Here is a 144,179-nt window from a genome sequence, read left to right as displayed (position 1 = left end):
CTTGTCATTATCACTGGCAAAAAGAAGTCTAGGATTTTCCCAAGTAAAATTCTAGTAGCTCCACTCTCCCTCATAAACTTCCATTATTAGCGATTGTGCGTCTGTCTCAGTCCCGTCCAACTCTTTGCGAACCCATGGACGGTAGCCCCCTAGGCTCCCCGTCCGTGTTTTGCAGGCAAGGCTACTGGAATAGGTACTGCGAAATGACTCTATATTTCAGATAATATTTAGAAATGATGATTGTACTTTAATCAACATCTGATTAAACCAACCTACCCAGATTAAATACAGCTGTCTTTACTGGAAGGAATTCCTCAACAAAGCAGAATGTGTAACTTACGGAAGGCTACTCCTAGAATTCTCTGGAAACCAGAGACCGGGTATTGAAATAGCTGACAGTGCAGCTGAGTTGGTTGCAGTAAGTGAAAGACCTGCTCATGTCTTAGGGGTTCTGGGGACTGTTTTTTGTATTTAGGTGCGAATGCTGATTTTGTCATAATTGATACATAGAAAGTTATGAATCGATGTAGGAAACAAAATCATAAGAAATCCCTGGGCAATATCTGAAAGAGCATTTAACTCTCTGTCACTCAAGAAAAAGGAACAGTTCAGTTTTCATAATGTACCTACATTATACAGTCAGCCAATAAAACCTAATCCCCACTTAAGCAATTAGAGGAGGGCTGTGGGGTTGCAGTTGGGATTTTTAGCTTGGTTAAAGCAAATAAAATACTGTAGGAAGAATGAAGTCATACTTGTTGAAACTTGGATTTACAGAAATATAAGGTAGCTTGAAGAAGATGAATTCAGGTGGAAAATGACCTTTCTATTATGTTCAGGAAGGCATTAGAATGTCAGGAGAAATGCTGGAATGGAGATTTATTACCATATAAACAGTTGACAAGTTCCATTTTGTTGAGTACCTTGGAAGGAGGAAGGAAACCAGCATTTCAGGAGGTGATTAAAAAAGCTCTGAAAAGAGTGTTCAGTAATCCAGGGAGACCTGAATGGTGGAGGAATGTGTTTCTCCTGGTCTGCTATGAGGTTCCTGGGTGTCTCAGAGACCCCCTGATTTGCTTATTCCTTGTCTGAATATTTGTACTAGATGAATTACTTGTGATATGATATGGGATAGAGACAATGTGTGTGTATCCTTCTTACTCCCTATAAGAAATTCTTCCCCCTCCCCTCTCTCTCTCTGTATTTGTGTGTATGTGTGTACATGTGTTTGTTCAAGCATATCTATCTACATATATATTCAGATATGAGAAGGGAATTTTCAAAACTATATCATTTTTTTTTGTAGTAAAGTTGCATTTATATTGCTCTACATTTTGAACGCCATATTAATTTGAGACATATACATACTTTGTGTGGCCTAGATGGCTTATGTTACGTTTCCACTGCAATGATGAGGAAATAAAGATCAGAGAAGGGAAATCATATAAATATAATAATCATATAAATATCATATAAATATTGTTCTGTTTAATCATATATATCATATAAATATTGTTTTGTTTTGAAAGCCACCTTTCAGTTGAAAGATACACATGCCTCGTGTGGCCTAGAGGGCTAGTGTTAAGAGCCCCATTTTAAAGATGAGGAAATAAAGATAAAGAAGGGAAGTGATTTTCCCAAGGTCCTTTTCAAATTTGCCATGAAACCTTTCGCAGTACTTGTGATTCATGAGCACAAACTTTAAAACCACACAGGAACTCAACACATCCTCTTTTCTTGAGCATTTTCTGTCTCTTCTTTTTAGTTTGAACATTTAGTTAAAATCTGATAAAAACTTCAACAATCCGTGCACACTCACCTCCTATTCTTTTTCCTTGTTTTGTTTTCCTCCTTAGCAATTTTGACTCTCGAACACACCTTGCATTTTACATATTCATCTTGCTTTTTGCATGTGCTTTTGTGCTCCAAAGAATATGCTCAGTGAAGACGGGAATGATTTTGAGGGTTAAAGTTGGGACTGTGGTTTTTCTGCTGTATCCTCAGTGCCAAGAAAAGTGCCAAGCAAATAGGAGGCCCTTAATAAATGTCTGTGAAATGAATGCCCACGTGCATGAATGAATGAGGGTTGAAAATAGTCCATGTAAATCTACCTAACATCTATCAAGCCACTGATATTTTTGTAAGGCAAGGGTGCTCAGTAGTTACTTGTTAGAAAAATAATGAAAAGACCTCACTGCAGGTCCCTGGACACTTGATGTGAAGATAGTATTCCTTATTTGTCTTAGTTTTTTCTGTTAGCAAAATATGGTTGAAACCTCACTTCTGATGGCCGAATGATGCCTCTGCTGTGGCTGGGAAATTTTTTGTATGTCTTATGCCCTTGTTGCCTTCTACTCTGCCTTTACCTTTCTCTCATGTGTGCACAACCCTCAGGAAATGCCCTCTGCCTACAATCCAGCCAGGAATGTATTTTTCCTGGACTAGTGCCCTTTACTTAGGATCTTTCCAGACCTTTTCCTCCCTCATTAAATTTTACCTACCTTTTCCCCCATTCCCTCTGGTGTCTACTTTCCATACTGTTTTATGCTTCCTAGGTAATACATTTTTATTTTGTTAGAAACAAGTAGTCTTAGAATTACAAGACCACACAGTACAGCTTCTCTTTCAGTGATCCAAGTCTTTCTACGGTTTGCCAAGTGAGAAGCGGTGTAAGTGAGAACTGAGTCTCCAGATATAAGATGGATAAGCTTTCTGCCTTTCATGAATTATATGACTTTGGGCAAATTATTTGACCTCTCTAAGCTTCAGTTCAGTTCAGTTCAGTTGCTCAGTCGCATGCAACTCTTTGTGACTTCAAGGACCTCAGCACGCCAGGCCTCCCTGTCCATCACCAACTCCCTGAGTTTACCCAAACTCATGACCATTGAGACGGTGATGCCATCCAACCATCTCATCCTCTGTTGTCGCCTTCCTCTCCCCCCTTCAGTCTTTCCCAGCATCAGAGTCTTTTCAAATTAGTCTTTTTTTTTTTTTTTTTTTGCATGAGGTGGCCACAGTATTGGAGTTTCAGCTCCAACATCAGTTCTTCCAATGAACACTCAGGACTGATCACCTTTAGGATGGACTGGTTGGATCTCCTTGCAGTTCAAGGGACTCTCAAGAGTTTTCTCCAACACCACAGTTTAAAAGCATCAATTCTTCCATGCTCAGCTTTCTTTATAGTCCAACTTTCACATTCCTTACATGACTAGTGGAAAAACCATAGCCTTGAATAGATGGACATTTGTTAGCAAAGTAATATCTCTGATTTTTAATATGCTGTCTAAATTGGTCATAACTTTTCTTCCAAAGAGTATGTGTATTTCAATTTCATGGCTATAGTCACCATCTGTACTGATTTTGGAGCCCCCCAAAATAAAGTCTGTCACTGTTTCCATTGCTTCCTCATCTATTTGCCATGAAGTGATGGGACTGGATGCCATGATCTTAGTTTTCTGAATGTTGAGTTTTAAGCCAACTTTTTCGCTCTCCTCTTTCACTTATATCAAGAGGCTCTTTAGTTCTTCTTCACTTTCTGCCATAAGGGTGGGGTCATCTGCATATCTGAGGGTATTGCTATTTCTCCCAGCAGTCTTGATTCCAACTTGTGCTTCCTCCAGCCCAGCATTTCTCATGATGTACTCTGCATATAAGTTAAATAAGCCCATGACAATACACAGCCTTGATGTACTCCTTTTCCTATTTGAAGCCAGTCTGTTCCTCCATGATCAGTTCTAACTGTTGCTTCCTGATCTGCATACAGATTTTTCAAGAGGCAGGTCAGGTGGTCTGGTAGTCCCATCTCTTTCAGAATGTTCCACAATTTATTGTGATCCACACAGTCAAAGGCTTTGGTGTAGTCAATAAAGCAAAAGTAGATCTTTTTCTGCAACTCTCTTGCTTTTTGGATGATCCAGTGGATGTTTACAATTTGATATCTGGTTCCTCTGCCTTTTCTAAAACCAGCTTGAACATCTAGAAGTTCACGGTTCATGTATTGCTGAAGCCCAGCTTGGAGAATTTTGAGCATTACTTTGTTAGTGTGTGAGATGAGTACAATTGTGTGGTAGTTTGAACATTCTTTGACATTGCCTTTCTTTGAGATTGGAATGAAAACTGACCTTTTCCAGTTCTGCGGCCACTGCTGTGTTTTCCAAATTTGCTGATATATTGAGTGCACCACTTTCACAGCATCATCTTTTAGGATTTGAAATAGCTCAACTGGAATTCCATCATCTCCACTAGCTTTGTTCGTAGTGATGCTTCCTAAGGCCCACTTGACTTCACATTCCAGGATGTCTGGCTCTAGGTGAGTGATCACAGCATCATGGTTATCTTGGTCATGAAGATCTTTTTTGTATAGTTTTTCTATGAATTCTTGCCACCTCTTCTTAATATCTTCTGCTTCTGTCAGGTCCATACCATTTCTGTCCTTTATTGAGCCCATCTTTGCATGAAAATTTCCCTTGGTATCTCTAATTTTCTTGATAAGATCTCTAGTCTTTCTCATTCTATTTTTTCCCTCTGTTTCTTTGCATTGATCACTGAGGAAGGCTTTCTTGTCTCTTCTTGTTATTCTTTGGAACTCTGCATTCAAATGGGTATATCTTTCCTTTTCACTTCACCTCTCTTCTTTTCATAGCTATTTGTAAGGCCTCCTCAGACAGCCATTTTGCTTTTTTGCATTTCTTTTTCTTGGGGGTGGTCTTGATCCCTGTCTCCTATATAATGTCTTGAACTTCCATCCATAGTTCTTCAGGCACTCTGTCTATTAGATCTAGCCCCTTAAATCTATTTCTCACATCCACTGTATAATCGTAAAGGATTTGATTTAAGTCATACCTGAATGGTCTAGTGGTTTCCCCTACTTTCTTCAATTTAAGTCTGAATTTGGCAATAAGGAGTTCATGATCTGAGCAACAAGCTGCCAGTCTTGATTTTGCTGACCTTATAGAGCTTCTCCATCTTTGGCTGCAAAGAATATAATCAATCTGGTTTCAGTGTTGGCCATCTGGTGATGTCCATGTGTAGAGTCTTCTCTTGTGTTGTTGGAATAGAGTGTTTGCTATGACCAGTGTGTTCTCTTGACAAAACTCTATTAGTTTTTGCCCTGCTTCATTCTGTACTCCAAGGCCAAATTTGCCTATTACTCTGGATGTTTCTTGACTTCTTACTTTTGCATTCCAGTCCCTTATAATGAAAAGGACATCTTTTTTGGGTGTTAGTTCCAAAGGGTCTTGTAGGTCTTCATAGAACTGTTCAACTTCAGCTTCTTCACCATTACTGGTCGGGGCATAGACTTGGGTTACCGTGATATTGAATGGTTTGCCTTGGAGACGAACAGAGATCATTCTGTCGTTTTTGAGATTGCATCCATGTACTGCATTTTGGACTCTTTTGTTGACCATGATGGCTACACCATTTCTTCTGAGGGATTCTTGCTCACAGTAGTAGATATAATGGTCATCTGAGTTAAATTCACTCATTCTAGTCCATTTTAGTTCTCTGATTCCTAAAATGTAAATGTTCACTCTTGCCATCTCCTGTTTGACAACTTCCAATTTGCCTTGATTCATGCACCTAACATGGTCCGTGGACTCTAAGATTCAGGCCTTTCATTTAAGACTGATAACAAAATAGATCTCATCACCCAGGGCCATTCTATTAAGTAGAATATGTGGGATAAAATGCATCAAATCATTCGTTGCCAGTAGTAACCACTAATAAATAGCTATTCCATATATCATTTCAATGCCATCAGTATTGGGACAGAAATCTCTACTTCCCTGAGTCAATCAGTTCTTTTTTGAAGATTCATTGTCCATCTCCTGTAACAATCCTTTACAGTTAGCCCAAACCTGCTCCCTATTTGCTTCTACCCATTGGTCCCCAGTGTTTACTTGGAGAAACAGAGTCAGTATGTGCTGTTATGATCTGAATGTTTGCATTCCACACCCCTTAAATTTATATGATGAAGCCCTAACCCTCAATGTGATGGTGTTTGGAGGTAGAGCTGTAGGGAAGTAATTAAATGTAGATGAAGTCAGGAGAGTGTTTCCCTTATGTTGAATTGGTACCCTAAAAAGAAGAGCAAGAGACAAGAGAACTCTTTCTCCAGGAGCATGCACTGAGAAAAGGACATGTAAACAAAGAACAAAATGGCAGTCATTGCAAACCAGGAAAAGAACCAGATCTACTGGCACCTTGGGCTTGGGCTTCCCAGTCTCTTGAACTGTGAAAAATAAATGTTGTTTAAGTAACCAGTCTATGGTATTTTCTTAGAGTAGTCTGAGATAAGACATGTGCCTTCACTTTTATGATTTTTTAAAGTTTCTAAAACAACTTTTATAATCTATCTACATCTTCTCCATTTTAAGCTAAGGTTTTCCAGTTCCTTCAACTGCCCTTCATCTGTAATGGTTTCTCTTTTCCATTACCAACTGATTGCTCACAATGACATCTACTTTACCTATGTGCCTCTTTACGAGGTGCACCTGAAAGATATACAATAGCCTAGTCATTGTATAACTAACACAAATTACAGGGGAGGTATTATCTCATATGGTTTGGACATTATATTCTTGATGGGGACAGGTCTCATTAGGTTCCTTGGCAAAGATATCACACAGTTGGAAGCATGTCTCTCTTGTCAAGCACAGCTTAGAAACAAAGTAAGAACTCCAGATCCTTTTCACATGAAGCACTGATAAACCAGGTCTAGCCCGGTCTTCACATGAGTAACTAGGAGTGTGCCTAACAGCAGGGTTTAATAGTCATTCCTTTTCAGTTCAGTTCAGTCACTCAGTCGTGTCTGATTCTTTGCGAACCCATGAATCGCAGCATGCCAGGCCTCCCTGTCCATCACCATCTCCTGGAGTTCACTCAGACTCAACATCCATCGAGTCCATGATGCCATCCAGCCATCTCATCCTCGGTCATCCCCTTCTCCTCCTGCCCCCAATCCCTCCCAGCATGAGAGTCTTTTCCAATGAGTCAACTCTTTGCATGAGGTGGCCAAAGTACTGGAGTTTCAGCTTTAGCATCATTCCTTCCAAAGAAATCCCAGGGTTGATTTCCTTCAGAATGGACTGTTTGGATCTCCTTGCAGTCCAAGGGACTCTCAAGAGTCTTCTCCAACACCACAGTTCAAAAGATCTTCAATCAGTTCATCAATTCTTCGGCACTCAGCTTTCTTCACAGTCCAACTCTCACATCCATACGTGACCACAGGAAAAACCATAGCCTTGACTAGATGGACCTTTGTTGACAAAGTAATGTCTCTGCTTTTGAATATACTATCTAGGTTGGTCATAACTTTTCTTCCAAGGAGTAAGCGTCTTTTAATTTCATGGCTGCAGTCACCATCTGCAGTGATTTTGGAGCCCCCCAAAATAAAGTCTGACACTGTTTCCACTGTTTCCCCATCTATTTCCCATGAAGTGATGGGACCAGATACCATGATCTTTGTTTTCTGAATGTTGAGCTTTAAGCCAACTTTTTCGCTCTCCTCTTTCACTTTCATCAGGAGGCTTTTTAAGTCACACTAAAGGAACTTCTGGAAATAATGTCTTCAATCTATTGTTCCCAACTTTATTTTTTTTCCTTCTCAGTACAGATTAATGATGGTATTCGCATGAAATACAAACACAGGCACACCCATGATTATTTGAAATTCCCATCTCCTGTTTTTAACTCCACCCTTCACTCTTCTGTGCAAAAGAGCATATCAGAAGTTGAGTGAGTAAACTAAAGAACTAAATGTGAAAAGCAATAGCCCAGTGCTTTTATGGGATTACATAGGTTAATATCTTCCTGATATTAGGGGAAAAAAAAGAATTTCTTACACAATGTCAGAAAGAAAGAAAGCAAAAATAATAAAGGAAAGAAGTTGAGACATTTGATTTTATTAAACCAAAAAATTCATTGATTCCCATAAACAGAATGAAAGGTATTTGCAACACATACTTGATAAAAGTGCTAGTTAAAGTGTTAGTTGCTCAGTCATGTCTGACTCTGTGATCCTGTGGACTGTAGCCTGCCAGGCTCCTTTGTCCATGGGATTCTCCAGGCAAGAAGTAGGTAGCCATTCCCTTCTCCAGGGGATCTTCCAGACCCAGGGATAGAACCTGGGGCTCCTGCATTGCAGGCAGCTTCTTTACCGTCTAAGCCACCAGGGAAGCCAAAGGGCTAGTATGTTCCCTTAAATTAAAATGAATATTTACAAATTATTAAGAAAAAGATAACCAATGGAAAATTGGGTAAAAGACTTAAATATGTACTTTTCAAAAGATATCTGATTGAATTAAAAAATCATGAAAAAATTAGCAATATTATTCAGGAAAATATAACTTAAAATTCAGTGAGCTCAAATTTGATACTTACTAGATTTGCAAAAGTTAAACTAATTGACAATACCAAATGTGAGGGAGGAGTTACAGTAAAGAGAACTATTATACTCTACTGGTGGGAATGCTAACTGATATAGCCAGTTTGGAAAATATTTTGGCATAATTTAGTCCAATTAAATATATGGCTGTGCTATCTATATATTACATAAGTTAGAGGTCAAGACACTGACACAATCCCAATGTCATTTTCCTCTCATATTAACAGTCCCAAGTGACTTAAAAAAAAAAAAGTTTTATTTATTTATTTTTGTCTGCTCTGGGTCTTTGGTTCTGTGCATGGGCTGTCTCTAGTTGTGGAGGGCGGGGTTTGTGGGCCCCTCACGGTGATGGCCCCTGCTTCTGGGGAGTAGCAGCTACAACAACAAACAGGGTAGACTGTAAAAAACAATTTCATCACATCCGATGACATAGAAATTCTACTCCTAGCTCTGGCTCAGCTGGTAAATAATCCGCCTGCGATGTGGGAGATTTGGGTTGGGAAGAACTCCTGGAGAAGAGAACAGCTACCCACTCCAGTATTTTGGCCAGGAGAACTCCATGGACTGTATAGTAGCAAAGTGGTAGACGTGACTGAGCCACTTTCACTTTCACTTTCAGGTCTGTGTCTAGAGACTTGTTTCTAAATATGTACCAGGAGACACTGTACATGAATATTCATAGCAGCACTGTTTTGGTGACAAAAAAATCTGGATTTTATTTGGATTATCTATCAACCATGCACAGAGTAAGTGAATTGAGGTGTACAGTGGAATACAAACTGAGGCTACACATCAACACAGATGAATGTAATAGCAATGCTGGAAACAGAAGCAAGTCACAGAATATACCGATTGATTTATTGGCTTTGAAGGTAAAGAATCTGCCTGCAACGCAGGAGACCCAGCTTCAATTACTAGGATGGGAAGCTCCTCTGGAGAAGGGAATGCAACCCACTCCAGTATTCTTGCCTGGAGAATCCCATGGACAGAGAAGCCTGTAACTGGCAGGCTACAGTCCTTGAGGTTGCAATGAGTTGGACACAAGTGAGGGACTTTCACATACATGCCTATATACATACATGGAATATATATATAGGATGATCCATTTGCATGAAATTTAAAACAGGGGAAAATAGAAAAATGTAATGTTTAGTGATACCTAACGTGGTAAACGGAGAAGGCAATGGCACCCCACTCCAGTACTCTTGTCTGGAAAACTGCATGGATGGAGGAGCCTGGTGGGCTGCAGTCCATGGGGTCACTAAGAGTCGGACACAACTGAGTGACTTCACTTTCACTTTTCACTTTCATGCATTGGAGAAGGAAATGGCAACCCACTCCAGTGTTTTTGCCCGGAGAATCCCAGGGATGGGGATTCTGGTGCACTGCTGTCTATGGGGTCACACAGGGTCGGACATGACTGAAGTGACTTAGCAGCAGCAGCAGCAGCAACAGGTGGTAAATTAATGAAAAATGTGAAATCTTAAAAGTCAGGATAAAGAGCTGTTTTTTGTGCAAAAGGAAGTTTATGACTTTGGGAAAAAGCACTCAGTAGTATTGGCATTGCTCTATTTCTTAAATATTGGTGATAATAACAAAAATTTCCCTTTTTTTCTGTGTGTATATGCTGAGCAACAAAACTTTTCCTAAAAAAAGCAAATTTAAAAAGTAAATAGTTTTTAAGATTCTGTATTTTACATGTATAATTAGCTAATTATTTGTGACATCCGTCCAGACAACATAATCATCATTTTACCCAGAGGATGGATTTGTAAAGGGAATTTCAGCAATTCTGGGGCCAGGTTTTGGGGAAGCCTTTGAGGATGGGGATGTTGGGGAATGAATGCTTCGTCTACCTTATGATGGAGACTCCATGTTTTTGTCTTCTGTCCTCTGCGAGGCCAACTTGTTCAGGGCCCACCTGTATGTAAATCAGAAAAGAATATTGACTCCATACTAACCACAGTTCTGATTTTAACAAGTAGCAAGCCTATGTCAGTTTTCTCATTAACTCCTTCAATGCAACATAATGATGCAAAGATGGTTCTAGAATCAGAGTGTTTATGTTAAAATTCTGATTTTTCCCTGTAACCATTGACAATCTTTTTAACATCACCAAGTCTCTCTGTTTTTTCATCTATAACATGGAAACTTTAATAGTACCTACTAGGGTTAATTGTGGGGTTAAATAGTATAATGAATAATAATTTTACACATATCTGTTTTATAGTAGGTGCTTAAAAATGTTAAGTTAAAAAACACAATAAGAACATTTTTTCAGCTAGTAATTGGTTAATACCAAGAGATACAGAAATGTAACACACTGCCTGGCCAAATACAGAGTCTTTTACAATTTGTTACATATGTGCAGAAACTAGTTTTAACGTGGTAGTCCTGGTATGTAATCGGTACTCAATAAATCTTAGCTTCCTTTTATTTTTGGATATTTATAAGCTTTGTCCTGTTTCTTTCAATGTGTTATTATCCATGAATCTACTAATTAAAATCACAAGTTATAATTAGGAGGTGAATATACTGTAACCTCTCTGAAGTGTTGAAAATTTTTGTTTAAAAATATTTGCTTGTGTCTAGGGATCAGAATCTCAAGGGGTCAATGATGAAAAATATAATGTAAAGTTAAATGGGATAACTATATGTAAGCTTCTAGAACTGTAATTGTATATAATAAGAACTTAGGACACTTAAATTTTCTTTTCCTCACTTGGAGTTACTTTTGATGCTATATGAAACACTAAAATAAATCCTTAATATATCTTTGCTTTTGGAATTTGAGTTTGATTTTTGGAAATAGCTCAAAGCCACTCAGAGCCAACTGTCATGAATAATGTAAGTGAACAAGTTGTATAATACCATTTTTGGTCAAAAAAATGAGTTGTGATGAAATTAATGAGATTTTTTTTTACTTGTGCCAGCTTGTAAATGGTCTCTGAAGACAATTCTGAAAAGGAGTTCCACATGTGGCTTAGGCAATGACAATATTTTTGGAATATATTTTAAGACTCCTATTCCTCTCATCAAGTCATGTTGACTTCACCCTGATATACTACAGTCATTATCAGTTTTAAAAACATTAAAATAATTATGTACTTACTACTAACAGTGTTAGTATTAGTGCTATGTGTTAGTGTAAGTAGCTCAGTCGTGTTCGACTCTTTGTGATCCCGTGGACTGTAGCCCACCAGGCTCCTCTGTCCATGGAATTCACTAAGCAAGAATACTGGAGTGGGTTGCCATTCCCTTCTTCAGAGGATCTTACAGCCCCTGACCTAAATTCCCTTGCATACAGGTCCCAAACTTACCAGCTGTCACTGCCCCTACATTAGGTTAACTCATAGGAATCTCAGTCCTGCTTAAGCACTACAACTGGTGTGAATACTGGTTGGTTGATGCCTGTACCATTTAGTCTGCTAATTATTCTGAATGTTTCTACTGTCTGTCATGCTGTCTGGCCAGCAATTTCATGGTGCTGGCAATGTTCATTTTGATGTTAGGCTTGGGTAGTTTGCATAACATCAACAACAATATATTTCTGAGATGACTAGAACAGAAAATTAATAGTTCTTCTTTAGAATAACTGATCACCCTCAAAATTCTTTCCCTAATAAAGTACTACATGCATCAGATTAAGACTTCAGGTGTGTTTAATCTTCAACAAATAAGTGTTTTATTGCTGTCCGCAGTACAGACAGAAAAAGATCTTAAATAGTCTAGTTAATTTCAACACCTTATAAATGATAAGGCATGATTAACTCTGCCAATGATGCTTCCATGGAACTCCTGTATATGATAAAAAAAAAATAGAATGAATTCCTAGATGTTTATAAAGCAAATAGTAGAGATCAGTCTGGAGACAGAATAAGAAAAAAATCTTTGAAAATCCATATATGTATTGTGGTCCATCTATTTTCACAATTTTCAGTTGTTCTCCATTGAACTTACTTCATTGATATTTTTATTGGTTACAGAATTGTGATTCTTTCATTCTTGTCATAAATCACCCCACCTTATTGGCAATTTTCTATTATGGTTTTATTTAGCATTAATTGCAATTGCCAGCTATTGACATCATATGATCATACATTCAGGCCGTGGCTGAAGTTTACATACACTAATCCCAAAGAAACTGTATTATGAGGTGAGCACTGTGTTATAAATGTTATAAATAAAATGTGTTATAAAAACTGTGTGTCTTTTTTATTATGTACTCTTATACACACATTTTAAAAGTAATTCTGCTTTCCTTTTCTTGGTATTTTAGAAGAAAGAGAAAAAAAGAAAAACAAGGGAAAAAAGAGCTAAAGAACCTTAAGATTGACAGAGTCTCCGGCATCTAACGCAGTCCTTGGCACATAAAAAGTGTTCAATCAATAGTGAGTGAATGGAGAACTATTTAAGCATAGAAATAAAGTGTCTTAAGTACTTTCCTCAGTTACAATTTTGGAACTCCTGGCCACAGGCTCTGTGGTAGCCAAGAGCGGAGGCTGGAGCAGTTAAGGCCCTTGACCTTCCCCCACTTAATTTTTAACTTGAGAGGACTGTGCAGTAGATACTATGTGGGAGGTTTCTGGGCTCTGTTGTCAAGAGCTTTCTCATTTTGAAAAAATGAGCCACTTTCCAAGTTATGGAAGTGAAAGTGTGATAAAGATGTCCAAGTAGAGACTAAGAGACTTTCCTATAGTGTTGTGTTTGAAATAGCTAGGGTAGGCTTAAGAAGCAAGAAGAAAATGGAAACTGGAAGAAGATATCTGCTTATTGCCAAAGGGGCTAATACCTTGAGCTCTTTGTTACAAAGTGATAAAGTCTAAGGAGTAAATGGTTCTCAATACAGGAGCACATTGATATAATATGAAGCATATAATTTCATTCATCCCGTCTCTGAATGACTCAAATTTAGTGTTTATTTTAATAGTTGGCTATGTTTGCAGCCCTGAAATTAAAAGACGCTTACTCCTTGGAAGGAAAGTTATGACCAACCTAGAGAGCATATTCAAAAGCAGAGACATTACTTTGCGAACAAAGGTCTGTCTAGTCAAGGCTATGGTTTTTCCTGTGGTCACGTATGGATGTGAGAGTTGGACTGTGAAGAAAGCTGAGTGCCGAAGAATTGACGCTTTTGAGCTATGGTGTTGGAGAAGACTCTTGAGAGTCCCTTGGACTGCAAGGAGATCCAACCAGTCCATTCTGAAGGAGATCAGCCCTGGGATTTCTTTGGAAGGAATGATGCTAAAGCTGAAACTCCAGTACTTTGGCCACCTCATGCAAAGAGTTGACTCATTGGAAAAGACTCTCATGCTGGGAGGGATTGCAGACGGGTGGAGAAGGGGACAACAGAAGATGAGATGGCTGGATGGCATCACCGACTTGATGGAAGTGAGTTTGAGTGAACTCTGGGAGTTGGTGATGGACAGGGAGGCCTGGCATGCTGCAATTCACGGGGTCGCAAAGAGTGGGACACGACTGAGCTACTGAACTGAACTGAACTGATGGTTTTACTACTTAGAAAAAATCAAACTATAATGATGTATTAGGTATTTATTGTTGTATAACAGATTACCTAATACTTAGTGAAAGCAAACATTTGTTACTATTTTAGTAGGTCAATAATTTGAGAGTAGATCATCTCAGCAATCTTGCTCAGGGTCTTTCATGAGACTAAGTGAAAATATTGGCTGGGGCTACAATCATATGAAAGCTTGACTGGGCCTGGAGGATCCATTTCCAGGATGGCTCATGCACATAGTTTGCCAGCTGGCGCCTGTTGTTGGCACAAGGCCTTAGTTCCTCCCCACAGCAGCTCGCCTCAGTGCTGCTTGAGTGTTCACATGCCATGGCTGCTGGCCTCTTCACAATGAAAGATACAAGAGATGGTACTAGCACAGCACTGTCTTTATAACTTAGCCACGGAAGTTATATGGTTACTTCTTCAATATCTTGTCAAGCACAAAGTCATTGCAGGAGGGAACTACATAAGGATGTGAATACCAGAAAGAGATCATAATTTGGGGATCATCTTGGAGGCAATCAGAAATGCAAAAAACTTAAATGTAAACACTGCATTGGAGGGCTAGGAAATGGTTGTATCCTATCCCCAATTCTCTATCTCTCTAAAAGTTTTCATTAATTTTTTGTGCACTAAGACTATTGCTTTAAATTATACCTTAAAACTATAAGTAAGATATACTATTGGTCCCATTTCAGATAAGAAAATGGAGGTCTAAAGTGATTAAGTAGCTTATATAATGCTATACATCTAGTAATTGAGTCAGCATTTCAATTTACTGCCACTTAAACAAATAGATGATAATACTGCAGCTATTTAATAAAAATAAGTAAAGTTGAGATAGTTAGGGGGTTTATGATCATGTACGAGATAATACTCAGGGCAGCTTTTGCTGAATTTCTATCAAAGTTAGATAACTTCTCTTAACCATTAAACTAGGGTGTCTTTGCATGCTGCAAATGTGATTTCACCTGATTCTTGTACTCAAGATATTTAAGTGTAGGAACAATGGATTTATAAATTAAAATTCTAGATAATTCACTTATAATATGAAATATGATTGCTGGAACAATTAGGTGTTTACCTCAATCTGATTAGCACATTCTTCCCCTGTAGGGAGTTAGTTAATTGTATCATTTGTGATAATCTAGATTGTGCTGCTATAACAACCTCACAGTTTCAGTGGTCTGAAACACAGATTTATTCTTTGCTCCCCTTTATCAGTACTTTATTGGCAGGGTGATCTCATTGTAGTACATCAGGAAACTAAGCTGATACAGGCTCTGTGTCACATCCCAGGAGAGATGCAAGATATGTGGGATCTGAGACTTGTACTGTCTTGGGTACTCTTTTTAAGAAATGTAATGCAAAATCATAGTTTGAATATTCATTGGAAGGACTGATACTGAAGCTGAAACTTCAGTAGTTTGGTCATCTGATGTGAACTGCTGACTCATTGGAAAAGTCCCTGATGCCAGGAAAGACTGAGGGAAGAAGAAGAGGGCATCAGTGGATGAGATTGCTGGATGGCATCACCGATGTAATGGGCATAAACTTGGGCAAGTTTTGGGAGATGGTAAGGGACAGAGAGGCCTGGTGTGCTGCAGTTCACGGGGTTGCAAAGAGTTGGCATGACTGGGCGACTGAACAACAACAACAATCCAAAACTAGAAATAGAGAATTAAATATAGAGCTTTGAAGTGGGCCGATGCAAATGAGGGACCCTAAAACTTAAGTGTTTTTAAACTTCACAATCAGCTTCATGCTTCAGTGATTTCCAGTGCAGGAAAAAAGCATTGTGGTGAATCATACACTGTTTAAGCTTCAGTCTGGAGGTGACATTGCCCAAGTTCAAAGTTTGTTGGGAAGCATAATTCTACCATGTGTCTCCAGGGAGGAGAGTGGGAATATTTTGTAAACAGCAGTAATAGTTACTACAATCATCAAGGAGCAGAGGTTTGAATGCATGGTCATATTGCTTTTCAACTTTAGGCATCTACTTGTCCACTTGTGCAAAATGTCGTTACCTACTTCTCAAATAGAATGCAACCACAAGTTAGCTTTCTTGGGTCTCCCTCCCAAGGATAACACAAAGATGAGTACAGGCAATGTTTGTTTCCTACATTTCTATCTTTTTTCCTTTTTCTTTTAAAAGTCATCAGTTCCTTTTCATATTGATACATTTTCTTAAATATCATACCATCTTTTGTCAAATTGAAAGTGAAAGTGAAGTCGCTCAGTTGTGTCCGACTCTTTGCGACACCGTGGACTGTAGACTACCAGGCTTCTCCGTCCATGGGATTCTCCAGGCAAGAATACTAGAGTGGGTTACCATTACCTTCTCCAGGGGAATCTTCCCGACCAGGGATAGAACCAGGTCTCCCGCATTGGAGGCAGACGCTTTAACTTCTGAGCCACCAGGGATATATACGGATGCTGTACTATCGATATAATACCACAGTATACTATATATATTTGTGTGTTAGTTGCTCAGTCATGTCTGACTTTTTTGTGACTCTATGGACTGTAGCCCACCAGGCTACTCTGTACATGGAATTCTCCAGGCAAAAATACTGGAGTGGGTTGCCGTTCCCTCTCCGTGGGATCTTCCCAACCTAGGGATCAAATCTGGGTCTCCTGCATTGCAGGCAGATTCTTTACTGTCTGAGCCATCAGGGAAAACCCATAAATAAATAAATAAATAAATAATATACTCTCTGTATATACAGTTGACCTTTGAATAATGTGGTGATTAGGTGCTCCCATCCTCTGCACAGGGTGTTATATCCTCTGGATTTAACTAATAGTTAGCCCTCTGTATCTGCATTTCCACACCCATGTGGAACCAACCAAACATGTAATATTGTAGCATTTATTGTTGAAAACAATCTGTATATAAATGGACCCAGGCTGTTCAAATTCATGTTGTTCAAGGGTCAAATGTATATTATACATATATAATATGTATATAGATATACAGTTTAGACAGTATATATAGATGTGTGTATATATACACACACAGTATAGCTATATATAGTATATATACTATATAATATCATGTATATATTACAAATAGTATATATATGCTGCTGCTGCTAAGTTGCTTCAGTCGTGTCCGACTCTGTGCGACCCCATATACGGCAGCCCACCAGGCTCCCCCTTCCCTGGGATTCTCCAGGCAAGAATACTGGAGTGGGTGGCCATGTCCTTCTCCAATGCAAGAAAGTGAAAAGTGAAAGTGAAGTCGCTCAGTCGTGTCTGACTCTTCATGACCCCATGGACTGCAGCCCACCAGGCCCCTCCGTCCATGGGATTTTCCAGGCAAGAGTACTGGAGTGGGGTGCCATTGCCTTCTCTGATAGTATATATATATACTATATATATATATATATATATACATGTTGACTATATTTTACCAAGGCTTTTTGGTCTCTTTAATGTGGTTTTATATATAATCTTTGCTACTATACCATATGTAGCTTTTCTAGTTTGGTGCAGAATCACCTTACTTTCAATTTCTTGGAAATATACTGCCTAAAATATCTTCTAGCTTTCTTATAATGATGCCCATGCCCCAAATTAGCAAGTATAATTGCTCTGAGTAATAGCTGCAACTGTGAGGATCTGAAATAATCAGCAGAATCAGATTTAGTACAAAGAGAAGAGGAATATGTTCATCAAAAGTTGGGATTTTTTTGTCTTGTATTGGGTATTCTGGAAAAGTACAGTACAGAGATAGAATCCACAATTAACTACCATTTTTGAAATATGTATGAATTGGAGCCCTGTTTTATAGTTGCATATTGACAATTCTTATAATATTGTTTGAAAGGCAAATCATTGTGCTTATTTGCTGTTAATCTGGAAATATGCCAAAAATTCGTGTACATTAACACGTACATGTTAATCTATTGAAACAATTATAATAAGTCATTTGCTTTCTTTGATTTCTTGTATTCAGTTCTTAATCATCTACTTTAATGCAAGGCTGTGGCTCAAATAATTTAAAAAATAATGGCAATAGAAACCTAAAACGTGTTGTGTGTGTGTGTGCAGCTCAGTCGTGTCTGACTCTTTGCGACCCCATGGACTATAGTCCACAAGGCTCCTCTGTGTATAGGATTTTCTAGGCAAGAATGCTGGAGTGGGTTGCCATTTCCCTCTCCAGAGGTATTCCCAACCCAGGGATCGAATGCGTTGAGTTTCCATTAATGTAATAATAAATGATTTAAATTCATGCTACTTAGGTATGATATTTTACTGCATTTTATATTTTTTTAAATGTATTCTCTGTTGTTTGAATTGAGCTGCACTGAACTTTCAATCTCTGCTACAATGAAAAGGAGCTTTGGCATAAATAACATTTGAAAAAAATAATGACAATGTTTGAAATGTGCTTTGTGTGAGGCATGGTGCTACCTAATGTATGTAATATAATTTCATTTGCTCATAATGACTCTGTGAGGTAGATCCAACTTCCCGCATTTTACAGGCTGAGACTCTGAGAAATGAATGAATTTGGCATCACACAGTCAATGAGTGATAGAATAGGCAAGCCTAATTCAAAACTGCAGTAGATGGTTTCACCAATTATATTATCTTTGCAGTCTTCAAATCCTGAATAAATGGGTTCTAAGTAAGAGAAATGTATTTAAGAGCCTTTTATAATAAGTAAATTATTCATCTCTGCTAAGTCACTTCAGTCATGTCCGACTCTGTGCGACCCCATAGATGGCAGCCCACCAGGCTCTCTTGTCCCTGGGATTCTCCAGGCAAGAACACTGGAGTGGGTTGCCATTTCCTTCTCCAAAGCATGAAAGTGAAAAGCGAAAGTGAAGTCGTTCAGTCGTGTCCGACTCTTCATGACCCCATGGACTGCAGCCCACCAGGCTCTTCTGTCCATGGGATTTTCCAGGCAAGAGTCCTAGAGTGGGGTGCCATTGCCTTCTCTGAATTCATCTCTAGATAATCTACAAATGGGGGTTGATTTTTTTTTTAAGACAGCACAAAAGAAAAGAAAGAAAATTGAACAAACAAGTAAACAAACAAACATATAAGTAAAGATCCATCAAATATAGTAATTGGTAGATGCTGGAGAGGTTATCAAGAAGACATGACCACTGATTGACCAGAGGGCTGGACTTTCATAAAGGAAGATGCCTCACTTTCTCCTGTCCTCAGAATGTATGTTCTGCCTATTGTTCCCACAGTGGGAGCTGTTCCAAGGACAAAACCTTGAGAGAATAAGATGTTGAGACCATATGGACTGAATACGGGACTGAACTCAAGGTCTCTCTATGAATTTTAAGATTCTGATAGGAAGGTGAGGAAATCTACAAGCCTCATATGTAAGTTCCCTTGCTTATTGAAAGTGCCACCTACTAGTCTGAAGTGCTCTGTTTTCTTTCTTCTGTCTCTCCAGGGCCTCAAAATGCAGGGATCAGATTGTGAAACAATGATTGGCAAGCCAGCCAGGAAATCAAATAAATGGGTCTTGGGAAAAAGGCATCCAAGGGCAAATCCTGGGTTGGCCACTGACTTCCGTGCAGGGAGGGATGACTCATATGTTCAGTGCTTGTGGACCACTGTGTGAGCGTGGTAAAGCCTGGAAAACAAAGGCTCGTTTAATGCACTTGTGTGAGGAACTGCACATAGTACACCATGGGAAAGAAAAGAAATAAATTGCTGGTTTGCTGAATTAGCTTCTGATACCCAGCTAGAGGCTGAAGCTTAAGTTAGCAGTTGGAAGAAGACCTGAGGTTAGAGAAGGACATGGGGTGTCCACTGCTCTGCTAGCTTTGGGCTGGCAGACAAGGTGGGAGAGCAGGATAAGAAGCTACAGAATTTGGTGAGCATTTTGCAAAGCTAGGACGGTGGAATGGTCACAGATTGTCATAGTCTTGTGACAAAGCCTGATCGGGATGCTAAGAAGCGGAACCCCTGGGAAAGTGGAGAGGAGGAGGTTATGATGATTGACTATGAAATGGAAAAAAAAGCCCCCTTCCATCTGACTCCGATTACACAGAAAAATAAAGTACAGTAACCACAACCCCAGCCAGCAAGACAGGCCCTCATTCAGAAAATTTTCATGATGAGAGGATTTGCTCCAGCTGAGCTTATTGAACTAGCTGTCAAGTTCCAGGGAAAGGCCAAGGGAAGTCTCCAGGTCTGGTTAGTGCTGCTCTGAGATACAGGATCGGATGGCATTTCCCGGACTGGGTAGGAGGCAGAGAAAATGAACAATGTCACCACACACCCTGCCCTCTGGTGGTGCTTGTGTGGTGATCAGGGGGTTCAAGTTACCTACTGCTTTGCAGACTGGGTTATCCTGGCTGCAGTGAGGCTTGACCCAGTGAAGGGATCTCCCTGGACACGTAGGACCTTGGCAATCTATAGAGGAAGTACAACAAATTCTTAGGGAGCTGGGAATGAGACAGGCCTTCTATGCCTCTGCCTTTGAAGGCTCTGATCTAGTCATACTCATTGTGGGAGTGAAAACCAAGATACTCTAGTCTGCCCTTAGAACCTGCTGCTGCTGCTAAGTTGCTTCAGTCGTGTCCGACTCTGTGCGACCCCATAGACGGCAGCCCACCAGGCTACCCCGTCCCTGGGATTCTCCAGGCAAGAACACTGGAGTGGGTTGCCATTTCCTTCTCCAATGCATGAAAGTGAAAAGTGAAAGTGAAGTCGCTCAGTCGTGTCCGACTCTTCATGACCCCATGGACTGCAGCCCACCAGGTTCCTCCACCCATGGGATTTTCCAGGCAAGAGTACTGGAGTGGGATGCCATTGCCTTCTCCCAGAACCTGCTGTGAAACACCAGTTGATATCCATGCTGAGCCCAGTTGCGGGATAAGGCATTTATGGGGTTGTGCAACCCACAGCTGATTTGGGGGAAACTGAGAATTCTAGGGACTAAATAAGGGTTGTGGGAATGGCCCAAGATAGAGCAGGAACTCAAAAAGCCCAAGGACTATCCCAATAGGGTCTGAAGGGTTCAGTAAAAATAACCTAGAAGTAAATATGGCTTAATTTCATAGCTGCTGGGACCCAAGCTGAACAATTAAACTGATAGTCCAACACTATGTTTGTTGACCTCAACCAATCCTTTGAGAGGACTGAAATTGCTTCATACTGTGATCCTAAATTTTATATTCAGTATATTCCCTAATACTCAGTGATCAATGCAAAAAAATAGAGGAAAACAATAGAATGAGAAAGACTAGAGATCTTACCAAGAATATTAGATATACCAAGGGAACATTTCATGCAGAGATGGGCACAATAAAGGACAGAAATGGTATGGATCTAACAGAAGCAGAAGATACTAAGAGGTGGTAAGAATACACAGAAGAACTGTACAGAAAAGATCTTCATGACCCAGATAAAAACTATGGTGTGATCACTTACCTAGAGCTAGACATCCTGGAATGCAAAGTCAAGTGGGCCTCAGGAAGCATCACTACTAAAAGCTAGTGGAGGTGATGGAATTTCAGTTGAGCTATTTCAAATCTTCAAATATGATGCTGTGAAAGTGTTTCAGTCAATATGCCAGCAAATTTGGAAAACTCAGCAGTGACCAAGGACTGGAAACGCTCAGTTTTCATTCCAGTCCCAAAGAAAGGTAATGCTAAAGAATGTTCAAACTACCTCACAATTGCACTCATCTCACAGGCTAGCAAAGTAATGTTCAAAATTCTCCATGCCAGGCTTCAATAGTATGTGAACCGTGAATGTCCAGATGTTCAAGCTGGTTTTAGAAAAGGCAGAGGAACCAGAGTTTAAATTTCCAACATTAGTTGGCTCATAAAAAAAAGTAAGGGAGTTCCAGAAAAAAATCTACTTCTGCTTTATTGACTATGCCAAAGCCTTTGACTGTGTGGATCACAACAAACTGTGGAAAATTCTTAAAGAGATCAGAATACCAGATCACCTGACCTGCCTCCTGAGAAATCTGTATGCAGGTCAACAAGCAACAATTACAACTGGACATGGAACAACAGACTGGTTCCAAATTGGGATAGGAGTATGTCAAGGCTATCTACTGTAACCCTGCTTATTTAACTTATATGCAGAGTACATCACGCAAAATGCTGGGCTGGAAGAAGCACAAGCTGGAATCAAGATTGCCAGGAGAAATATCAATAACCTCAGATATGCAGATGACACCACCCTTAGGGCAGAAAGTGAAGAAGAACTAAAGAGCCTCTTGATGAATATGAAAAAGGAGAGTGAAAAGTTGGCTTAAAAATCAGCATTCAGAAAACTAAGATCATGGCATCCAGTCCCATCACTTCGTGGCAAATAGATGAGGAAGCAATGGAAACAGTGAGATTTTTTTTTTCTTGGGCTTCAAAATCACTGCAGATGGTGACTGCAGCCATGAAATTAAAAGACGCTTGCTCCTTGGGAGAAAAGTTATGACTAAACTAGACAGTATATTCAAAAGCAGAGACATTACTTTGCCAACAAAGGTCTGTCTAGTCAAAGCTATGGTTTTTCCAGTAGTCATGTATGGAATGTGAGAGTTGGACTACAAAGAAAGCTGAGCACCGAAGAATTGATGTCTTTGAGCTGTGGTGTTGGAGAAGACTCTTGAGAGTCCCTTGGACTGCAAGGAGATCCAACCAGTCAATCCTAAAGGAAGTCAGTCCTGAGTATTCACTGGAAGGACTGATGCTGAAGCTAAAACTCCAACACTTTGGCCACCTGATGTGAAAAACTGACTCATTGGAAAAGACACTGATGCTGGTTGAAAAGATTGAAGGCAGGAGGAGAAGGGTATGACAGAGGATGATATGGTTGGATGGTATCATTGACTGGGACATGGGTTTGAGTAAGCTCCGGGAGTTGGTGATGCACAGGGATGCTGCAGTCCATGGGGTTGCAAAAGAATTGGACACAACTGAGTGACTGAACTGATGACTGATGATAATATTCCCTAAAGCATACCTTTAGAAATATTTTTATGACAAAAAACCCCCAAAACTGAAAAAACAAAACAAAACAAATAGCCATCATTCTTAGAAAAGTGAGAGTCATCACTCTCTTTTTACTTTGAGCATGTTGCTTTAACTACAGAAAGCCTTAAAACCTGAACAGTGGCTCAGAGCTGTTCCACCTGCCCCTACCATGGCTAGGACAGGGGCCCCACATGATCTTGCAAAGGCCTCAGGGATGCAGTCCTACTTAGTGTGGGTGTTTTCACAGTCCAGATTTTGGATGCAGCTCAGGCGAAAGCCTTGGCCCTGGTCCCAGGAACATACCTTGCTGTACTGGGCTTCAGTTCAGTTCAGTATTTGGAAGTATTTGGAGCTTGTATAGAGCTCACTATTCACTGCTCCCTTAGATATAAGCAAAAGGTTATATCTCTGTACTCTAACATGTGGTCACCCCCAGAAGTGTTCTGGCCCCCTCATGCTATAGATGGTTGTTTGTTTTGCTTTTAGTTGCTAAGTCATGTCTGACTCTTTGTGACCCCATGCACTGTAGCCCACCAGGTTCCTCTGTCCATGGGGTTTTCCAGGCAAGAATATTGGAATGGTTTGCCATTTCCTTCTCTAGGGGATCTTTCTGACCCAGGGAATGAACTTGTGTCTCCTGCTTGGCAGGCAAATTCTTTACCTGGGAAGTTACGGATGGTTATGGAGGGCAAACAGTTATGGTCAGGAAGGTCCTGTTGATACTTGAGCATTCTCCCCCATGAGAATATAAGGTTTTTAATCTCTTCAATACCAGAGAACATATGGGGCACTATACCCTACAGGGCCAAACTCAGTAGGCCTCTATCAAGAATTCTGTCTCTGGGTTAGATTAATCAAACCAGTGCTGAGCAGAAACAGCAAATGAGAATCAGTAAGCCACCACATTGAAGAATGGTAACTTTAGAATATGAATTACCTGAGTGACCATCAGGAAATAGGAGAAACTATGGAAGAACTGAACTGAGTGTGCATTGTACATCCTGAACATAGTGTTTTCAACAGCCCAGTATGGCCAGTTAAAAATTCAGATGATTCATGGGGGATGACCAAGAACTACAGAGAACTGAACAAGGTAGTGCACGCATCCATGTGGCTGTGCCCAACACTGCCACCATCTTAGATGCCTTGGCCCTGGTCCCAGGAGTGTACCTTGCTGTACTGGGCTTCAGTTCAGTTCAGTTCAGTTGCTCAGTCGTGTCTGACTCTTTGCAAACCCATGCAGGACGCTAAGCTTCCCTGTGCATCACCAACTCCCAGAGCTTACTCAAACCCATGTCCCTCGAGTCAGTGATGCCATTCAACCATCTCATTCTCTGTTGTCCCCTTTTCCTTCTGCCTTCAATCTTTCCTAGCATCAGGGTCTTTTCCAATGAGTCAGTTCTTTGCATCAGGTGGCCAAAGTAGTGGAGTTTCAGCTTCAGCATCAGTCCTTCCAGTGAATACTCAGGACTGACTTCCTTTAGGATTGACTGCTTGGATCATCTTGCAGTCCAAGGGGCTCTCATGAGTCTTTTCCAACACCACATTTCCAAAGCACCAATTCTTAGGCATTCAGCATTCGTTATAGTCCAACTCTCACATTCCATACGTGACTACTGGAAAAACCATAGCTTTGAATAGACAGACCTTTGTTGGCAAAGTAATGTCTCTGCTTTTTAATATGCCTTCTAGGTTGGTCATGGTTTTTCTTCCAAGGAGCAAGCATCTTTTAATTTCATGGTTGCAGTCACCATCTGCAGTGATTTTGGAGCCCCCCAAAATAAAGTCTCTCATTGTTTCCATCGTTTCCCCATCTATTTGCCATGAAGTGATGGGACCGGATGCCATGATCTTAGTTTTCTGAATGTTGAGTTTTAAGCTAACTTTTTCACTCTCCTTTTTCACATTCATCAAGAGGCTCTTTAGTTCTTCTTCACTTTCTGCCATAAGGGTGGTGTCATCTGCATATCTGAGGTGATTGATATTTCTCCCAGAAATCTTGATTGCAGCTTGTGCTTCCTCTAGCCCAGCATTTTACATGATGTACTCTGCATATAATTTAAATAAGCAGGATTACAATAGATAGCCTTGATGTACTCCTATCCCAATTTGGAACCAGTCTGTTGTTCCATGTCCAGTTTAATTGTTGCTTGTTGACCTGCATACAGATTTCTCAGAAGGCAGGTCAGGTGATCTGGTATTCTGATCTCTTTAAGAATTTTCCACAGTTTGTTGTGATCTACACAGTCAAATGCTTTGGCATAGTCAGTAAAGCAGAAGTAGATGTTTTTGTGTTCTTGGCTTACCAAATGCTTTTTTCAGTGTATCTCTTGTGACTGAGTCACAAGATCAATCTGCCTTCACATTGGAGGGAAAACAATGGACTTTTCAGTGTTTCCCTGAAGCTACTCTCCCAGCCCCATCAGTCCTCATGGATGGTAGCTTGAGAACTGTCCCTGTTCTCTTTCCCCAGCTAATAAAACGGGCTCATTTTATTGATGATATAATGTTAACAAATGAACACCTGCCTATATTGCAGGACACTCTGAAGACTTTGCTTGAATATCTTTGAGGGAGAAGATGGATGATAAACCACAGAAAATTCAAGGCTCAGGCACTACCATAAAATTTTGTGGTGTTGTTTTGTTGGGTAAGATACTCATGGTCTAAGAAACTGTGATTGATAAGATACAAGTCTATACAACTCCTAAAAACATGAAAGACATGCCAGCTTTCATGGGGATTTGGGGGTTTTGGAGAACTTTTCTTCTTTATCCGGGACAGTGTCTTCATCCCTTATACCACTTGATTAAAAAAGGGTATGTGTGGGACTGGGATCAGAGCATCAAGCCACTGTCCAGAAGGCAGAAATAACTACTGCAGCAGATGAAAGCTCTGGGCATCTCCAGTGCAGGGATAGCATCTGGGTAATCTGAGACTCTAGAAGGGACAGAATGTGGCAGAGAAACAAGAGAGAATACCCCTAGGATTTTGGTCCCTGCTCTGGAAGGGGGCAGATTCCCCATATATCCACAGAGCAACAGCTTCTAGCAGTGTATAATGGCACTCCTCCAGGAAGAGCTTCTCATGAAGGAACAGGGTATCATGGTAAGAACTTCCCTTTCTATGAAGAGCTGGGTTGAAAATACATTCTATCTACCCAACTCTGCAATGGCTCACTCTTCCAAGATGACTGAGTGGCTTACTTGCCGCAGAGGCCAGCCTGCCCACCAATCACTGTCTCCAGAAACGTGGGTTCCGCTAGGTCCTGTGGAGTATGTAGATCCTCCTGCCCTTGTTCCTGCAGAGGCCTCTGTAGCCTGTAAAGAGGGAAAAGGGGAAACACCCACTGATGCCCGCTATAAATGCAGGTCTATTTGGGGCAACTGGTAAATATGGACTGTAGTCACCATTCAGCCCAACACTGATACCATCTGATGGAAATAATAACAAAGCACAGCTGCCAGTGGGTTCAACTTAGAGGGTTTTGCCTAAAGATTACTCTTGACTCCTGACTGTTAATTCTTTGCATAAACAGTTGGGCTGTTCTAAAGGCATTGACCCTGTGGCCTGGAAAATGGGAAGCCAAGGGTAACTGGTCATGAATAACCCATCTTGGGGTCAGGATATGCGGGAAGACATTTAGGTTTTGTCTATAGAAGCCTGGGGCAGTCCCTACTGTCTTCAGTGTTCATGCTCCTAAGATGTCAACAACCCCTGGCAATCAGGAAACCAGGGTCCTAGCTCTGGTACAAGCCCTAGCAATTGTATAGCCAATGATGACAGATTGTTTTAGAAATACAATAACTTGGTTGGCAATGTAACAGCATGTCCTGTGTGTTCTAAGTAATGCCCAAGGCAAATTCCCAAGGATGCCGAAGGACCTTCACTAGAGTTCCCAACTGGTGAGGAAATGGCCAATTGATTATATTGACCCCCTCCCTCTGAGTGAGGGTTCTAAATTTGCCTTGTGTGGACACTGCACTTGGCTTAACTCACAGGGCTTATTACCAGGCAAGCCTGGCTGCCATCATTAAAGATTAGAGAAGCCAAGTTACTATGTACACATACCCTTGTTAAATGGACAGTGATTAGCGGTCACATTTCAAAGGTCTTGGTGAGCAAGACTGGACAAAAGAACACATTAAGTGGAGGTTTCCTCTCTTCTATAACCTGTAAGCAGCAGAGTTAACAGAAAGGAAAAATGAAATATTAAAACAGCAGATGAAATTACTGATAGGTAAAACCACTGAGGCCTGGTGAACTAATGTGCTCTCCGGGGCTGTAATACATTTCAGTGATTGAGCAGTAGGGTCCATGGCTCCATACAGCAGACTGCTATCACCTCTATTGCTGCTGCGGTATCCGCCTCCAGCACAGCCAGAGAGCCATCAAATGAGCCATCTCCATGCTAGTGGGACCCCTGACTGACACCTCAAGGCACATTGTGGAAGAGAAGGGCCGGTCACAATGATGGAGGGGTGGAGGAGGTCATCAAGAGGACGTGACCTCCAATTGACACCGGAGCTGGACAATCAGAGGCTCCGCACCCCCTCCCCTGCCCTCGGAATGACCACCTTCCCCATGTCTGGAGCCATTTTCAAGGCCGCAGCCGTCTTAGAGCAAGGTGTAGTTAGACCATCAGGACGAATACTGTGACTGAACTCAGGCAAGGTGTCTGTGTAAACGTTTGAAATTCTGGCAGGGAAGTGGGTGCGGGGATCTTTCGCAGCGGCTATGGCCAAGCCTCGCAAATAAGTTCTCATGATTGTTTATTAGACCCGCCACCTACAGTCTGGAGTGACTGCCTCTTTCTTCAGTTTCTCCTTGCCACCGCCCTCCCCATATGCAGGGGCCAATTTGGGAACAGACAGGGAAATATTCAGAACTTAACTTTCATGGGAATTAAAATCCTGTTTGGATTCTTTCCTCCCTTTAACAGGCTATGATTACAGAAGCCTGATATTATAACATGGGAGTAAACATGGCAACTGTGTTTTTGAGTTATTGCTTGTAATTACTGTAGAGATAGGGATATTAGAAAAAAACAGCTGAAAGATTTATTGCTGTTTCATCATGCATAGAGAAGCTAAGTACAGATTACTTAAAGTTTGCCTAAAAGATCTATGAATTAATGTTATTGTATATTGTTTATTTTCTGGTGTTCCTTATATTAATATGATGAAAAAATATTCAATAGGGGTAAGGAAGGAAGAGGAGAAAGATAAATTCAAAACCACAAGATATGTCTTACAAAATTAATCTCTCTCCCACCAGCTCCACTATCTTATTTAATTAAGTGGCTCTGTTACTTAGTTTTCTATAACGTAAGATACCTAAAAGTAGAATATATATAGACTGTAGATTATACAAATATTTATTTTACAGGAATGTGCTTAATACTATCACCAGTTCATATATTCCCGGTGTGTTTGAAATTAAACCATGAACATGTGTAAAAAATAGTATCAGCCTGTTATTGTTTCAGGACCTACAATCATGTGACAGATTATTTGGACTCCTAATTTGCAGTTTACATTTTTTAACCACTTACATTTCATGTATCATCTTCCTTTGTTTCAGTCCATAGTCATATCTTAACTCTAAATTTTAAAGCTTGCTTATTTGTAACATTCGTTTGTGTTTAATCCAAATTTTTTTTTAAATTCCCTAAATGGGTTTCCAAATTTTAAATCATAAGTTAATTGATGTAGGGAAATATATACTGTTTTAAAAAACTTCACTGAGACTAGTAATTAATATCTGCTGAATGAAGTAATAAAACACCAGTTATTCAGTCAACAAAAAGCCTCTTTAGAATTTGTGTTGATGTTACACACTTTAGTAGAAAAGGTTCATCCATTAATAAATTTAGTAAAATTTATTAAAATTATATTTAACCAGAAAAATTATAGATTGAAAAATTGAAAATACTTCTTTGGCACTTTTACCTATTACAAAGCAAAAAACAATACATGGTAAAAATGATTTCAGAAAAATGATTATTAAAAGAAATGAAAACAGCATAGAGTTGTAGCACTTGTAATTTCTGTTCAGTGTTCCATAAAGCACAAGTATAGATTCTTTTAATAAAAAAGTAAAAGTGGAGAAACACAAATGTCAAAAAAATTATTTATGTCAAGGTTGAGATTTGATAGCTAGATGACTTCTTGCATATTATTAAATTAAGTCACTAGTTCATTTTCAAAAATCCATTTTCTAGGCAGTTCACCATATGTTTACTAGTCAGTTTTAAATGGAAATGCATATTAAAATAGTTTGGATTATTAACCTGCAGCACAATTTGTCCAGAGATGGAAAAGATTCGATAGAGTGGCAATCTCAGTGTATTTCTTTGAAAATAGGATTTTTAAAGTGTATAATGCACTCAAGGAAGTTGGAAGGGAGGTCTTACTATTTGCCAGACACTTTTCTAAGTGCTGTTTCATGTATTCTCTCATCTATTCAATATAATACTATGTTGTTGGTTAGTCGCTAAGTCATGTCTGACATGTGACCTTGTGTACTGTAGCCGGCCAGACTCCTCTGTCCATGGGATTTCCTAGGCAAGAGTACCAGAGTGGGTTGCTATTTCCTCCTCCATAGGATCTTCCTGATCCAGAGGTGGAACCTGCGTATCCTGTGTCTCCTTACAGGAGGATTCTTTACATCTGAGCCACCTGGGAAGCCCATATGATACCATGGGGTAGACATTATTGTGATCCTCATTTTAGAGCTAACAAGAATGAGGTTTCTAGAAAGATACTTTAATCGAGTAGTGTGTGAGGTTGTAATAAGCTCTTCTAGGTGCTATTTCCTGCCAACTCTTCCATGCTTGTTTTTACTAACACTATTTTCTCTGCTTGCATTATACTTAACATGCTGGTTCTTTGTAAACTCTTTTACATTCTTCAAAATCACTGATCTCACCTCATGCCTAGTTCTCCTTTATGAGGGCTCACAGTCAAGAGTACTTACTGCCATGCACTGAATTAATCTATTGAATTTAACTGGAGCAGCTTTCACTTGGCTGTTTTATTGCTGAGGGCAGGAACCTTGGCTTACTCATCTTTAGTCTTAGCAGCAGTTCCCTGCATAACGTAACTTGTTATGTGCTGTACCTTATTCAGTTCAGTTCAGTTCAGTCGCTCAGTCATCTGAGTCTTTGCAACTCCATGAATCGCAGCATGCCAGGCCTCTCTGTCCATCACCAACTCCCAGAGCTCACTCAGACTCACGTCCATCGAGTCAGTGATGCCATCCAGCCATCTCATCCTCGGTCATCCCCTTCTCCTCCTGCCCCCAATCCCTGCCAGCATCAGGATCTCCCAATGAGTCAACTCTTCACATGAGGTGGCCAAAATACTGGAGTTTCAGCTTTAGCATCATTCCTTCCAAAGAACACCCAGGACTGATCTCCTTTAGAATGGACTGGTTGGATCTTCTTGCAGTCCAAAGGACTCTCAAGAGGCTTCTCCAACACCACAGTTCAAAAGCATCAATTCTTCAGTGTTCAGCTTTCTTCACAGTCCAACTCTCACATCCATACATGACCACTGGAAAAACCATAGCCTTGACTAGACAGACCTTTGTTGACAAGGTAATGTCTCAGCTTTTGAATATGCTATCTAGGTTGGTCATAACTTTCCTTCCAAGGAGTAAGTGTCTTTTAATTTCATGGCTGCAATCACCATCTGCAGTGATTTTGGAACCCCCCAAAATAAAGTCTGCCACTGTTTCCACTGTTTCCCCATCTATTTGCCATGAAGTGATGGGACGAGATGCCATGATCTTCGTTTTCTGAATGTTGAGCTTTAATCCAACTTTTTCACTCTCCTCTTTCACTTTCATCAAGAGGCTTTTCAGTTCCTTTTCACTTTCTGCCATAAGGATGGTGTCATCTGCATATCTGAGGTTATTGATATTTCTCCCAGCAATCTTGATTCCAGCTTGTGCTTCTTCCAGCCCAGGTTTTCTCATGATGTACTCTACATGTAAGTTAAATAAGCAGGGTGACAATATACAGCCTTGACGTACACCTTTTCCTATTTGGAACCAGTCTGTTGTTCCACGTCCAGTTCTAACTGTTGCTTCCTGACCTGCATACAGATTTTCAAGAGGCAGGTCAGGTGGTCTGGTATTCCCATCTCTTTCAGAATTTTCCACACATAGAAAGATGAAATTTCAGGGCAGAAGGAATGTCTGAAAGGGGATGTGGGACAGGGAAGCATAGAAAGAAGATATAAGGCTATTGATCTGAGATGTTCACAGATTCACAGGACAATGCAGCTGGTTGCTCACCCACGTGGAATGTCTTCCAGGGCATGTGGAAACAATACACCTTGGAAAAGTCACATAGGAGGAAGAAGGATTGAGAGTTTTTCTACTTCTCTATTCTGTCTCTTGCCTTGCACTGGTTAGAGTTAGACCTCTTGAATGTTACCACTCTTTGCACTTCTAAATTGTTCCCTGGTACGCATAGGGCAGCATTTCACCTGATTTTCAGAGTTGTGGGAGAAACTATCAGTTAACATTTTGAGTTTTTTTTTGTTCACTGTGGATTTTGCATTAACTTGATTTTTTTCAAAATATACTGAATTTTTTTGCAGCCAATTAAAATTTGCCTTACCCTAGCCCCAAACATTCTATAGAAGTGCATATTCCCACAGGTCTAGGTTGTTCAAGAGGCACTGGTTTAAATTGGACAATTTTCAATCACCAGATGCAGAAACACAAAGATCCCCAGGCTCCTGACAAAGCCCATTTCGCCCTGTCCATTTTTATCAGTTAATCAATCAATTCATTAATTGAACAAATGTATATTAAGATTCTGTGTGCCAGTAAAGATGTTAGTAGACAGCTGTGAAAATGACACTATAACTACTATATTTAAAAATGTAATTTCTTTTAAAAAATTTTTTATTTTTACTTTATTTTACTTTACAATGCTGTATTGGTTTTGCCATACATTGACATGAATCCACCATGGGTGTACATGAGTTCCCAATCATGAACCCCCCTCCCACCTCCCACCCCATATCATCTCTCTGGATCATCCCCGTGCACCAGGCCCAAGCATCCAGTATCCTGTATCGAACATAGAATGGCAATTCATTTCTTACATGATAGTGTGCATGTTTCAATGCCACTCTCCCAAATCATCCCACCCTCTCCATCTCCCTAAGAGTCCAAAAGTCCGTTCTATACATCTGTGCCTCTTTTGCTGTCTCACATACAGGGTCATCATTACCATCTTTCTAAATTCCATATATATGTGTTAGTATACTGTATTGGTGTTTTTCTTTCTGGCTTACTTCACTCTGTATAATCAGCTCCAGTTTCATCCATCTCATTAGAACTGATTCAAATGTATTCTTTTTAATGGCTGAGTAATACTCCATTGTGTATATGCAGATGACACCACTCTCATGGCAGAAAGTGAAGAGGAGCTAAAAAGCCTCTTGATGAAAGTGAAAGAGGAGAGCGAAAAAGTTGGCTTAAAGCTCAACATTCAGAAAACAAAGATCATGGCATCTGGTCTCATCACTTCATGGGAAATAGATGGGGAAACAGTAGAAACAGTGTCAGACTTTATTTTTTTGGGCTCCAGAATCACTGCAGATGGTGACTGCAGCCATGAAATTAAAAGACGCTTACTCCTTGGAAGAAAAGTTATGACCAACCTAGATAGCATATTCAAAAGCAGAGACATTACTTTGCCAACTAAGGTCTGTCTGGTCAAGGCTATGGTTTTTCCTGTGGTCATGTATGGATGTGAGAGTTGGACTGTGAAGAAGGCTGAGCACCAAAGAATTGATGCTTTTGAACTGTGGTGTTGGAGAAGACTCTTGAGAGTCCCTTGGACTGCAAGGAGATCCAACCAGTCCATTCTGAAGGAGATCAGCCCTGGGATTTCTTTGGAAGGAATGATGCTAAAGCTGAAACTCCAGTATTTTGGCCACCTCATGCGAAGAGTTGACTCATTGGAAAAAACTCTGATGCTGGCAGGGATTGGGGGCAGGAGGAGAAGGGGATGACCAAGGATGAGATGGCTGGATGGCATCATGGACTCAGTGGACGTGAGTCTGGGTGAACTCCGGGAGATGGTGATGGACAGGGAGGCCTGGCATGCTGCAATTCATGGGGTCGCAAAGAGTTGGACACAACTGAGCGACTGAACTGAACTGAATTGAACCACAGCTTTCTTATCCATTCGTCTGATGATGGACATCTAGGTTGTTTCCATGTCCTGGCTATTATAAACAGTGCTGCAATGAACATTGGGGTACACATGTCTCTTTCAATTCTGGTTTCCTCGGTGTGTATGCCCAGAAGTGGGATTGCTGGGTCCTATGGCAGTTCTATTCGCAATTTTTTAAGGAATCTCCACACTGTTCTCCGTAGTGGCTGTACTAGTTTGCATTCCCACCAACAGTGTAAGAGGATTCCCTTTTCTCCACACCCTCTCCAGCATTTATTGCTTGTAGACTTTGGAATTGCAGTCATTCAGACTGGTGTGAAATGGTACCTCCTTATGGTTTTGGTTTGCATTTCTCTGATAATGAGTGATGTTGAGCATCTTTTCATGTGAGTTTGTTAGCCATCTGTATGTCTTCTTTGGAGAGATGTCTATTTAGTTCTTTGGCCCATTTTTTGATTGGGTCACTTATTTTTCTGGAATTGAGCTGCGGGAGTTGCTTGTATATTTTTGAGATTAGTTGTTTGTCAGTTGCTTCATTTGCTATTATTTTCTCCCATTTAGAAAGCTGTCTTTTCACCTTGCTTATAGTTTCCTTTGTTGTGCAGAAGCTTTTAATTTTAATTAGATCCCATATGTTTATCTTTGCTTTTATTTCCAGTATTCTGGGAGGTGGATCATAGAAGATCCTGCTGTGATTTATGTCGGAGAGTGTTTTGCCTATGTTCTCCTCTAGGAGTTTTATAGTTTCTGGTCTTACATTTAGATCTTTAATCCATTTTGAGTTTATTTTTGTATGTGGTGTTAGAAAGTGATCTAGTTTCATTCTTTTACAAGTGGTTGACCAGTTTTCCCAGCACCACCTGTTAAAGAGATTGTCTTTAATCCATTGTATATTCTTGCCTCCTTTGTCAAAGATAAGGTGTCCATATGTGTGTGGATTTATCTCTGGGCTTTCTATTTTGTTCCATTGATCTATATTTCTGTCTTTGTGCCAGTACCATACTGTTTTGATGACTGTGGCTTTGTAGTAGAGCCTGAAGTCAGGCAAGTTGATTCCTCCAGTTCCATCCTTCTTTCTCAAGATTGCTTCGGCTATTTGAGGTTTTTTGTATTTCCATACAAATCTTGAAATTATTTGTTCAAGTTCTGTGAAAAGTACTGCTGGTAGCTTGATAGGGATTACATTGAATCTGTAGATTGCTTTGGGTAGTATACTCATTTTCACTATATTGATTCTTCCAATCCATGAACATGGTATATTTCTCCATCTATTAGTGTCCTCTTTGATTTCTTTCATCAGTGTTTTATAGTTTTCTATATAGAGGTCTTTAGTTTCTTTAGGTAGATATATTCCTAAGTATTTTATTCAATTCATTAATTGAACAAATATATATTAAGATTCTGTGTGCCAGTAAAGATGTTAGCAGACAGCTGTGAAAATAACACTGTAAGTACTATATTTAAAAATGTAATTTCTATTCTTATAACCTTTAATTATTTTTCTGGAAATTTGCATTGGTACATCACTAGTTTGTTTGCCTTATATAATTAAAATATATGACATACTCAACACTTTTCAAGAGGAACCAAATCATCATATTCAGCTGTTTGCTTTCACATCAAAATTACCAGTTTATAGAAAAAATGTTGAAAGCAAAATCTACACACATGCCTTACTCAAGAGAGCATATTCAAATAACTTTCAATTACAAACTTTTTTTGGTTGACAGGAACCTTATATTCACATATATATACTATTGCAGGATCTTATGTGCTAATGTTCTAAATTTTCTTTGTACTTGATATATGACTTCTATTAAAATTTACATTTTGTTGAGTTTGGCTGTTTGTTTTATTTTTCACTTTTTTCTTACTGCATATGTTACATGACAGAAAATAGGAAATATATATATATGTGTGTATATATATATATATATATATATATATATATACACTGTTTATTATATTTCAAGGTGAGAGAATGATCTAACAGTATAGAGTTCAGAGAACAGTAATGGTAATGAATTTCCTTGTAGCTGAGCTTCCCACGTTGAAACACTATGTTCAAAATCACTAATATTCTACTTATGCACTAATATACATACTAATATAACTCATTAGTATATCGAGTATACTTCTGTCATTCTCTCTAAGGAAAAGAAATAATTTGAAGCATAAACTGATTTACTACTACATCACATAATTACTTAAGCAAAACTCCAATTGTCTTGGAGTTGATATTGAGGACATGCTTTACTAGATAAAGAGTAGATGTAGACTTGAATGAGTGACTAAGAACATATGGTAAGAAGCAGCTCAGAAAGATGAGCTAGGTTATCTTTGGGAATTTTAAATAAATTGAGGAAAAAAAATCACTGAATTTTTACAACAAAGAAGTTATCAGGAGGGTACTGTGATGAGATAAATAGGAATACCTGCAACAGCAAGTTGCTTCCTCTTCTGTTAATTGCAGCCTAAGGCTCCTATATGTTTGAAGATCAATAAACCAACCTGCAAGACTGGGGTAGTTGATGATGTAGTGTGTGTGTGCATGCTCACCTGTGTCTGACTCTTTGTGACCCCGTGGTCTCTAACCCGCCAGATTCCTCTGTCCATGGAATTTCCCAGGCAAGAATACTGGAGTGGGTTGCCGTTTCCTACACCAGGGGATCTTCTTGACTCAAGGATCAAACCTGTGTCTCCTGCGTTGGCAGGTGGATTCTTTACCAGTGTGCCACCTGGGAAACCAGTTGATAATGTAGTAGGACACAAAAGGCAATTGTTTTCTATCTAATTTTTTAGAAGTTGTTATTCTTTTTAAAAAATTATTTATTGTAAATTTTTCTACCTATTTTATTTTCAGGGCAATAAAGCAAAAGTTGAGGTGTTAGAATAAAATGTAGTAAAAGGACTCATTCTAGACGGCCTACCACTTTGTCTTAATGAAGGAGAAATATATTAAGGTGTTAAAATAGGAGATTGAATATAAATTGTACAATATGATGAACACAGTTAAAAAATAGATTATGACCATGCCAGAAAAGATAGCAGTAATAGTGCTTGTTCTGTTACAGACACCGTAACCTAAGGAAATCCTCAATAAAAATGTACAAGGAAAAAAAAGGTACAAGAAATATTGTTGACAACCTATATCTCGAGTATGTTGCATGTTTTCTAATTTTTTTTGATGAGTCACTTTGTGTTATTCTAACAAGTCAGTGCATGACAGTTACCTGTATATTTTCTCATGCTATTAAGATTCTTTGAACATTGTTGATAATCAACCTTGATTAATCAGAATAAATTAGTGAAATTAAATTTGCTCACATATATCACCTCCTGTTTTCATATTCATGTTTACAGGAATCAGGCACAAAATAAATCTTTATGTAATCTTCCATTCAGTTGCTCTTTTAAAAATAGGTCTTTAGTCAGACTGGTGGATAGGTAAAGCCTCATTCAGTTCAATTCAGTTCAGTCGCTCAGTTGTGTCTGACTCTTTGCTACCCCATGGACTGCAGCACACCAGGCCTCCCTGTCCATCACCAACAACTGGAGTTTAATCAAACTCATGTCCATTGAGTCAGTGATGCCATCCAATCATCTCATCCTCTGTCATCCCCTTCTCTTCCCGCTTTCAATCTTTCCCAGCATCAGGGTCTTTTCCAATGAGTCAGTTCTTCTCATTGGGTGGCCAAAGTACTGGAGTTTCAGCTTCATTATCAGTCATTCCAATGAATATTCAGGACTTATTTCCTTTAGGATGGACTAGTTGGATCTCCTTGCAGTCCAAGGGACTCTCAAGAGTCTTCTCCAACACCACAATTCAAAAGCATCAATTCTTTGGCAGTCAGCTTTCTTTATAGCCTCATTAATTTTTTTTTAATTAAAAAAATTTTTAAAGCCTCATTAATGTTTCTATAGAAGTGCATCCCACTTTTATGGACTATTTTAGATATTTATTAAAGACAGTGCTATGTAGTAAAAATCCCAGATATCTTGAGGACTTCTCATTTTTCAATACGTTTTATTTTATGTCTAGTGCTTATAAAATAAGGGGCAAGTAAGATACTCATACTGTTGTAATAAATATGTCTATATTTATTATCAGGATAGTTCTATTAATTGAAAATATTGTTAAGGGGAATCTCAGAATATGCATCACTGTGACTAAAAATTCCTTGATTGCTATACTTTTAAAGTGATTTAAATTGTTTAAGAGATAACATTACTTATGATTATCTCTTTAGTCTCCATTTAAAAAAGCAATTTAGGTACAACATTTTTTTAAATTACTACATGTTATTTCAAATTTCTTTCTACGATTATTATAGCAAAACACTTGGAATTTAGCATTATTATACCACTGATGGATTGTGTCCCTGGTTTATACACCTTAGGATATCTCACCCACAAGATTAGTGATAGCTTGTGAATGAAATGCCATCCATGCTTCTTAGCATCTGTGTAGTAGTGCTAAGGACTCTGAAAAATTCCTTTAGATAATATTTTACAATTATTTTCATTTAAATCCAAGATAACTTACCATGGCTTCAGAGGACTCCTTTTTAAAATATGAAGTTTGTAACTATTAACACCAAACCAGAAGCAATTTATAAAAAGCTAATGGTCACTCCAGGAAAGTAATCTTATAAGCAGCTTTGTGGTTATTTAGGAGTAATAGTGTGATAAACACTATCTTGGACACCTGAAATCTTACTGTAGTTTCCAAACTCAAAAAAATTTGGCATAATAGGAGAACTAGCACTTGGGTTAAGAGATGATCCCTGCACTTTGTTTGGATAGGACCTGAAGTGAAGCTTAGTTCATGTGGTTCAGTGAAGCACTAGGTAATCGAGTTTGGCATGACTTGGTGGAGTTTAGGATTATTGCCTTTGAAGAGCAGAATATTAACCTAATTATTACAGCCTGCACCCCTCCCCCCAAAAAAAAGCATGTTATGTCACTAGTTTCTTGTACAGGTGTTTTCCTAGTCTCAGAGCAGAGGATAACTTTTGAAACAGAGACTTGTAAAGACTGTTGTAACACCCATCCTTATTTTGTTGAAGATTGGTATTTTGAGGGATTGGAGAAGGCTATATATGCTGAATTCTTCTCTCCTTCTAGTGAGAAGATTTGCAGGGTTCCCACAGCTCATTCAGATAAAAAGGAAAAAGCCCATGCTTTCTGTCATACACAACATCCTTATCTGTCTCTTTGAATGATAAGTCTAGTCCAGTGGGTTTGTGTTCTCACTGCTGAATGAGCAGCTACATAAGTGATGAAGTTCAGTTCAGTTCAGTCACTCAGTCATGTCCAACTCTGTGCGACCCCATGGACTGCAGCATGCCAGGCCTCCCTGTCCATCACCAAATCCTGGACCTTGCTCAAACTCATGTCCATCAAGTTGGTATGCCATCCAACAATCTCATCCTCTGTCATACCCTTCTCCTGCCTTCAATCATTCCCAGCATCAGGGTCTTTTCAAATGAGTCAGTTCTTTGCATCAGGGGGCCAGAGTATTGGAGTTTCAGCTTCAGCTTCAGCATCAGTGCTTCCAGCAACTATTCAGGATTGATTTCCTACAGAATTGACTGGTTTGATCTCCTTGCAGTCCAAGGGACTCTCAAGAGTCTTCTCCAAAATCACAGTTCAAGAGCATCAGTTCTTTGGTGCTCAGCTTTGTTTATAGTCCAACTCTCACATCCATACATGACTACTGGAAAAACCATAGCTTTGACTAGACAGACCTTTGTCGGCAAAGTAATGTCTCTGCTTTTTAGTATGCCTTCTAGACTGGTTTTAGTTTTTCTTCCAGGGAGAAAGTGTCTTAATTTCATGGCTGCAGTCACCATCTGCAGTGATTTTGGAGCCCCCTGAAGTAAAATCTCTTTCTGTTTTTTTTTGTTTCCCCATCTATTTGCCATGAAGTGATGGAACCAGATGTCATAATCTTTGTTTTCTGTATGTTGAGTTTTCAGCCAATTTTTTCACTCTCCTCTTTCACTTTCATCAAGAGGCTCTTTAGTTATTCTTAGTTTTCTGCCATAAGGGTAGTGTCTTCTGCATATTTGAGGTTATTGGTATTTCTCCCTGCAATCTTGATTCCAGCTTGTGCTTCTTCTAGCCCGGCATTTTGCATGATGTACTCTGCATATAAGTTAAATATGCAGGGTTACAATAGACAGCCTTGATGTACTCCTTTTCCTATTTGGAACCAGTCTGTTGTTCCTGTCCACTTGTAACTGTTGCTTCTTGACCTGTACACAGATTTCTCAGGAGGCAGATTAGGCGGTCTGGTATTCCGATCTCTTTAAGAATTTTCCACAGTTTGTTGTGATCTACACAGTCAAAGGCTTTGGTGTAGTTAATAAAACAGAAGTAGATGTTTTTCTGGAACTTTCAGGAGTAAATGTTTCAGAAGTAGATATTTCCAGTAAATTTTTTTCTGAAACTACTTTTTAGAAGTTGATATTTTCAATGTGGAAGAGGAACTCTAATTAGCCAGCCTGGGTCCAGGAAGACACCACTTAATTATTCCCTGCACCATAGAGGTAGAGAAAAAGTAGCTCCCCAAAGGAAGGGAGAAAAGGAAAAGGATAAAGTGAAGAGATATATCTTCCAAGGATGACTCAAATCTCCTCTGAAAGCAACTTAAATTTAATTATCAAGTTGTGAGTACTGAATTATTTTTCTTTTCCATGCAGGGAGCCTGTTGTTTTCAAATATTATTTTTTACCAAATATTTCTCTGGTTGGACTGTTGTATAGTTTTTTACCCAGATAAAAGAAATATTGTCACATGCCTTACCTTCTTCACCCTGAGAGGATTAGAGGCTGCATCATTTGGTGGAATAAAAACAACTCAGAGCAAGAGGTTTGAAAGGCAGCCCTGGCTGATTAAGTAACCTGTGGAGGTTAAACCTGAGTAAATCCCCTGCAGTTAAGCTTTTCTCCAGTATCTGCAGCACAGTCAAAGTTGTTTTTGATGCCAGGAACCTGTGGACAGATTGTATGGATTGAGGCAGAAAGTAGTGTTGGAGTCTTGGGAAGACCAGAGGTGTATAAATTATCCACGCACAAGGAATAGTCTGAGTCCTGTACTTAAATTTCAGTTCAGAGCTTTCATGAGAGATTTGCAAAACAGCCCCTCTATATAGGTAACTTCTTTTAGAAATGCACTTACTATCTGTTCTCATCTTAGCTGCTTAAAATGGACTTCGGTTTTCCAGTATCAGCTGAAGCTGTTGTGGTTTCCTTCTTGCCAAATCTAAAAATGTTTCCTCTGTTTTCTTTGTCTTGACTAGTTTGAGATGTCTTTAGACCTTTGTTTTTTATGGAAACTCTTCCTCCTTTACATTTAGTATCATTTTTTCTTGCTTTATCAATGTTGTCTTGCTTTATTTCTACAACTTGGTTTGAACCAATTCTTACAGTCCTTTTGTGACTCATTATTCCTTATTCTCTTGCTAGGGGTATTAACAAAGACTGTTTAGACTCTGTTTTTTTTTTTTTTTTTTTTTCTTTTCTTTATTTCTGAGATAGCTGCTTCTTTCCACTCTCTTTCCTCCCTCTTTCTCAGTATCTGTCTTTCTCAGCTCCCTCCTTTCTTCCTTTTTTTCCCTTTCCCCCACTACCTCCTTCTCTCCCAACCTCCCTGTGATTCTGGTGTTTTTTCTTTTGTTTTGTTTCTTAAGGGAGAGCCATCTTTCTTTAATGTCCCTTTATAGGCCATGGCACACACATGTTTCCCTGGAGAAGGGCATGGTAACCCACTTCAGTATTCTTGCCTGGAGAATTCTATGGACCAGAGAAGCCTGGTGGGCTACAATTCATAGGGTCGCAAAGAGTCAGACACAACTGAAGCGACTTAGCATGAACGCACATACATTATAGGACCCCCTTGAGTGGTTAATTTGTGTAAAACCTAAATATATTTAAAAACTGACTGTCTGAAAATACTGAATTAATCATGCTATTTTCAATTCTTATATATTCCAGTAATTTCTCTTTGCATCCACCTTTTCCAAGTAGGTCATTAAAGACAGTTCACAATCCAATCTCAGATTGTAATTTCTTCTATAGATTGGCCCTATCTTTGTGTCAAATTCTATTCTGGCTTTAAAGTCCAGTAATAATAGCTTTTAATGATATTTTTCTCACTAATTCTGGCTCATTGGTTTCTTGTGTCTCTCAAATCCTAGAGTTTATGCCACACATTTAATATCCCTCCTTCTCTATCTTTATGTCTGTCACTATTTTCCCATCTATCATCTATTGTATAATATTAATTTCATGTTTAGTGTAGTATACTTATCTATCCCATTATGCATCATCTCATTTAATCATCAAATATCCCTATTTTTATTCCTATTATAAATAATAGAAAACCAAGGCTTAAAGTTTTAAACTGTTTCCCTGAATTGTGTTGAGACATATGTAAGATTAAAAAATCTTTGACTGTAAAAGTATAATTTTCCACTGTACTATACAGAAATATTTTGCCTTATATTACTTTATTAGTCCTTAATAAAATCCTTAGCCAAGTGGATATACTAAGAACATGAATATAATGAATGAATGGATGACAGTTTTAAGATGTTAAGTCTAAGATTCCTAAGTGGATGATAGGCAACTTAAAGCCCAGGTTCATGACTTAATATCAATGTGAATGTCCCTAGCATCATTGTAATTATAGACACTATAAATGCTAGTGCTTATTAAAACTTGACTATCAGACAGCTATTCTGTATATACATTTTCTTATTGAATTATCAGAAAAACCTAATTAGATAGGAGTTTTCCCTGTATATCCATCAGAAGAAACAGAATTTCAGATAAGTTAAATAAGTTACCAAGGACACACAACAAGTGCCAGAAACCAAGAACTATATGCAGGTACATTCATTTCATATTGTTTACTTTGCTTTGCAGCTTCTCAGTCAATACTTGGTATTAAAATACAGGTATCCTCTTGAGCTCTCCCTAGAGCTTGAAAGAGCAGAGGGTCAAACCAAGTCTGAGCATACCCTTTCCCATGTACGTGGAGTCTGCTGGCTCCAGTGCAGTGCCATCCTGCACGTGGAGGTGTATCTCAGGTGGTACCCGAAGGTCTCTTTCCAAGTGTGTTTGTCTAAGTGGCCATTTAGATCTTTCTAGGTTTTCTTCGGGCTTCCCTCGTGGCTCAGCTGGTGGCTGCAAGAATCTGCCTGCAATGTGGGAGACCTGGGTTTGATCCCTGGTTTGGGAAGATCCCCTGGAGAAGGGAACAGCTACCCACTCCAGTATTTTGGTCTGGAGAATTCCACGGACTGTACAGTCCATGGGGTCACAAGGAGTCAGACAGGATTGAGCAACTTTCACTCACTTTACTTCTGGGAAGAATCTGAAAACATTTCAGTTTTGCAGTACTCTGAGTCTAGGGTGAGTTGATAATCACAGAAAACATGTGCATCCAGAGTGAGATTGGGAACATTTTGGATAAGTGGATGAAATGAGTACCTATTTATATAGTTATATATCTAGATCATATTTGTTATAATCAAATTGAAAACATAATCTACACTTGTGAGATTTTTACTTTGTTTTTAGTTATTACTATTTATTATTCTGTTGAAAAGAATATAGCCTTCCATTGGTTTTTGTTTTAAAAAGTACAGAATAGATTAGGATGTTGAGAATGAAATAGAAAATATAAATTACATGGAATATACAAATAATTCTATATAGAGAATCATAAGAATGATACAAAGCTTCTGAGATGGAACTTGCCACTCTGTTACTGATTCAGAGACATTGTAGATAATGAATGAGGCCAAGTTATTGACCAAAAATAGGGATTTTCTAAACATGAAAAAAAGTCATTTAAGAGAGTGCTGAGTGGGAGATAAATAATGTTATTCTTAGCAAAGTTATTTATTGAAATTTTTGACAAATTGAATGTCAACAAGTAAACATTTTCCCTACCTTAAGCACAGTAAGTGTGTATTTTTATTTTTTGTCACATAATTACTGATATTTCATATTAAAAACATCACGAATATAATATCATCACTTTCACATTTCTATTTCCAGTTCAATGAGTAATGAAGGTAAATAATACTGTGCTCAGTTAAATGTTAAAATTCAAAAGAAATATGAAACATGCAGACTACTAGCACATCTAATATTTATGAGCAAAAGTGTTTGGCTGGTCTATACGACATTAGCATTTTTCAGTGATCACAGAATTTCAAGCCAAAAGAAACAAACAAAAACTATTTAATGCAAATCAAAGGATTTCAGTCAAATTTAATAAACAATATTGGCAGAAAGGGTGGTGAGGGAGTTGTGAAAGATAGCAGAGGGCAGGGAAGGTTAAGAAATGTAACTGTTTTGAAATAGTATGGCTTCCTATCCATTTATTTCAACTCTAACTCTACAGTTAACGTTCTGTGTTTCATTACTTGAGTCTACACTGTAAGCAGTATGCCAGAGTTTGTTTTTGGATAACTGATGCCAGTAAAAGCTGTACTAAAAAGACACACAGTGAAATCTATATGAGAACAGATTTGTAAATGGGTGAAATATTTTGGTATATGTTATGTTCCTTGTCAACACAGATGTTCAGGGGTCTTCTGTGGCATAAAGATGACATAATGTTTTAAGACTTATTGCATGTCAGGAAGATGAAAAATTCAAGTGTCCATTTCTGCAAATCACTATGGTGAAATGGAATATAAGGGGAGGGGAGTGGGTTGTCTACCCAGTTAGCACACCAGGGTAAAGAGATACTGATTGAGTCCAACACAGTTATTTCTCCTTAGCAAGAGCTCAAGATGTTCTTTACCCCAGGATTGTATAAGGCCAACAAAAAGTTTTTATCAGTTATATAAAACTGAAGTGTTACTATAAACAAAAATATATGAAATAGATTATAAATGCATTATAAAAATAAGGTATATCTAGAGATGTATTTTTTTAATACAAATATTTACTGATGAAATGACATCTTAATATGTTCCATAACCTTTCCAAAAATTACTTTTTATGGATGGAGTAACTGAAGTTCAAGGGCAAAAGAACTTTGCCAAGATCACACCATCGGCTGGCTTGAATCAAATTTTGATCCTAGGCCTCATAGATCAGGATAATAAGGAAACCTTATGTACAGTTTATTATACTGATTTGTGTACGCAATCATTCCTGCTTACTTGGTGAATCTAGTAGTGTTTCTGTCTAGCTCTGACACCTCTTATATAATTTTTGGTCCTTTTATTTCTTTAATCCATGTTGTTCCTACTATATCTTATGTTATGTATTCCGGTTTCATCCAAATCAATGTGTTCACTGTAGTGAACTTATTTTCTCTTTTTACTGATATTTGAATTTGTTTCCTAGAGTATTAGACTTTTGACTTAAGCAATAGAGGTCAAGGTGCTATTGCTATTTTTCTTTCTTTTTGCTTGTGTTTTTACTTAAATCACAGAAAACAAAGAGAAGCAATATATATATTTCATGTCCCTGAAAGCTTTCTTCTAGACTGAGCTATGGCTCTGATGTAAGGGTTTGCCACTGATTTGGTTCCTTTTTCTCTTACTTCTCCTCATCTTAACACGTCCTCTCTTGTTTTATCTTATTATTATGCAGGAAACCACAGTTCTCCTGTATTTTTTTGGGCTCCAAAATCACTGCAGATGGTGACTGCAGCCATGAAATTAAAAGACGCTTGCTCCTTGGGAGAAAAGTAATGACCAACCTAGACAGTATATTAAAAAGCAGAGACATTACTTTGCCAACAAAGGTCCATCTAGCCACAGCTATGGTTTTTCCAGTAGCCATGTATGGATGTGAGAGTTGGACTATAAAGAAAGCTGAGTGCTGAAGAATTGATGCTTTTGAACTGTGGTGTTGGAGAAGACTATTGAGAGTCCCTTGGACTGCAAGGACATCCAACCAGTCCATCCTGAAGGAAATCAGTCCTGAATATTTATTTGAAGGACTGATGCTGAAGCTGAAACTCCAATACTTTGGCCACCTGATGTGAAAAACTGACTCATTTGAAAAGACCCTGATGCTGGGAAAGATTGAAGGCAGGAGAAGGGGACAACACAGGATGAGATGGCTGTATGGCGTCACCAACTCAATGGACATGAGTTTGAGTAAACTCCGGGAGTTGGCAATGGACAGGGAGGCCTGGTGTGCTGCAGTCCATGGAGTTGCAAAGAGTCAGACACGAATGAGCAACTGAATTGAACTGAACAGCTCTCCTTGCCTAGGTGTCCTCATGTTTCTCATCTTGAAAGGGCCGCTGTGTACGGCTCATCAAGGGGTTTTCTTCAACAAAAGTGTTTGCCATCATTTTTCACTTAAGTAGGATTTTTTTCTCCTATGCTGGAAAAGCAGTATGCCAGCCAAGTTACCAACTTCTTTTGTTTTCAAGCTGAAGCAACTGCAGAGCCTTGCCCTGGAAAGAATGAGTCTCCAATGGCTTCAGCAGGTGTTCAGGTTGTGTTTGTGAAAAAGATTGATTAGAAATGAAAGAGCTAGAAATTATTCAACCTAAAATAATTTTGAGAAATACAAGAAGTGATTCAACCTTATTTCTCTAGTCCTATAACAAGGCTGAGAAAAGAGTTTATGACTCATTAATTCACACAGATATATAAAAGGAGGAAGGTAGTTTATTTTTACTTTTAAGCTTTGTTTATTTGTTTATTTTGACTGCGCTGGATCTTTGTTGCTGTGTGTGTGCTTTCTCTAGTTGTGGCAAGTGGGGGCTGCTGGGAGGCTACTCTGTAGTTGCAGAGCAAGGGCTTCTCATTGCAGTGGCTTCTCGTTGCGGAGCGTGGGCACAAGAGTGCACAGGCTTCTGTAGCTGTGGTACATGGGCTTAGTTGCCCCAAGGCATGTGGGATCTTCTTGGACCAGAAACGGAACTTGTGTCCTCTGCTTTGGCAGGTGGATTCTTAACCACTGGGCCACCAGCAAAGTCTGGAAGGTAGTTTAAAAGATTAGTGACACTGAAAGAGTGGAGAGAAATTGTTCACTATGCTGACTCAATTCTTGTGTTCTTTCCTTGCTATTCCACAGTTTATATTCATTTTGAAGATTTTGTTAATTCTAGTAAAAAATAAAATGGAGTACATGTTATAGCTTTTGGCTTGTTAACAAGAAAGGGAGCAAGGATTGGACTGGCAATAATGTCACCTTCCTTGAACACATGGCTGCATGGTAGGAGGTGGAAATTCAATGAAACTGGATCACTGAAGTGAGGAAGGTGGTGTTGGTGACTAAGGAGCTGAGAGTTAGGTGATGAATTACCAGCATGTAAGAAAAATTTTCTCTCTCCACACATGGTCTACAGGGTAAATCAAAGGGCTATATCTAATGAAAAGCCTAGCATTAATTAATAATAATCATCTTTTTTTGTTTGTTTGTTTGGCTCAATTCAAGAAATGGGTATTTTAGTCAAGTGAAAATGACTACTGTCCCCATAATCTTAACCCATCCTCCGTGTTGTGGTCCCTGATGCTGACCCAAAGACAGAAGAGAAATGGTTGCTTTAGTTTTGCAAATAACATTCTGAGTCCAATGAATTATGACAAATCCTTTTAATTGTATTTTTGAAAGAACTGTGGATAAATTAATTTTGACTGCTCTGAGCTTAAACTGTGCCTCCCAACCCCCATTTCTTCATCAAGACTTCCAGGAAGTTGAAAAATCTAAATAAAAAAAAAAAATAAAAGTAATTGGCAAAGTTAGAGAGACAACACCTCAAATGGAATTCAGATGGAGTCACACACAAATGTATTAGATTCAAATCCTTTTGTAAGTAACTTACTCTTTAAAAAATTGAATTAAATCAATGGGAGTTCTGGGTGCAGCCATCAGTTCCAATCTAATATTGAAGGTAGAGTGGAGAATGCTATTTCTTATGGAATTACTTTTGGAAGATAAATGATTGACTTGAAATCATCTAATGAGGATGAGGCATATAATTTTTCTAGATTTTACAGTTTTATGAGTACTCATCTGCATTTTCTAACTTTGAGGATTTTCTTAAAGCTTGATCCAGTAACCTCATTGATTTAAAATTTTAAAGCTAAAAATTAAACATTTTTTAAAGAATTTCTCAGTCTCAACACAGACTGGATCATATCAATGTAATTGTAAGTAAAATTTAGGCATATTTATCTCAGGATGGACTCAAATTCTAATAACCTTTACATTAATGAAAAGTCCTTTATCTGCCCCAAATTAGAAAGCCATTTAATCCTGAACACTCTTCACAGAATACAATGCTAATCTTTCTCAAGAAATTTTAAGATTGTATCTTTATTATCTTTTGCAATGACTATGTACATATAATCCATTGACTACTGATATGCTATGAATAAAGAAATTTTTATAATATAAAAAATGTACAGAAGTATGTTAACAGGAATGCAAGAGCCGCTTAGGAGAACTATCTATTGATTAATACATGAATCTTGACATGAGTTAATTATAACGTTTCAGTTAACTCTATACTTAGTTTGTGTCTTAAATTAAAATAAATTTGAAATTTTGGTTTGTTTGCCAAAGGGAAAAGAGCTTTCCTGTCATATTGAAAGGTTTGATTTAACAGATTCAAGAGTAAATATATTGTTAAAAGCTCTTGTGTACCTTCAAATCTTACTCTATTGGCTCATGGCTGTGGTCTTGTTTTAATGTTTTTAAAAATATCATTAAATGAATTTTATTGGCAGCTGCGGTAGGTGTGAATAATGGCTTCCCCACAGTGGCCACATCCTAATCTCTGAAACCAATGAATACATTTTGCAAAATGGCAAAGGAGAATTGAGGCAGCATACAGAATTAAGATGGCTCATTAGTTAGTGTGGAGATGGGGGGAGCTGCCTGGTTACCCAGGTGGGCCCAATGTAATCACAGCATCTGTATGAGTAAATGATGTTGTTCAGTTGCTCAGTTGTGTCTGACTCTTTGTGACCCCATGGACTGCAACATGCCTGGCTTCCCTGTCCTTCACCGTCTCTTGGAGCTTGCTCAAACTCATGTTCATTGAGTTGGTGATGCCACCCAGCCATCTCATCCTCTGCAGTCCCTTTCTCCTCCTGCCCTCAATCTTCCCCAGCATCATGAGTAAATAAGGGAACAAAAAGTCAGTAGGGCAGCTTCTTGAAGCTAGAAAAGCAAGAAAATATTGGGTTGGCCAGAAAGTTCATTCATGTTTTCCATAGCATCTTACAAAAAAATATGCACAAGTTTTTCTTGCAACCCAGTAAAATATCCTCCAGAGTCTCTAGGAGGGAATGCAGCCCTGTTGAAACCCTGATTGTAGCTCAGTCATACTCATTTTGCAATTTGACTTCCAAAACTGTAGGTAAGGAATTTGTTTTGCTTTAATTCACTAATTTTGTGCTAATTTGTTAGAGCAGCAATAGGAAACTAGTATAGCAGGCATTACTCTAGGTAGCCTTAAAATTTTCTCCTGGTACCTGTAAGTATGTTCAAGTAAAAGATATTTGAGGCTTATAATTCTTACCTGTCCTAATAAGATTTTATCCTAGAAATAATATGACTTCTCTTCCATATTTCCCAGAGATGGATGTGGTGGGCACTTGGTGTTGATGGTGATAGTTGTGATCTCAACTGATTATTTCTTTCAGACTTTGTTTAAGCAGGCTTGCCATAGCTACAAATCCGTTTCATCAAATACACTGGGCCTGGGGACATTGGAAAAATGAGCCTTGGCCCCAGTGTCTCCTACATAGAGTTTGGAATCCCTTTATCCATTTTGGTAGCATTGCCTTCTGTCTTGCTGACTTTTCCTGACATTCTCCTTTTCTGCTGAGCCCTCTGATGGAAACCTCAGCAGTTCTTTGTAATTTACTCTAGGACATTATCTGTCATACCATTTTCAGTTCTATAATATGCCCCTTTGGGGTCAGTTTCACCCAAATTTAGGCTCAAGATCCAAGACAATTGCTTGTCTATAAGGGAAATTTAGATAAATTCAATATTTGTCTCTCTGAGAGAAAATAAAAGCATGGTTGTATGACAACACCTGTTTGAGACTTACCTAGGTACAGTTTAGGATGTCTCTCTTGCTGAGAATACATCAGGCTTCTAAATTTTTAATATAGATTTGCTGGCTGCCGGAACATTTGGTATCTAAGGTACTGGGTTTCTTTCTAACAAACAAAACATAGCATCACTTCTTCAGGCAATGTCAGGAAGTCTGATCAAAGATTGTCTGTGATCCAACAATTACCATCATCTCTGTTGAGATACAATAATGGAGACTAAGACTATATTAACTATATATTTCTCTAGGTTTTCTAAACTGAGTCTCTGTGGCAAGTTAGATCAGCCAGAATAACAAACCTGAGTGTGATTAACTTGATTCCTTTCAGAACTACTTTCATGGGTATATGGTTTAATGCTGTGCTCTAAGCCTTTATAGAAGGTTGATATAAGAAATCGCTGTTTGGACACTTCTTTATATGCTTGGAAGATATTAGTTCATGACATTGTCCATTATGTAACATAGAATCTCTCATAAAAGACTCCACATGATAAGGACCTCCTTAAGTTTAGTGTTGGGGGAAAAATGTCCACCAGATAAACTTTTACATTTCTTTTAATCAGTAAGTAAATTAAATTATATAAGACAAATTTCATTTACAATGATGGTATGTAAACAAACAAATAAACTTCTTGAAATAATTCAAAATAAAGCTCTTTCTACCATAGCTTAACAAGAAGTGTCCGAGAATAATTTCTCAAAGTTAAAAACATTGATTCTGAACACAACGCCTTTTCTTACCACATCCTTTAGGGAAATGTTGTTGTTGTTCAGTCTCCCAGTTGTGTCCAACTCTTTGTGACCCCATGGACTGCAGCACGCCAGGCCTCCCTGTCCCTCACCATTTCCTGGAGTTTGCCCAAGTTCATGTCCATTGCATTGATGATGCCATCCAGCCATCTCGTACTCTGACACCCTCTTCTCCTTCTGCCCTCAATCTTTCCCAGCATGAGGGACTTTTCCAATAAGTCAGCTGTTTGCATCAGATGATCAAAATTCTGGAGTTTCAGCTTCAGCATCAGTCCTTCCAGTGAGTATTCAGGGTTGACTTCTCTTAAGATTGACTGGTTTGATCTCAGGGAAATGGGACTGTGTCATATACAAATGGCAAGTGAGGCCTCTCAGAATGATGTTCATTAATCCCCCTGCACATGAACTTGAGAGGATGAAGTGGAGCTTCTCTGTTGAGTAGGTAACACTCTGATTTAACTAAATCCCAAATTATCCCACTTATTATCTGAGACCTTGGGCTATTGACTTAACCTCTCATTTTCAATTTCCCACCTATGAAGTGAAAATACTGTAATACTTGCCTCCTGGGATTGTGGTGAAGATTAAATGAATTAATTCATCTGAAGTACCTAGCACAGTGCCTGGCATATAAAGTACAAGACTCAGTAGTTATGAGTACTGTATATATGGATGTGGTAGGTGGTGATGATAACATTAGTGAAGGTAGGCCTTGCTGAGGACAATTTTTTTATTCACAGTGTCTTTTTTTTTTTTTTTAACCTTGCATCATGGTGTTTCATATTAACTTTCTGCTGAGGAAACACCTGCTCTTAGGCTGAATACACCCAGGTAGGAAGAATGAAAGCTTCTTCAGGAATAATTCTGGACTATCCTTTCAGAGAGAAGTGTAAAAACGTGTTAGAGGTTTTCCTCTTCTGTGTGCTGTGCTTAGTCGTCAGTCATGTCCGACTATTTGGGACCCCATGAACTATAGCCTGCCAGGCTCCTCTGTCCATGGGATTCTCCAGGCAAGAATACTGGAGTGGGCTGCCATGCCCTCCTCCAGGGTATCTTCCCAACCCCGGACTGAACCCTGGCCTCCCACATTGCAGGCAGATTCTTTACCATCAGAGCCATCAGGAAAGGAATAAGATTTAGATTGAATGGTCTTAAGAAAAAAATCCTCTTGCCAGTTCTACAAAGACAAATATGTTTAACCTTGAGAAAACTAAGGGCCAAGCTCTATTCTATGTTGGGTGAAAGAAATATAAAAGGGGCTCTTGAAGTCCATGCTTGGTCTCACTCACATCATAAGGATGAGTGACCACATAGAAATTTGTGAAGAATCTCCAGCCAGAATGAAAAAGCATATATTGCATAGAGCAGTAGTTTGCAAACTTTTTGGCCTTAGGACTCTTAAAAATTACTGAAGGTGATAAAGAGTTTTGTTTATGGATTATGGTTATTCATATTTACTGTACTAGAAATTAATATTGAAAATATTTAAATATTAACATTTAAAAACAGTAATACTTAGCCCATTATGTGTTAATTTGAAACTTTCTTATGCAAATAACTATTTTCTAAAGCAAAAAATATACAGTGGAATTATTTTACATTTTTTTCAAGTTTACTTAGTATTTAATAGAAGATAGCTGAATTCACATATCTTTATCTGTAGTCAATCATTTTTGATGCTGTAGTAAACAAAGTAAATCCAATGTTCAAAGACAGGTAGTTGGAAAAGCAGAGAGTATTTTTTAAAAAATTATTTATTTTTATTTGAATGATAATTGTTTTATAATATTGTGTTGGTTTCTGCCAGGGCTTCCCTGGTGGCTCAGAAGTTAAAGCGTCTGCCTGGAATGCAGGCAACCCGGGTTCGATCCCTGCGTCAGGAAGATCCCCTGGAGAAGGAAATGGCAATCCACTCTAGTACTCTTGCCTGGAGAATCCCATGGACGGAGGAGCCTGGTGGGCTACAGTCCATGGGGTCGCAAAGAGTCAGACACGACTGAGCATCTTCACTCACTTTCTGCCATATATCAACATGAATCAACCATAACCTCCCTTCCACCTCCCACCCATCCGGCTCCTCTAGGTTATCACAGAGCACCAGTTTGAGCTCCCTGAGTCATACAGCAAATTCTCACTGGCTATCTGTCTTACATACCATAGTGTATATGTTTCCATGCTGCTATCTCCTTTCATCCCTCCTTTTCCATGCCCCCTTGGAGCAACAGTCTGTTCTTTGTGTCAAGCAGGGAGTATTTTAATGGATTTTTGAAGCAATTTTGGGTATTTTTCACTCATTCACACTTAAAAGTGGTCATTTCTTACAGGTTAGTTGCAATGTGGAAACTAAGACTATATTAATGAACTTTTCAACTCTGTGACGTTAATATCATTAGATAATCTTTCTATTGTCTTGGTCTTATTATGCATTTGTCATTTGGAAAATGTTGGTCCATTGAATTATGCAGATTTCCATATGTTGAAACATTTTATTATACATTATTACATAGTAACATTTGTTAATCTCTTGAGAAAAGCCTTTCTATATTGAGAAGATGTCAATCTAATAAAGACAGATACATAATTTCCCAAATTCTGTTTTTTTCTTGAAAGCTCAAGAAGTACTGTCAGTTGTTTCCTTGAAATATCAGGCTCCCTCTGTTCATTTTTGAGAGACTATCTGCCAAGTGCCTGAGTCTGAATAACCACACTGTATCTGTCCACAGTTGTTTCAGTATTCCATGATAAAAGCAGCTAGTTCAGCTTGCAACTCCAAAAATGGCACAAGAGATTTTTCTTGATCCAAACATCACATAACAGTGTACATTGAGTGATTTATATTAAAAAGTCATGCACTCAAAAGTTGGGATGAAATAAAATTAATAATCTTTAATGCTTCATTAAAGACATTCTTAAATGAAACTGGAATTTTTACTGCAAGTGTGTAGCCAGTGGAGAATGTAATGACTACTAATATTATTTGATGTTATTGCTTCATTTTCTGCTTAGGCATCAGCAATTTCACCCACTTTTGCTTTCGCAGCATCAGGGCAAATATTAAGACAGTAAAATAGGCAAATAATATCATTATTAACTGTGATGTTTATTTTTGGAAAACTAAGTCAGCTGGTAAGGTATTATGTAGACTTGGGACTCAGAGATTTGGGATGGAGATTTACAAGAACATGGACAAAGACTCCAAATTTCTACTTATTGGTATATCAGAGATCAATTTTTCTGGTTCTTAATTTTAAACACCAAGACCAGGAGAAACAAGAAGACTCTGATGTCTTTATTTTAGTTTATTTTAGCATTAATTTAATTACTTATGATGAGTATAACTCAGAGTACACAATTAAAGAAGTACGTGTGTTTACCAACTATATAACTTTATAGTCACCTTGGTTCAGTTTAGTAGCTCAGTCGTATCCAACTCTTTGTAACCCCGTGGACTGCAGCAAACCAGGCTTCCCTGTCCATCACCAACTCCCAGAGCTTACTCAAACTCATGTCCATAGAGTCAGTGATGCCATCCAACCATCTGATCCTCTGTTGTCCCATTCCCCTCCCACATTCGATCTTTCCCAGCATCAAAGTCTTTTCCAATGAGTCAGCTTCTCACATTAGGTGGCCAAAGTGTTGGAGTTTCAGCTTCGGCATCAGTCCTTCCAATGAATATTCAGATCTGATTTCCTTTTGGATGGACTGGTTTGATCCCCTGCTGTCCAAGGGACTCTCAAGAGTTTTCTCCGACATCACAGTTCAAAGCATCAATTCTTCAATGCTCAACTTTCTTTATAGTGCAAATCTCACATCCATACATGACTACTGGAAAAACCATAGCTTTGGCTAGACAGACCTTTGTTGGCAAAGTAGTGTCTCTGCTTTTTAATATGCTGTCTAGGTTGGTCATAGTTTTTCTTCCAAGGAGCAAGTGTCTTTTAATTTCATGGCTTCAGTCACCATCTGCACTGATTTTGGAGCCCCCAAAATAAAGTCTGTCACTGTTTTCATTGTTTCCCCATCGATTTGCCATGAAGTGATGGATTGGATATCATAATATTAGTTTTCTGAATGTTGAGTTTTAAGCCAACACTTTCACTCTCCTCTTTCACTTTCATCAGTTCAGTTCAGTTCAGTTCAGTCACTCAGTCATGTCTGACTCTTTGCAACCCCATGAATCACAGCACGCCAGGCCTCCCTGTCCATCACCAACTCCTAGAGTTCACTCAGACTCACGTCCATCGAGTCAGTGATGTCATCCAGCCATCTCATGCTCTGTCGTCCCCTTCTCCTCCTGCCCACAATCCCTCCCAGCATCAGAGTCTTTTCCAATGAGTCAACTCTTCGCATGAGGTGGCCAAAGTACTGGAGCTTCAGCTTTAGCATCATTCCTTCCAAAAAAATCCCAGGGCTGATCTCCTTCAGAATGGGCTGGTTGGATCTCCTTGCAGTCCAAGGGACTCTCAAGAGTCTTTTCCAACACCACAGTTCAAAAGCATCAATTCTTCAGCACTCAGCCTTCTTCACAGTCCAACTCTCACATCCATACATGACCACAGGAGAAACCATAGCCTTGACTAGACGGACCTTAGTCAGCAAAGTAATGTCTCTGCTTTTGAATATGCTATCTAGGTTGGTTATAACTTTTCTTCCAAGGAGTAAGCGTCTTTTAATTTCATGGCTGGAATCACCATCCGCAGTGATTTCGGAACCCCCAAAAATAAAGTCTGACACTGTTTCCCATCTGTTTCCCATGAAGTGATGAGACCAGATGCCATGATCTTTGTTTTCTGAATGTTGAGCTTTAAACCAACTTTTTCACTCTCCACTTTCACTTTCATCAAGAGCCTTTTTAGTTCCTCTTCACTTTCTGCCATAAGGGTGGCATCATTTGCATATCTGAGGTTTTTCCATATTTCTCCTGGCAATCTTGATTCCAGCTTGTGATTTATTCAGTCTGGCTTTTGTCATCATGTATTCTGCATATAAGTTAAATAAGCAGGGTGACAATATACAGCCTTGACATACCCTTTCCCAAATTGGAACCAGTCTGTTGTTCCATGTCCTGTTGTAACTATTGCTTCTTGACCTGCATACAGATTTCTCAGGAGGCAGGTCAGATGGTTTGGGATTCCCATCTCTTTCAGAATTTTCCACAGTTTATTGTGATCCACACAATCAAAGACTTTGGTGTAGTCAATAAAAGAGCAGTAGATATTTTTCTGGAACTCTCTTGCTTTTTGGATGATCCAACAGATGTTGGCAATTTGATCTCAGGTTCCTCTGCGTTTTCTAAATCCAGCTTGAACATCTGGAAGTTCATGGTTCATGTACTGTTGAAGCCTGGCTTGGAGAATTTGGAGCATTACTTTGCTAGTGTATGAGATGAGTACAATTGTGCAGTAGTATGAACACTCTTTGGCATTGCCCTTCTTTGGGATTTGAATGAAAACTGACCTTTTCCAGTCCTGTGGCCACTGCTGAGTTTTCCAGATTTGCTGGCATATTAAGTGCAGCACTTTCACAGCATCATCTTTTAGGATTTGAAATAGCTCAACTGGAATTGCATCACCTCCAGGAGCTTTGTTCGTGTGCAGCTTTCTAAGGCTCCCTTGACTTTGTATTCCAGGATGTCTGGCTCTAGGTGAGTGATCACACCATCATGGTTATCTGGGTCATGAAGATCTTTTTTGTATAGTTCTGTGTATTCTTGGTACCTCTTCTTAATATCTTCTGCTTCTGTTAAGTCCATACGATTTCTGTCCTTTATTGTGCCCATCTCTGCATGAAATGTTCCCCTGGTCTCTTGAATTTTCTTGAAGAGATCTCTAGTCTTTCCCATTCTTTGTCTTCCTCTATTTCTTTGCATTGATCACTGATATGGAGTGTAATGAGATAAATTGCATTTCCTCAAAATTCGTATGCTTAAGCCTTAACCCCTAGTACCTAGAAAGTGATTAGTTTTGGAAATAGGGTCCTTAAAAAGTAGTGGGGTCCTTAAAAAGTAATGAGGTCATTATATTGGGCCCTAATCCAATATGACAGGATTAGGTGTCCTTATAAGAAGAGAACACATACTCATATGGTTTTTCCAGTAGTCATGTATGAATGTGAGAGCTGGATCATAAAGAAAGCTGAGTGCCAAATAATTGAAGTGTTTGAACTGCGGTGTTGGAGCAGACTCTTGAGAGTCCCTTGGACAGCAAGGAAATAAACTAGTCAATCCTAAAGGAAATCAACCCTGAATAGTCATTGGAAGGACTGATTCTGAAGCTGAAGCTCCAATACTTTGGCCACCTGATGTGAAGAGTAAACTCATGGGAAAAGACCCTGATGCTGGGGAAGATTGAAGGCAAGAGGAGAAGGGGGCAAAGGAGGGTGAGATGGCTGGATAGCATCATCGACTCAATTGGCATGAGTTTGAGCAAACTCTGGGAGGTAGTGAAGTACAGGGATCATGGTGTGCTGCAGTCCATGGGGTCTGAAAGAGTTGGACATGACTTAGGAACTGAGCAACAACATATTCATACAGAGGGAAGACCAAGATACAAGGAGAAGACAGTCATCTCCAAGTCAAGGAGAATGGTCTAGAAGAAGCCAACCTTGCCAACACTTTGAGTTAAAACTGTTAGCTTCCAGAACTGAGAGAAAATAATTTTTTCTTTAAGCCACCCAATCTGTTCTACTTTGTTATGGCAGTCCTAGGAAACTAATACATGGACTATTAAAATTATTTCTATCATCATTAAAGAAGCGTAGGAGATCAAGACTAAATTATATTCATCAGTTTGAAAAGAAAAAAGCTTTGGATATTGACTGTAGCTATTTAGTATTCATACCTAAAACTTCCACTGCCAGTTCTGCTTAGGCTCTGGGATTCAATCTTGGTCCTTATGCTCCTTATCCCAACTTTCAATTGCCAAGCACACACTCCTCAAGTAAATAAGTTATACTTTCAAATGTTATTTTTCTTAAAACAAAAACCTCAACAACATTAATAGAATCTACTGTCCAAAAAGATTACAGATTTTACAGTGTTCAGCTATCAGTTTAGTATGTTCGCAAGTCTTTGCTATTCAGAACACATCTGCAGACCAGCAGCATCAATATCAAGTGAGACTTTGAAATACAATCTTGGTCCTCACCCTAATCCTACTGAATTAGCATCCACATTTTAGAAATATTCCGTATGATTTTTACACATGGTAAATTTTGAGACTCACTGCACTAAAGCAATATGTCTAGAAAGATATCATTTCCTTTTATTGCATTCAAATATTCTATAGAAAGACAAGATTAGGAATTTCCTGAAAGAATGTGCAATGTGTGGGAGTTTTCCAGGTCACATACAGTACAAACTTGTTTTTGAAATCATTTTTACAATATTTCAATCACCAGGGTGACATTGTATTTTGCTTGACATATGATTGCTCTTTCTAAGAAACTCCAGGACATGAGGTTGTCCTGCAGGAAGCAATGACATTTCTCTTTCTGTGTCAATACTTCATGGGAAAAGCATTTATTACTGTAGTTGTCAAAAAAGAGAGAGAATCTCTTATGTGTATTTTCAACAGTTAAGTTTTTCTCATTTCTGCTGTCTTTTAAAAAGTATTAAGTGAGACACCCCCAAATCCAGTGCATATATAATGTGTTCAAAGTGCATATTTTCTTCTTAGATCATTACTAAGTTGTGTCTGTACCATATTTGTTCAGAAATTATTCAATAATTTGATGAGTCTAGGCTAGAGTCCAGCAGTTTACTACAAAGTGGTAAAGAGTTGGTGTCTTAGATATTTCTCCTAAATGTTTTGTAGATCAGAATTTGAATGTATTTTCCCAGAAAGTATACTCTGAAACTAAGAGCATCTGCTAAAACTTTCCTCTGTCAGTAGTAGTGTTTGATCTGGATATATATTTACTCAATGAGAGCACTTTTTATGATGGTAACACTATCACCAACCTGTCAATGTGAAAATAAAGCATTTTTCATCATCATACAGTGCTGTGATTGAAAACCCATTCTGAAGCTGCCAGTTGTATCATTTTATTTATAGATCCTAAAATAATGGCTACTGGCAAATGCTGTAACTGATGTTTAGGTCTGCCATATGTTGTTTATTACTTTAACAACAGTATTAGTTTATAGCAACAATTTCCACATGTGAAAGTTACATCATTTATTTGCACCTTTAAGTTGTTTGTACAAGTGTAAGGATGAATTTAAACTTAGACATACAGTGATGTTGAATGATGGAGGTGTCTGCTGCTAATCCTACACAGCATGACCTCCCAAAATCAAAATTTCATGTGCTGACATTTGACAAGCCAGATGGTCTGGCTTGCTGTTAGAAACCATATCATCTTTTGTGTCCTCCCAGATGTTTCTAGCAGATATTTGCAAAAACTTTCCCAAATACAAATGGGATAATAATAGAGGCACTGGAGATCTTTCCAAAAACTTTAGTAGAAGCTTTCTTTATATTTTCAATTCAGTTATTTTTAACATGATATAATCATTAGGCATTTGAAAGCTTACATCTGGTATCAGTTAATGATCACTGGCATCTTTCATATTTAACAGTAATTCCTTTTGGTTGAATGAGCTGACCTTGGAATATATAATGTAGCTGTACAGGCTTCCAGTGATTTTTCAACAGTTGAATTTTCAATAGCTATACTTCTAAAAGATAAATGTAAACACATGGCAGTAGGTTACAATTAATTATCCATTTTCTTTTCATAGAATAAAATGAACTTAGAAAAATGCCATTAATTATGTAAAGTTACCAACTCCTCAAGATTTTCTAAAGAAAATTTTTGAATTGTTAGTATATTTGTAACGTTCTTAGGAATTTGCATCAATGTGCTATTTAAAATTATATATAAATACTAAAACTAAAAGAAATATAATACCCATTTTCTCCTCTTTTTAAAAAGATAAGGATTATTGAGTTATTAGTGCTGTATTTATATACAATAAAATTCACCCTTTTAATTTTTTTTTGTTTGGCATTCTTACATTTATTTACTCTCTACTGAACAATCTTTCCCATGAAATCATAACATCTTTACCATTAATTATAGAAGTTCAATTTCCATGACAACAAAAGCCTCCACAGACTATTTGCATTGGAATTATATGAGAGAGAAAGTTTTTTTGTTTTTAAAATTTTTATTATTTATTTATTTAATTTCTGGCTGGGCTGGGTCTTTGTCGCTGTGTGCAGGCTTTCTCTAGCTGCGGACTACTCTTTGTTGCAGTGCAGGGGCTTCTCACTGCTGTGGCTTCTCTTGTTGTGGAGCACGGCTTCAGGTGCGAAGGCTCAGTAGCTGTGGTGCACGGACTTAGTTGCCCCTTGGTATGTGGGATCTTCCTGGACCACAGATCAAACCCATGTCCCTGGCACTGGCAGGTGGATTCTTAACCACTGGACTCCTCAGGAGGTAATATTTAATCTGAGACCTGCAGTGTTTGTAAGAGGTAAAGCAGACCAAGAATAGGGGAAGGGCATTCTAAGGAAAATTTCTGAGTTTTATGAGATTTTATTTTCCCCCCAAATGTGGTGACCTAATAGAAAGGGACAATAAAAGCATGTATACTACCAATATTTATTATTATATATTAAATATGATAAAATGATTTATGTTCTGAATCAGTGGTTTTATGACTTTTTTGTGGCTAATTAAGCATATGTAAGTAGATGTCATCTAACCTTTTTTTTTAAATGTAAATTTATTTATTTTAATTGGAGGCTAATTACTTTACAATACTGTATTGGTTTTGCCATACATCAACATGAATCTGCCATGGGTGTACACGTGTTCCCCATCCTGAACCCCCCTCTCACCTCCCTCCCCGTACCATCCCTCTGGGTCATCCCAGTGCAGCAGCCCCAAGCATCCTGTATTCTGCATTGAACCTGGACTGGTGATTCGTTTCATATATGATATTATACATGTTTCAATGCTATTCTCACAAATCATCCCACCCTATCCCTCTCCCACAGAGTCCAAAAGACTGTTCTATACATTTGTGTCTCTTTTGCTGTCTCGCATACAGGGTTATCGTTACCATCTTTCTAAATTCCATATATATGTGTTAGTGTACTGTATTGGTGTTTTTCTTTCTGGCTTACTTCACTCTGTATTATAGGCTCCAGTTTCATCCACCTCATTAGAACTGACTCAAATGTATGCTTTTTAGTGGCTGAGTAGTACTCTATTGTGTGTATGTACCACAGCTTTCTTATCCATTCATCTGCTGATGGACATCTAGGTTGCTTCCATGTCCTGGCTATTATAAACAGTGCTGCAATGAACATTGGGGTACACGTGTCTCTTTCAATTCTGGTTTCCTCAGTGTGTATGCCCAGCAGTGGGATTGCTGGGTTAAGGCAGTTCAATTTGCAATTTTTTAATCTCCACACTGTTCTCTGTAGTGGCTGTACTAGTTTGCATTCCCACCAACAGTGTAAGAGGATTCCCTTTTTTCTACACCCTCTCCAGCATTTATTGCTTGTAGACTTTTGGATCGCAGCCATTCTGACTGGTGTGAAATGGTATCTCACTGTGATTTTGATTTGCATTTCCCTGATAATGAGTGATGTTGAGCATCTTTTCATGTGTTTGCTAGCCATCTGTATGTCTTCTTTGGAGAAATGTCTATTTAGTTCTTTGGCCCATTTTTTGATTGGGTTGTTTATTTTTCTGGAATTGAGCTGCAGGAGTTGCTTGTATATTTTGGAGATTACTTGTTTGATTTCCAATATTCTGGGAGGTGGGTCAAATCCTGCTGTGATTTATGTTGGAAAGTGTTTTGCCTGTATTCTCCTCTAGGAGTTTTATAGTTTCTGGTCTTACATTTAGAACTTTAATCCATTTTGAGTTTATTTTTTTGTATGGTGTTAGAAAGTGTTCTAGTTTCATTCTTTTACAAGTGGTTGGCTAGTTTTCCCAGCACCACTTGTTAAAGAGATTGTCTTTTCTCCATTGTATAGTCTTGCCTCCTTTGTCAAAGATTAGGTGTCCATAGGTGTGTGGATTTATCTCTGGGCTTTCTATTTGGTTCCATTGATCTATATTTCTGTCTTTGTGCCAGTACCATACTGTCTTGATGAGGGTGACTTTGTAGTAGAGCCTAAAGTCAGGCAGGTTGATTCCTCCAGTTCCATTCTTTCTCAAGATTGCTTTGGCTATTTGAGGTTTTTTGTATTTCCATGCAAATTGTGAAATTATTTGTTCTAGCTCTGTGAAAAATACCATTGGTAGCTTGATAGGGATTACATTGAATCTATAGATTGCTTTGGGTAGTATACTTATTTTCACTATATTGATTCTTCCAATCCATGAACATGGTATATTTCTCCATCTATTAGTGTCCTCTTTGATTTCTTTCACCAGTGTTTTATAGTTTTCTATATTTAAGTCTTTTGTTTCTTTAGGTAGATATATTCCTAAGTATTTTATTCTTTTCATTGCAATGGTGAAATTCACCCTTTTAAGCATATACAACTATATGCAGTTGGCTTGGCGATATCGTGAACTAAATGAAAAGAAAATGTCAAATAGCTTAAAATATAAAAAACAAAAGTTTATATAATTTTATACAACTATGTTATATAATTATGGCAGTCACACAGTTATATACATTTGATGAATGGTAGCCAATGTATGGTTGTGTAACTTCCACCACAGTTGTCATGGGCCAAGTGTGCTTCATCCAATTCATTTGTTAAAGGCCGCCTATTCCCCAGCACCTCAGAATGTGACTATATTTGGAGATTGGACCTTTAAAGAGGTAATTAGGGTTAAACACTAGTCCAGTATGACGAGTATCCTTATAAGAAGACAAAATTTAGACATGCATAAGGACACCGAAGTTGTCCCTGCACACAGAAAAGACCATGTGAAGAGGAAGCAAGAGGGTGGCCATTTCTAAGCATAGGAGAGAGACCTAGAAAGTCAGCACTGCCAGTATCTGGAGTTAAGGCTTCCCACATCCAGATCTGAGAGAAAATGAATTTCTGCTGTTTAAGCTACCCAGCCTGTGGTATGCTACTGTGGCAGCCACAGTCCACTAATGTTGTTTATTTGCTAATTTGTGTCTCTTTTGCAACCCTGTCATCCATAGCCCACCAGGCTCCTCTGTCCATGGGATTTCCCAGGCAAGAATACTGGAGTGGGTTGCTGTTTCCTTCTTTAAGAGATCTTAATGACCCAGGGATCACACTTGCATCTTCTAATACAACAGTCAGAATATAGAAGCTTTCCATTTCGCTCTCAAAAATCTCTCCTGTCTCTTAGCATTCACTCCCTTCGCTGTACTCTCATCTGCTAGTAATCACTAATTTGATAACTCTTGCTACTTTTTTGGCTTTTTTCAGACTAGAATGCCATTTAAATGTAGTCATACAGTATGTAGGGTTTTTGGAGTTTGGCTTATTTAACTAGATAAAGTTTTAGATATTCATTCATGTTATTGTGTGTATCACTAGTTTAACTTTTTATTGTTGAGTAGTATTCCATTGTTCAGTCTTAAAGGTTTTTTTAATCCAAGGTTACAGGCTAATGAACTTGGGTTTCTGATTTTCGTATCCTCTGCTTTTGCAATAAAGTGATTTGGTAGAAAACAATTGAGTTAATTCTTTGCTGTATGTGTTCACTCGAGCAGTGATGTCAGACTCTTTGTGACCCCATGGACTGTAGCCTGCCTGGCTACTCTGTCCATGGAACTTTCTAGGCAATGATACTGGAGCAGACTGCCATTTTCTACCCCAGGGAATCTTCCCGACCTAGGGATTGAATCTGTGTTGGCAGGTGGATTCTTTACCGCTGCCCCATCAACCTTAAAACCTAACTCTAATTACCTGAAAAGGCATCCAATTTATCTAATAGTTATTTGGTTGTTTTTAGTTGTTTGATAATATTGATATAAATAAAATTACCTTGACTATGTTTGTGAATATCGTTTTTGAATTATTAGTTTATTTGATAAATAGAGATTTGGAGAAGGAAAATTCATAGTTCAAAAGTTCTATCCATTGCTTGATCATTGTTTTTAAAAAAATATATAACAGCAGTGTTTTAGGATTAATTTGATTTTAAATCCACTAGCATTGATTACTCACGTTTTAAAAATCTTTGCCAATTTGATAGAATAAATGATTATATTACTGCCTTGATTTTAATGTTTTTTATTGTAAATGCAGATGAATTTTTCACACATTATTTACTTATTGGATTTCCCTTTTCAATGAATTGCCCACTTGTATTCATTTTCTATTAGTCAGTTTATCTCCTTAGGGAAAATAAATCAGGACACAAATTGTAACTCTGAGTAAAACAGTTTATGGATTGTAGTTTTGATATTTTCAAATTGCCATCTTGAGGTTATGCCAGTTTACCTTTCCATGTTTCCTTATATTCACTGAGTAATAAAACATTTTCATCATTGCTTACCTGACAAGACAAAATGAATATCCTGTTTCTTTTTAAATTTATTTTATTATGAATGAGATTTTAACATCTTTACAGATATTTAAGAGCCATTTTATTTCTTTTTCTTTAAGAAAATTTCTAATATATTTCAAAGACTGTCATTTTTTCCTTTGAATTTTATTTATGCTATGTTTTGCCAAGCAGATGTTTTGAGTCTTTTTGTTTCAGTTTATTATATCATTTTTTTTCTTAAATAGTTTCTCTTTTTGTTGTCGTACTTTATAATGTATTTTCCAATCAAGCAGTAAAAAAGGATTCTTCTAGTTTTTTTCTTTTTTATATCCTTAACATTTTTTTTTTTTAAGATTTAAGCTTTGGTCATATGAATATATTTTATATGTAAAACATGGTAGATAATTACTAAAAATTTTTCAAATGTCTACCCAGTTGTCTAAAAACTGCTTAATGACCAAGTTATCTTTTATTCACATATGGACCTAACAGAATAAGAAGAAAATATTTAGATGAGTTGGTAGGGATACACAGAAGAATTACAGAGAAAAGATCTTAATTATCCAGATAACCATGATGGTGTGATCACTCACCTAGAGCCAGACATCCTAGAATGTGAAGTCAAGTAGGCCTTAGGAAACATCACTGTGAACAAAGCTAGTGGAGATGATGGAATTCCACTTGAGCTATTTCATATCCTAAAAGATGATGCTGTGAAAGTGCTGCACTCAATATGCCAGCAAATTTGGAAAACTCAGCAGTGGCCACAGGACTGGAAAAAGTCAGTTTTCATTCCAGTCCCTAAGAAAGGCAATGCCAAAGAGTGTTCAACCTACTGCACAATTGCACTCATCTTACACACTAGCAAAGTAATGCTCCAAATTCTCCAAGCCAGGCTTCAACAGTATGTTAACCTAGAACTTCCAGATGTTCAAGCTGGATTTAGAAAAGGCAGAGGAACCAGAGATCAAATTGCCAACATCCACTGGATCATCCAAAAAGCAAGAGAATTCCAGAAAAACTTCTGCTTCATTGACTATGCCAAAACCTTTGACTGTGTAGATCACAATAAACTGTGGGAAATTCTTAAAGAGATGGGAATACCAGGCCACCTTGCCTGCTGCCTGAGAAACCTGTACATGGGTCAAGAGGCAATAGTTAGAACTGGACATGGAATGAACACAGTGGTTCCAAATTGGGAAAGGAGTACCTCAAAGCTGTGTATTTTCATCCTGCTTATTTAACTTTTATGCAGAGTACATCATGCGAATGCTGGGCTGGATGAAGCACAAGCTGGAATCAAGATTGCAGGGAGAAATATCAATAACCTCAGATAAAGAGATGACACCACCCTTATGGCAGTAAATGAAGAGGAATTAAAGAGCCTCTTGATGAAAGTGAAAGAGGAGAGTGAAAAAGTTGGCTTAAAACTCAACTTTCAGAAAACTAAGATCATGGCATCTGGTCCCATCACTTCATGGCAAATTGATGGGGAAACAATGGAAACAGTGACAGACTTTTTGAGGGGCAGGCTCCAAAATCACTGCAGATGGTGACTGCTCTTTGAAATTAAAAGATGCTTGCTCCTTGGAAGGAAAACTATGAGAAGCCTAGACAGCATATTAAAAAGAAGAGACATTACTTTGCCAACAAATGTCCATCTAGTCAAAGCTGTGGTTTTTCCAGTAGTCATGTATGGATGTGAGAGTTGGACCATAAAGAAGGCTGAGGGCTGAAGGATTGATACTTTTGAACTGTGGTTTTGGAGAATACTCTTGAGTCCCCTGGACTGTGAGGAGATCAAACCAGTCAGTCCTAAAGGAAATCAATATTGATTATTCACTGGAGAGACTGATTCTGAGGCTGAAACTCTTAATACTTCAGCCACCTGATGTGAAAAGCTGATTCATTGGAAAAATCCTTGATGCTGAGACAGAGTGAAGAAGAAAAGAGGATGACAGAGGATGAGACGGTTGGATGGCGTTACTGACTCTATGGACATTAGTTTGAGCAGCTCCGGGAGATGGGGGACAGGAAAGCCTGGCGTTCTGCAGTTCGTGGGATTGCACATTCAGACATGACTGAGGACTAAATGACAACAAAGATAGTAGCTGCATTTAACACATACTAAATTGGGTCTTGTTTTGAACTATATTGCTTTCCATTGTTCTGTCTATTCAAGTATCAACACTGTGTTACTTTTTAAGTAGAACTTTATAATATTTTATAAAGGCTTCCCTGGTGGCTCAGAGGTTAAAGCATCTGCCTCCAAAGCAGGAGACCTGGGTTCAATCCCTGGGTCAGGAAGATCCCCTGGAGAAGGAAATGGCAACCCACTCCAGTATTCTTGCCTGGAGAATCCCATGGACGGAGGAGCCTGGTGGGCTGCAGTCCACAGGTCTCAAAGAGTTGGACATGACTAAGCGACTTCACTTTTCACTTTTATAATATTTTAAATGTGTTATGGAATTTACTGATTTATGATGTATATTTTCTCATATGTTCATCTCTCATAATATAATATCACATATATATATATATTTATGTATATGTATATGCTATGCTGAGCTTAGTCACTCAGTCAGTGTCTGACTCTTTGCAACCCCATGGACTGTAGCCCGCCAGGCATTAATATTGGTTACAATTTTTCTTATTTATTTCCACCTGTTTATTTTACTACATAAATTCAAATATTAGCTTTTCAATTAAAAATTCATTAAAATGGTGGTAGTAATTTTGATAATATGAGTAATTTGAGAAAAATTGGTACCTTTTAAACTTTGTAATGGCTTCCCTGGTCACTCAGCGGTAAAGAGTCCACCTGTCAATGAAGGAGATGAGGTTTGATCCCAGAAGGGGAAAATCCCCTGGAGAAGGAAATGGTAACCCACTCCACTATGCTTGCCTTGGAAATCCCATGGACAGAGGAGTTGTAACCCAGAGCTACGGTCCTGGGTTCACAAATAGTTGGACATGACTTAGCAACTGAACAACAACAAAACTTAGTAAAATCTTATATAATAGAAACATGTCCAGCCCTGAAGCTAAATTTTTCAGACTGATCTGAATAAATGAATTAGGCCTCATAAGCTCTCGGTACTGGAGGAAGCCAGAGAAACAGAGGCTGTAAATGCTTCTGTGTCATCTATTCTTGATGTTCTTTCTGCGTCACTGACTTGGATTTCCAGAGACACCCAAACTAATTTTTCCATATCCTTCAGTTCAGTTCAGTTCAGTTCAGTTCAGTTCAGTTCAGTCGCTCAGTCGTGTCCGACTCTTTGCGACCCCATGAATCGCAGCACGCCAGGCCTCCCTGTCCATCACCAACTCCCCGAGTTCGCTCAGACTCATGTCCATCGAGTCAGTGATGCCATCCAGCCATCTCATTCTCTGTTGTCCCCTTATCCTCCTGCCCGCAATCCCTCCCAGCATCAGAGCCTTTTCCAATGAGTCAACTCTTCGCATGAGGTGGCCAAAGTACTGGAGTTTCAGCTTTAGCATCATTCCTTCTGAAGGAGGGCTGATCTCCTTCAGAATGGACTGGATGGATCTCCTTGCAGTCCAGTTCAGTAGCTCAGTCATGTCCAACTCTTGGTGACCCCATGAATCGCAGCATGCCAGGCCACCCTGTCCATCACCAACTCCCGGAGTTCACTCAGACTCATGTCCATTGAGTCCGTGATGCCATCCAGCTGTCTCATCCTGGGTCATCCCCTTCTCCTCCTGCCCCCAATCCCTCCCAGCATCAGAGTCTTTTCCAATGAGTCAACTCTTTTCATAAGGTGGCCAAAGTACTGGAGCTTCAGCTTTAGCATCATTCCTTCCAAAGAAATCCCAGGGTTAATCTCCTGCAGAATGGACTGGTTGGATCTCCTTGCAGTCCAAGGGACTCTCAAGAGTCTTCTCCAACACCACAGTTCAAATGCATTAATTCTTCGGTGCTCAGCCTTCTTCACAGTCCAACATTCACATCCATACATGACCACAGGAAAAAACATAGCCTTGACTAGACAGACCTTAGTCGGCAAAGTAATGTCTCTGCTTTTGAATACTCTATCTAGGTTGGTCATAACTTTTCTTCCAAGGAGTAAGCGTCTTTTAATTTCATGGCTGCAGTCACCATCTGTAGTGATTTTGGAACCCCCCAAAATAAAGTCTGACACTATTTCTACCGTTTCCCCATCTATTTCCCATGAAGTGATGGGACCAGATGCCATGATCTTTGTTTTCTGAATGTTGAGCTTTAAGCCAACTTTTTCACTCTCCACTTTCACTTTCATCAAGAGGCTTTTTAGCTCCTTTTCACTTTCTGCCATAAGGGTGGTGTCATCTGCATATCTGAGGTTATTGATATTTCTCCTGGCAATCTTGATTCCAGCTTGTGTTTCTTCCAGTCCAGCATTTCTCATGATGTACTCTGCATATAAGTTAAATAAGCAGGGTGATAATATACAGCCTTAACATACTCCTTTTCCTATTTGGAACCAGTCTGTTGTTCCATGTCCAGGAGGGCCTAGAGGAGCTATCTCACATTGAAGGTCAGGAACAGTGGCTGTAAGGAGATAGTCCTCATCCAAGGTAAGGAGCAGCGGCTGTGCTTTGCTGGAGCAGCCGTGAAGAGATACCCCAGGCCAAGGTAAGAGAAACACAAGTAAGATGGTAAGTGTTGCAAGAGGGCATCAGAGGGCATTCACACTGAAACCATAATCACAGAAAACTAGTCAATCTTATCACACTAGGACCACAGCCTTGTCTAACTCAATGAAACCAAGCCATGCCTATGGGGCAATCCAAGATGGGCGGGTCATGGTGGAGGGGCCTGACAGAATGTCATCCACTGGAGAAGGGAATGGCAAGCCACTTCAGTATTCTTGCCTTGAGAACCCCATGAACAGTATGAAAAGGCAAAATGATAGGATACCAAAAGAGGAACTCCCCAGGTCAGTAGGTGCCCAATATGCTACTGGAGATCAGTGGAGAAGTAACTCCAGAAAGAATGAAGGGATGGAGCCAAAGCAAAAGCAACACCCAGTTGTGGATGTGACTGGTGATAGAAGCAAGATCCAATGCTGTAAAGAGCAATATTGCATAGGAACCTGGAATGTCAAGTCCATGAATCAAGGCAAATTGGAAGTGGTCAAACAAGAGATGGCAAGGGTGAATGTCGACATTTTAGGAATCAGCGAACTAAAATGGACTGGAATGGGTGACTTTAACTCAGATGACCATTACATCTACTACTGTGGGCAGGAATCCCTCAGAAGAAATGGAGTAGCCATCATGGTCAACAGAAAAGTCCGAAATGCAGTACTTGAATGCAATCTCAAAAATGACAGAATGATCTCTGGTCATCTCCAAGGCAAACCATTCAATATCACAGTTATCCAAGTCTATGCCCCAACCAGTAATGCTGAAGAAACTGAAGTTGAACGGTTTTATGAAGACCTACAAGATCTTTTAGAACTAACACCCCCCCCAAAAATGTCCTTTTCATTAGAGGGGACTGGAATGCAAAAGTAGGAAGTCAAGAAACACCTGGAGTAACAGGCAAATTTGGCCTTGGAATGTAGAATGAAGCAGGGAAACACTAATAGAGTTTTGCCAAGAAAATGCACTGGTCATAGCAAACACCCTCTTCCAAAAACACAAGCGAAGACTATACACATGGACATCTCCAGATGGTCAACACAAAAATCATATAGATTATATTCTTTGTAGCCAAAGATGGAGAAGCTCTATACAGTCAATAGAAACAAGACCGGGAGCTGACTGTGGCTCAGATCATGAACTCCTTATTGCCAAATTCAGAATTAAATTGAAGAAAATAGGGAAAACCACTAGACCATTCAGGTATGACCTAAATCAAATCCCTTATGATTATACAGTGGAAGTGAGAAATAGATTTAAGGGTCTAGATCTGATAGATAGAGTGCCGCTGGACCATGGAAAAAGCAAGAGACTCCACTGCTGAGTTTTCCAAACTTGCTGGCATATTGAGTGCAGCACTTGCACAGCATCATCTTTTAGGATTTGAAATAGCTCAACTGGAATTCCATCACCTCCACTAGCTTTGTTCATAGTGATGCTTTCTAAGGCCCACTTGACTTCATATTCCAAGATATATGGCTCTAGATTAGTGATCACATCATCATGATTATCTGGGTCGTGAAGATCTTTTTTGTATAGCTCTTCCATGTATTCTTGCCACCTCTTCTTAATATCTTCTGCTTCTGTTAGGTCCAGAACATTTCTGTCCTTTATCGAGCCCATCTTTGCATGAAATGTTCCCTAGATATCTCTAATTTTCTTGAAGAGATCTCTAGTCTTTCCCATTCTGTTGTTTTCCTCTATTTCTTTGCATTGATCGCTGAAGAAGGCTTTCTTTTCTCTTCTTGCTATTCTTTGGAACTCTGCATTCAGATGCTCATATCTTTCCTTTTCTCCTTTGCTTTTCACCTCTCTTCTTTTCACAGCTATTTGTAAGGCCTCCCCAGACAGCCATTTTGCTTTGTTGCCTTTCTTTTCCATGGGGATGGTCTGGATCCCTGTCTCCTGTACAATGTCACGAACCTCATTCCATAGTCCTAGTTGAAACCAGTCTGTTGTTCCATGTCCAATTCTAATTGTTGCTTCCTGATCTCCATACAGGTTTCTCAAGAGGCAGGTCAGGTTTTCTGGTAGTCCATCTCTTTCAGAATTTTCCACAGTTTATAGTGATCCACACAGGCTTTGTCATAGTCAATTAAGCAGAAATAGATTTTTTTCTGGAACTCTCTTGCTTTTTCCATGGTCCAGCAGATGTTGGCAATTTGATCTCTGGTTCCTCTGCCTCTTCTAAAACCAGCTTGAACATCAGGGAGTTCATGGTTCATGTATTGCTGAAATCTGGCTTGGAGAACTTTGAGCATTACTTTACTAGCATGTGAGATGAGTGCAATTGTGCGGTAGTTTGAGCATTCTTTGGCATTGCCTTTCTTTGGTATTGGAATGCAAACTGACCTTTTCCAGTCCTGTGGCCACTGCTGAGTTTTCCAAATTTGCTGGCATATTGAGTGCAGCACTTTCACAGCATCATATCCTTCAGAAACATATTCGAAGATCAGTATCAGTATTTTTCCTTTATGTGATCTATAGAAATAAGCAGTAGGGTCCTTTTGGTTTCTATTTTCTCCTTTTTGTTGGAAGAATTATGACTTGGTCTTTGGTGTATTATTGATAAATTATTTCTGGTCCAGTGGAAAAAGAGCTCTATCAAAATTCTCTTTTAATTAGTTTTTATAGATCTCAACAGGCATTACTAAGGAGAAGCATATATCATTATCTTTCTTTTTCTAGTAAAAACAGTTCAGACTTTCCTGGCAAACTTGTATTTAGCTCACATTTTGTGTGTCTTAGCTGTATAGGCTGGATTCAGCTCGGTGGCTCTTCTATTGCTCCTGGCTGGATTCTTTCATGTATCTGAAGTCAGCCCCCAGTCAACTAGCTCTGCTTTTGTATGTTGAGTCTTAGTTGATTGAGACAACAGTGGGCCACTGTTCTACAATGTCCTGCAGGTTTTAATTTCAGCTTTTCACGATGCCAGTGGAAGAAGTCCCTAGAAAATCAGAAGTTGCAAGGCTTCTTGAGACCTTGGTTTGTAATTTTCTTAGTGCCAGTTCTAGCACATTGTGTGGATTCAAGCCAATCATGTGTCCAGCTCAGATCAAGAAGTGAGGAAATGGACTCAGCCTCTCGATGGGAGGAGCTAAAAGTATTATGACTAATTTTGAAAACTTCCACAAAGACCCATGACTCTTCCTAGTAATGACAGATTTTGCTACATGGGTGTGCAACTTTACCTCATGGTTTTGTTTGAGGAATGCATTCCTTGGATCTGTAGGTGCCTAAGATTCTGCATTTACAACAAACTCTGAGGTGATGGTGGGGCAGCCGATCTGCAGAGCACACTTGCAGTAGAGAGCCGCTAGAGCAGTACCACTCAAGGTACACTTGGTGGATGGACCACATCAATATCATTTGTAGGAAATGTGAATTCTCGACTCTCCCTCCCACCTAATGAATCAGAATTTCTGAGTAGGGTTCTGAAGTCTGCATCTTGGCAAGCTTTCAGGGGATTCTGACGTATACTAAAGTTTGATAAGCACTGCCCTAGAAGGCGTTGGGTAGAAAAATTGCATGCAAGTGAGGAGGAAGGGAATCACAAGAAATCAAAATTACTGGACTTAGATAGTACTTGCAAGATTTTCCCACTAAATTTGAGTCCAGGTCTTTAAAAAAGACATATAAACTACAAAGAATATTACAAAACATCAAGAAAAGGATGTAAATGCAATGCTTGGTCTGGAAGGAAAAAGATGAGTAATGATGGTTGGCAGTACCTGTAGAAAATTTCCTATGTTTTCTTTATATTTTGGCAGCAGTCTAGAGTTGCTCATTCTTGTGTTATGCTTTTATTAATGTTCTTATAGTGAGCATTGAAGGAAAGTCTCCCTTGTGTATAACTGTGGGCCTAATCAATCAAAATTCAGGCATGTTTTACTACTATCAGTTATGATTTGCTTTTTACATTTTCTTGCCATAGAATTCTGATAAACTCATTCAAAATGGTCCAGAGTAGGTAATTTATACAGCAGTGCCATCATTGCTTATATTTTTTCCCCGATATGATAGACTCTAGCACAAAACTTGGCACATAGAAGGAGTTTATAATACACTTGAGGAATTATATAGAATTTGTAGAATTTTATGAGATACACAACCGAAATTTAATCCAAAGGCCAAGGCATTTGTTGAGGAGTTTGATTGTTTAGTTGAAAAATGTTACCTTTTTGTGGTGCAGGTATGAAGCACCATGGGAAAAAGTGAGGAAATGTTTCAATTCTCAGGTTTTTCCTTACACTTTGATATTTGCCTATGGACACTATTTCAGTTGATTAAAATAAGGCTTCACTCCAAAGTGTTTAAAATTTGTTATGTCACTGGGTCACATCAAAAATATAGGCTTTACTTGTAGTTATCTGCCTTCAGAGTTCACAAAAGACTCGTCTTTCATTCATCTCTTGTAATTTTCACCTATTCAGTGACACAATCCAAAGATTTCATGTTCTAATCTTGTTAAACTCTTGAAGGTTCTACCTGCACTTTTATAAACAGCAAAGACCATTGGTATAGTGTTTTTATTGACCATGTGACATAAGGTAGATCACTTACCCTCTCTAAGCTTCTTTGTGTTACCTCTTACTTGATGAAAATTCCTAGATTTTCCTGGCTGATCCAAATACCAAAGAAAGTAATTGGTTCTTCTACTAAGTAATTGGTTTGTTTTGATCTTGTGGACATGGTGAGTACTGTAACCAATTTAGTGAGCTGATTATATAGACAGATAAAAGCTAGCTATAATACTAAGCTAACCTTTTTTTTTTTTAAATCATCATTCAGGGCAGAATTTTTGTGTAAATATGAGGCCATTTGCAATAAAACAAGTAAACAAGATGTTATCCCCAATTTTATGGTTTGATAAAAATTTAGGAAGTCAAGCATGCAGGAATTCATCTCTGTCTCTATACTGGGTACTATTAGGTTGTTTCAAAGTATCCATGGATTAGTTATTTTTAGTTTGACAATATATAGACATGTCCTCAATTAGTTTCCATTTTCTATTATATCCTTGGAAACAAAAGTCTAAGAGTGTATAATGTCACAATGATTTTAGGAAGTACTCAGCCATTGTTGATATTTATTCACAATCACACTGTGATTTAGTCTCAACTCTATCATATGCTTCTTATATTCTATTTTAAATTGGCTGTGGGACTAAATAAAGTATGCTGTGAAGTCAAGATAACTTCTTAACTTACTTAATATGTTAACTTGTTAGCTTATTTTTCAAACAGTTTCATCATTTTACTGCTTTTTTTACTTGTTTCTTATAAGTTTTTATGGGTTCTTTGGAAAGAGTTAAGGAGGAACGCTGATACAGTTTCTCCCCACAAGAAATATATATCCTTGACTCCCTCTAGAATGTATCTCTAATTTCAGTGACTTCAGTCATGCCAATTTTCAGGCTCTACAAACAAACACTTTAGTAGAAAAATTCTTCAAATTTTCATATGTACATGAGTTCATGGCTAAATACAAGAAAATATATACAAATATAGTAGGGAAAAGATTCCATTACATAAAAATTACTAAAATGAATCAACCAGGACATATTAGATCTAGAAACTTTATTTTCATAAAGCAGGTATGTGCAGAAATTGGAATCTTCTTCCCTTTTTTTTTTTTTTTCGTTCACTAGCAGTAATATATTCTCAACATTAAAAAAAACAAACAACTAAGATCTTGGCATTCAGTCCCATCACTTCATGACAAATAGAAGGGGAAAAAGTGGAAGTAAGACAGATTTTATTTTCTTGGGCTCCAAAATCACTGCAGATGATGACTGCAGCCATGAAATTAAAAGACAGTTGTTTATTGGAAGGAAAGCTATGACAAACTTGACAGTGTATTAAAGAGCAGAAACATCACATTGTCAACAAAGGTCTGTATATGGTTTTTCCAGCAGTCATGTGTGGATGTGAGATTTGGCCCATAAAGAAGGCTTAGAGCTGAAGAATTGATGCTTTTGAACTGTGGTGCTGGAGAAAACTCTTGAGAGTCCCTTGGACAGCAAGGAGATCAAACCAGTCTGTCCTAAAGGAAATCAATCCTGAATAGTCATTGGAAGTACTGATGCTGAACCTGAAGCTCCAGTACTTTGGCAACTTGATGTGAAGAGCTGACTTATTGGAAAAGACCCTGATGAAAGATTAAAAGTAAAAGGACAAAGGGGTGACAGAGAATGAGATGGTTAGGCAGCATCACTGACTCAATGGACATGAATCTGAGCAAACTGCAGGAGATAGCGAAGGACAGGGGAGCTGGGTGTGCTGTAGTGCATGGGATCACAAAGAGTTGGACATGGCTGAGCAACTGAACAAAAACAACAACAGGAATATATTCTAGAAAATTCCCTTAAGCATTTTATGAGATTTTCCCTTTTTACTAAAAAAATCAGAAAAGAAAAAAATTTGAGAAAATCCACATATAATAGCAAGTATGACTAAATATTATTTCCCTGAAACTCGTATATTGTTTCTACAATTACAGCATAGTTTCTTAAGAACAACTCTCAATTTATCATCAAATTAAATGGGTGGTGGTAGGTTAGTTACTAAGTCATGTGTGACTCTTTTGACCTCATGGACAGTAGCTTGCTAGGCTCATCTGGCCATGGGCTTCTCCAGGCAAGAATACTGGAGTGGATTGCTATTTCCTTCCCCAGGGGATCTTGCTGACCCAGGAATCAAACCTGGGTCTCCTGCATTGCAGGCAGATTCTTTACTGACTGAGGTATGATGGAAGCCCAATAAAAGGGATAGGACCACCAAGTTGATTCTGTAGTCTATACCTTCATCCTTTTCTGTCAGACTTTCCCTCATTAAAGGCTGTCACTGATGGCCCCTTTGTATACTTTCTAAGAAAATAAAGTTGTAGAAGACAGACAGGAAGAGGCTTGGAACAGGACTTTCTGCTATGGATTATCCTCCATATTATACATATTTGAGTCTGGTATAAATGAGAAGTGAAAATTAGTAGATGTAAATCTTACATCTTCACACTGGAAGCCTATTACTTATGATGCTTAATAATTCAACATGACAGAAACTTGAGGAAGTTCACATTATATGTATTTCATTATATGTGAATATACTTCATTCCATGTGTGGTCTGCCCTTGACTTCTCTTAAAAAAAAAAAAAACTCATATAGAGGAATTCTCATTTCACCATATCTTAATAGATATAAGATGTTAATAAACTTTAGTTTCTTATTAGTTTATGGATTTCTTAGTTTCTTCTTATAGCAAGACACTTAGACAGTGTTTGATTTTTTTTAAAAAGAGACTAAAATATACATTCTGTTTTCATTTGATGATATGAAAGAAGAGTGTGTATCCTACATGTTCATTCTTTAATTTGTCTCAGAAATTCTTCAACAGAACATGAGATCTCAAATCATATCTTCTATAGAATTGAATACACAGAAACATATGATTTGAGGCAGTTAGTGAAACTCTTCAGATTTTCCCTACTGTTTTAACTTTGGGTGGGAAGTATGGCAAAGCTTAGCACTCACTAAGATCAAGGCAATTTTATATTTAGAAAAAAATGCATTATTTAAAGATTTAGCATATATTCAGCGAGACTCTTTGATTTAGTTCCATCTGCGTCCTCTGTGCTGACAGCACTCAGTTGGCAGTTGCAGAGTAGGCAGGAGCATGGGAGGCCCCACATGGTGTATTGCGTCACAGTGTATATGTTCTATGTGGCTGTTTCTTAGAACATTAAGCTACAGTCCTGGAATCAGTTTTCTCTAAAAGCTATTTTAAAATTAGGTTTAAACTGTTGTCAATTTTTCAACTTCCTCTAGTCATGTTGTTGATTTAAATTGCTACTTATTTTAGAAATGTGTTGTTTTATTTTAGATTGTTGTTGTTGTTTAGTTGCTAAGCTGTGACCCCATGGACTCTAGCCTGCCTGGTTACTCTTGTTCATGGGATTTTCCAGGCAAGAATACTGAAGTGGGTTGCCATTTCCTTCTCCAAGGGATCTTTTCGACCCAGGGATCGAAACCCATGACTCCTGCATTGACAGGTGGTTCTTTACCACGGAGCCACCAGGGAAACCCCTATTTTAGATTAAAATTTACCAATTATGAGCATGTGGTTGTTTCTGAATTACAGATTCCAACTTATTATCCTTTATTAATTTAAAATTTCTTATAATTTATCATTATTAATTTCAAAGCATAATGACTGAAGTCTGCTTTCAATTGAACTCCTTTCATTTTTTTATTGCAACTTTTTTGACTTGGCTTTCTGGTCTTTGAGATCATGGCTAATTTGAGAGGGGTATCACAATAAACTGTGGAAAATTCTGAAAGAGATGGGAATACCAGACCACCTGACCTGCCTCTTGAGAGATCTATACGCAGGTCAGGAAGCAACAGTTAGAACTGGACATGGAACAACAGACTGGTTCCAAATAGGAAAAGAAGTAGGTCAAGGCTGTATATTGTTACACTGCTTATTTAACTTATATGCAGAGTACATCATGAGAAACGCTGGGCTGGAAGAAACATAAGCTGGAATCAAGATTGCCAGGAGAAATATCAATAACCTCAGATATGCAGATGACACCACCCTTATGGCAGAAAGTGAAGAGGAACTAAAAAGCCTCTTGATGAAAGTGAAAGAGGAGAGTGAAAAAGTTGGCTTAAAACTCAACATTCAAAAAACGAAGATCATGGCATCTGGTCCCATCACTTCATGGGAAATAGATGGGGAAACAGTAGAAACAGTGTCAGACTTTATTTTTGGGGCTCCGAAATCACTGCAGATGGTGACTGCAGCCATGAAATTAAAAGATGCTTACTCCTTGGAAGAAAAGTTATGACCAACCTAGATAGTATATTCAAAAACAGAGACATTACTTTGCTGATTAAGATTCATCTAATCAAGGCTATGGTTTTTCCTGTGGTCATGTATGGATGTGAGAGTTGGACTGTGAAGAAGGCAGAACACCGAAGAATTGATGCTTTTGAACTGTGGTGTTGGAGAAGACTCTTGAGAGTCCCTTGGACTGCAAGGAGATCCAACCAGTCCATTCTGAAGGAGATCAACCCTGGGATTTCTTTGGAAGGAATGATGCTAAAGCTGAAGATCCAGTACTTTGGCCACCTCATGCGAAGAGTTGACTCATTGGAAAAGACTCTGATGCTGGGAGGGATTGGGGGAGGAGGAGAAGGGGACGACAGAGGATGAGATGGCTGGATGGCATCAATGACTCTATGGACATGAGCCTGAGTGAACTCCAGGAGTTGGTGATGGACAAGAAGGCCTGGCATGCTGCGATTCATGGGGTCGCAAAGAGTCGTACATGACTGAGCTACTGAACTGAACTGAACTGAACTGAACTGAAGAACTCTGTAATCTGTGAAGTAGTTACAATACTCCATGTATCTAATTTTCAATGCATGCAGAATTAGCCAGACTTCAGAATATTGAAACAGAGATCATCCATATTCATATAACTATAGCACCTTTAGGTGTGGGTATTGAAGATAATAGGTTGGTGGTTTAAATATGAGTATAAGCTTTCTTTGAATATAGCAGATCATTTCCTAGAATGGTGTTCCTGTTTGAGTCTCAAAAGGGAGACTGAAGAGAGATTAGGGAAGCAGGATTTATATTTGTAGGCAAAATTAAGGGAAACTAACGAGGATGGTGAAGCATACTGGGACTTGCAACAGCAGGAAGGTATTACCATCCTTGGATCTGAAGGACAAGTGATTATCAGAGCGGGGAGAGGGGGGTTCTGATGAGAGCTGTGGCCTATAGAAGAGGAAATTGTCTCAGCTGCTGTCTCTCTTCCTGCCTTCTTATCTTCTAATGCCTTCTACCAACTAAACCCAACCAGAAGTCATAAGCAAGGGAGAGTCCGAGGGCAAAGAGAAAGGCGTTGAAGGATGCTGATTCTGGCAGGGCAAAATTTCCATCACAGACTACCTCTTTTGTCCCTCAGCCTCCATTCTTGATGCTTTGTCTGAATGGAATCTGATGCTCCCATTCAAGGGTGGGAACTGATGTTCTTCAGGGGACTGATGTTCTTTCTCTCACGGTTTCCCCCCAGAAACAGAAAACATTAACCATAACTAGTGTACATCCTGCAAAGTAGCGCAACCCCCTTACTATCTATTTGTACTCTGACGGAGGGTTTTTGTTTTTGTTTTTTTAAACCATTCTGGGTGATTCTTACTGGTTCTGTCTTTATTAAGTTGTTTACTATTAACTAGTGCTGTTGGGTAAGGGACTACTAAGAGATGCCAGTGAACCTGTAAGCTCTGGCCATAGTCTTCCTTGCCTTCATTGTGAGGCAGCAAACCAATTTCCACTTACTAATTGAGATGACTCAGTCAGTCAGAAGGATGATATCTTTCTCTCCCTGTTCTTTTCTCTCAGTTTCAGCTCCACTTCAGATAATCATAACTGTGTTCTTTAGTGGGACAACACCTCTCCTAAGCCTAATAACCACAAAATTCACCAATCTTCATGTACCAGAACAAAAACTGCTTAAGTGAATTATTTGACATAATGATAAGAAGAGGCCATCTCTTCAGTTATAAATTATAACTATTATCTTTCAGTTATAGATTATATTAATTTTGACTATAGTTATGTCAGTGCCTTATGCTGACTATTGATTGAACACTTACACTGCATCCTCAGTTCAGTTCAGTCACTCAGTTGTGTCTGACTCGTTTTGACTCCATGCACTGCAGCATGCCAGGCTTCCCTGTCCATCACCAACTCCCAGAACTTACTCAAACTCATGCCCATTAAGTAGGTCATGCCATCCAACCATTTCATTCTCTGTCGTCCCCTTCTCCTTTCACCTTCAATCTTTCCCAGCATCAGAGTCTTTTCCAATAAGTCAGTTCTTCGCATCGGGTGGCCAAAATATTGGAGTGAGTATCAGCTTCAGCATCAGTTCTTCCAATGAATATTCAAGACTGTTTTCCCATAGGATTGACTAGTTTGATCTCCTTGCAGTCCAAGGGACTCTCAAGAGTCTTCTCCAACAACCACAGTTCAAAAGCATCAATTCTTTGGCGGTCAGCCTTCTTCATGGTCCAACTTTCACATCCATATGTGACTACTGGAAAAACCATAACTTTGACTAGATGGACCTTTGTTGGCAAAGTAATGTCTTTGCTTTTTAATGTACTGTCTAGATTGGTCATAGCTTTTCTTCCAAGGAGTAAGTGTCTTTTAATTTCATGACTGCAGTCACTAACTGCAGTGATTTTGGAGCCCCCCAAAATAAAGGCTGTCACTGTTTCCAATGTTTCCCTGTCTATTTGCAATGAAGTGATGGGACCAGATGCCATGATCTCAGTTTTTTAAATGTTGAGTTTTAAGCCAGCTTTTTCACTCTCCTCTTTCACTTTCATCAAGAGGTCCTTTAGTTCCTCTTTGCTTTCTGCCATAAAGGTGGTGTCATCTACATATCCAAGGTTATTGACATTTCTCCCAGCAATCTTGATTCCAGCTTGTACTTCATCCAGCCCAGCATATCCCATGATGTACTCTGCATATAAGTTAAAGAAGCAGGGTGACAATATACAGCCTTGCTGTACTTCTTTCTCAGTTTTGAACAAGTCCATTGCTCCATGTCCAGTTCTAGCTGTTGCTTCTTGACCTGCATACAGGTTTCAGAGGAAGCAGGTAAGGTGATCTAGTAATCTGGTCTTTTATAATTTTCCACATTTTGTTGTGATCCACACAGTCAAGGCTTTAGAACAGTCAATGAAGCAGAAGTAGATGTTTTTTCTGGAATTCTCTTGCTTTTTCGATGATCCAATGAATGTTGGCAATTTGATCTCTGGTTCCTCTGACCTTTGTAAACCAAGCTTGAAGTTCACAGTTCACATACTGTTGAAGCCTGGTTTGGAGAATTTTCAGCATTACTTTGCTAGCATGTGAAATGAGTGCAATTGTGTGGTAGTTTTAACATTCTTTGGTATTTCCTTTCTTTGGGATTGGAATGAAAACTGACCTTTTCCAGTACTGTGGCCACTGTTGAGTTTTCCAAATTTGCTGGCATATTGCATGCAGCACATTAATGCCATCATCTTCTAAGATTTGAAATAGCTGAGCTGGAATTCCATCACTTCTACTGTATCCTGCTGCTGCTACTGCTGCTGCTAAGTCACTTCAGTCGTGTCCAACTCTGTGTGACCCCACAGACGGCAGCCCACCAGGCTCCCCCGTCCCTGGGATTCTCCAGGTAAGAACACTGGAGGGGGTTGCCATTTCCTTCTTCAATGCATGAAAGTGAAAAGTCAAAGTGAAGTCGCTCAGTCGTGTCCAACTCTCAGTGACCCCATGGACTGGATCCTACCAGGTTCCTCTGTCCATGGGATTTTCCAGGCAAGAGTACTGGAGTGGGGTAGGAGAATAAAATCTCAGAAACTTTATTAGATGCTATCTCTGATGTATATCAAATGAGCCTTCAAAGGGCCATTGTGTTATTTTTCAAACCAGTTGTTTCTTAGTGATAGGGCACTGATAACGTGGGTGTGGGCCCAGTTTTACAATTCTTCCACTATAAAATAAGTTGGTCTGTCAGAGGTGATGTGGCGTGGGATCATGATGCAGCAGAAGATATTGCCTAAGCCCACAGGTGGAGGAGCTGGAAGAATCACTGAAGGCAATGAAAGCCAATGATAGTAGATGTCCACTGTGGCTTGCTGGTCCCCTAGTGAATTGTTTCGTATTATGGCTCACTGTTTGCCTCAGCATTTTGGTAAAAGAAAAAAGAAAGAGTAAACAGAACTCAATGAGAACTCTACCATAGGGGAGGCATAGCCCAGGAAATATCAAAGGAAAATAGCTATCCCAGGAAATATCAAAGGAAAATAGCTATTAACATAATGAAGATCATTAAAAAAATGCTGAAGAAGAAATACTCTGGCTTATCTTTCCGCCTACCTTTGCATTTCCTTCTGGCCATATATAACTACAAGCCAGAGGGCAAGTCCTTTTGATACAATCCAAAAAGGTCAGTGTCCAGAATACTGGGGATGGGGTTGGGTAGAGAAAGTTGGAGAGTAGATCTCTAAATGCAAATGGAGAACTTCCCAAATTGTCACACAGTCTGCTGAGTAAGCAGAATCAAATTTGATGTAGCCACAATACTGAAAGCCTTTAAAGACTCTGAAACTCAATAAACCACACTGAATTATTATCAAAACATTATTATTATTATTTGATATCGGCCTGACTTCAAATCCTGTTTATTAGTTGAGTGACCCTGGACACGTCTCTTAAGCTATCTGATTCCTGTCTCAAGATATTTTAAACAATGGGTGCCATACACGCTATAAGTCAGCCTTCAATATGTGGTATTGTTTTACCTATAGCCAGGATTCACAGGTCCAGGAGTCAGGACTAGAAATGGGAAAAGCTCCACTCACCCCTAGCAATCCGTCGGCAAAATTTTTGCTTCCAGTTCTCATATCCTTATGCTCTGCTGGCCTAGGGTGTTTGTTCCAAAGAGATGAATCATTCTATTGATGGATACCACAGTGAGGCAATGAACCGGTGATTGAGCCTGCCACCTAATCATTTTGTGTTTCTCATGCTTCTGAATCAACAGAGAAAAGACTTACCATTGTTGTTCAGTCACTCAGTCACATCCAGCTCTTTGCAACCACATGGATTGCAGCATGCCAGGCTTCACTGTCCTTCACCGTCTCCTGGAGTTTGGTCAAATTCATGCCCACTGAGTCAGTGATGCCATCCAACCATCATGTTCTCTGTTTTTCCCTTCTCTTCTTGCTTTCAATCTTTTCCCACATCAGGGTCTTTTCCAATGAGTTGGCTCTTTGCATCAGGTGGCCAAAGTATTGCAGCTGCAGTTTCAACATCCAATGAATATTCAGGGTTGATTTCTTTTAGGATTGACTGGTTTAATCTCCTTGGTGTCCAAGGGACTCTAAAGAGTCTTCTCTAGCACCACAGTTTGAAGACGTCAATTTTTTGGCTTCCCTGGTGGCTCAGACCATAAAGAATCTACCTGCCACGTGAGAGACCTGTGTTCAGTCCCTGGGTTGAGAAGATCTCCTGGAGAAGGGAATGGCACCCCACTTCAGTATTCCTGCCTGGAGAATTCCGTGGACAGAGGATCCATGGGATCTCAGAGTTGGACATGACTGAGCGACTAACATGTGCACGTGCACACACACACACACACACACACACACATTAAAAGGCATTCGTTTTTGGAAGCTTTCTAACAACTTATGTGAAATAAACTGATAGACTCCATTACTCTAAACAAGACTTACCATACCTGCTGACAAAATTTATCCTGCTTACCAAAAGCAAATCAGACTGCTGCTACCCAGTATAGGGAAGGATGAGTATATCTTGAATGTAAAAAATCCATTAGGACTTTTCTTAGTACTACCATGTCATAAGATTAAAATTAACAGAAAAATAAAACAACCCAATTCAGGTAGAGCTACTAGCGTCAAAGGTTTGGGTTACTCCACCAGGCAAAGAATCACAACCAGGTGAGATATTTGCTAAAGGTAAAGGGGTTATGAAATATATAGAAGAAAATAGTTATAAATAACATTTCTGACTACATGACCAGTTTTAGAAATGAGAACTACAATTGTTATGAGTATTTCTTTCTTATTTTGTTATGAATATATTTGATAAATTTTAAGGTAATTTACCATGTGGTAATACATAATGAATACAACTTGCTTTATTGAAGAAAAATCTAAAGGTGATTTAAGGCATGATTTGATCATGGATTGTCTGTATTTCTCTGTTATTTTCCCCCTAAGTTCTGGGTTTCATTTGTGCATTGCCTTTGTCTACTCATGGAAGAAAAACAGCTATATTTGTTCCATTGCCTCCCATCTATACAGTGCATGGTCCAAGGAAAAGAGATAATTTTTGTTCAAACTTTCCCAGAAGAAATCCTGAAATTCAATATTATTGAGCTATCTTAAATCACATGAGCATCTCTAAAGTAATCTGAGGTCTAGGCATACGGAATTTAATTATTGGCTTGTCTTAATATATTTTGCCTATCCTTGGAATCACAGAAAGTCTCAAACTTATATCAGTGTTTCTCAGGAAAAGAATAGATACTCTGAAAGCAACCAGACTTCCACTATAAACACATGACATAATGTTTGATATATACATTCTTTATATGTGATAGTTATGATTATTACATAGTTTATCCTTAGGGTTAAATATTCTCATGTATTACCTTGCAATTCATCAGTCACCCAATCTTTTCATTACTGTCTTGCTCAATGAGATGCAAACAATGCCATTATGCTCTAATCTTTTCCCTTTTAATTTCAAAGCTAGCTATTTCAATAAAGCTTAGTAAATTTGTCTATCTCTATGTGAGTTAGCTACAGCACTCACAGGCTATGTTTAAAATTAAGCTATTCTACATATTCTTTCTTGAAACTGTCTCAAGAATACTTGGCAATGTTAGGTGACAGCATATGTTTAATGTTGTTAAGAGCAGAGTCCTTTTAGCAATAGTCTGGAATAGCACTCTAAATCTACAAAAGGTACACCCCACAGAGGTCCTAGAATAGCACTTAATAAGTATAGAAGGAGAAGAAGTTGGAGTGCATAACGTGATGTAAGATATGACAAGTTAGTGGTTAGAATAACTCCCAATTTCTTTTGAAGAATGTCATTTTGAGGAAAAAAAGTTTTGAGAAGTTAAATATGTTTGGAAAATGCAATGTACTATCTTGCCCTTTTGGAAATTCAGAATGCCAGTTAAAGGACCTAAATAGTTTTATAGTAAAGAGATTGCTTAGTTTAGCTAACCCAACTTTTTCTGAACAGATTTAGAGAACAAAGTTGGACCACTTTTTTAGAAGAGTTATTCATCATTAAAAATGAAAATGATAGGGTGATGTGCACTAGGGAGTCAAATGATGAAGTATGGTTTATTACTAATAAAAATGAGCTACAAAACATGAAACTGCTTCTTTGAAGCCTTAAAGCAGTGAAAGAGGAGAAAGAATATAAGCCATACTAATGTTTTTTTTTTAAAGTGACAATTTTAAGTTTCAGCTAAAAAGTAGTAAACCCATTTCAGGTTATATGTCCCAATGATAACAGCTAAAATCCCAGGGCAGGATTTATAAAGGAGCTACCTGATGATTCTGTAATGTAATTACTAGCAGGCAGAGCCAAGAAAAAAATTTATCCCCCAAATGACTAATAATAGTAGTAAGTTTCCTGTTTTAGGATTTTTTTCTTATCTCCTGGCATAGATTCTAGGCAGTCTGAATCATGGAATTTTACAGTGGGCATAGACAGGAAAAGTTCCAGGAAAAATTGTATTTTTCAGGCTGTAAAACAGGAAGTGGACCTCTGAGGGATGGAAACTATTTGTGTATGTGTGTTTGTGTACAAGTACTCACATGCAAATCTCTGTATTTGTTTTTACCACCGCCCCCCGCCCCTTTTTTTTTTAACTCTGATGGATCTGATGTGAGGCAAGCCCTATACAGGAAGTTACAATCTTTTGTTGGCTGTAGCTGTGGCAGCAGCAGCCTCATCATTTAAAATACCTAGAGAAAACCCTTCTCTCTGAGCAGAATTTACAGAGATGTATGTGATCTGAAGTTTGTAGAAGGGATCCCAGTGTAAATTATTTTTGTTCTTTTTTCACTCATTTTTTAGTCCAAAGGAAGATCACTCTACAGGAATTGTGCACAACATAAGGCTATCTAGCTAAAACACCAGGAAAAGGGCCCTTGGAAACCTGAAATGATGAGAGAAACAGTGGAAGAGAGGGGATTAAATACTTTAAGCCTGAGTCTGAAGTCCTAGGCTAATCCCTGAGGTGTATCATGGAACTGAAGCAAAGCACCATAAAACTTTGAGAACTTAACTATGGTGAAGACCACTGTCCAGGTCCCAGACTTGTCCTTGGATAGTGTACATGCAGAGTGCACCAAGCAACTCAAAACAGCCTTGAAAGCTAAATTGATGTTGGAACCACATCCCACAAAAGACAGTTTGGAACTTGTGATCTGAGGTTGATTGCATGCCTAAACAAACCAAAAAATTCATATTCTCTAGAGAATTTTTAATAGTACTCACAGTCTCATAATATTTAAAGTATTAAGATACATCCAAAATTACTTGACAAAGAACCAAAAAAGCCTTTAATTTTCTCAAAGGAAGAGATAATAAAAAAATAATGACTCTGAGATGGCCCCAATGTTGGAATTAGACAATATTATAAAACAAGCACCATAACTTTGCTCCTGAAATAAGGACAAATACTCTAAAAATTAATGGAAAGCTAGAGGTTCTCAGATAAGAATTAGAAACTATAAAAATTAAATTGAAATTTTAGAATGAAATAATGCAGTAACAAGAAAATTCACTGGATGTGCTCCGTATAGATGAGAGAAGGATTATGAATATGAATATAAATTAACATAAATTATTCAGCATGTACTACAGAGGAAAAACCAATATAGAAGTGAAATGAGTATTGGGAACTTGTGAGACAATATCAAACAGTTAGGACATTGAAGACTGAGGAAAGGGTAAAGAGACCGATGTAAACAACTGTTTTTGAGAAAATGATTTAAAACATCCCAAATTATTGAAGAACATGAAGTTACAGAGTCAAGGAGATCAGTGAAAATAAAACAAGGTAAACTCAAGGAAAATAGCACCTATATACATCATAATCAAACTGACAAAAGCCAATGATAATGAAAAGTGTTAGAAACCATGGAGGTCAGAAGAGAGTAAAATGATAATTTTTAATGTGATGAAAGAGTAACTACTCAGAATTCTACAACCAACAAAAATATCCTTCAAGAATGAAAGTGAAATGAAGACAGTCTTAAGTAAAGGAAAATTGAGGGAATTCATTGCCAATAGGCTTCTTCTAAAATAAATGTTAAAGAATACGCTTTGGCTAAAGAAAACTGATTACAGAGGAAATTATGGAAATTTAAGAATGGAGGAAGAGCAATACAACTAATAAATATACAGGTAAATATAATAGCCTACTTTTATTCTCTTAAATTTCTTAAACAAGCATACCTCAGAGATATAGCAGTTTCAGTTCCAGAACATTGCAATAAATCAAGTCACATGAATTTTCGGTTTCCCAGTGCACATAAGAAGTTACACTTGCATTATGTGTGTGTGTATGTTAGTTGCTTAGTCGTGTCTGACACTTTGCAACCCCATAGACTGTAGACCACCAGGCCCCTCTGTCCATGGGATTCTCCAGGCAATAACACTGGAGTGGGTTGCCATTTCCTTCTGCAAAAGGAGCTATAGAAAGAAACAAAGTGAAGTTGCTCAGTCGTGTCCAGCTCTTTGTGATCCCATGGACAGTAGCCTACCGGGCTCTGCCATCCATGGAATTTGCCAGGCTGAAGTTTATTAAGTGTACAGTAGCACTAAGTCTAAAAAGTACGTTTTAATTAAAAACACTATTGCTAAAAAATGCTAGCTATTGTCGACAATACAGGGTTGCCACAAAACTTCCATTTGTAAAAATGCAATATGTGCAAAGTACAATAAAATGAATCACAATAAAGTGAGATATTTCTGTATGATTCCTGAAGGCAAAAATATAATACTGCATTGTATGTTGGTAGTAAATGTATATAGATCTGATTCATATGTATTCATTATTTATTGCTGCCATAAATATCACTGCTGAAAATAATAACTTCAGCATCTTAAACAATACTAATTTTTATCTGATATTCTGTACAACAGAAGTCTGACATGAGCCTCATTGGGCTAAAAGCATAGTGTTTGTTGTGTTCTTTTCTGGAAGGTGCAGAGGATCTTGCTCATTCAGGGTGTTGGCAGAATTCATTTTCTTGTGGTTGTAAGATTGAAGTTCCTAGTTGCTGTTAACTTATTACTGTTCCTAGCTTTTTGATGGCTACCTTTGGCCTCATTGCTCCACCTTCAAAGGCAGCAATGGTGAATTTCTCACACTTCAGAACTTCCCTCTTTCTTCTATCAAGTCTCTGACTGCAGCCAGAGTAGGTACCACATTTTTAGAGATTTTATATGGTTAGACTGATTCCATCCAGACAATCCAGAATAAACGCAAGGTCTTTAACCTTTAGCACATCTGAAAAGTTCCTTTTGCCATGTAAGGTAACATATTAACAGTTACAGGAATTAGGGCATGGGCATCTTTGGTGGCGGTGGGAAGTGTCATTCTGCCTATCACAAAGTAAAAAACTGCAACAATAAAGTGAGGGAGGTTAAAGGGAACTACATGGTTTAAGATTTTTAATCTTTCACTTGAAAGGACAAAATATTAATGTCAATTGTTGTTGTTTTAATCACTGAGTCATGTCTGACTTTTGTGACCTCATGTACTATGTTTCCCACCAAGCTTCTCTGTCCATGGTATTTCCCAGGCAAGAATACTGGAATGGGTTACCATTTCCTTCTCCAGGTAATATTCCTGACCCAGGGATCAAACTCGTGTCTCCTGCATTGGCAGACAAATTATCACTGAGCCACCAGGGAATGTATATATATCACAATTTTTAGAGCAATCAATAAAATATATACATACATACTAAATATGGTTAACAAAAAACCCTGATAGGTAAAATTGAAATAAAATACATTGGATGTTTATTGCTTCATAATAAGTTATCCCCCAACATTATGGCTTAAGACAACATACATTTATTATCTCATAGTTTCTGTGGTTCATAATATAGGTATCAGTTCAGTTCAGTTCAGTCACTCAGTTGTGTCCAACTCTTTGCAAATCCATGAATTGCATACGCCAGGCCTCTCTGTTCATCACCAACTCCCAGATATTACTCAAAATCAGGTCTATCTAGTCAGTGATGCGATCCAGCCATCTCATCCTCTGCCATCCCCTTCTCCTCCTGTCTTCAATTTTCCCCAGCATCAGGGTCTTTTCAAATGAGTCAGTTCTTCACATCAGGTGGCCAAAGTATTGGAGTTTCAGCTTCAGCATCAGTCCTTCCAATGAATATTCAGGACTGATCTCCTTTAGAATGGACTAGTTGGATCTCCTTGCAGTCCAAGGGACTCTCAAGAGTCTTCTCCAACACCACAGTTCAAAAGCATCAATTCTTTGGTGCTCAGCTTTCTTCACAGTCCAACTCTCACATCCATAGCCTTGACTAGACGGACCTTTGTTGGCAAAGTAATGTCTCTGCTTTTGAATATGCTATCTAGGTTGGTCATAACTTTCCTTCCAAGGAGTAAGTGTCTTTTAATTTCATGGCTGAAATCACCATCTGCAGTGATTTTGGAGCCCCCCAAAATAAAGTCTGACACCACTGTTTCCCCATCTATTTGCCATGAAGTGATGGGACCAGATGCCATGATCTTCGTTTTCTGAATGTTAAGCTTGAAGCCAACTTTTTCACTCTCCTCTTTCACTTTCATCAAGAGGATTTTTAGTTCCTCTTCACTTCCTGCCATAAGGGTGGTGTCATCTGCATATCTGAGGTTATTGATATTTCTCCCAGCAATCTTGATTCCAGCTTGTGCTTCCTCCAACCCAGCATTTCTCATGATGTACTTTGCATATACGTTAAATAAGCAGGTTGAACATACAGTCTTGACATACTTCTTTTCCTATTTGGAACCAGTCTATTATTCCATGTCCAGTTCTAACTGTTGCTTTCTGACCTGCATACAGATTTCTCAAGAGGCAGGCCAAGTGGTCTCATATTCCCATCTCTTTCAGAATTTTCCACAATTTACTGTGATCCACACAGTCAAAGGCTTTGGCATAGTCAACAAAGCAGAAATAGATGTTTTTCTGGAACTCTCTTGCTTTTTCCATGATCCAGCAGATGTTGGCAATTTGATCTCTGGTTCCTCTGCCTTTTCTAAAATGAGCTTGAACATCTGGAAGTTCACGGTTCATGTATTGCTGAAGACTGGCTTGGAGAATTTTGAGCATTATTTTACTAGCCTGTGAGATGAGTGCAATTGTGCAGTAGTTTGAGCATTCTTTGACATTGCCTTTCTTTGGGATTGGAATGCAAACTGACCTTTTCTAGTCCTGTGGCCACTGCTGAGGTTTCCAAATTTGCTGGCATATTGAGTGCAGCACTTTCACAGCATCATCCTTCAGGATTTGAAATAGCTCAACTGGAATTCCATCACCTCCACTAGGTTTGTTCATAGTAATGCTTTCTAAGGCCCACTTGACTTCACATTCCAGAACATGTGGCTCTAGGTGAGTGATCACACCATCATGATTATCTTTTTTGTACAATTCTTCTGTGTATTCTTGCCACCTCTTCTTAATATCTTCTGCTTCTCATAGGTCTGTACCATTTCTGTCCTTTATCGAGCTCATCTTTGCATGAAATATTCCCTTGGTATCTCCAGTTTTCTTGAAGAGATCTCTAGTCTTTCCTATTCTATTGTCTTCCTCTGTTTATTTGCACTGATTGCTGAGGAAGGCTTTCTTATCTCTCCTTACTATTCTTTGGAACTCTGCATTTAGATGCTTATATCTTTCCTTTTCTCCTTTGCTTTAGCTTCTATTCACAGCTATTTGTAAGGCTTCTGCAGACAGCCATTTGGCTTTTTTGCATTTCTTTTCCATGGGGATGGTCTTAATCCCTGTCTCCTGTACCTTGTCACGAACCTCCATCCATGGTTCATCAGGCACTCTGTCTATCATATCTAGTCCCTTAAATCTATTTCTCCCTTCCACTGTATAATCATAAGGGATTTGATTTAGGTCATACCTGAATGGTCTAGTGGTTTCCCCCACTTTCTTCAATTTAATTCTGAATTTGGCAATAAGGAGTTCATGTTCTGAGCCACAGTCAGCCCCCAGCCTTTTTTTGCTGACTGTATAGAGCTTCTCCATCTTTGGCTGCAAGAAATATAATCGATCTGATTTCAGTGTTGACCATCTGGGGATGTCCATGTGTAGAGTCTTCTCTTGTGTTGTTTGAAGGGGGTGTTTGCTATGACCAGTGAGTTCTCTTGGCAAAACTCTATTAGCTTTTGCCCTGCTTCATTCCATACTCCAAGGCCAAATTTGCCTGTTACTCCAGGTGTTTCTTGACTTCCTTCTTTTGCATTCCAGTCATCTATAATGAAAAAGACATCTTTTTTGTGTGTTAGTTCTAAAATGTCTGTAGCTGTATCTTCTGCAAGTCTGAAATAAAGGTGTTCACTAAAGCTGGAGTCTCTTGTGGAGGTTTAACTGGGGAGGTATCTGCTTCTTACTTATTTAATACAGTTGTTGATACCATTCAGTTGCTCATGGACTGTGAGTCTGAAGTTCTCAGTTACTCACTAGCTATTAACCAAAGGCTTCCCTCAGTTCCTTGCCACATGGACTGCTATAGCATGGCAGCTTACTTATCAAAACATGGAAGCTGATCAGGCAATAATGAGAGAATACCAGCAAGGTAGAATTCAGAGTCTTTTTATAAGCTAATCATGAGTTGACATCCTATTACACTTACTATTTTCTGTTCATTAGAAGCAAGTCACCAAGTCCAACTCACACTTAAGAAGAGAGGTTTGCACAAAGTTATTTTATTAGATTTCTCTTGTGCTTTAGCAAATAACAAAAAATGTAGTGGCTTAAAGCAATACAAATGTATTAGCTGAGTTTATAGGTCAGAATTATAATACTGTGTGTTCTCTGCTGAGGATCTCAGAAGGCCTGAATCAAGGTGTAATCTGGAGTAGGCTGTTATCTGTAGGCTGTATGAGAGAGCCCACTTTCAAACTCATTCACATTGTTGATCAAATTCACCTCCTTATGATTATTGTTCTGAAAATCCTGCTTCTTACTGTTTGTCAGGTGGGAGCTTTTCTCAGCTCCTTGATACTATTTACATTTCTTCTCATGTGCCACTTCTGTCTTCAGGCCATCCTTGGCACGTCATATCTCCATTGTGTTTTGATTTTTATATGAATTTAATTTGTTGCATTTTTAATCTTTACAATAGGAAGAGTTAGTGAAAATTAAATCATCAATTTTACTAAGAACAAAGTGTACTGAGATCAAGTAAAATATTTTATTTTATATTTTGTTAATTATATGGGACATAACAAAGAAACTCAGAATAAAAACAGCATTTTGGGTTATTTTATCATGTAACTTAATAGCTGAAATACTGTTTGGGGGTAAAAAACTTTTTGTAGTAATATATTAGTTCTGTTGCTATATGTTGTTTCATAGCACAATTTTTTTTTATATGTATTATCATCCATGTGTTTAAAATCTTTGTTTTTACTCTTCTGATACCCAATAGAGAAAACTCCGCTTTTAAAAGGGGTCTTATGATTAGATTAAGCTCAATAAGATAATTTCCCTATTTTAAGATCAACTGTGCCATATACCATAATAATTATGAGAGTGATAGCTCATTATATCCATAGGTTCTGGGTATTAGAGTATTGAACCTTAAGGGTCATTTAGGAATCAATACAAGGGTCAGTGTGTGCTATGAGCTAAGTAAGGAGTTGTCCAGCACTGAATACTGAAAGTTTTCAAATAATACAAAAGAAGGCAGAAGTAAAATAGAGCAAGAAGATAAATTGAAAAGAAAAAAAACACATAAATCCAACCTGTCAATAGGTCTATTAAATAAATTATTCTGAACATATCAACTCAAAGACAGAGGTTGCCGTATTAGATAAAAAACAAAACAGTAAACAAACAGTATCTAATTTGCTTTATACTATCTGCAGGAAATCTAGTTTATAAACAGTGATATGGATACGATAAATAAAAATTTAAAAAAAAATATTGCATAAAAATACTAACCAAAAGAAAACTGAATTGGTTATATTCATATTAGATAAAGTAGACTTTAGAACTAGGGATTGTTAGGGATAAAGAGGAATGTTACCTAATTACAACCTTATCAGATATTCCTTTGTCTCATGAAAATCCAAACGAATCTCCAAAAAAGTTGCTAGAAATAATTAGTATATTGATCAGTGTTGCAGTGTATGACATTAGGTATTTAAAATCATTTGTGTTTCTGTACATCAGCAAAGAACAATCGCAAGCTAAAAAGCGAAATACAACAGCAACAACAACAACAACAACAAACTAGTTTAACTTACGCTATTTCAAAAATGAAAAATGGTATAAATCTAACAAAAATATATGTAATATCTGTGTTTGTAAAATTATAAATACTCATTAAACATTCAAATAAAACCACATAAATAAAGAGAGAGACAATATTTATGTATTGAAAGACTCATTCAAAAAATGAATTGAAATTATATGCCTAATGCAAGATGAAAAAATGTTTGGGAAAAGAATAGAAAATTTGGAAGATGTTATGTTAGGCGTAGTGTCTTTATCTATCCCAAAGACAAATACATATCAGAAAAAAAGGATAAATGATATGTATCAAAATTTAATTTAATTTTTTTTTTTTTGCAAAAGACATTGTCAAGAGATTGAGAAGACTGGAGAACATGTATGCAAACCACATATCTAATAAGGACTTATAGGTAGAGTACATAAAGAACTTTTAAAAGTCAATAATAAGAAAACAACTCACTAAAACGGAGCAAAAGATTTGAAGAGAAACTTCACTAAAGAACAAACAAATGAACTGATGAAAGATACACAAGAAAATTGTTATTAGGGAAATGCCAATTAAGACCCCCAATGAAATACACAGGTATCAAAATGACTAAAATATAAAATGTGAGTGTCAAGTGCTGAAAAGGAGGTAGAGAAACTCATACTCTACTACATTGCTGGTGTGAATGAAAAATTATGTAAATACACTTGGTAAACAGTTTTAAAGTTTCTTAAAATATTAAACCTACACTTCCCACGCTATGCTAAGTCACTTCAGTCATATCTGATTTTGTGCAGTCCCATGGACTGCAGCCCTTTAAGGCTCCATCTGTCCATAGGATTCTCTAGGCAAGAATATTGGAGTGGGTTGCCATGCCCTCCACCAGGGAAGACACTTACCAGATGACCTAGCAATCTTACTCTTGGGTATTTATCCAAAGAAATGAAGACTTACATACAATAAAAGCCATCATATGAACATTTATGGCAGTAATAGTTTACAAAATTTGGGAAGAGTTGAAATAGTCTTGAATGAATGAATCAATAAACAAGCTATAGTACATCCATGCAATGGAATAGTATACATCAAATAAAAAAGAACTAACCATTGAATCTCAAATATATTACACTAAGTGAAATAAGCCAACCTCCAAATATTACATACTATGTTGTTACATTTTTTATAAGATTCTGAAAAAGGCCATACTACAGGAGAAGAGAAAATATCCTTTTTTTTTTTTTGACCAGGAGTACATAGAAGAAAGATTTGAATACAAAGGGACAGAATGAAGATATAATAGTTTTAAAAGAACCTTCAGTTCAGTTCGATTCAGTTCAGTTGCTCAGTCGTGTCCAACTCTTTGCAACCCCGTGAACTGCAGCATGCCAGGCCTCCCTGTCCATCACCAACTCTCAGAGTTCACCCAAACCCATGTCCACTGAGTCAGTGATGCCATCTAACCATCTCATCCTCTGACGTCCCCTTCTCCTCCTGCCCTCAATCCTTCCCAGCATCAGGGTCTTTTCAAATGAGTCAGCTCTTCGCATCAGGTGGCCAAAGGATTGGAGTTTCAGTTTCAACATCAGTCCTTCCAATGAATACCCAGGACTGATCTCCTTTAGGATGGACTGGTTGGATCTCCTTGCAGTCCAAGGGACTCTCAAGAGTCTTCTCCAACTATGATTAAGTTATAAACAAAGTTTCATGCAGATTACCTATGATTCTGTAAGGATAAAAAGCAGCAATAATTTGGTTTGGGGAGCTGAAGACTCTTTTGTGAGTGTCTTGAAAACTATGGAAACTTTTCTTGACTATGCCCTGTTAGACATTTTATTGCATACATGTATACATACACACTGAAAGGTCTAAGTTCAGAAGGTTCCCTGATGTCCTAGTTTATTTTTGTAAAACTTGATCGTCTATAGACCACAGATTAGAACTCTTGCCCATCTAATACATTAATCAGGCTTCTCTTCATACTAAGAAATTTAAAAATTTTAACTTCATTATATTTATTGAGATATAATAGAATATAAAATATTAGCTTCAAGTGTACAATATAATGATTCAATATTTATATGTACTGACATGGTCACGACTGGTCTAGTTAACATCCAACACTAATGCTCAGAAATACTGACATTATAGTATGGTATTCTCTTGTTCTCTGGCGTATTTTCCCACTAGCTTATCTTTTAAAGCTTGAAAACTTTATTTTAGTTCACAGGTTATTAAAGATATAATGGATCTAAAATAGCCAGAGATTGCTGAATCTTCATTTCTTCAATAAAAGTAAAAGAGTAAAAAGACAAGGCACATGGAGCTTTATTTGGTAAAAGAACTTTCACACTTGGCAAATAAAAATCTTGAAGATTTCATAAATTTTATTTGAATGAGTCCTGTGTACATTTCTCTGTAATAGGATAATAAAAGCTTTGAATGCACACACACATAATATATCTTCAAATAAATTCAAATATAAATCTACTTTTATGAATCATGTGAAGGACTTGTTTGCTTTTTAATGTAGTTGGCATAATTTTCATACAAAAGAAGTGTGCTCCAGAGGGTTGACATATAAGTTATAATTGGAGATAATTTCACATTAGCAGAGAACCATGGGAAGATTTAAAGTTTTATTTTGGAAGTTAAATCTTACCTTTTTCTCCCTAGTTGTCTTTGTAGGACTTCCTTGAAAAGAGAAATCTAGAGAGTTTATAAATGAAGGAAAGTAAATCATCTTACAAGTTCATCATCCAGTAGCATCTAGAATTCCATCTATTTTATTTCATAAGTAGGAACTTTTGTTCCAGTTTGTATAATTCTTTCAACTTTCCCTTGGAGTGCTAAAACCAAATGATATGTATTGCATATTGTATTATCTGCCTCTATTATATGTAGTACATACACACACATGCATTTCTATATGGAGATTTAGAGACTCTAGAAACTCCTGAGCTAGGCATTGATTTACAGCTGGATATGTTGTGTGATCTTTTAATATTTTCGAAATGGCTGCAGTTTTGAGGGGTTGAACATGTTTCAAAATATTGGGCAGCTTCTGTACATTCAGTTGACAGAAAAGATAAAAAATGATCCCAAGTTTCCAGAGGAAAGGTAAGATGGATAGAGGTAGCTGATCAGAGCATATTTTGGTACTTGCAACGTACAAGACAATATAAACTATGAGACTGTATTTGGTGACTGAAAAATAAAATGCCTTGCCATCCATCTGAGAGAAAGGAAAAGTGTATCAAGGTAACATTGTAGATTAATGATGTACTTTCCTGGGGTTGTGGTTCCTCTTAACATCATTTTCTCTTCTAAAATATTATACAAAAATCCTATGTAAATCTGTATATACATGTATATACAGAGTACATTTTTAAATTGAGACAAATTTGCATATGTTAATTTCCATGCTTATGTTTTCAAATTTAGATTCTATCTTGTGATTTTCCTTTGAAATATTTAGTTGTTTTATTTCCTAACTTTCACAAGTATTTATGAAATGACTACTATGTGTAAATAAACTTTGGCTACTATTTCCAAGAATTCCATAATCTAACAGTGAAAATATTTGTCTTTTAAAATTATGTTTTCCTTAATTTTTTAATCTGAAGTTATCAAATCTTAGTCTTAGATACTTGTTTTCTCAAACATTTGGAAGTCAGTAGTTTCAGTACTTCTCACATGTTGATTATGAAGTACAGATAGCATTGATTATCATTCCAAGAGTATACTAACATTGGCAGACATTGGAAGGTCACCATCAAGTGAGCAGTAGAAATATTTAAAGATATTATTGCCTTACTGTGTTAAGTGATGCTTCATAATTGTGGACTACTAGGGAGCAATAGGGTCAAACCTGAACAGAGTTGAGTGAAATGACATCTATAAGAGCAAAGGAACTAGAAGGAGAATGAATGGTTCTTGTGAAGATACAACATAGTTTTATTTTTATTGATTCATTCATTTGTTCATGCACTCAATAAATCTGTGAATTCCTACTTAATTTGGTTCTATCTAGACCAGCCTTTTTTTTTCCTTAAATTTACAACAATATTTGTTATACATTTTAAGCTGCTCATTTTGTCAGATAAAAAATTAGAGGTGAATAATGACTTACATTTTAAAAATAATCAGTTTTATACTCCTAGTTCCAGAAAAACAATCCTGGCTACATGTTAAAGTTATCTAAGCACCTTTTAAAAAAATTTGCATGTCTGGGTTCCTCACTACATTTATTATGCCAGACTCTCAGGACAGAGGATGGTGGTTAGTCTTGGGAATCTGTACTTTTATAAAGTTCTCTAGGTGGTTCTAATATGCAGAAATATATTGGGATTAAGAACAACTGGCTTAGTTTTGGGATACCCAAGTTTAATGAGACTTTTTAAATAATTTTAAAATGGAAAATACTGCTTCATTTATATTTCTTTATATAAATTCTTGCATTTTGTTTTAGACTTGCTTTCCTGGGTAACCCTTCTTAAAGCAAATTGTAAAGTGAAACTGTTGCTGAGTGCACTAAATTGTCAGCAGGGAATATTGTCACTTTTAGTAACATAATTTGTTATTTTTTTAAAAAGGATTAATGAAAAAAGCACTCCTAAAGACTTGTTTTCCATTTAGGTAAAATGGTGTTCATACTTAATACTGAAGCTTCCTCACAAACATACTCAGTTCAGTTCAGCCACTCAGTTGTGTCCGACTCTTTGTGACCCCATGGACGGCAACACATGGACAGGCATCCCTATCCATCACCAACTTCCGAAGCTTACTCACACTCATGTCCATCAAGTCACATCACATCAAATATGTTTTCATTCACAAGCATATTAGACTGAATGAAACTATAAATATTAAACTTACTAAACTTTTGGGAGTTTGTATATTTCTGCACATTCAAAAGTTTTTCTGGTTTTGATGTTACCCTTATTATCTTTGTCAATTTACTAACTTGTTTAGTTAAAACAAAACTGAATAATATATTTCTTCTTTTTAATCTTAAAATGTCTACTATGTGTTTGAAAACCCTATTGGTTTCTTAGAATTTCTTAATCAAATTGACTTTTGCTCCGTGATTTCTGAAGCATCAGTTCTAAGAATGTGGTAACTCTCCATAATCTCCTTCTGAGGAAGTTCATCTATTCAGTTTGCTGAGTTGGCAGCATTTGTCTACTCCTTACAAAATGAAAATGAAAAATGCTTTTGAATCTGTCAATAAACAATGGGCTGAAGTTTAGTTAGAAATCCAAGTCAATGCATAGTTTATGTTTTTAATTATCTGAGATTTGAAAATTCCTTTTGCTTTGTCATTTTGACTGTATATGTTCACAAATTTTACTCATATTAATTTGTTGACTTCAGAGCAATATGTTTTGTTCATTACTATTGTAAATGGTATTTGCGATAATTATTCTATTTGCATTTTTAGCCTAGCCTGATTTTGATTTTTTAGAACTTTGTTATTTTATTATAAGGTAAAACAGATCAGATTTATATGTTTTTAGAAAACATCTTAGTGTTTGCAGAAAGGTATCAATATTTATGATAATTCTACTTTTCAATTTGAAACACTCGTGTCAGCCATCTATTATCACTCATATATGTCTCATTATCATGCACATGTAGGTAAGGATTCTGTAGTCTTTTTGTTTCATGGTTGTGGCTTAGAGTGCTGAATTTCATGATATAAAACAAAATTCTCAAGCATAAACTTATCTCCAATCATCTTGCAAATAGGTGCCAACTCTTCGGACTACACCAGAATTTATGTATGATTCAAAACAGTCTCTTCACTTCTATTTAATTCCACATCCAACATTCAAAGAAGTATTAATTTTATGTAAAGGGAAGATTTCACTGAAGCATTAACCAAGATGCTGGGTTTTGGGCAGCAGAAACTCAAGTCACAGTTGCTTAAGTAAAAGAACATCTCTCTTTTGGCTTTGGTCAAAAAGTTCTAAGGAGACTCTAGTTGAGAACATACACCAAATCTTGAACTGATTTATCAAGGAAGAGAAAATATTCTTATTGACAACATATGCTCACATATCTACCAAGTAATGGGGGGGATAGGTGGATGAAGGTCAGCTTTCATTTCAAAGTATATTAAATGGATTTCCCTAAGAGAAGATCTGAAAGATATCCTATAGTGATGTTGGACAGGAAGAGAACAACCATTCTCCACCATATGGAGTTGTATGAAAATAAAAACAAAATGAAAAAAGGAAACAATGATCCTTTTAGCACTAAGATAATAACTTTATGAATTAAATTTACCATTTAATTTTTATCCTAAGATCTATTATAAATTGTAAGATATAATGAGTGCATAATTTTATTTACAGAAGAAATTTTAGAAAGAATTCAACAATTCTAGGGGATCTATTCATTAGACTTGATGTTTCAAATTGACCATATTCAAATTATGATGCTAATTTTATAAAAACTCATGAATAGAGAACAGAAGATTAGAGTATTTGATAAAATGTAAAGTACAAGCCTTAGAGATAATAGTGTTTTTTGCTGTTCCTTTTTTCTTTATAATTCTCAGTTTATCCCCTTTTCCTATTATTTGTCACCCCTTTTTTCCCTCTCCCTAATGATGTTCTTTGACCTATTATATTTGGAAAGAATCATTTGGTAGGGAATGTAAACTAGGCTTTTAAAAGTAGAGATCGACAATATATAGGTTCAAATGACCCTTTTAGGTTGCCTCTGATTTTTCTAGTTAATTGTTATAAGCTTTTCTGTGTTAGTGCTAAGAACTTCTGACACCATGAGCTTAGTTTTTAAAAGATTTGAAAGCAGAGACTTGCATGTAAACTGTGATCTAAACAGATTCACTTTAATGAAGAAAAAATTTAGGGAAATAGAAGAAATATAAGTTGACTAGTTCATGGAACATATATAACTGTAACAATACTCTGAAGGATTCTTTAAATATGGACTTAAATGATGGTGACAGAACACTCTTCTAAAAATTACTGAACCTATTTTTTATGGAAAACTGTAGAAAATGTACTATGACAATGTAATAAATAACATAAAATAAAATATTGTATTCAATGTATTTTGAATGTTATGTGGAGGAGCTTGGTGGCAGTCTCTAATTCTTTCCCTTAAAGGAAGAGTTGTTACCATTTTTCTACTGGTGTAGTTATTAGAACAGTTAACCATATTGATCTTTCCTCAATTCTTTTCTGGTTTATTGTTTTCTCATGGCATCTTTCTATGGTGACATGTTTTCTTCTAGCTTTAGGACTTATTACTGAAACCAATATTATTTAGTCTGTAATTAACTTCAGCAATGGTTACATGACTCAGAGCTGAGTGGTCTGCATCTAAAGTGCTTTGGGATGGCTTAGTCCTTGGGGTCACAAAAAAGTTACATACTACTTAGCAACTAAACAACAGTGACAATTTTCACTTTCTAGAATAAAAAAGTTTCTCCTGGAAACTGGTTTGTTGGTATGTGTATGTGTTGTGAAGAAGGATGGCTAAAAGTCCTTTTGGTAGCAATGAGTCTGAGATGAAAGCAGTTTCTCTATTTCCATAGCACCTTGATACTTCTGTATAACCCTATTAAGTGTCCCACAGTTAACACTGACTTAGAATGTTACTATTTAATTATTTAATATTCTAAGTCTGCATGTGCTGGTAACACTTTATACCTTATTAGTCTTTCTGTTTCAACATTACCCTTCTCCCCTTGGCCCTTTCTTCACTAATTATGTGGAAGTTGAACCCAAACTTTAGAATCAATATCTGGATTTCTAGTGTTTCCTCTAATAGACTTCACCAGGTGTCATGAATCCCTTGAAATAATGTACAAAAGTTAATAATTAGGTACCTTAAGAATCAATTTACAGAATCTCAAATGGACCTTGGACCCATAACATATTAGATGGTCCTTGAAAATAAGTCTTTATTCCTGGAGTTTAATGCTTTGAATTAGTCGTATATTGGTTAACTAGAAAGTACCTACAACTCAGTACACTAAGAAATCAATTTCCTGAACTCATTTTCTAGTTTAATGCTTTATGTACTACTAAAAATTATGATTTTCCTCCTTTCTAGCCAAGAATTTTTCAGTATATATAATATGAATGACGGCATCTCTTTTTGTGTCTTAAAAAAGAATTTCATTATGTCGATGCATCTTCTCACATTTCTATCTTAATATTCTTATTTTTGGCTTCATAAATTTGAATGTAGGTGATTTGTGACTTTTCAGTTATTTTTGTCTGTGTTGTGATATTCTCGGGCTTCCCCATAGTATGATCCTGACTTGAGCTAAAACAAAATCTTATCATTTTATTAAAATAGTAGGTTATTTTTTTTTACAAACATGGGAATTACCATATGGTGCTAAAAGGAAATCTTAGTCAATTCCCATATGAACATTTCTTCTCTTAAAAAAACATTACTTACATAGCACTCAGTTAAGTGCTTTGCTTTGCTCATTAATTATTCATAATGCTTAGGGGCTATGATTTCACCTTAGGGAAATGTGGTCCCATAGAAAGTGAAACCAAGGGTCCAGAATAAATGAACTTGATAGCCAAATTGGAATTACAGTATAGAATTTTCCTTAGATCTCAGATGACTGCAAATTCTCTGCCTTCTCTATTTTTGTAGATATTATTATAATCTTATTTTGAAGATTATCTGAGATTTTACTTCACTGAAAAGCGACAAATAACTACTCCTCACAAAGGAAAAGGAAAACCAACTTTGTTAGCCTAAGTTTGTAAGATCATGATTGTATTACACTTACTGGGAATTCAGGAATAGTTATTCATCCACAGACGTAAAGGAATTTTCAGTTTGGGGCTGAATTTAAAAGTCAGTTCAAATAATTGCTTAGTAACCATATCTAACCAATCAGTGGTGTCTGTTGTATTAGATGAAATGTAGTGCTATGTGTTTAATTATATAAGCTAAAAAAAAATGTTTAAACCACAGTGTAATTTTCCCTATGCTCTTAGCAACAAGTCATTTGGGGTGAAAAGTCCTGGTTGAAATCGTGAATAGAACCATCATTACAGCTGTGTGACCTCAAGTAAATCACATTACCTCACCATTTCTTTATCCGTAGTTAAGAGTAATAACCTGCCCTGTATGAAAATGGAAAGAAAGAACACAGGGTGGAATTGCTTTGCAAAATGAAATACGTTGCAAGTTTTATTAGTCACTACTACTTTTCTCACAAGATATATTTTTCTTATGAGTATGGATAGATCTTAACCGATTGTTCTCAGCAAGTATTTCTCACACTGTCTGGAGGCTTAGCAATGATGCAACTAGTATTAGTAAAGAAGCTGAAGAGGATATAGTATTTTTGTATATTCCAATTTATGAAAATTCTACTGTCCCTTGTTTTCTAGTGTCCTTGCAGCAATTGGCTTGTGCTAACTTTAAAAGCAATGTTAAATTGTCTTTATATGTAAGCATCAATATTGCATTCTTCTGATTGTGATCTTATGTGAACAAAATAATTTAAAATTGTGCTCTGCTGCTGCTGCTGCTGCTAAGTTGCTTCAGTCGTGTCCGACTCTGTGTGACCCCATAGACAGCAGCCAACCAGGCTCCCCCGTCCCTGGGATTCTCCAGGCAAGAACACTGGAGTGGGTTGCCATTGCCTTCTCCACAAATTTTGCTCTAAAACTAGCAAAATTTTATACTAGTAATAATAACAAACAGAAAGATGCCTTCTGGTTTCCTAGGCATATGTTTGTTTTGTCTAATCGCTTTGGCTTTACTTAAATATATATACACACACATAGAGGTGTATGTAGATATATGAAAATAGGGGAAAACAATAGAATGGGTAAGACTAGAGATAGCTTCAAGAGAATTAGAGAAATCAAGGGAATGTTTCATGCAAGGATGAAAACAGTAAAGGACAGAAACAGTAAAGATTTAACAGAAAGAGAAGAGAGGTAGCAAGAATACAAAGAGGAACTATACAAAAAAAGATCTTAATGACCCAGTTAATCATGATGGTGTAATCACTCACCTAGAGTCAGACATCCTGCAGTGTGAGGTTGAGTGGGCCTTAGGAAGCAATGAAAATAAAAGCCAAGTGAAAGTGTTAATCACTCAGTCGTGTCTGACTTTGCGACCCCATGGACTGTAGCCTGCCAGGTTCCTTTGCCCATGGAACTCTCCAGGAAAGAATACTGGAGTGGGTACACATTTCCTTCTCCAGGAAATCGGAATTCAGGGACTGAACTCACGTCTCCCACATTGCAAGCAGACTCTACTGTCTGAGTCACCAGGGAAGTCCTTAGGAAGCATTGCTACATTCAAAACTAGTGGAGGTGACAGAATTCCAGCTGGGTTATTTAAAATCTTAAAATATGATGCTGTTAAAGTGCTGCCCTCAATATGTTAACAAATTTGGAAAACTCAGCAATGGCCACAGGAATGGAAAAGGTTAGTTTTCATTCCAGTCCCAAAGAAAAGCAATGCCAAAGAATATTCAAGCTACCATATTATTGTGCTTATTTCACATGCTCTGCTCAAAATCCTTGAAGCTAGACTTTAGTAGTATGTGAACCAAGAACTTTCAAATGTACAAGCTGGGTATTGAAGAGGCATGGGAAACCAGAGGTCAAATTGTCACCATTCATTGGATCATGCAGACAGCAAGAGAGTTCCAGGAAAACATCTACTTCTGCTTCACTGACTATGCTAAAGCCTTTGACTGTGTGGATCACAACAAACTGATGAAAATTCTTAAAGAGATGTGAGTACCCGACCCCCGTACCTGTCCTGAGAAACCTGTTTGTTGCTCAAGAAGCAGCAGTTAGAACTGGACATGAAATGACTGACTGGTTAATAATTGGCAAAGGGACACAAGAAGACTCTATATTGTCACCTTGCTTATTTAACTTCTATGCAGAATATGTCATGCAAAATTGTTGACTGGATGAATCACAAGCTGAAATCAAGACTGCCAGGAGAAATATCAACAACCTCAGATATGCAGACGATACTGCTCTAATGGCAGAAAGTGAAGAGGAACTGAAGAGCCTCTTGATGAAAGTGAAAGAGGAGAGTGAAAAAGCTGGCTTAAAACTCAACATTCAGAAAATGAAGATCATGGCATCCAGTCCCAGCATTTCATGGCAAAAAGAAGGGGAAAGAGTGGAAGCAGTGACAGGTTTTATTTTCTTGGGCTCCAAAATCACTGCGGATGGTTACTGAGTCCATGAAATTGAAAGATGCTTGCTCCTTGGAAGGAAAGCTATGACGAAAAAAGAGAGCATATTAAAAAGCAGAGACACCACTTTGCTGACTAATGTCTGTATTGCCAAAGCTATGGTTTTTCTGGTAGTCATGCACAGATGTGAGAGTCGGAACCATAAGGAAGGCTGAACGCTGAAGAATTGATGCTTTAAAACTGTGTTGCTGGAGAAGTCTCAGGAGACTCCCTTTAGACTGCAAGATCAAACCAGTCAATCCTAAAGGAAATCAACCTTAAAAACGCAGTGGAAGGAATGATGCTGAAGCTGAAGCTCTAGTACTTTGTCCTCCTGATGGGAAGAACCAACTTAATGGAAATGACTGATGCTGGGAAAGATTGAAAGCAAAAGGAGAAGGGGACTACAGACAATAAGATGATTAGGCAGCATCATCAACTCAATGGACATGAATTTGAGCAAGCTCCAAGAGATGGTGGAGGACAGAGGAGCCCGGCCTGATGCAATCCGTAGGGTTGCAAAGAGTGGGATATGACTTGGCAACTGATCAACAACAATAATTCATATAGTTATAAATTTGAGACTAGTGCAAATGTGGGGGGAAAAAAAACACCTTTCTTGTAGATATTTTGGTAGTGACTGTAATTAAGCCACATAGGAAGTTCTGCTTCAACTATGGGGAAGTTTTCAGGATGAAACTCTTCATACTTTTCTTAGAAAAGAAAGTCCATCTCACTGTTAAGGTGGCTGGCAAAGTAGATTCAAAGATGTCATTTCTCATTTCCTTCTTCCTCTGGATCTGGCTTCATGGGCTGGTTTCTAGGGAGCTGTTTCATCCTGGAAGATGATGCTAAGGTCCAACTTCAGGAAAACCAGTCTTTCATCTCACAAGTTTGAATCTGTTTTTTTATGATTGCTCTTTCTATCCTCTTTACTTCCTCATCATTGGGAAAAACAAACTGTTAAATTCATTCTGATTTTCTTAATTATAAGTAATGAATTATTCTTTGAGCAGACTAAGTGATTTAAATGAATGTTACTCTACTGGGTTTATTATGGACTTTGTGTTCATTCTTCAGATTTCAAACATTACAATTTTGGAAGCTTAAAAGGTGACAGGTTTTTGAATTTTGTGAGAGTGCTGTTTCTCATTTTCTAAAAAATAAAGAAAAAGCCATTGGTTCAACCTATTGAAATCTAGACAAAATGTATAATTTTAATTTTCATATTAATTATAGGGTGTGATAGATAAATTATATTGGCTTATAGGTAGTGAAGTCACTCAGCCTGTAGCATACCAGGCTCCTCCGTCCATGGGATTTTCTAGAGTGTACTGGAGTGGGTACTGGAGTGGGTTGCCATTTCTTTCTCCAGAGGATCTTCCCAACCCAGGGATTGAACTTGGGTCTCCCACATTGCAGGTAGACACTTTACTGTCTGAGCCACCATAATCCAAAATATCGGGCATGTTCTGTGTTTTATTCCACTTGGCAAATAAACTCAGTTATCTAAGTAAACTCACAGTTATCTATGTATTGTGTGTGGGTATGTGTATGTGTGTGTGCATATATGTATATACACATATCTGTATGTACCCTATCTATAAATTTCATGTTCTAGAGAATAGGTAATAGTTAATTTACAGTTAATCCAGTTAAAATAAGTGAAAGACTTTTGAACTTGTTCCAATGAGCAAGGGAAACAATTTAAAAATCATATTTATATATATGTAGTATTTAGTTGACAGTATCTTACATTGTAATGTATTTTAAATTTTTCTTTAATAATTATAATAATACCAAACTCACCCTTTCAGATACTTGTCATTGTTTTCTTTTGCTCTTCAAATATCCATAAAGAGTATGGCAGATTTCTATTTTTTCTTTCATGATTCAGAGAATTCTTCCTGGTCTGGAGAAATGCAAGACTATTGAAATCAAGGCAAGAACCCACTGATGCCTATACAATCCTGTAGCCACAAAGAGCAAAACCTTTAAAAACAGGCATTCTATTTGACAAATACACACCATGGTCCAAATCAGTACATATACCCGGAACAGTAAATTAATTGATTTATATTTTCTGCCAACATGCAGCATACTAAAGCCTCATCATCATCCAGTAATGAATCATGAAAGAGTATTCTTCCTTCATCCATAAATGATAAAAGTGGTTACATAAGAATGTTAATTTAAGGACTTTTGCTTTTCTTATCAGGTAATGGTAATTGAGGGAAAAAAGAAATGTAAGTCTATTTAGTATTTGGAACCACATTCTGAGGCAAAGTAATTACATATAATTATCCCTTTCCTTTTAGTTTCCAAATTCTATTCTATGTAAATCAGATGATTTTCAAACAAAGACTCACAGGATAAAAGTTAAGGAATCTTCTTTAATCTTCTAGTGTTCCTTCTAGAATAACATACCAAGGATATACATAGTTTAACTCTTAATTTTAATCTCCTCATTTTGGTTGATTACTATGACTTTGGGCACCCTTTTTAAAGCACATTTATTTTTAATTGAAGGATAATTGCTTTACAATATTGTGTTGGTTTCTGTTGTACATCAGTATGAATCAGCCATAGGTATACCTATGTCCCCTCTCTTTTAAACTTTCTTCCCTCCTCCCACCCCATCCCATGCCTTTAGGTTGTCACAGAGCCCTGGTTTGAGTTCCTTGAGTCATATAATATATTCCTCCTGGCTATCAGTTTTACATGTGGTGGTGTCTATGTGTCCACGCTACTTTTTCCATTCAGACCCACCCTCTCTTCCCCAACCTTGTCCATAAGTCTGTTCTCTATGTCTGCAATTCCACTGCTGCCCTGCAAATAGGTTCATCAGTACTATCTTTCTAGATTCCATATATATTATACATATACATTAATGTATGATAATTGTTTTTCTCTTTCTGACTTATTTCATTCTCTAAAATCAGCTCTAGGTTTATCCACCTCATTAGCACTAACTTGAATGTGTTCCTTTTTATGGCTGAGTAATATTCCATTGTATATAAGTACCACAGCTTCTTTATCCATTGATCTGTGAATGACTTGGGCAATTTTAACATTTTTTAAAATCTCAACTGGCCTTTCTAACTGAAAGAGAATTAGAATTTCCAAATACACATTTAATAAGAGATAATTCAGTATTGATGCAAAGTGCTGTTTCTTATTACTAACTTCCAATGTAAGACTAGCTTTCAGACATATTGCCCAATCTGTGTCCAAACTTTACTTCTCAATCTTCCATAAAAGACTCGATCTCAAGTATTATGATTGTAAGTCTGATTATAAGTAAGTGTGTACCAGTTGCATCAAGTCTCAGTCTTGGTTCAGAAAATATGATTTCCATAGACACATAGCATAAAGATGCCCTTCACATACTGGAAAAAATGTCCAGAGCCTGGAATGTAAACTGACCTCCACTATAACCAAGGCCAGTGTCACTTTTCTCTCTGATTGGTCTAAGGATAAGGAAGTAGAGATTTCAAAGCTTATTCTTATTCACATTTATATGCAAAAATATATTATGTGGAAATTATATGTATGTTTATATGTATTTTTAATAACAACTTACTCAGTATATTATATGTAACATAAATTTTATTCTTTTAAAGTGTATAATGAAGAGGTTTTTAATATATTTGAAAAATTGCACAGTCATCACTATCTAATTCCAGAACATTTTTTTCAAATGTTTAAAAAAGTGCAGGACACATTAGCAGTCACTTTCCATTCCTCCTTTTATTTAGACACTGGCAACTACTAATCTATTTTCTTTCTCTGTTCTGGGCATCTCATATAAATAGAAACACACAACATGTGACCTTTTGTGTCTGACTTCTTTCACTTATCATAATGTTTTAAAAATTCATCCATTTTGTAGCATATATCAGCATTTTATTCCTTTATATGGCTGAATAATATCCCAGTATGTAAATATACTGAATTTTGTTTATCAATTCAAATTAATGGAGATTTGGGTTGTTTTCACTTTTTGTCTATTATAAATAATGCTGCTATGAGCATTTGCGTATGTGCTTTTGCATGGATGTGTTTTCAGTTCTCTTGAGTATATACCTGGAATGGAACTGCTAGGTCATATCATAATTCTATTTTTAACTTTTGAAGAAATGCCAAATTGTTTTCCAGAGTTGCTGCAACATTTAACATTCTCACTAGCAATGTCTGAGGAGTTCAGTTCAGTTCAGTTCAATATCTCAGTCATGTCTGACACTTTGCAATCTCATGAACCACAGCACGCCAGGCCTCTCTGTCCATCACCAGCTCCTGGAGTTCACCCAAACCCATGTCCCTCGAGTCGGTGATGCCATCCAACCATCTCATCCTCTGTCATCCCCTTCTGTTCCTGCCCTCAATCTTTCCCAGCATCAGGGTCTTTTCCAGTGAGTCAGCTCTTTGCATCAGGTGGCCAAATTATTGGAGTTTCAGCTTCAACACAAGTCCTTCCAATGATCACTCAAGACTGATCTCCTTTAGGATGGACTGGTTGGATCTCCCTGCAGTCCATGGGACTCTCAAGAGTATCCTCCAACACCACAGTTTAAAAGCATCAATACTTTGGCACTCAGCTTTCTTTATAGTCCAACTCTCACATTCATACATGACCATTGGAAAAACCATAGCTTTGACTAGATTGCCAAATTCATACTGAAATTGAAGAAAGAGGAGAAAACCATTCAGGTATGATTTAAATCAAATCCCTTATGATTATACAGGGGAAGTGAAAAATAGATTTAAGGGACTAGATCTGATAGACAGAGTGCCTGATGAACTATGGATAGAGGTTCGTGACATTGTACAGGAGACAGGAATCAAGACCATCAGCAAGAAAAAGAAAGCAAAGAAGCAAAATGGCTGTCTGAGGAGGCCTTACAAATAGCTGTGAAAAGAAGGGAAGTGAAAAGTAAAGGAGATCTTTTTAATGTGTTGTTGGATTCTGATTGCTAGAATTTTGTTGAGGATTTTTGCATCTATGTTCATCAGTGATATTGGCCTGTAGTTTTCTTTTTTTGTGACATCTTTGTCAGGTTTTGGTATTAGGGTGATGGTGGCCTCATAGAATGAGTTTGGAAGTTTCCCTTCCTCTGCAATTTTCTGGAAGAGTTTGAGTAGGATAGGTGTTAGCTCCTCTCGAAATTTTTGGTAGAATTCAGCTGTGAAGCCGTCTGGACCTGGGCTTTTGTTTGCTGGAAGATTTCTGATTACAGTTTCGATTTCCGTGCTTGTGATGGATTTGTTAAGATTTTCTATTTCTTCCTGGTTCAGTTTTGGAAAATTGTACTTTTCTAAGAATTTGTCCATTTCTTCCACGTTGTCCATTTTATTGGCATACAATTGCTGATAGTAGTCTCTTATGATCCTTTGTATTTCTGTGTTGTCTGTTGTGATCTCTCCATTTTCATTTCTAATTTTATTGATTTGATTTTTCTCTCTTTGCTTCTTGATGAGTCTGGCTAATGGTTTGTCAATTTTATTTATCCTTTCAAAGAACCAGCTTTTGGCTTTGTTGATTTTTGCTATGGTCTCTTTTGTTTCTTTTGCATTTATTTCTGCCCTAATTTTTAAGATTTCTTTCCTTCTACTAACTCTGGGGTTCTCCAACTCTTCCTTTTCTAGTTGCTTTAGTTGTAGAGTTAGGTTATTTATTTGACTTTTTTCTTGTTTCTTGAGGTATGCCTGTATTGCTATGAACTTTCCTCTTAGCACTGCTTTTATAGTGTCCCACAGGTTTTGGGTTGAAAGATCATACACCATGACCAAGTGGGCTTTATCCCAGGGATGCAAGGATTCTTCAGTATCCGCAAATCAATCAATGTAATTCACCACATTAACAAACTGAAAAATAAAAACCATATGATTATCTCAATAGATGCAGAGAAGGCCTTTGACAAAATTCAACATCCATTTATGATAAAAACTCTCCAGAAAGCAGGAATAGAAGGAACATACCTCAATATAATAAAAGCTATCTATGACAAACCCACAGCAAACATTATCCTCAATGGTGAAAAATTGAAAGCATTTCCGCTAAAGTCAGGAACAAGACAAGGGTGTCCACTTTCACCGTTACTATTCAACATAGTTCTGGAAGTTTTGGCCACAGCAATTAGAGCAGAAAAAGAAATAAAAGGAATCCAAATTGGAAAAGAAGAAGTAAAACTCTCACTGTTTGCAGATGACATGATCCTCTACATGGAAAACCCTAAAGACTCCACCAGAAAATTACTAGAGCTAATCAATGAATATAGTAAAGTTTCAGGATATAAAATCAACACACAGAAATCCCTTGCATTCCTATACACGAATAATGAGAAAGTAGAAAAAGAAATTAAGGAAACAATTCCATTCACCATTGCAACGAAAAGAATAAAATACTTAGGAATATATCTACCTAAAGAAACTAAAGACCTATATATAGAAAACTATAAAACACTGATGAAAGAAATCAAAGAGGACACTAATAGATGGAGAAATATACCATGTTCATGGATCGGAAGAATCAATATAGTGAAAATGAGTATACTACCCAAAGCAATTTACAAATTCAATGCAATCCCTATCAAGCTACCAGCGGTATTTTTCACAGAACTAGAACAAATAATTTCAAGATTTGTATGGAAATACAAAAAACCTCGAATAGCCAAAGGAATCTTGAGAAAGAAGAATGGAACTGGAGGAATCAACTTGCCTGACTTCAGGCTCTACTACAAAGCCACAGTCATCAAGACAGTATGGTACTGGCACAAAGACAGACATATAGATCAATGGAACAAAATAGAAAGCCCAGAGATAAATCCACACACATATGGACACCTTATCTTTGACAAAGGAGGCAAGAATATACAATGGAGTAAAGACAATCTCTTTAACAAGTGGTGCTGGGAAAACTGGTCAACCACTTGTAAAAGAATGAAACTAGATCACTTTCTAACACCCCACACAAAAATAAACTCAAAATGGATTAAAGATCTAAATGTAAGACCAGAAACTATAAAACTCCTAGAGGAGAACATAGGCAAAACACTCTCAGACATAAATCACAGCAGGATCCTCTATGATCCACCTCCCAGAATTCTGGAAATAAAAGCAAAAATAAACAAATGGGATCTAATTAAAATTAAAAGCTTCTGCACAACAAAGGAAAATATAAGCAAGGTGAAAAGACAGCCTTCTGAATGGGAGAAAATAATAGCAAATGAAGCAACTGACAAACAACTAATCTCAAAAATATACAAGCAACTTATGCAGCTCAATTCCAGAAAAATAAACGACCCAATCAAAAAATGGGCCAAAGAACTAAATAGACATTTCTCCAAAGAAGACATACGGATGGCTAACAAACACATGAAAACATGCTCAACATCACTCATTATTAGAGAAATGCAAATCAAAACCACAATGAGGTACCACTTCACACCAGTCAGAATGGCTGCGATCCAAAAATCTGCAAGCAATAAATGCTGGAGAGGGTGTGGAGAAAAGGGAACCCTCCTACACTGTTGGTGGGAATGCAAACTAGTACAGCCACTATGGAGAACAGTGTGGAGATTCCTTAAAAAATTGCAAATAGAACTACCTTATGACCCAGCAATCCCACTGCTGGGCATACACACCGAGGAAACCAGAATTGAAAGAGACACATGTACCCCAATGTTCATCACAGCACTGTTTATAATAGCTAGGACATGGAAACAACCTAGATGCCCATCAGCAGATGAATGGATAAGAAAGCTGTGGTACATATACACAATGGAGTATTACTCAGCCATTAAAAAGAATTCATTTGAATCAGTTCTGATGAGATGGATGAAACTGGAGCCGATTATACAGAGTGAAGTAAGCCAGAAAGAAAAACACCAATACAGTATACTAACACATATATATGGAATTTAGGAAGATGGCAATGACGACCCTGTATGCAAGACAGGGAAAGAGACACAGATGTGTATAACGGACTTTTGGACTCAGAGGGAGAGGGAGAGGGTGGGATGATTTGGGAGAATGACATTCTAACATGTATACTATCATGTAAGAATTGAATCGCCAGTCTATGTCTGATGCAGGATACAGCATGCTTGGGGCTGGTGCATGGGGATGACCCAGAGAGATGTTATGGGGAGGGAGGTGGGAGGGGGGTTCATGTTTGGGAACGCATGTAAGAATTAAAGATTTTAAAATTAAAAAAAAAAAAAAAAGTAAAAGAGAAAAGGAAAGATATATCCATTTGAATGCAGAGTTCCAAAGAATAGAAGGAGAGATAAGAAAGCCTTCCTCAGTGATCAATGCAAAGAAATAGAGGAAAACAATAGAATGAGAAAGACTAGAGATCTCTTCAAGAAAACTGGAGATACCAAGGGAATATTTCATGCAAAGATGGGCTCGATAAAGGACAGAAATTATATAGACCTAACAGAAGCAGAAGATATATTAAGAAGAATGGCAAGAATATACAGAAGAACTGTACAAAAAAGATCTTCATGACCCAGATAATCATGATAGTGTGATCACTCACCTAGAGCCAGACATCCTGGAATGTGAAGTCAAGTGGACCTTAGGAAGCATCACCATGAACAAAGCTAGTGGAGGCGATGGAATACCAGTTGAGCTATTTGAAATCCTGAAAGATGATTCTGTGAAAGTGCTGCACTCAATATGCCAGCAAATTTGGAAAACTCAGCAGTGACCACAGGACTGGAAAAGGTCAGTTTTCATTCCAGTTCCAAAGAAAGGCAATACCAAAGAATGCTCAAACTACCGCATTTTTCATTTATCTCACATGCTAGTAATGTTCAAAATTCTCCAAGCCAGGCTTCAGCAATGTATGAACCATGAACTCCCTGATGTTCAAGCTGGTTTTAGAAAAGGCAGAGGAACCAGAGATCAAATTGCCAACATCTGCTGGATCATGGAAAAGGCAAGAGGGTTTCAGAAAAACATCTATTTCTGCTTTCTTGACTATGCCAAAGCCTTTGACTATGTGGATCACAATAAAGTGTGGAAAATTCTGAATGAGATGGGAATACAACACCACTTGACATGCCTCTTGAGAAACCAGTATGCAGGTCAGGAAGCAACAGTTACAACTGGACATGGAACCATAGACTGGTTCCAAATAGGAAAAGGAATATGTCAAGGCTGTATATTGTCATGCTGCTTATTTAAATTCTATGCAGAGTACATCATGAGAAACACTGGGCTGGAAGAAGCACAAGCTGGAATCAAGATTGCTGGGAGAAATATCAATAACCACAGATATGCAGATGACACCACCTTTATGGCAGAAAGTGGAGAAGAACTAAAAAGCCTCTTGATGAAAGTGAAAGAGGACAGTGAAAAAGTTGGCTTAAAGCTCATCATTCATAAAACTAAGATCATGGCATCCAGTCCCATCACTTCATGGCAAATAGATGGGGAAACAGTGGAAATTGACTTTATTTTTCTGGGCTCCAAAATCACTGCAGATAGTGATTGCAGCCATGAAATTAAAAGATGGTTACTCCTTGGAAGGAAAGTTATGACCAACCTAGACAGCATATTAAAAAGCAGAGGCATTACTTTGTCAGCAAAGGTCTATCTAGTCATTTCAGCTCAGTTCAGTCGCTCGGTCTTGTCAATATATACTTAAATATCTAATATATATTATATATCTTAAATATATAATAATATACTTAGATATTTAAGTATATGTATTAATATATTTAAATATTTATTAATATATTTATTATATTAATAATATATTTAAATATTTATTAATATATTTATTATATTGATAATATATTTAAAAATCTGTTAAAATATTAAGGGAACAAACCCATGTAGATAATAAACATTTTGATTTTTGATATGAAACACAATGATATGACATTTCCAGAGTATAAATCTCTGCTCATCCGAGCAGATGCAAATAATTCTATTCAACAGGTGTATGTTGACTAGCAAGTGGGAGGCCTTTGGGGAACTTTTCTGAGAAAGAATGATTCCACGAGAAAGTCTAGAGATGATATACTTTTGAGTCATTAGCAAATAAGTTTACCATGACTATACTTGTAGAAGTTCACTGAAATTTATGTCCAAATGTGTTCATTGTTGCTTTGTGTGTAATATCAACACCACCACCAGCAATAAAGGAATGTAGTTTCTTCAATGGGGTACAGATTGAACACTAGTTTGCACAAAATAGTACTCAAACAGAATGAGTTACATCACTATATAAATAGATGAAAAAAACCTCTAGAACATATTTTAATAAATGTAGAAAAGATGATGCTTAATATGAAATCTTAATATGTAAAGTTATGGTTAAATCTATGTATTTAGGTATAGAACACCTCAGTGTCCAGAATCATAAGAAACTATAAGTACCCTTGAGGAGAAGGTGAAGGGAGTATGAGAGGAGAGAGGTTTTCCTTTTTCCTATTGAGCCTTTTACATACAGTTTGAGCTTTCTGATGTCTATACATGTTGCTAGTTTTGTTTCCCCCAACAGGTATCAACAGGCTTATATGGGTAGTTAGATTTGCTTTCTCCATACTAAAAGGTTGTATTAAAAAGACAGATTTATGTACAAAAAAGGATGGGATAAAAACTGGTATAAAGCTGGCATAAACACTGCAGTGACTTATGAAAAGATAATGTTGCAATGCCTCGCTAGAGATGTTAGTGCTATCTCATTAAAAGAGCAGAATTAAACGAGTTGGTGATGGCAGTGGTGAAGTTCAGGGGTTATTGGGAGTTGCAGCTCCTTATAGAGTCAGCTTGAATCCTCCCAATCTAGCCTGCCTCCTGCCTGGCTTGTGTTTCAATAGCCTGGTGGCTGATATCCAGGGGGTGATTTAGAAATTGTGCGTCCTAATTGCAGTCGGGCAAAGCCAGGCGCCTGCTAAAACAAGGTTTTTAATGTTCTCTGAGGGTTTTCAAATAGAGGACGTGAGAGGAAAATGGCACTCTAATGGAGGATTCTGTGCCAGAGAATCCTGCTCCCCTGCTGTCCCATAGTTAATCTGACTCTAAAGCATTTGTCATTTAGTATTCAAGTTGGCCTATCTGATTTTCTGCTCAACATCCTCAATCCAGAGTTGAACCATTGAAGTGTCCTGACGGAATTGGGTGATCTGGGGACTCTGCCTAACCTCTAGCTATATCAGAAGTCAGGGTATCATAGAAGGGGTATATTATGAAGGTAAATGAGGATAAATTGGGACTAAATTTCTTGTACCAGAAAACATCTATTTTCTACTCTTGGCTATCTTGTAACCTCAGTGATGTTAATGCGCTAGGACAATGGTGGTCCACTAGGGCGATTTCACACCCCCTCTTCTGCGACGATTGCCAGTGTCTGGAGACAGTGGGATTGTAACTATTGAAAGGTGTTACTGGCATCTAGTAGGCAGAGGCTCGGATTCTGCTAAATTCTTACAAAGCACAGGGAGCCTCACCACAACAAAGAATTATCCCGTTTGAAAATTTAATAGTGCTGCAGCTGAGAAACCCTGAATTAGAGGGGCAAACTCAAAGAATCTCCCAAAATTTTACCTGCATTAAGCCCTGGTAGGAAATCTCAGTGGAATTTAGATGCACTTTTTTTGTTTTTGGTGGAGGGTACTCTTTATAGTAGAATCTCATACTTTTGGTATGGGCCAAAGCATGTTTTTTTGAGAAAGCATATTTTTACTGGGTTGGTATGGCTATCAACTCAGAGGAGATCTTTTGGGCTCAAAGCAACACTGTCGGCTTGAAGGGGAGTTAACTATATCTTCTACATCTGCCAAGGAGCAGCAAGAAAGGATGGGAGCAGTCTGCAGTCTGTCTTCATCTAATGCTTCAGAATAGCCTGTGCTTTTCTGCAGATTCTTCTATACCAGTCAGTGCCTAGATTCCATCTATCTTTTCTTCTTCCTTTTTTGAAGGTATTTAAAGCTTTTTTTTTTTTTTTTTTTTTCCTGTGGACAGTCTTTCTTCTGCTTCTTCGTCTTTCCCATTATTTGACTTTTCTCCTTCATCTGCCTCTTTGGTCTTTTCCATTTCTGTCCTCTCTCCCCATGAGTTTCTCACGTTACTTTCTTCTTAGATGTCTTCTTGTGCCTTCTGTGTTACTCTTTCTTCATGTGTCTCTCCTCAGCTTGCTCTTTTTCTCCTTCACTTTCTTGTTCTTTCTCTTTCTATCCCTCTCTTTCTCTTTCGCTTTTGCATTCACGTACTGATAGAGCTAAGGCATAAACTAATGAGTTGTGCTTACTGAATACAAATTCAGTCTCTTATTTTATATTCTTATCATTAAAAGAAAAGCATAATCAATTTGCATTTCTTTCAATTTTATAAGATCTTTAATATTTATTGTAAGTATCACTGTGCTTCACTGCCTCCAGCATGACAACATGTTGCCTCATTTGGGATGCACATGTGGACGAAAGACATATTGCCTTGTAAACATCTATTGAAGTTAATCACATGTAGTTCTTCATGTTCTGATTTCCAGCTCCCTCCCAACTTTCACTCTTTATTTAATCACAGACACACAAACCCCTCATGAACAAACACCCTGAGATGCTAAAGACACACACACCCCTCATGAAGACACACCCTGAGATGCTAAAGAGACGGATTAATAGTGGGCTGTTTGACCCTTTTTCAGACTTGATAGAATCACTATAGGGAAGGAGTCCTTTCACTATCTCAAGTTATAACAGGGAGGATAGCTGGGTCACTGTTAGGGGCAGATTTCTTAAGCTTGCCTCAGCTCTGATCTCAAATCCTGGGTGAATTTACACACTTATGCCTAAACTTCATTCTCCCCAAACAGATTTTGAGTGGTTACAAGTCCCCATATCCTTAGACTTTAAATATTTAAATCTGTAAAGTACATTTCACTTTCTCTATAAGGGGAGAGGCAGACAGTGACTTGAAAGATGACTTTCTGGCAGGTGTGTGTCTTCCAGACTGTGATTATTCTGAAGTGGGCAAGTTGTCTGGAATGCACTGTGCAGGCTTCCAGGCTATACATGTATTCCTGCCTCAAGAGCTATTGTTTTCACTTTATTGGTTGCAATGCATTGTGTTTATATTAGGTTATGCCTTGACTGTCAGCTTAAAAATCAAACCACATGGTACTCTTTGATCTTCCTAATGCCATGCAGACCTCAGCACCTCTAGAAAAGCTAGTGATTTTTGAGATGGCTGTTGAAACTGCAGAGATGTCATGTGAAAAATATCCATGAAGATGCGTGCTTAACCCGGCCCTAGTTTCAGCAGTGCAAATACATTGTCGATTTCAGGCTTTTAGGTAGATAAACTTACTAGGGTTAGAACATCTGAAAATAAATGGAAGGAAATGCCATGTAGAGATGACCTTTTGAAAGAAGTGTTCAATGTTTGAGACCTAAAGTTACTGACAGAGCACAGGAGCCATAGGGGTCTGACAAGAAAGCCTTAAATGGCATCCCTGCTGGATGAGGAATGGCTTTCTTTTTTTTTTTTTTTTTTGCATTGCTAATTGATGACTTTCACTTTTGTTTTAAAAGAAATTTTTGTATGGCCAGAGAGAATATGAAGGGCCGCTATTCATGTATAGACAGAATTTGACAGCTGATATATTAATAACACGGGGTACATCCTGAAGTAACAAGAACTGCTTTCTTTTAAATCTATATCTCACCAGATAATGTACATTATGAAAATATGCAAACTATTTTTAACATGATTCTCCTTTAAAACTTCACTTCAGGCACTTTCCAGCCTGCACTAAATGTTCCACATTAGAAAGCTTCTCTTCTGTCTACCCTCCCACCCTAGCCCAGCTTGGAACACTAATGGCAGTTTTTGTTCCACTTTAGATAATGAGCAGGATGAGCTGCAAGTTTCAAAAGGATTTGTGCTATCAGTTGACATAAACAATGAAAGGGAACCTGGACTCACTCCCTGTTTCCTTTTAACCATTTCCTGGGAGGAACACCATGCAGCCATTAATGTGTCTCAGAGAGACAGGAACAGAAATGCCTGTTTAGTATACTTTAGATATATTAAATATACTTCAAAGCAAATGCTTTGTTCCCCTTTACAGGTTTCTTTTTTTTTTTTTTTTAAAGCAACTTGAATATTAGTTTGGTTCACCAGATTATTGGATCTTATTACCCAAACAGAGACAATATGGACCATTTGTGTGGCAGGCACTAATACTGCAGACATACCTCTTAGAGCAATGTAGCCAGACCGACCCAGCAGCCCTTGGTGCCCATGGAGACTTTCTGTCTATCACCACCCCAAAATGAGCAAAAGTATTACTCGAAGTTCTCTCACTACAACCTCACTCAGTGCTGGAGAGGGATGGAGAGCATGCTCTTACCTGATCCTTCATGGGATGCTTGTGGGAGTTATCTTCCTGTCATCTCAAGAACTTGTTTCTCTCCCAGCCTGCCATTTGCTCCTTTTTAAAAAATCATTGTCACATTTAACATTACTCAGCATTTTACACTATTAATGCTTTATTTACATTTTTTGAAATTAAGATTACAATGAAATAATAACCATTACTCATGTTCCCACCACCAATAACAATTTGCCATTTTGAAAAAAAATTGATAAATTGTTATTTATAAAAATAATTTATGCTCACTGTTGAGAGTTTAAACAATACAGAAAAGTACAAGATAACATTGAGAGAAAAATACAAAGCCCACTATTTAGGAATAATCCTCATACTGTAGTCAAACATTATTCCAGAGTCCAAATAAATAACAAAAGTTAATTATATAGATACTAGATTGTGCTACTGATATCTTCAAAATAAAAGAACATTAATTTTACTTTTACTTGAAATCAATGGAGACAAGGTGACTGAAATGAAATTAAAGGATCTGTTGAATCACAAGTTTATTTTTAATAAAAGATTTTCTTCTAAGTGAAAAGTTATAAACAGTTAAGACTTTTGGTGTCATTATGTTTTTTAAAACAATATGTTTACAGTTTAGAGCTTTCAACACAGGTTTCCTACCCCTATGTCCTGGTTCTTATTGCTTATGAAATTAGTTTTGAATTTTCTATGATTATAAAATTCACTTTTAGTTTTGTAACCATATTTTGCTTGGTTGTTTGATGATTTCATGTCCAAATGGGTGAGTTTCATGCACAAAAAGTTATTTGAATATTTTTCACCATTCTATCCCTATCACTTAAAGTACTGCCAGTGATATACTAGGCAGTCAGTATTTATTCAGCTGAATATTATTTGTCTCAATAGTGTTTGTTGAGTTGAGTGAATATATGGCTCTACTTCTTTTTTTTTAAATGTATTTTATTTTATTTTTTTACTTTTTATTTTTACTTTATTTTACTTTATAATACTGTATTGGTTTTGCCATACATTGACATGAATCCACCACAGGTGTACATGCGATCCCAAACATGAACCCCCTTAATATAGTATCAGTATTTCTCAGATTTGCATATTAATTAAAATCTAATTGTGAGATTTTTTTTTTCTCCAGACAAGTGCTATGAGTGACATATTCTTGGAATATTTTTTATGTTTAATAATGACTTCCTTGCATTTATCATTGAATGGTACCTTGTATGGGTTTAATGTTGATATACTGGGTCACAGTTTCTGCCTTTAAGGACTTTGCAGGTATCAGGCCATTTTGCTGTGGTTTTGACTGTGAAGTTTTAAGTCAGAAGTCTGATTGCTTTTTGTTTTTTTTTCCTCTTCTCCTCTTCCTTCTCCTTCCTCATCCTCTTCTTCTTTTCCTTCTATGTCCTCTTCTTCTTTGTGATGTTCTTTTATTCTGCCTTGGTATGTATTTAAAAGCATTCTCCATCTTACTTGCTGTATTTTTGGCTATTGGGGACTTAAAAATCTTAATCATAGTTATTTTAAATTCCCAATTTGATCATTTTAACACTGGTATTATATTTAAATCTAGTCATGTTGATTCTTTTGGATCTTAAGATATGTTGTTTCATCTTTTCACATGCCTGTGTACCTGCTTGCTAAGTCACTTCAGTCATGTCCAATTCTTGCTATAGACTGCCTGCCAGGATCCTCTGTCCATAGATTCTCCAGGCAGTAATACTGGAGTGGATTGCCATGCCCTCCTCCAAGGGATCTTCCCCACCCAGGGATCAAAGCACATCTCCTGTGGCTCCTGGCATTGCAGGGGAAATCTTTACCACTGAGCCACCAGGGAACCTCTTTCACATGCCTAGTTATTATTTACTGATGGCATCCATCCATGTAGGACAGTGGAGATTGAGCTAAATAGTTTTAATCTCCAGAAATGGATATACTTCTTTTTCTATTTGGGCTTTAGAGTATGTGTCTGACTTAATCTGATCTGGAAATGGACTGACCTGGAATTTTATTGTTTCCTTAGTTATCATCTATGTACTGTAAGCATCAAATACTTCTAGTGATACCTTGTGGCTGTTGATGAGTTTCTCTCAGGGTTGCTCATGCCTCAGCTTTAGGTCATTCTTTTGCACAGCACCACATGGAAGTCATCTCTGTGTACTTGGTGCAGTATACCATCATTATTAGTCTGATGGTAATGGGATCTGGTGGTAGCAGGAAGATGCATTTTTTACACTGCATAAACCTCAATCTTAGGCAAGCACTGTGTTGTGGATGTAAGTGCTATAGCTTTCTTCCTGTTCTTGCCCCTAACCCAGCTGTAGTTCTAGGCAAAGGATGCATTTCTGTTCTTCCTCCAGATGTCAAGATTTTTTTCCTCCTTCCTTCCATTAGCTGCAGTGGGTTTTTGTCAGTGTACTAAAAAAAGTGACAGATGTTATTCCTCTTCCCCTACAAATTAAATCTTTTGTTCCACATGGATGATGGGTGGAAGGGTCCCAGTAGAGATCTGATGGTAGAGATTTGTACCTGTCTACCCCCATATCATGAAGGACATCTTCTCAGGACTCTCAGCAAGTGGAGCCCATTAGCAAAAGTCAGCAATGGCATACAAACTCCTATATCTCCAGCAGAATGGGCCTCCAAACTCTCTTAGCAGCCTACATTCACTCTGCCAGCTTGTTAACTAGTCTTGCTGAATTCTAACGTGTGGAACTGTGTCTGCTTCAGGCAAGCAGATGTTCACATGCTGTGTGTTCCTGCAGACTCCTGTCTCTTTGCAACTGTCCATTGTTCTTCCTTACCTGTCTCAGCAGAAACTGAAAGCCTATCTTGATATGTGTGTGTGTGTGTGTATATATATATATATTTCATTCTTGAAGTTCAGATGCTCAGTTTGTTTGGCTGTGATCATTCTAATTTTCCTATTTGCTGCTATAATCTGTAGTCTTTCCTATATTTTTCCCCAAGGAAATTTTCTTGAACTGCATCAGTTAATAAAGTCTGTTACTTATTTGTTCATTTTATGAGTGGGTTTCTTACTGCAGAAGCAGCAATTATTATTAAAATGGAACATCTTTGTCTTTCTTAATCATCTGCTTTTCTCTTATTTCTTGAAACTCATTTTCTTTTAGTTTGTTGATAACAGTAATTCCTCTGTCTCAGTTCTTCAAATTCTAAAGCTTTCTATTCTTCTGCTTTCTTTGTTCTAATCTAACTTATTTGTCAGTTGTCTAAAGATATTTAGTCTTCAATTTTTTGTTTGGGTCTTAAGTCACCCTTTCTATATTGTTCTTTTGTTCTATTATCTATCTTTGAATTTCTGTTTTACTATACCAGTGGGTTTATTAAATTTTGATATAACATGGAGTGATTATGAGGAATTCCTATTGTTCTTGTAAGATTTACTTTGTTCTAGTTTAGGTTCTTTGTCTATTGCTTGATACACTTCTCTCTCTCTCTCTCTCTCTCTCTGTTTTTTTTTTTTAACAAAATGTGATCTACTTTTACAAGGTATTGTTCTCTGTCCAGAATCCAAAGACCACTTATACCTGCATCATCTTCCTCTAGGCCACGATGGCCAGTACTTATATTCTTTCTGTATGGCATAGCTTGGTTAAGACCGCTACCATTCATCTAATTTCCCAGCTCAGAAACCCAGGGGTCATTCATGAATGTTCCCTTTTCTTCATCCCCAAGAACTTTTGCTGTTATTTAGGTGAGAGATGCTGGGGTCTGATCTTAGTCAGTAGTAGTCTGGATGGAGAAGAAATGTAAGTTTGAGAAGGATTTTTGATTTATTTATTGCATGACCTAGGCCAGTTAATTTAAATATACTAAACTTTATTTTCCTCATTTATGGGAGATACTGTTAGTCCACATCTCATATTATGGTGAAGTTTAAATTAGATGATAGCTCTGGGCTTTTTCTACAGACTTTCTGTAGAGACTAAGACCTAGAAAACTGCTTCAGAAAGAATAGTTGTTGTCATATAGTCTAAGTGGATTAATACACCAAAAGATACATAGCTATTAGTGGCAGATATGGAATTTGAAACCGAGCCATCTGAGTTCCAACTTTAAACTCTTTTTCTTATCATGACACACTGTTCCAGAGGTACGCTGGAGGGAGCAGCAGACTAGTGGGCAGCTGAGTGCCAGTCTAGCAATGGGTCAGTGTACTTCCTGTTTGGGTGCCTGGGACTCTTTCCTTTGTCAGAAACCATAGGAGGATTCTATCACTGAACTTGTGAACTTTTTCTGGTCAAGGTAGCTGAGTTCTTATTTATGCTTTGTCTTCTGCTTTTGTGCTACCCACTGTAAGAAACCTCGCTCAAAATGCATCACTTTCACCTTCATCCATATTGATAAACGAAGGAAGCCAAAGCTTGTAGTGGCCACACGTTTTATTTATCCCACCTGGATTAGTGGGCAGACTATAAAATGCACAGTGCTTTCATGCCCAGGAAGCCTGCAGAATCATAGATCAGTTGGCAGACAGACTGTGAAACATGCAATGTTTATGATGATCTATGTTGTACAATCATATGAGATCAATTGCATATATAATGCTCATCAGTGTGGAGTCATCTGGGAAAGCATCTGCTGAATTTTGTTTGCCAGCTTGAGAAAAAGATATTGCCAAAAGGTTGGCAAAGGCATTTATGTTCTGAAAGTATGAAGCAAATTTACGCTTTTTACTGTGACTCCTGGAGTGGAAGTGAAGCAGTTCCTCACCTAACCACCAGGCCACACCTGCCATTCTATCCTCTCCTGAAGATATGCCATATGCCACCAAATCCTCAAGGGGTTCAATAGCAGAGAGCTTTATATGACTGGAATCATTTTCTTTAATGCAAAAAACACAGCTGGAAAATATGCTTCTTAAGCAATAAGACCATCAAAGTGTGCGTATTACATATACACCTAAGGATATGAGTCTACCTCAGAGGTACTTGCACTGATTTTTAGCCAACCACACAAATCTGTTGATAAAAGGAGAAAGTGATTATAAGGTAAAGACTCTGCTATGTTTTTTTCCTGCTCATCTTTTACATAAATTACATATATCCAAAATAAATTATTCATTATAAAAGTGTATCTCTGGAAGTGTATCTTTAAAGAATCTTATCAAAGCATAAATACTCAAGCTTAGATGGAACCATAGCTCATTATAAATTGCTAAATTATGGCTTCTATTTTATCCATATGATTTAAAGAAAATTTCCCATCTCCTTATGGTTTTCAGTACAACATAGAAAATAAATATTCTTTTTTGTCTGGCTATTTTTACGATGAAAGTCTCTCACATAGTTTTATCACTTGGAACAAGATGCCTCATTTTTTGAAAATATCCACATTTTCCCCACTTGGGAAGCTCCATGAAATAAGGAAATACTCTTTGAAACATATTGTAATTCAATATTTTCTATGGGGACAGTAAATTTGTTTGTTTGTAGCAGTGAATTATCAACAACATAACAAGCCAGTGACCTATTTACAGCCTTACCATCAGTACCCTGATCATATGAATTCAAACTATTCCTGTGTATGTATCTTAGTACAAATGTATTGTCATTACCTCGTAGGATTTTTCAAAGCTCATTGAAATGATTTCCTCTAGTAACCATTCCAAGAAACCTCACTAGGCCAGGGAATATAGTTTGGGTTTCTCAAGGTTTTCAATATTACCTCATTCTTCTTTGTATCAAAATTTAGAGGAATTTTGTTCTTCCCTTGACCTTTATTGCTTTAACAGTGACAGTAACTTTTCCCATTCTCTTTCTTCTACTCAGAGATGCTTCTAACCATATTCTCATCATGAAATTCACAATCAAGTTTCTTACTTCCCTTAACAGTGAAGTCACTCAGTAGTGTCCGACTCTTTGTGACGCCATGGACTGTAGCTTACCAGGCTCTTCCGTCCATGGGATTTTCCAAGCAAGAATACTGGAGTGGGTTACTATTTCCTTCTCCAGGAGATGTTCCCAACCCAGGAATTGAACCCGGGTCTCCCGCATTGTAGGCAGACGCTTTACCATCTAAGCCACCAGTGAAGTCAAACTGGGCAAATGATTCTTCCAGATTTGCCATTATATTATAATTTCTTGTTATGAGCCAGTTGCTCATGGCATAATATTAGTTTGAATTGCTCTACCAGTGTTTTCACCTTTAACTGTGTGGACCACAATAAACTGTGGAAAATTCTGAAAGAGATGGGAATACCAGATCACCTGACCTGCCTCTTGAGAAACCTATATGCAGGTCAGGAAGCAACAATTAGAACTGGACATGGAACAACAGATTGGTTCCAAATAGGAAAAGGAGTACATCAAGGCTGTATATTGTCACCCTGCTTATTTAACTTCTATGCAGAGTACATCATGAAAAACACTGGGCTGGAAGAAGCACAAGCTGGAATCAAGATTGCCAGGAGAAATATCAATAACCACAGATATACAGATGACACCACCTTTATGGCAGAAAGTGAGGAGGAACTAAAAAGCCTCTTGATGAAAGTGAAAGAGGAGAGTGAAAAAGTTGGCTTAAAGCTAAACATTCAGAAAATGAAGATCATGGCATCTGGTCCCAACACTTCATGGGAAATAGACGGGGAAACAGTGGAAACAGTGTCAGATTTTATTTTTCTGGTATCCAAAATCACTGCAGATGGTGACTGCAGCCATGAAATTGAGAGACACGTAATCCTTTGAAGAAAAGTTATGACCAACTTAGATAGCATATTGAAAAGCAGAGACGGTACTTTGCCAACAAAGGTCCGTCTAGTCAAGGCTATGGTTTTTCCAGTGGTCATGTATGGATGTGAAAGTTGGACTGTGAAGAAAGCTGAGTGCCGAGGAATTGATGCTTTTGAACTGTGGTGTTGGAGAAGACTCTTGAGAGTCCGTTGGACTGCAAGAACATCCAAGCAGTCCATTCTAAAGGAGACCAGTCCTGGGTGTTCTTTGGAAGGAATGATGCTAAAGCTGAAGCTCCAGTACTTTGGCCACCTCATGTGAAGAGCTGACTCATTGGAAAAGATTCTGATGCTGGCAGGGATTGGGGGCAGGAGGAGAAGGGGACGACAGAGGATGAGATGGCTGGATGGCATCACTGACTCAATGGACATGAGTTTGAGTGAACTCTAGGAGATGGTGATGGACAGGGAGGCCTGGCGTGCTACAATTCATGGGGTCACAAAGAGTCAGACATGACTGAGCGACTGAACTGAACTGAACCAGTGTTTTCACTGTATTCATCTTTTTTATTCCTTGTATCTTCAAATAATACAAGGCGATGTCTTGTCATAATTAGTTTCATCTCTCTGATAATAAGCTCGCAAGCTAAGTTGCTTCAGTCATGTCCAACTCTTTGAGACCCTATGGACTGTAGCTCGCCAGGCTCCTCTGTCCATGGGATTCTAGAATCTGATTTCACTTCTGACAGTTTTATAGAAATATAGGATATTAGGCATAATATTACATTATAAAATTCTCTTCTTGTTCCCATAATCTCATTTAAGTTAATTGCTATTTAATTAAATATGTCTATAAGTTAAGAATTTTTAAGTTGATATATATTTATAAGATTGGTATGTGAATTATATTGAGTGAAAGATTTAGAGACTAAACTTGAGTAAGAGGCCAATTAAATAACTGGAAAATACCAGATAGTCCATCTGCAGTATGGACAAAAACATAAATGCTTTTGAGCAACTTGGAGATCTAAAGCATTTTGTTGTCAATGTGACAAGATCAGTAGATGCCAAATAAATTATTTAATATTTTAAAGAGTTGTAACCTTTGGGTCAATTTTTAGAGAAAAGTTAAATTGTAAACCATATGATAGCAATTAGTAAATTACCTCTTAAAACTTATTCCATGATAAGTGAGTAGTTAGTCTAAAAGCAGAAAATTATCACTAATATAAAGGTATAACCTTTTGCCTTTTTCTCCTAGATCATTATTTGCATGACCTGTTATGCAAATGTACTTATTTGTTGATGTATTTGAAAGTGCTGTAGATAAGGTGCTTAAATAGTGCTGATTTCTTATATGTAAATACATGCATACATATGAAGAAAAATATTTATTAAAAGAAAATCAGTAGGTACGGTTCAGTTGCTCAGTTGTGTCCGACTCTTTGCGACCCCATGGACTGCAGCAAATCAGGCCTCCCTGTCCATCACCAACTCCCAGAGTTTACTCAAACTCATGTTCATGGAGTCCGTGATGCCATCCAACCATCTCATCCTCTGCCGGCCCCTTCTCCTCCCTCCTTCAATCTTTCCCAGCATCAGGGTCTTTTCAAATGAGTCAGCTCTTTGCATCAGGTGGCCAAAGTATTGGAGTTTCAGCTTCAATATCAGTCTTTCCAATGAACATTCAGGACTGATTTCCTTTAGGATGGACTGGTTGGACCTCCTTGCGGTCCAAGGGACACTCAAGAGTTTTCTCCAACACCACAGTTGAAAAATATCAATTCTTCGGCGCTCAGCTTTCTTTATAGTCCAGCTCTCACATCCATACATGACCACTGGAAAAAGCATAGCTTTGACTAAATGGACCTTTGTTGGTAAAGTAATGTCTCTGCTTTTTAATATGCTGTCTAGGTTGGTCTAACTTTCCTTCAAGGAGTAAAGTTAGATAGTTAGTTAGTAAAATAAAAAACCATCTTTTTATTTCATGGCTACAGTCACAATCTGTGATTTTGTAGCCCCAAAAATAAAGTCTGCCACTGTTTCCACTGTTTCTCCATCTATTTGCCATGAAGTGATGGGGCTGGATGCCATGATCTTTGTTTTCGGAACGTTGAACTTTAAGCCAAATTTTTCACTTTCCTCTTTCACTTTCATCAAGAGACACTTTAGTTCTTCTTCACTTTCTGCCATAAGGGTGGTGTCATCTGCATATCTGAGGTTATTGATATTTTTCCCAGCAATCTTGATACCAGCCTGTGCTTCATCCAGTCCAGCGTTTCTCATGATGTACTCTGCATAGAAGTTAAATAAGCAGGGTGACAATATACAGCCTTGATGTACTCCTTTCCCTATTTGGAACCAGTCTGTTGTTCCATGTCTAGTTCTAACTGTTGCTTCCTGACCTGCATACAGATTTCTAAGGGGCAGGTCATGTGGTCTGGTATTCCCATCTCTTTCAGAATTTTCCACAGTTTATTGCGATCCATGCAGTCAAAGGCTTTGACATAGTCAATAAAACAGAAATAGATGTTTTTCTGGATCTCTCTTGTTTTTTGGGTGATCTGGCGGATGTTGGCAATTTGATCTCTGGTTCCTCTGCCTTTTCTAAAACCAGCTTGAACATCTGAAAGTTCACGGTTCAGGTATTGTTGAAGCCTGGCTTGGAGAATTTTAAGTATTACTTTTATAGTATGTGAGATGAGTGCAATTTTGTGGTAGTTTGGGCATTCTTTGGCATTGCCTTTCTTTGGGACTGGAATGAAAACTGACCTTTTCCAGTCCTGTGGCCACTGCTAAGTTTTCCAAATTTGCTGGCATATTAAGTGCAGCACTTTCCTAGCATCATCTTTTAGGATTTGAAATAGCTCAACTGAAATTCCATCACCTCTACTAGCTTTGTTCAGAGTGGTGCTTCCTAAGGCCCACTTGACTTCACATTCTTGGATATCTGGCTCTAAAAGGTGAGTGATCACACCATTGTGATAATCCAAAATTATTATGTGCTGGGAAAGAAACCCTATCTAGTTTGTAGTATGTTCATTTAGATTTATTTGATCTAGAAAATTATTAAGAGATGAAGATTTTTTTTTTATATTCAGTACAGATGGATTCAGATGTATTACAATTCAATTGTCTTGTTGTTTTATGTACCTATGATTTCACCCGAATTTCCAGGTGGCTCAGTGGAAAATAATCTGCCTGCCAGTGCAAGAGACTTGAGTTTGATCCCTTGGTTGGGAAGACCTCCTGAAGAAGGAAATGGCAACCTACTCCAGATTCTTTTTTGGGAAATCCCACGGACAGAGGAGCCTGGTAGACTGCAGTGTGTGGGGTCGCAAGAGTTGGATATGACTTAGTGACAAGTGATTTCACCTAGTATAAAAATGAATTTATAAGCAATTGTAGAAGTAAAGGCTTCAATGGTTAGAGGATTTATTATATAGCCTTCAATAGGTAAAAAAGACATGATGACCTTCCGTTATAGAAAGAATAGTACTTAAAATATATACCATATGTTTATATTGCCAATGAATATGTTAACTACATACAATAAATATCAGATGACTTTGTCAGGCAGACTCACTGTAATTATGATGTGGAGGAACCTTAAACCTGTAGAGAAGCTGATGCTTCTTATGTTCCTCTTAGCCTCCTTACAAATTAGTTTTTGTTCACCTGGTGCTCTTCCCATCACTCCTCCCTTCATGCAAAATGAGTATTTAAGAAATCACTATTTTCACAAAAGTTCTAGGTCTAAAACTGAATTCATAGTACCCACTCTGTATAACTCTGTGAACCTTCGGAAGAAAAGGCAAGGAATGAATCTGGTGACAGGTTACTTGGGAAAATCTTTGTTAACTATCCATCTAATCTGTGCTAGTGATTAGATGGATTAGATGGATGTGATTACAATACACTAATCATAGTGTAATGAGCTGTGATATGCAAAAAGAATAAATGACAGTTCTTTTTTAAAAGAAATTTACAGTCCATTAATTTTGCACAGTAATTCCACTTGTATGAGCAACTTTCATTTGGGTAGCAATATGCATAGGCAGCAACCAGAATATTGTATAGTCTCAATGAGTAATCCTGTCAAAATACTCCATAGGAATTCATAAGAGCAATGTGTTCAAGTGATCACAGAAGACATCATGGAGGTGTAATCGGTAATTGGCCCAATAAGCCCAAACTTGCTGGTTTTCCAAAGGCAGGGCTCAACAGACTCTTGTTTATAGGCCAAAATTGGCTCACTCTCTGTTTTTTATAAGTACAGTTTTATTGGGTCAAAACCACACTCATTCATTCATGTTTGTCTGTGGCTTACTTTCATGCTACAATACCAGAGCTGAGTACTTGGATCAAAGACCCTTTGGTATATAAAGCCTATAATATTTACCAATTTACTATCTGGCCCTTTTCAGAAAAAAAGTGACTGCTCCTTTTCCTAGGGGATTAAAATATTAAAATAGAAAATCTGATAATCAGGAGGCATAAGTTTAAATTGAAGATGGACATAATGGCTTTGAAGTAATTGTGGGACATCCAGGTAGGTGACGGTATAGTCAGTAGTTGATGAGGCTCTAGAATTAGAAAAAAAAAAAAAAAAAGTTCCAGGCTAAGTTACTTCCAGCAGAAGTGCTGTAGTTGATATTTTGTTATATATGTATTCTGGGTTTGTAATGACAAAAAAGAAGTTTAAGTATTGTTGAAATATTCTTTAAAGTATATTTCAAAATACTGAAAATAGCTTAGATTAAATAAGGTTAAGAAGTGAGAGGTGAGAAAAACATGTTCAGGAAATTTGGTTTTAAATAGATAGAGAGAAATATATATGAGTGTAATCTGAGGGACAGGGGAGTCTCCTAAAGATTTATTTCAAGATAAAGAATCCAGACAAATGAATATTGCAAGGCAGAGAGAAAAATTCACTGGAGTAAAAATGATGAAACATTTTGGTGAGAGGAAAGGATAAGTGAGTGTGTGTACGTGTTTGTGGGAGATCCAAAGGAACTGGTAGTGGATAGTATTTAGGAACACAGATGGAGGGGTGTATTAGAGCTCTTGGTTACAAGTGACTGAAACCCAGTTTGAACTAGCTGTGATTCCTGTGCCCAAACTCTCCTCTCCATCCATATCTTTGCTTCTATCTATGTCTGTTTTAATCATGGAAGCTAATTCTATTTTAAAAAATGTAACAGACTAGGAACTACCAGCTGCTTTAGAGCCCAGATATTTGCAAAGTTCATCCTAAGAGAAAAGGCTCTGGGAAAATTACAAGAAAATTCTGTTGAACTAAACTTGATTCACATGTCAGTATCTTAGAATAAACACCTAGACCTTATCCCCTGACTAGTAAAGGTATGGTGCTTTCTTTGCCCCAAATTCAATCACGTGTTCGCTCTCCCTCCAATTAAGCACTGTTGCTTGGACAATGAGGCAAACGATTGGTTCATTTTGGACCAGGAGTCCTCCATAGTTGTATCATTGTGTCCAGGATAATGGCAGAGCTCCAATTCAAAATCTTTCTTAGAACAAGGTGGGTAACAGTCCAGTCTGTTGAGGGAATTGCTATATACTGGAAGTCACTGTGATCTGCAACTCTATAATCAAGGCTGCTTGTCACTAGTATGTACCTGTTTGGCTGGAATGATTGATTGGGGATGATGTTCATACTAATTTGTTGTGGCATCTGTCATAATTGGTTGAAATTATGTGTTAGATACTTCAAGTATTCCCCTATTTATGAGAGGATAGTCTTACAAATAAATTTTATCATCTTACAACATGAGATAGGAAGGAAGGAAAAAAGCACGACTATTGACACAAAGCTTTTAAGTGGTAGAGTAAAAAATAAAATGACACATTTCCCTGGATTGGACTAACTGGCAAGATACATTTTCTTTTAAAGATAAATTGCAATGCTATAAATGAATACAAGACTAGACTAACACTTTGCAGTCACTGATTTAAGCACTTTGCACACTGTGTTTCATTTAAAACTCACCAGAACCTTTCAGGTAAGTGTTATTTTATAGACAGGATAACAGAGCTTTGGAGAGCTCTTGAGCTAGGTAGCTATCAAACAGTGGTGCTGGAATAAACCTGAGTTCTTACTGCTGTGTTCTTCTGATTTTCCTAAAAGCAGAAAAGAAAAACATGGTACTTTTGTCAGAAGAAAGAAATAATCATTATTACGTTAATTAAATCACAGACTTCATTTGGGTTTTACCGTTTTCCCACTAATGTCCTTTTTCTCTGACAAGATCCACCACAGGATCCATGTTGTATTTCATTCCTCTTCATTTTTGATCTTCTCTCTCTCTCTTCCCTACCTTGTGCACATGTGTGCTCACTTTATTCCAACTTTCCCATCCTCTGATTGTATCATTTTTCCTTTTCCAGTTTTCTTTTCCTTTCCTCCCCTCATTGTTTTATTTTATCTGATTATCTCCTGCCACATTGATACAATTACGAAAAAGGAAATACTTGGAAAAATATTGAACTTAACTCGGGCAGTTTCATGGCAGACTGGCAAAGACTTGTTTAACATGGAGTTGTTGTGTTATTGTAATAAATTGAGAAAAAAATGTATATCAAACTATATCAATGCAATTGTCTTTATAACTATGACCTGGAGGCATATATTTGCATTTGCCAACTAGTTGAAATCTAAGTCGCCACAAAATGAAGTGTATATTTTTTTAAAGTAAATTTGGAAATCAACTTTGAGAATGTTACAGGATTTTAGACAAAACTCTATATGCTTGAAGACTTTAATGCTTGTGGCTACATAGATTGGCTGTTGGACTTGGGTATGTTTGTCTTGGTGATTCACTCTAAAGATAAAGTAGAATGCCATACTGCCAAGATAGAGTCTTAAGGTCAAAACAACAGGCATGAAATCCAAATTCTGAGGGTAAAGTGAAAATAGGAAACATAGTCTATACGTTATCAATATGTATGTACAGTTGTGTAGTCGAGTCTGACTCTTTGTGGCCCTTTGGACTGTAGCCTTCCAGGCTCCTCTGTCCGTGGGATTTCCCAGGAAAGAATACTGGAATGGGTTGCCATTTCCTCTTCCAGAGGATCTTCCCAACCCAGGGATCAAACCCGAGTCTCCTGCATTGCAGGCAGATTGTTTACCACTGAGCCATCTGGGAAGCCCTATATGTCAAGCAGATATAAAAGATACTGCATGCGAAGTATGTGAAGATGAAAAACAACCTTTATGGAAATGTTTTTGAATTTTTCAATGTAGAGGAGTGTCCATGTGAAAGTGTTAGTGGAGAGATGGTGAGGAGATAAATTCTAGAACCAAATCTCAGTTGAAGGTAAGAATAAAGGCTAGAGAGAAGTAAGGACAAGTGGGTGAAGAAAAAAAGAAAACTATATTGAACATTATAGAGACTTAATTTTAATTAAATTTTGTTCTGATTAATGTTAAAAACTGAAGAAAAGGGTTTCCATAAACTTTAAAAACGATCACCAATTGAGCAAAAATTTTAAAGCCATCTTATTTTCCCTGAAAGACAGTGGCACAATCACAGTTAACTCATTTAAGGTGACATACATAAGTGATGATGCGGCTCCCAATGAGCCTCGAGGGTACTGTACTATAATTAGATTGGCACCTTCCGACAAAGTCGCTTTCTTGCTTGCTTGCCCTCTGAATCATTTAATTCGGTTAGCTTATAAGTGGGTCTAAAAACCCCACACACATTAGAAAATTCCTCATCCTGCAAGCCCTGCAATTTAACATGCAAGAAAATTACCCCTATCTTTTGCTTGTTTTGTTTTATTTTTCTCCAAGACACTGATTTTCCTTTGTTTAAACTGATGGTATTCACAAACTGCTCTGCCTTTTGAGGCTACCATGTTTATTAATTTTATTAATGGTTCTTTTGGGATAGTATGGATGCTCTTAGTCTTGCAAGGTGCACAGCTAGTGAGATGTATTTCAAGCAATATTAATGCATAGCAGATAGTGAGCCTTTTCTTCAAGTTTTATTGAGATATAATTGACATATAGCACTGTTTATTGTTAGCATAGGGGCTTCCCCTGTGGCTCAGATGGTAAAGAATCTGCCTGCAATGCGGGAGACCTGGGTTCGGTCCCTGGGTTGGGAAGATCCCCTGGAGAAGGGAAAAGCTGCCCACTCCAGTATTCTGGCCTGGAGAATTCCATGGACTGTATAGTCCATGGGGTTGCAGAGTCGGACACGACTGAGCAACTTTCACTTTCACTTCATTGTTAGCATAATGGTTTAATTCACATACATTATGAAATAATTACCACAATAAGTTTAGTGAACATCCATCATCTCATAAGTAGTAAAAGAAGAAAATTATACTTTCCTTGTGATGAGAACCCTTCAGTTCAGTTCAGTTCAGTCGCTCAGTTGTGTCCGACTCTTTGCGACCCCATGAATCGCAGCACGCCAGGATTTACTTTCTCAACAACTTTCATATATAACATACATCAGTGTTAATTATATTTATCATGTTGTACATTACATCCCTGTACTTATTTATCTTGTAAGTGGAAATCTGTACCTTCTGACCACCTTCTTCAACACCCCCCACACCTCCAGTAACCACAAACCTGATCTCTCTTCCTATGTTTGTTTTGTTGTTTGTTTTTTGAAGTTTAGTTGACTTATAATACTACAAATATTCCTGAATACAATATAGCGATTCTATGTTTCTGTATGTTACAAAACGATCACTATGATAGAGAACTTTTAAATATACAAGGTGAGGGGTGGGCAGCAACAGATGCCTAAAAGAGACAACAAAGAATCTCTCAGGTAGGCTGAATCTTTACCACTATGGATCAAGGGCAAGCAAAATTTTGAAGGAAGCAGATAGAAAGTAATTCATCTGGCTATATCTGACTTACATTACTCTCTTTATATGCAAGGACAGGATGTAGAAGAGCCCAAGACTTGCTAGGAAGTGAGAAAAGGGTTTCCATATGGTCTAGATGTTGTTTAATGGAAATTGTCAGTGGTAGCACTTGGGAATGAGAATGTGCGGTGTCTGTTGGCAGCAGCTTTCATTATGCAAAAAAGAGCTTTTTTTCCAAGTGAGCTCTGTTCATCTTGTTGGCAATCTTTCGCATTCTTGGCCCAGTCTCTAGGAGGAAATGAACTGCTTAAGGCTAGGTGTCAAGGTACAGGTAATAGGAGTTGATCCAAGGAGCTCACTTGAGCTTAGAGAAAACTTCATAATAGAAGTTATAAAGATATCAATTCAGCATCTTAGTAACCAGTTGCAGTGTGGCATATTAGGAAATATTCTTGAACAAGGCTTCAGAAATGCTTGGAATTTCATGAGTAATAGGAGGGCCCTTTGTTATTCACAAGGAATCCCTATTGATTATACTTGAGTTTATGCTAATAAGGTAGCTTAGCCCCAGGACAGGGCTAGTTGCCCCACTCACTGACCTCTGGGAATGGAAAGGGACAGCTGGAGATTAAACTGTATAAAAGCCTTTGAACAACAAAATTTGATGAGCTTCTAGGTCAGTGAACACATTGAGGTGCTGGAAGATGATCCACCTGAAGACAGCATGGGAGCTCTGCACACCACTTCCGCCATCCCTATGCCTTTCCCTGTGCTTCGCTTCCCTTTTGGCTGCTTCTGAGTTCTGTTCTTTATAATACACTGATAAGTGTAAGTAAAGTGACTTCCTCAGTTCAGTGAGCCATTCTAGTCAATTATCAAACCTTAGGAAGGGCTCATGGCAACCCACGACTAGACTGTTGATCAGAGGTACAAGTGTCAACCTGGGCCTTGCAATTTGTGTGTGAAGAGGGCCAGTCTTGTGGGACTGAGCCCTTACCCTCTAGGGTCTGCACTAACTGGTGCTACCCAGGTGGTGCCAGTGGTAAAGAACCCACCTGCCAATGCAGGAGATGCCTGAGTCAAGGGTTTGATCCCTGGGTCAGGAAGATCCCCTGGAGGAGGGCATGGAAATCCATTCCAGTATTCTTGCCTGGAGAATCCTATGGATGAAGGAGCCTGGTGGGCTACAGTCCATGGGGTTGCAAAGAGTCAGATACAACTGAAGTGCCTTAGCACACATGCATGACATGCCAAAACATAGGAGATACTGGGACCTGGGAACTCAGACCAGGATTGACAGCCTCATCTGAAAGTTTGCTAGAGATGCACAATCGCAGACCCCACCCCCCTCAGATTTACTGCTTCAGTTGCAGCCTTTTACCAGGGTCCTCTGGTAATGCATCTGCACATTAAAACTTCAGAATCACTGTGGGAAACCCTACAGAATTCATCTTAAGATTTATTACCCAAATAAAGAGCCCACATTTATCCCTAGAATGAAGGCTAAGCAGTTGTAGCTCTAAGAGATTTCCAAAGTAAAATTGAATTCACTTGTGAGACTTGGAGATTTTGGCCTGTATCCTCATTACTCAGGAAAGCATGAGCTGTTAAAATTTGTGGATGCTCACTCAGTATTCTGATCCAGGACTTAGTGTAATATTCAATCAGGGTATAGGCTGGGTAGTATGGACTGCTCTCTCCTGTGCTTTAGTATTTTTGTACAGGCAAATTTATGGGCAAACAGTGAACTGTGGACAGAATTCACAGAAGGAGGGTGTAAAGGGAAGGCAGCTGAAATGAGAATGGAAAAGATATGTTATTTTTTATTTTTTAAATTTTGTTTTGGAGACAGTAATGGGTTTAAGAACAGAGTACGTACAGCTGGAACTGCAGATATATGTTAATATTAGCTGGCAGAGTCATCATTCCTCTTAGTGACAGTGTGGGTCACTGCCGCATCCATAGCACCCAGTGAGTGTGAATTGGTAGGTGGGGTGGGGGAGGGGCGGGACGGGTGCTCTTACTGAGTAAACAGCTTGAGTGATTTGTTTGTTCATTTGTTTGTTTAATCTCTGTCTCCTCTGCAGACCAGGATGTTGTGTGTATCTATTTTCCATCCAAGTTGAACATCTTTAGATTTGCAAGAAACAGATTTCTTACAGTGCTTGGTAGCTTTTGCAGTGAAAATTTTTTGCTATCTCCTTAAACATTTTGTATTTCTACAGATTTAATGTTTTTTGTTGTTGTTTTGTTTCTTCACATTTCTGAAGTCTCTTGGGTCACTTCTTCTTTCCCGATAATGAGACAATTTACATATATATGTGGAAACAAAACCTCACTCTTCAGGTACAAGCACTGGGGGAGGTGGTGGGAGAACATTGTATGGAAGGAAGGAAGACAAAATGAAATTAAAAATGAAATGAGGTGAAGAGACAAGTAATGAAGGGGTGGAGATATTTAGCCATATTAGCTGAGGAAAAGCAAGGCTACAGAAATTGGTTCCTGTTCCCAATATTAACACTTTCATATCTGAATGTGTAAAGATTTGCATGCCTACTTCTTCTTTCGTTCTTGACAATGGACAGAACACAGAGTGCTCTTATGTTGTAGCAGAAACAAAAGAATATTCTGGGTTCAGTTCTCCTTCCTCTCCACTTTCTTTCTGAAGAATAATCTGAGTATAACTACAAAGATGTTTTTGGGGAGGGGTTTATCACACACTTTTGTTCTAATTGGACTCAGGCCTGTAATTTGGACCTGTTTCATGCTGCCATTAAAAAATGCGCAAAAATAGGGCCAAACTGAGAGAGAATGTGACTAGTCAGCAAACTATGATAAGCCCAGATCTTCACATTTATGAAATGAAACCATTTTCTGCATCCTGTTCACCCTGACACCCAGAGTCATAAATTTGGATTATATGTCAATTATCCAGATTTACTTCTCAGTACTTTCTCCTTTGAATATGAATGAGAATTTTAATTTAAAACTTTCTTATGCACAAACTTCCCATCAGAACTACGTTTTCACCATCATCCTGGGCTATTTCATACTTGCCAAACATCTTCTCTTTTCAAGGTCATCTATTTCACTCCATCACTGGAAATGAAGTGGGACGTATGGTTCTGTTTAATCAAATTTCATGCTCTACTGCCTCTGTCTTATGGCCTCTCTGCTAATTGATCAAGTTTTCAATTAAAGTCTTCCATCTTTGTTTTAATTCTTTGTTAAGGTTTTTATTCCATTAAATGATTTCATGAGACCAGAGCTGCTCAAAGCCTGCTATCTCCCCACTTGAAATGTCCAGCGTAGAGTTTTTTTTACGTTAAGGAAACACAGTTCTTTCTTTCTCTCTGACTTCACCCTATTTCTTACAGGTGAATTTCTTTGTGAACTGGCTTTGATGGCTAGATTCAGAATCTTTAAAATATTGACTTATTTGTTCAAGAGGGGATTTGTTTACTTTGTGTGTTAGCAACCATTGAAGAAAATTTAAAAAAGCAAAACAACCTTTGTATACTTTTCAACTAACTTATTCAGTCACAACTGAAGTATAGTTTCCTAAGCAGCTTAAAATGACTGTGGTTAATAAATGGCCAGCACGTGACATTGTCTTTTATGAGGGCACTTCTCTGGGAGGTCTTTCTAATGAGCTGTGACACTACTTGATTACAAACCCATTGTTGTTTCTATAGATCAGTTAAGGTGCTAACAAAACAAACATATGTAACACTGCATCTCTTGGGCTACACTGAATCCTCCCTTTTATCCTTGATAAGCAAAATGTCAGCCCCAAAGCTGCAATATATCAAATCTGCTTGAAACTCACTGTAAAGTAAGTAAAGTAAAATCACTCAGTCGTGTCTGACTCTTTGTGACCCCCGTGGACTGCAGCCCACCAGGCTCCTCAGCCCATGGGATTCTCCAGGCAAGAATACTGGAGTGGGTTGCCATTTGGTATATTAAAATTTAATAGCTATTAAAATCAATATATTCAATAAAAAATGGGAAAATATGCTAATGGGATCAATGTGACACCACCCTTATGGCAGAAGTGAAGAGGAGCTAAAGAGCCTCTTGATGAAAGTGAAAGAGGACAGCAAAAAGGTTGGCTTCAAGCTCAACATTCAGAAAAAGAAGATCATGGCATCTGGTCCCATCACTTCATGGAAAATAGATGGGGAAACAGTGGAAACAGTGTCAGACTTTATTTTGGGGGGCTCCAAAATCACTGCAGATGGTGACTGCAGCCATGAAATTAAAAGATGCTTACTCCTTGGAAGAAAAGTTATGACCAACCTAGATAGTATATTCAAAAGCAGAGACATTACTTTGCCAACAAAGGTCCGTCTAGTCAAGGCTATGGTTTTTCCTGTGGTCATGTATGCATGTGAGAGTTGGACTGTGAAGAAGGCTGAGTGCCGAAGAATTGATGCTTTTGAACTGTGGTGTTGGAGAAGACTCTTGAGAGTCCCTTGGACTGCAAGGAGATCCAACCAGTCCATTCTGAAGGAGATCAACCCTGGGATTTCTTTGGAAGGAATGATGCTAAAGCTGAAGCTCCAGTACTTTGGCCACCTCATGCAAAGAGTTGACTCATTGGAAAATATTCTGATGCTGGGAGGGATTGGGGGCAGGAGGAGAAGGGGACGACAGAGGATGAGATGGCTGGATGGCATCACGGACTCGATGGACGTAGTCTGAGTGAACTCCGGGAGATGGTGATGGACAGGGAGGCCTGGCGTGCTGCGATTCACGGGGTCGCAAAGAGTCGGACACGACTGAGCGACTGAACTGAACTGAACTGAGGAGGGCTTTGCTCATTGCAAAGTGATTCTTAATTTCAAAATGTGAAATTTTAAGTTTTATAGTGTTCAGTGTTACAGGAAGAATTCAGACAACGTTGTTTCCAAGAAACTTTTGCAAAACATGACAGGCTGTATTAAAGGTTTAGTATTTGGAGATTTTATAATATGAAATTCTCTCTTTATGGTAATCTTTACATAAGGTATGAAAGCCCATACAATGTATTTCTTTTGCCTGCTTAAGATGCAAGGAGGAGGTATACTTTCTCACCTTTGTTACCTGCATCTTAAGAGCAGGACTCAGGCTCAGATTAGGTCAGTGGCTCTTGGCACTCACTCTAAGGTTTGCTGTTCATCCTACAAGCAGTGGTTTCTGGAGCATATATTTTGCTTCTACTACTGGAGAAGGCAATGGCAACCTACTCCAGTACTTTTGCTTGGAGAATCCCATGAACGGAGGAGCCTGCTAGGCTGCAGTACATGGGGTCACTAGGAGTTGGACACGACTGAGCAGCTTCACTTTCACTTTTCACTTTCATTCATTGGATAAGGAAATGGCAACCTACTCCAGTATTCTTGCCTGGATAATTCCAGGGACGGGGGAGCCTAGTGGGGTGCCGTCTATGGGGTCACACTGAGTCGGACACGACTGAAGCGACTTAGCAGCAGCAGCAGTATGCTTTAAAGATTCAGAACCTAATAATTTTAGCAAGGTTTTGTTATACTTTTAGAGCGTCTTTATTTCCATTCACTGCTTGATAAAGATGTAGCATCTTACATGGTTCAAAATGCGACAAAGAAATTTTTAGAGTGTGTCTAGGGTGCACAGATATCACTTTCCTTGCAAGTTGAAAAACTTAGAACTCCAAATTGTAAAATAATTTTTAACCTCATCTGAGTTTGCTGAATCAACAAAACCTGAGCCCAAGCTAGTGTGCATTTAAGAATATTTTCTGTAAAAGGTAATAGAAATGTAATTAAGGAGGAAGTTGTTTAACCTATTTTGAGTCATCTGTATATTTTAGGTAGATAAGCCTTTAGAAAATTAAAAAAAACCTTAAGTGAACATTTTGCCAAGAGTATAGTTGCCAGTTTTACATGAATATTCTAGAGTCCTCAGATATAAAACTCTTCAACTGTCCCAGTGGTTGTTTGTCTTAACAAAAATCATTTTATTTTAAAAATTTATGATGTGTTGTGACTGATCAAATTGAAGTATACCATATCATAAATTCAAAACCAATTTTGTCTAAGAATGCACACCATCAGTTACAAAGGCATTTTCCCTTACTTTCCCTTGTTTTTAAGGCAGAGACTTCCCACCTTGAGGGTGTAGGAAAATCACTGCTGGAGACCACACCCATGCAGATTCAGGTTCAGTTGATCTGCAGTAGATTCAGGGATCTGCATTGGGTCATTCCTGTCTCTCCTCCATGTCATCCTGCTGCTGCTGCATTGGGTCATTCCTGTCTCTCCTCCATGTCATCTTATCGCAGCCAATTCTTACAAAGACGCTCAAAGCACATTGTGAGGAACTAGTTTTAACTGATCAAGATGCCAGGTTCTTATAATGACCTAGAACTTTACCTGTTTGCTGGAAGATGTCAGAACCTCAAACATTTCAGTTGACTTTTATGGACCGCATGGCTCCTGCTTATTTAACTTATATGCAGAGTACATCATGAGAAACGCTGGACTGGAAGAAACACAAGCAGGAATCAGGATTACTGGGAGAAATATCAATCACCTCAGATATGCAGATGACACCACCCTTATGGCAGAAAATAAAGAGAAACTAAAAAGCCTCTTGATGAAAGTAAAAGTGGAGAGTAAAAAGTTGGCTTAAAGCTCAACATTCAGAAAATGAAGATCATGGCATCCAGTCCCATCACTTCATGGGAAATAGATGGGGAAACAGTGGAAACAGTGTCAGACTTTATTTTTTGGGCTCCAAAATCACTGCAGATGGTGACTGCAACCATGAAATTAAAAGACGCTTACTCCTTGGAAGGAAAGTTATGACCAACCTAGATAGTATATTCAAAAGCAGGGACATTACTTTGCCAACAAAGGTCTGTCTAGTCAAGGCTATAGTTTTTCCTGTGGTCATGTATGGCGGTGAGTGTTGGACTGTGAAGAAGGTTGAGCGCCAAAGAATTGATGCTTTTGAACTGTGGTGTTGGAGAAGACTCTTGAGAGTCCCTTGGACTGCAAGGAGATCCAACCAGTCCATTCTGAAGGTGATCAGCCCTGGCATTTCTTTGGAAGGAATAATGCTAAAGCTGAAACTACAATACTTTGCGAAGAGTTGACTCATTGGAAAATATTCTGATGCTGGGAGGGATTAGGGGCAGGAGGAGAAGGGGACGCAGAGGATGAGATGGCTGGATGGCATCACTGACTTGATGGACGTGAGTCTGAGTGAACTCTGGGAGTTGGTGATGGACAGGGAGGCCTGGTGTGCTGCGATTCATGGGGTCACAAAGAGTCAGACACTACTGAACGACTGAACTGAACTGAACTGGCTCAAACCTATAGAAGATTGTCTCTCTTTTCATCATAGTTCAATTTCGTATTTGTTAGTAAAAATCTAGAAAGGCAGGTTAACATGTATATTTTTATTTGCAAAATGTCTTAAAATGGTCATCTTTAATTTTTACTTAAGTAAATCTGTTTTGAGGGGCTGAATGATCTGTTGTCTGGTTTTATGTGATTTCTTGTAGTGATCCTTATCATTATTTAATCTCATCAAAGGGAAATATAACCTTTATAAGACAAACCTAATGTTAGTAGTAACTTTGCTTCTACTCTGAAGCAGGCTCTTTTCCTTTTGTTTCAATATAAACTAAAGTGACAAAATTGGGGAACAGTTGTGTTAAATCTGCTGATCTTTGTACCTGCTCTTTCATTGCCAGTTGTGAGTTAGCAAATGCTATCTCCTTCAATGTCCATGGGGAATATTGGGTCATTGGGAGCCCAGGTTGATTAACTGGAGGGTAGAAATGAGACTGGTTGTTAATAATGGTCCTGACAATGCTAGTTGCATTTAGTAATAGAGAGCTGGAAAATTCCTGATTCTTATTTCTGATAAAATTCCTGACTCTGAAAGTACACTATATTCACATTTTTATTCTGTTCTTCTATTGCTATACCTTATAGAGGGTTAGACATTTTTATAGAAGAGTCTGTTAGAGTAGGTCCAAATTGCTCTGTGCATTCAAATATAGGGCCATTTAAAGTCCTTATCTGTAAACTGAACAGTACACATGGGAGTTTCCTTACAGCACTTTTTTGGATGAGACCACCTTTTGAAGAACTTTTTCTTCATGGTAGTCTTTCTGGTTAATTATGTTCTTTGAGAGATATTTTTAGATTTGGGATGGCAGGACATTTTAGGGGAGAGTTTCATGATAAATCCATTATGTTCCCCTTTTTTCCAGTCCTAGGACAGCCAACACAATTTTTCTAATTCTCCCTCCATTTATAGCAACATGCATCTCCAAATCCCAGGGTGCAGTTTTTCATCATAGTGGAAAGTGGGTGAGGCATGGATTTGAAAAGGAATATGAGGCTTATTTGCTTTCAGTTCAGTCACTCAGTCATGTCCAACCCTTTGCGACCCCATGAACTGCAGCACATCAGGCCTCCCTGTGCATCACCAACTCTCGGAGTTTACTCAAACTCATGTCCATTGAGTCAGTGATGCCATCTAACCATCTCATCCTCTGTCGTCCCCTTCTCCACCTGCCCTCAATCTTTCCCAGCATCAGGGTCTTTTCAAATGAGGCAACTTTTCGCATCAGGTGGCCAAAGTATTGGAGTTTCAGCTTCAACATCAGTCCTTCCAATGAACACCCAGGACTGAAGTCCTTTAGGATGGACTGGTTGGATCTTCTTGCAGTCCAAAGGACTCTCAAGAGTCTCCAACACCACAGTTCAAAAGCATCAATTCTTCAGTGCTCAGCTTTCTTCACAGTCCAACTCTCACATTAGTACATGACCACTGGAAAAACATAACCTTGACTAGACGGACCTTTGTTGGCAAAGTAATATCTCTGCTTTTAAATATGCTGTCTAGGTTGGTCATAACTTTCCTTCCAAGGAGTAAGTGCCTTTCAATTTCATGACTGCAATCACCATCTGCAGTGATTTTGGAGCCCCCAAAAATAAAGTCTGACACTGTTTCCACTGTTTCCCCATCTATTTCCCATGAAGTGATGGGACCGGATGCCATGATCTTCATTTTCTGAATGTTGAGCTTTAAGCCAACTTTTTCACTCTCCTCTTTCACTTTCATCAAGAGGCTCTTTAGTTCTTCTTCACTTTCTGCCATAAGGGTGGTGTCATCTGCATATCTGAGGTAATTGATATTTCTCCCAGCAATCTTGATATCAGCCTGTGCTTCATCCAGCCCAGCATTTCTCATGATGTACTCTGCATAGAAGTTAAATAAGCAGGGTGACAATATACAGCCTTGACGTACTCCTTTCCCTATTTGGAACCAGTCTGTTGTTCCATGTCCAGTTCTAACTGTTGCTTCCTGACCTGCATACAGGTTTCTCAAGAGGCATGTCAGGTTTTCTGGTATTCCCATCTCTTTCAGAATTTTCCACTGTTTATTGTGATCGACACAGTCAAAGGCTTTGGCATAACTACTTCCAAAGAGAAAGTGTGCTCAAACCTTCATTTTCTTCTGAGATGTTCCAATTCTTTGAACTTCTGCAAGAAAGGAAGCTATATATATTGTTGGAGGAGAGCAAGACTGAAAGAGAAAGAAAATGTAAACATCAGAGAGACAAGAATATTCTCAAGATATGACTTTCCACCTTTTTAAAGATGGTAGTTTATTTCCTCCCACAGTTTTCTACTTGAAGATTTGGGAGAAAGGTGTTGGGTCAAACCAGTCAATCCTAAAGGAAATTAACCCTGAATTTTCACTGGAAGGACTGATGCTGAAGCTGAAGCTTAATACTTTGAACACCTGATTCAAAGAGCTGACTCACTGGAAAAGACCCCAGTGCTGGGAAAGATTAAGGGAAGGAGGAGAAGGGGTTGACAGAGGATGGTTGGATGTTATCATTGACTCAATGGACATGAGTTTGAGCAAACTCTGGGAGATAATGAAAGACAGGGACGCCTGATGTGCTGCAGTCCATTGAGTTGCAGAGTTGGACATGGCTTAGCAACTGAATAACAACAATAATAACATGAATCAGAAGAGGTTTTTCATTTAGCAGCTTGAGAAAAGCAAAGAGATGAAAAGCTGTTACCTTACATGAGCATAAATAAGATCACCTTGTCTCGTGCTTATAATGCAATGAAATTAGCAGTGAGCTTGAAATCAAAAGTAAGGCCTAGGCTGGCTGAGTGGGAACAGAGTGGGACTGGTCAACTTATTTCTGCAAGTCTCCCTTTCTTATCTATGGGAATGTACTAGCATGACCTCTCAGGGTCTTAGGCTTGAAATTCTAAGATTTAAAATAGGGAATGATTATATTTTTTCTACTAGTGGAGTTGGTAAATGTTTCTCCAGGACAGAAGCTTGTGTGCTTTATTTCCTCTGAGTGACCAGGCCTAAAGCACAGTATGTGCTGAGTTTCAGGTGGTTTGTGTAGCAAGGAGATTTTGTGCAAATTTAATGGATGAGTGCTTGTGTGCATTTTCTGGAGATCACAGGACTTTGGTGTTTTTTTTTGTTTGTTTTTAATTTTAAATCAGATTCTGAAAGGAGTTTATGACCCAAACAATTGCCCTAAGGAAGGAAGTGTAAAAGAAACTGTACTTGTACAAATTCTAAGAGAAACTTGCAGATATGACTGGAGGGAGTTGTAGGTAGCTTACACTTCCTACCTCCTTTCTGGGATATGCAAGTATTTAAAATAATGACTAAATGGGAGATATTATTAGTTTAATGGAAATTAAAAAAAAATCATGCCAAAAGTAAAAAGTGTTCAAAACAAACAAAAGTAAAAACAAATCCCACAGTGATGACTGTATGTTAAAGGGACGCAGATGCCAAGTGAAAGAGTTCCCAGTGGCTAAAGCTGAAACCATTTGAGTAACAAAATTAAGGAAAGTTGTATTATAACCCAAAGTATAAAATAAGTATCCACAACTTTCTTATGGAGTAAATAAATGATTAAATAAGTAAAGAA

Source organism: Capra hircus, chromosome 1, assembly GCF_001704415.2.
Source record: "Capra hircus breed San Clemente chromosome 1, ASM170441v1, whole genome shotgun sequence".
Taxonomy (NCBI): domain Eukaryota; kingdom Metazoa; phylum Chordata; class Mammalia; order Artiodactyla; family Bovidae; genus Capra; species Capra hircus.
The sequence above is the reverse complement of the archived record's forward strand: the minus strand, read 5'-3'. Positions refer to the sequence as shown.